Source organism: Bos indicus, chromosome 6 (assembly GCF_029378745.1).
Source record: "Bos indicus isolate NIAB-ARS_2022 breed Sahiwal x Tharparkar chromosome 6, NIAB-ARS_B.indTharparkar_mat_pri_1.0, whole genome shotgun sequence".
NCBI classification, from domain to species: domain Eukaryota; kingdom Metazoa; phylum Chordata; class Mammalia; order Artiodactyla; family Bovidae; genus Bos; species Bos indicus.
Window position 1 is genome coordinate 70,186,173 of NC_091765.1, and position 144,179 is coordinate 70,330,351.

General features: G+C 39.3%; 2 protein-coding genes across 2 annotated transcripts; both read right to left on the minus strand.

Annotated features, from left to right (window-relative positions):
• Nucleotides 1–51,783: 51,783 nt before the first annotated feature.
• On the minus strand, nt 51,784–68,932 carry LOC139183636 (cytochrome c oxidase subunit 7C, mitochondrial). Its single transcript, XM_070791436.1, has 2 exons — nt 56,648–68,932; nt 51,784–56,481 (listed from the first exon to the last, which is right to left on the minus strand). The coding sequence occupies exon 1, from the start codon at nt 62,007–62,009 to the stop codon at nt 61,818–61,820; it is 192 nt and encodes a 63-aa protein (XP_070647537.1). The 5' UTR covers nt 62,010–68,932; the 3' UTR covers nt 51,784–56,481; nt 56,648–61,817.
• CHIC2 (cysteine rich hydrophobic domain 2) lies at nt 51,784–111,445 on the minus strand. The gene is made up of 6 exons (XM_070791435.1): nt 110,929–111,445; nt 79,087–79,141; nt 78,794–78,949; nt 56,648–56,704; nt 56,422–56,481; nt 51,784–53,216 (listed from the first exon to the last, which is right to left on the minus strand). The coding sequence occupies exons 1-6, from the start codon at nt 111,045–111,047 to the stop codon at nt 53,166–53,168; spliced, it is 498 nt and encodes a 165-aa protein (XP_070647536.1). The 5' UTR covers nt 111,048–111,445; the 3' UTR covers nt 51,784–53,165.
• Between the last annotated feature and the right edge of the window lie 32,734 nt (nt 111,446–144,179).

Below are 144,179 nucleotides of genomic sequence, written 5' to 3' on the forward strand. Positions count from 1 at the left end.
GGAGTTGGTGATGGACAGGGAAGCCTGGCGTGCTGCTGTTCATGGGGTTGCAAAGAGTCGGCCACGACTGAGCAACTGAACTGAACTAAACAATACCAGGAGACTTTAACATCCCACTCACACCAATGGACAGATCATCAAAACCGAAAATTAATAAGGAAACCCAAGTCTTAAATGATACATTAGATGAGATGGATCTCATTGGTATCTTCAGGACATTCCATCCAAATGCAGAAGAATCCACCTTCTTCTCAACTGCACATGGAACATTCTCCAGGATAGACCACATCTTGTGTCACAAATCAAACCTCAACAAATTTAAGAAAATTAAAATCATATCAAGCATCTTCTCTGACCACAATACTATGACACTAGATATCAATTACAAGAAAAAAACTGTAAGAAACACAAACAAATGGAAATTAAACAACACGTTTCTAAATAACCAACAGGTTACAGAAGAAATAAAAAAATTTCTAGAAGCAAATGACAATGAAAACACAACAAGTCAAAAACCTATGGGATGCAGCAAAAGCAGTTCTAAGAGGGAAGTTTATAGCAATACAATCCTACCTCAAGAAACAAGAAAAACATCAAATAGACAACCAAACTTTACACTTAAAACAACTAGAAAAAGAACAGAAAACCCCCAAAATTAGTAGAAGGAAAGAAATCATAAAGATCTGAGCAGAAATAAATGAAAAAGAAATGAAAGAAACAATAGTAAAGATGAATAAAACTAAAAGCTGGTTCTTCGAGAAGATAAACAAAATTGACAAACCTTTAGCCAGACTCATCAAGAAAAAATGAGAGAAGAATCAAATCAACAAAATTAGAAATGAAAAAACAGAGGTTACAAATAATGCAGAAATACAAAGGAGTATAAGAGACTATTATGAACAACTATATGGCAATAAAATGGTAACCTAGAAGAAATGGACAGATTCTTAGAAAAGTTCAATCTTCCAAGACTGAACCAAGGAGAAAAAGAAATTATGAACAATCCAATTACAAATTCTGAAATAGAAGCTGTGATCAAAAATCTCCCCAAAACCAAAAGCCAGGACCAGATGGCTTCACAGGAGAATTCTATCAAACATTTAAAGAGATAATGTCTATCCTTGTAAAACTCTTTCAAAAAATTGCAGAGTAAGGAACACTTCCAAACTCATTCTATGAGGCCACCATCATGCTGATACTAAAACCAGACAAAGACAACACAAAAAAAGAAAAATACAGGCCAATATAACTGATGAACATAGATACAAAAATCCTCAACAAAATTTTAGCAAACAGAGTTCAGCAACACATCAAAAAGCTCATACACCATGATCAAGTTGGGTTTATTCCAGGAATGCAAGGATTCTTCAATATATACAAATCAATCAATGTGACACATCATATTAACAAATTGAAAGATAAAAACCATATGATGATATCAATAGATGCAGAAAAAGCCTTGACAAAATTCAGCACCCATTTATGATTAAAACTCTTCAAAAAATGGGCATAGAAGGAACCTACCTCAACATAGTAAAGTCCATATATTATAAGCCTCAGTTCAGTTCAGTTCAGTCGCTCAGTTGTGTCCAACTCTTTGCGACCCCATGAATCACAGCATGCCAGGCCTCCCTGTCTATCACTAACTCCCGGAGTTCACTCAGACTCACGTCCATCGAGTCAGTGATGCCATCCAGCCATCTCATCCTCTGTCGTCCCCTTCTCCTCCAGCCCCTAATCCCTCCCAGCATCAGAGTCTTTTCCAATGAGTCAATTCTTCGAATGAGGTGGCCAAAGTACTGGAGGTTCAGCTTTAGCATCATTCCCTCCAAAGAAATACCAGGGCTGATCTCTTTCAGAATGGACTGGTTGGATCTCCTTGCAGTCCAAGGGACTCTCAAGAGTCTTCTCCAACACCACAGTTCAAAAGCATCAATTCTTCGGTGCTCAGCCTTCTTCACAGTCCAACTCTCACATCCATACATGACCACAGGAAAAACCATAGCCTTGACTAGACGAAACTTTGTTGGCAAAGTAATGTCTCTGCTTTTGAATATGCTATCTAGGTTGGTCATAACTTTCCTGCCAAGGAGTAAGTGTCTTTTAATTTCATGGCTGCAGTCATCATCTGCAGTGATTTTGGAGCCCAAAAAAATAAAGTCTGACACTGTTTCCACTGTTTCTCCATCTATTTCCCATGAAGTGATGGGACCAGATGACATGATCTTTGTTTTCTCAATGTTGAGCTTTAAACCAACTTTTTCACTCTCCTCTTTCACTTTCATCAAGAGGCTTTTGAGTTCCTCTCCACTTTCTGCCATAAGGGTGGTGTCATCTGCATATCTGAGGTTATTGATATTTCTCCTGGCAATCTTGATTCCAGCTTGTGCTTCATCCAGCCCAGTGTTTCTCATGATGTACTCTGCATATAAGTTAAATAAGCAGGGTGACAATATACAGCCTTGATGTACTCCTTTTCCTATTTGGACCAGTCTGTTGTTCCATGTCCAGTTCTAACTGTTGCTTCCTGACCTGCACACAAATGTCTCAAGAGGCAGGTGAGGTGGTCTGGTATTCCCATCTCTTTCAGAATTTTCCACAGTTTATTGTGATCCACACAGTCAAAGGCTTTGGCATAGTCAATAAAGCAGAAATAGATGTTTTTCCTGAACTCTCTTACTTTTTCGATAATCCGATGGATGTTGGCAATTTGATCTCTGATTCCTCTGCCTTTTCTAAAACCAGCTTGAACATCAGGAAGTTCACGGTTCACGTATTGCTGAAGCCTGGCTTGGAGAATTTTGAGCATTACTTTACTGGCATGTGAGATGAGTGCAACTGTGCGGTAGTTTAAGCATTCTTTGGCATTGCCTTTCTTTGGGATTGGAATGAAAACTGACCTTTTCCAGTCCTGTGGCCACTGCTGAGTTTTCCAAATTTGCTGGCATATTGAGTTCAGCACTTTCACAGCATCATCTTTCAGGATTTGAAATAGCTCAACTGGAATTCCATCACCTCCACTAGCTTTGTTCATAGTGATGCTTTCTAAGGCCCACTTGGCTTCACATTCCAGGATGGCTGGCTGTACGTGAGTGATCACACCATCGTAATTATCTGGGTCATGAAAATATTTTTTGTACAGTTCTTCTGTGTATTCTTGCCACCTCTTCTTAATATCTTCTGCTTGTGTTAGGTCCATACTATTTCTGTCCTTTATCGAGCCCATCTTTGCATGAAATGTTCCTTTGGTATCTCTAATTTTCTTGAAGAGATCTCTAGTCTTTCCCATTCTGTTGTTTTCCTCTATTTCTTTGCATTGATCACTGAGGAAGGCTTTCTTATCTCTTCTTGCTATTCTTTGGAACTCTGCATTCAGATGCTTATATCTTTCCTTTTCTCCTTTGCTTTTTGCTTCTCTTCTTTTCACAGCTATTTGTAAGGCCTCCCCAGACAGCCATTTTGCTTTTTTGCATTTCTTTTCCATGGGGATAGTCTTGATCCCTGTCTCCTGTACAATGTCACGAACCTCATTCCATAGTTCATCAGGCACTCTATCTATCAGATCTAGGCCCTTAAATCTATTTCTCACTTCCACTGTATAATCATAAGGGATTTGATTTAGGTCATACCTGAATGGTCTAGTGGTTTTTCCTACTTTCTTCAATTTAAGTCTGAATTTGGTAATAAAGAATTCATGATCTGAGCCACATTCAGCTCCTGGTCTTGTTTTTGTTGACTATATAGAGCTTCTCCATCTTTGGCTGCAAAGAACATAATCAATCTGATTGTGGTGTTGACCATCTGGTGATGTCCATGTGTAGAGTCTTCTCTTGTGTTGTTGGAAGAGAGTGTTTGTTATGACCAGTGCATTTTCTTGACAAAACTCTATTAGTCTTTGCCCTGCTTCATTCCATATTCCAAGGCCAAATTTGCTGTTACTCCAGGTGTTTCTTGACTTTCTACTTTTGCATTCCAGTCCCCTATAATGAAAAGGACATCTTTTTTGGGTGTTAGTTCTAAAAGGTCTTGTAGGTCTTCATAGAACTGTTCAACTTCAGCTTCTTCAGCGTTGCTGGTTGGGGCATAGACTTGGATTACTGTGATATTGAATGGTTTGCCTTGGAAATGAACAGAGATCATTCTGTCGTTTTTGAGATTGCATCCAAGTACTGCATTTCAGACTCTTTTGTTGACCAAGATGGCTATTCCATTTCTTCTGAGGGATTCCTATCCGCAGTAGTAGATATAATGGTCATCAGAATTAAATTCACCCATTCCAGTTCATTTTAGTTCACTGATTCCTAGAATGTCGACATTCACTCTTGCCGTCTCTTGTTTGACCACTTCCAATTTGCCTTGATTCATGGAACTGACATTCCAGATTCCTATGCAATATTGCTCTTTACAGCATCGGACCTTGCTTCTATCACCAGTAACATCCACAGCTGGGTATTGTTTTTGCTTTGGCTCCATCCCTTCATTCTTTCTGGAGTTATTTCTCCACTGATCTCCAGTAGCATATTGGGCACCTATTGACCTGGGGAGTTCCTCTTTCAGTATCCTATCATTTTGCCTTTTCATACTGTTCATGGGGTTCTCAAGGCAAGAATACTGAAGTGGTTTGTCATTCCCTTCTCCAGTGGACCACATTCTGTCAGATCTCTACACCATGACCCACCCGTCTTGGGTTGCCCCACTGGCATGGCTTAGTTTCATTGAGTCAGACAAGGCTGTGGTCCTAGTGTTATTAGATTGACTAGTTTCCTGTGAGTTATAAGCCTACAGCAAACATTATTCTCAATGGCGAAAAACTGAAAGCATTCCCCCTAAGATCAGGAACAAGACAAAGGTCTCCACTTTTGCACTATTATTCAACATAGTTCTGGAAGTCCTAGCTAAAGCAATCAGAGAAGAAAAAGAAATAAAAGGAATCCAGATCAGAAAAGAAAAAGTAAAGCTCTCACTGTTTGCAGATGACATGATATTGTACATAGAAAACCCTAAAGATAGTATCAGAAAATTACTAGAGTTAATCAGCAAAGTTGCAAGATACAAAATTTGGCAAAAGGTGCAGGATACAAAATCAATACATAGAAATCACTTGCATTTCTATATACTAACAATGAAAAATCAGAAAGAGAAATTAAGGAAACAATCCCATTCACCATTGAAACAAAAGAATTAAATATCTAGGGATAAACTTACCTAAGGAGACAAAAGAACTGTACACAGAAAATTATAAGACACTGATGAAAGAAATCAAAGATGACATAAACAGATGGAGAGATATTCCATGTTCCTGGGCAGGAAGAATCAATACTGTGAAAATGACTATACTACCAAATGCAATCTACAGATTCAATGCAATCCCTATCAAATTACCAATGACATTTTTCACAGAACTAAAACAAAAAATTTCACAATTCATATGGAAACACAAAGACCCCAAATAGCCAACGCAGTCCTGAGAAAGAAGAATGGAGCTGGAGGAATCAATCTTCCTTCCTTCAGATTATACTACAAAGCTACAGTCATCAAGACAGTATGGTACTGGCACAAAATCAGAAATATAGACCAATGGAACAAGATAGAAAGCCCAGAAATAAACCCATGCACCTATGGGTACCTTATTTTTTACAGTGGAGGCAAGAATATGCAATGAGGCAAAGACAGCCTCTTCAATAAATGGTGCTGGGAAAACTGGACAGCTACATGTAAAAGAATGAAATTAGAACACTTCCTAACACCATACACAAAGATAAACTCAAAATGGATTAAAGACCTAAATTTAAGACCAGAAACTATAAAACTCTTAGAGCAAAACATAGGCAGAACACTCAGTGATATAAATCAAAGCAAGATCCTCTATGATCCACCTCCTAGAGTAATGGAAATAAAAACAAAAGTAAACAAGTGGGACCTGATTAAACTTAAAAGCTTTTGCACAGCAAAGGAAACTATAAGCAAAGTGAAAAGGCAACCCTCAGAATGGGAGAAAATAATAGCAAATGAAACAATTGACAAAGGATTAATTTCCAAAATATACAAGCAGCTCGTACCCGAAAAACAAACTAAAAGCAACTCAGTGCAAGGAAAAAAAAAAAAAAAACAATAAAAAAGTAGGGAAAAGACCTAAACAGACATTTGTCCAAAGAAGACATACAGATGGCTAACAAACACATGAAAAGATACTCAGCATCGCTCATTATTAGAGAAATGCAAATCAAAACCACAATGAGATATCACATCACACCTATCAGAACGGCCATCATCAAAAAGTCTACAAACAATAAATGCTGGAGAGGGTGTGGAGAAAAGGGAACGCTCTTACATTCCCTCTTGTTGGAGGGAATGTAAATTGATACAGCCACTATGGAATTAGGAATAAAACCACCCTATGACCCAGCAGTCCCACTCCTAGGCATATACCCTGAGGAAACCAAAATTGAAAAAGATACATGAATCCCATTGTTCGCTGCAGCACTATTTGCAATAGCTAGAACATAGAAGCAACCTAGATGTCCATCAACAAATGAATGGATAAAGAAGGTGTGGTACATACACAATATGGAATATTACTCAGCCATAAAAAGGAATGTATTTGAGTCAGTTCTGATGAGGTGGATGAACCTAGAACCTATTATACAGAGTGCAGTGAGTCAGAAAGAAAAAGATAATATCATATTCTAACACACATATACGGAATATAGAAAAATAGTACTGAAGAATTTATTTACAGGCCAGCAATGGACAAACAGACATAGAGAATAGACTTATGGACATGGGGAGACGGGAGGAGAGGATGAGATGTATGGAAAGAGTAACATGGAAACTTACTTTATCATATGTAAAATAGATAGACAGTGGGAATTTGCTGTATGACTCAGGAAATTCAAACCAGAGCTCTGTATCAACCTAGAGGGGTGGGATGGGGAGGAAGATGGGAGGGAGATTCAAGAGAGAGGGGATATATGTACACCTATGGCTGATTAATGCTGAGGTTTGACAGAAAACAACAAAATTTTGTGAAGCAATTATCCTTCAATAAAAAAGTAAATTAAAAATTAAAAAATACTGTAGTTTTTCAATTGATTCTTTTGTGTTTTCTTGGTAGACAATTATATATTTATATAGAATACTAGAGATTTGCAAATAATGATAATTTGGCCTGTTCCCTACTGTCAGTTATACTTTTTTTTTTTTTTTTAGCCTTCTTTCAAAAGTTAGCTGGGACTTGGAGGATAATGTTAAGTTTTAATGATGACAGGATGAACCTCATCTCATTCCTGATCCAAGAGGATTATTTTTGCTGCTGCTGCTGCTGCTAAGTCGCTTCAGTCGTATCCGACTCTGTGTGACTCCATAGACGGCAGCCCACCATGCTCCCCCGTCCCTGGGATTTTCCAGGCAAGAACACTGGAGTGGGTTGCCATTTCCTTCTCCAATGCATGAAAGTGAAAAGGGAAAGTGAAGTCGCTCAGTCGTGTCCGACTCTTAGCGACCCCATGGACTGCAGCCTACCAGGCTCCTCCATCCATGGGATTTTCCAGGCAAGAGTACTGGAGTGGGGTGCCGTTGCCTTCTCCAGAGGATTATCTCTACTATTGTACTTTTTATAGTGTTGGCTGTTATTTGAGATAGCACTTATTATGCTTTTTTTTTTTTTCACAATAATGAATTTTTTTTCAATCTGTTTATATTTACAAAGCAGAGCGGTTTAAAAAATGAAACTCATTACATTTTTTGGTACTTATTTTGAAAATCTGAAGATTCAACCATCAACGACCTGTGTTTTGGTTATTTTTACTGCATTGGGAAGAGCATTAGACTGGTTCTAGTTTAGTTCTAGTTTAGTTCTAGTTTGAAAACAATGGTTTCATTTGGGACAGATCCTCTCACTTCTCTGGGCCTTAGTTCTCTCCCTATAAAATAGTGAGAGAGAAGATAATTTCTAACTAATTTGCTAATAGTTTAAGCCCTATTTTCATGGTGCTTTGTGTTTTTAATCAAGCATTTGCATATGCCGCATCTCATGACATAGGCTGCAGCTCTGCAGTTCACAGCAAGCCAGTCACACACCTGGAACTAACAAGATTCTTTCCCCAGTCTCAGACCTTCCTTGGTTTAACCCATTTGGCAGAATGCTCCATGCTGGACGTGGGATCCAGAGCCATCCATCAAGAGGGACCTGAACCACAGGAGCAGAACATTGGAAGCAGGGAGGGTGTAACACTAGTGGGACGAAGCTACATTAGGAAGTTGCTGAGCTGGCAAGCTGAGGGTTACAAACCCTGGGGCTGCTACAGATCAGGCCAAGCAAAAGGTCAGGAAACTGGAAAATTAGGACAGGACCACAGAGAATTCTGAGGGCAGAGGTCAGTCACAAGGCAGGGACGGAAGCCAGGAAGTCTAGCCCGAGGGCTAAAGAGTCCACAGTTCATAAAGCTGTGGTCCAAGGGAGAAGAGAAAAATTTCAGAGTTCAGGTTAACAGGTAAGATGAGGTTCAGGTTCCAATTCAGCTAACTCAACACCCTTGCACAGTGTGGAAGCTCAGAAATAGTTGTTGCATCAGATCCACTTAAACCTGGTCTTGGAACAGATGCTTCCAGCCCCAGTGATAAGCAGGAAGTGTTTTCATAAGTGAGCAAATCAGTTGCATTTGGGGAGAATGGTTCTGGCTGACTGAGGACAAAGAATTGAGGTCAGTTGAATCCTGGCAAATTGTCTGAGGGTGTGGGGAAGGGTGGGAAGGGAGTTGGATAGGGTAGTACTCGAGCCATAAAAAGGTGAACTTCTAGTGTCCCACCATCCCTCAGGGAGAATGAAGAACATTAGAGTTTGCTTTCAGAATTTTCTCTCTGTATGTTTATCGTTCTCCATCGCCTCCAGCCCATATCAACCCTCTAAATACTGCCCTCTAAATCTGCTCTCAGATAAGTCCTTTCCAGCAAGGAAGCTGATAAACAAGCTCATATGATACTCAAATAATCATTTGTTTCCTGTCTCAGGGGTTGTTGTCCTTTTATGAGCAAACTAATAGTGACGAATTTACATTCGGGAAGTACTGTGGATCAGGAACCAGGATAATGAGGTCTCACCCTGAAAGATATACAGATGCTCTTTATTCGAGGATTCTGTTTTTCTGACTTCACCTACCCACTAAAATTCACTCGTCACCCCCAAATCAATACTTGGCAGGGATTTTTTGGTCATTCACAGACGTGCAGAGTGGTAAAAAATGAGTCCCACCCAGAGCATCATTAAATAGGCTCTGCCTTCCTGCTTCAGCTCTCAGACTGAAAACAAGAGTCTTTTCGTGATCTATGTAGTTCCACGTTTTTTTGCACTCTTGTGCTTTTGTGGATGATTTTACTGCTTAATAGACCCCAACATATTACTGAAGTGCTGTTTAAGTGCTTCTAAGTGCCAGGAGGCTGAGACATGCCTTAACGAGAAAAGTGTGTTAGACAAGCTTCCTTCAGGCATGCTTTATGGTGCTGTTGGCCATGAGTTCAAAATGAATGAATCAGCTCTATCTATGTATATATTAAATAAGTTGTCTTTGCATGGAAACATACATAAAGCAAAGTTATATATTGCTTGATGGATGAAAGCCTTGTTGTGACCAGAGACTCCAAAGAAGCTAACTCTGTATTTCTCCAGGAACAACAGTTCAGAATTTGCTAATTTGTGGTTCACAGTGACTTTCTGGAGCATAATTACTGCAAATAATGAGAATGGGCTGTACTTGGTCTATCTCCAAGCACTTCTTCATCCTGTCAGCGTTACCAGGGACCTTCTGCACAACTGTTGCAAAAAAAAGAAAATATTTGGAAATATTTTCCAAGATCTTAACCTTTTCACAGGCATGACCTATAAGTCTCATTGACAAGTCAGGAATACAATGGCCTGTTCAGGATTGGATGCACTGTTACAGAAACTGACATAAAAAGACATGCTGCAATAATTCTGCTTGTATTTTCTTTTTTTTTAAACTGTCCTACAGCTTTGAGGGGTCCTCCTCCCTCAACAGAGTTTTCTGTTTTTTTTTAATTATTTATTTATTTATGACCGCACTGGGTCTTCGTTGCTGCACTCGGGCTTTCTCTAATTGTGGACAGTGGGGGCTACTCTATAGTTGCAGTGTACTGGCCTCTCATTGTAGCGGCTTTTCTTGTTGTAGAGCACAGACTCTAGGGCTCTCATGCTTCAATAGTTGTGCTTCATGGGCCCTAGAGCACATGGACTCAGTTGTTGTGGTGCACAAGATTAGAGTTGCTTGGCAGCATGTAGAATCTTCCTGAACCAGGGATCGAATCCATGTCCCTGTACTGACAGGTGGATTCTTATCCACTGAGCCACCAAGGGAAGTCCCCAACAGATTCTTGATGTGAGTGTAAAACTCTTGAGAGAGACTCCTCAGTGATCAATAATTTCACTAATTTTTCACTAACAATTTCAATAATTTCATCAATAAGTTCACATAGATTCCACATGAAATTCTAAGTAGAAAGCTGGGTCCAGGACAGAGACAGGTGGATAGAGGTTTACAAGGGCTCCTTACTCCCCCTCTAGCAGAGGGTAGGGGGTCTGATTCAATCATCAAGAGAGGGACATCTCTATTTGGCACTTAGTCTGACTGTTTCTGACCCTTCTAACCCAGAATTATCCTGATTGGAATGGAAGCCAGATGACATTCTAGAATCAATTCAAAGGACACCTGGATCCCGCTGCAAATATAGAAGCTGCTTACGTGTCCTAATCCCTAGGGCACAGAGCCTAAGACAAGAAGCCCGTGTGTGTTTTTAAGCAATGATACCAGGTAATTCACCTTCCAAAGTTGTTTAAATACACTGAGGATTTCAGGAGCTCAAATGTTAGCTGAAATTTGCTTTCCCGGAAGGAAAGGCATTTCAAGGTGACACAGAGTCTCTCTGCATTTCTCTTTGAGTTAAGTTGTGGTTAATTTCTTTTCTTTGCATTGAAATTCATGGGACAAAAAGGAAGCTTCCCTCCCCACCATTCAAGGCTCCCTGGGCTCTTAAATGCCACAATCCTGAGCTCGGCATCCCAGACACACATTTCTTACAGAAAAGAACTGAAAGGCCTCTCAGTGCAGCCTCCCCCAGCCCAGAGGCCCTGCAGTCTGGCCTCCCTCAGGGCCTTCAGGAGCCGCCCCAGCATCTCCCAGCAGAGCAGTGCACGTGGCTGAGTCCAGGGAGGAATTTGTAACTGGGGACTGGGGTCAAACGCCTTCCGGTTTTTCTACTTAGTGACACGCTTTCTCACACAGGGGTCGAGAGTTGGGGCCTCACAAATGCAGCCTTGGAGATGAGCTGCTAGAAATGTTTTCTTAACAAGAGTCCTTTTCTTTTCCCTTGAGACCCCAAGAGTTTGAACCTCAGACCTTTCAATCCCTCAGCTGAAGCTATAAACCACAAATGTGCTTCATGATGAAAGTATGTGAGGGACTGGCTCTTTGGTCCTTGCCTCAGCAGATGGTTTGGGCTGTCTGCCCACGCTGGTGCGAAAAGAACAGGGGAGCAGCTCCCTCCACCTCCAGGGAGCCGTCAGGATTCATCAGCTTGGGCTTGTATCCTCAGCAGGCCTGCTGCAGCCCTCAGCCTCGCCCAGAGCGCGTGCCTCTCTTGCCTGCTCGCCGACGGCTCGCTCCCATAGCAAGTCTTCTAAGAAGATTGTCTGAGAAGTCTCCTTTGGTTTGTGGCTACTGCTGCTACTGCTAAGTTGCTTCAGTCATGTCCGACTCTGTGCGACCCCAGAGATGGCAGCCTACCACGCTCTTCTGTCCCTGGGATTCTCCAGGCAAGAACACTGGAGTGGGTTGCCATTTCCTTCTCCAATGCATGAGAGTAAAAAGTGAAAGTGACGTCACTCAGTGAGTGAAGTTGCTCAGAAGTGAAGTCGCTCAGAAGAGTCAGTGTCCGACTCTTTCCATGGCACAAAAAGCCCAGCTGCTGCTCCCTGGGGAAACAGGGGAGCTAGCATGGATCTAAAGTAACGGGTGAGACTAGGAGGGTGGCCACCCTTGGGACTGAACCCAGACCCAACAGGTATAGATTTCAGAGGATTTATCACAGCACAGATTGTCTTCATTCTGTTTCTTTTAAAATTGTTTCTGAAAATATTTGCATTCTGTGTGTATAGGGGCTTCCCAGGTGGCTCAGACAATAAAGAATCCGCCTGCAGTGCAGGAGACACAGGTTCAATCCCTGGGTCAGGAAGATCCCCTGGAGAAGGAAATGGCAACCCACTCTAGTATTTTTGCCTAGAGAATTCCATGGACAGAGGAGTCTGGTGGGTCACAGTCCATGCGGTCGCAAAGAGTAGGACACAACTGAGCAACTAACACTTTCTTTTTCACTTTTCTGTGTGTATGTGTGAACACTTTCTTTTTCACTTTTCTGTGTGTATATGTGTATTTGGGGGGTCGGGGTTTTCTTTATTGTGGAAGAGAAAAGCTGAAGAAGAGTGTAGGAGGGTAAGTGGAGGTGATGGTGAAGCCAGGTGCTCAGCTGAGCAGGGAAGGGTAATTCGTGTCCTGGGGCATCTTACTCTTGACTAGCTTTGGAGGTGGGGGATGGGCTGGAAAGAAATTCAAAGAGGATTTCCAGCTTTATGAAAAAAGAGGAAAAGCAAAAATAGCATTCTGCATGGGTTTTGCAGCAGTCATTACAGAGGCAGCCACATTCAGTAGAAAGAGTGGCCTCGCCAAGCTCCTTCCTGGGGACACACTCAGCATCAGCCGCCATGGCACTGAACTGTGTCTGTGAGCAGCTGTGCTTCATTTCCACTGATTTTGTGCATCTGCTACCAAGACATGTCCTCAGGTAATTGCTTCTTCACTTAAGGCCATTTCAACTAAGAAAAGGTTTCACAGGAACCTCTACTTTCAGATAGGGAAAGCTGCATTTGATTTTTTTCACTCACTGCATTAGAAACATCTATCCAGGAAGAACTTGTTTTAGTTTATTACTATCACGTGAAGGGCTTCCTTAGTGACTCAGCAGTAAAGTACCTGCCTGCAATGTAGGAGACCTGGGTTCGATCCCATGGTTGGGAAGATCCCCTGGAGAAGGAAATGGCAACCCACTTGTATTCTTGCCTAGGAGACCACATGGCCAGAGATGCCTGGCAGGCCACAGTCAGTCCATGGGGTCACAAAGAGTCGGACATGACTTAGTGACCATACAAGAACATCACATGAAAAATCTTCAAAAGTTAAATTTCACTTAATATAGATTTTACAGATCACCATAGTTGTGTTCCCTGCTGCTGCTACTGCTGCTAAGTCGCTTCAGTCATGTCCGACTCTGTGCGACCCCATAGACGGCAGCTCCCCCGTCCCTGGGATTCTCCAGGCAAGAATACCGGAGTGGGTTGCCATTTCCTTCTCCAATGCATGAAAGTGAAAAGTGAAAGTGAAGTCGCTCAGTCGTGTCCGACCCTCAGCAATCCCATGGACTGCAGCCTTCCAGGCTCCTCCATCCATGGGATTTTCCAGGCAAGAGTACTGGAATGGGGTGCCATTGCCTTCTCCATGTATTCCCTGATCTGCCTGCAATGCAGGAGACCCTGGTTTGATTCCTGGGTCATGAAGATCCCCTGGAGAAGGGAACGGCTACCCACTCCAAATTCCAGCTTGGAGAATTCCATGGACTCTATAGTCCATGGGGTCGCAAAGAGTCAGACGCGACTGGGCAACTTTCATTTTCACTTTTTCATGGTTGTGTTATTGTCCTTGGTCTTTATCAAACAGAATAAAATTATAGGAAGTCAAGGCACTTTATTCTAGGGCATTTTCTGTTGTGATGGAAACATTCTGTATTTTCCAGTACAGTGGCCACTAGCCACTTGTGATTACTGAACTCTTGAAATGGCACTGGTGCTACTGAGGAAATGAGTGTTCACTTTACTTAATTAGAATTATTTAGATGCTAAATTGGGGCATCCCCCGTGGCTTAGCAGTAAAGAATCCACCTGCAATGCAGGAGCCGCAGGAAATGCGGGTTCTATCCCTGGGTCAAGAAGATTCCCTGGAGGAGGACGTGGCAATCCACTCCAGTATTCTTGCCTGGAGAATTCCATGGACAGAGGAGCCTTGCAGGCTACAGTCCATGGAGTCCCAAAGAGTTGGACTCGACCTAAGTGACCTAGCACACACGCATGCTGATGCTAAATAAAATAACTCCATGTGGCCAGTAGCTGCTATACTGGACAGCACATTTCTAGAAAATTGAGGATGAACCATCATTTGCTCCTAGAGGAGTTATATATAGGAAAAACTTTGAAACCAGACATCCTGGATTTGAACCCCAATTCTTTCCACTTACCAGCTGTGGGACTTTGCACACATCACTCAATCTCTCTGAGCCTATTTGCTCATCTGTATAATGAGGGTAGTAACAGTAATCCTTACTGTGTTGTTACGAGGATTCCATGAGTAAATACTTCTAAAAGGTGAATGCAGGAGGCAGGAGGAGAAAGGGATGACAGAGGATGAGATGGTTGGATGGCATCACTGACTCAATGAACATGAGTTTGAGCAAGCTCAGGGAGATAGTGAAGGACAGGGAAGCCTGGTGTGCTGCAGTCCATTGGGTTGCAAAGAGTCAGACACAACTCAGCAACTGGACAACAACAGTTGAACGAGTGCTAAAGCACATAATAAGAGCTCAGTCAATACTAGGTATACCATTCTTCCCTAAGAATACAAGTGGAAAGGGGAAAAGAAACTTGAGGAGGGGAGGAGACTAGAGTACAGAACTTTTGAGTGAATAAAAGGGATGCTTATTTCCTCAGGAAAGACAGGGAGGTCAACAGTGCAAATAAACCACCTATGCTCAGCATGCTGAGACCTGCCCCCAGATAGAGGGATGTCAGTAAAAAGTGTGATCTGAAAAGTGAACTCCTTCAAAGGGGTATTAAATTCCTCTCTTTGCTCCTTCCCTGTGGAGGCCGCTCCAGCCCTCTGCCCAGCTTGAAGTCCTCCTAGAGCCTGGCAAGACAAAGCCCTGCTCCGTGCCTGCCCATAGCCCTGTGGCCTAGGCCTCTGAGCCCAGGGGGCTGCACAGGCCTCCCAGGACTGCCAACAAACAGTGGGCACAGTGTTCCCAGCCCCCAGGGCAGCCTCTGTCCTGTGGCTGTGTTAAGGCTAATTCCAGTAAAGGGCAGGAAAGATGATGAATCTATGAAGTGGATTTCTCTTCCATGGGGAAAACAGTCTGGATAATTGGAATAAAGTGCTCAGGCTGCTTAAGAGTTTATGGATTCATTTGGACTGTTAGCCTTCCCGCCTACACATATACACTACACACACACAACACACACACACATATAAAACCATGTGTCTAGAATTCTTGGAATGTGTTTCTCTGGTTATTGCCACCTCCTGAAGCAGCACTGCAGGCAGCAAGATCAACTGATCTATTTGTCTCTCTAACTCCTTCACACAGACGGATGGTTGAATGAGTGACATAATTGAGTCCCTGAAAACATACTCTAAAACATGCATTCTCTGAAATTAACCTTCTACATTATGAATAGGATTTAAAACGGAGAATTCAATTGTTATTAGCCTTGGGTCAGTGTGAATTATAAAGCCAAGAAACACATCCTTGCTTTAGGAAAAGACACCATTACCAGCCTGGCCAAAAGGATGCTTGGGTTCAAGCTCCAATTCTGCCCTCTGACCTACAGACTCCACTTCCTTTTTCGTAAAGGACAGGAGAGATAACGGATGCCTCCAGGATGCCTCAAAACTCACATATCCTACACCACCGGGGATCCCTGGGCAAGTCGTCAGGCACAGACCCTTACAGCTACAATTTTCCCAGCCAGGAGGCCACTTTCTCAAGTGGCAGGATATTGCTGCTCTTGCTGTTACCTCCAGCTATCCCAGGGGCAGAATGGCAAAGCCACAGCAGTTGTTGTTAGGAAAGCCAACCCTGTCTCTCCAGACAGGAGTTCCAGCTCCGATCACCTCGGTGGCTTTTGAGGGGGGATTTCCATTCATAAACTCCATTCAGAGGCTTTTTGGAAGCCTTCTATCCTGGTGCAATGAAGCAGGCTGCCTCTTTTTCCACTAAATGTCCAAAGGGAAATGACATTCACCAAGAATTCGGACAAACTTTTTTAGAAGTAAGTGTGAAAATTGCACCGATCCTTGTTACTTGAAGCATTTAAGAAGAAAACTGCAGGAAGTGGTAGATTCGGGACATAAAGGACATCATTTGCCTGCCTTATTATCTCATTTTTCAGAGCTGACAGGACAGCTGCCTGTTATTACAGGGCACACCAGGAAGTGTTTAGCTGCCAAACAGAAAGGAACGAGGGAGGGATTAGCAGTCCTGTTCACGCCACACAAATAGAATTCCTGCACCTGGTAGTCATGCAGTTAGGTTTATCATCTTCATAGACTATGTTACTTAAATCCCATTTACAAAGAAACAAAAACAACCCAAAAAAGGCATCTTAATGTCATTGTAATTATGATCAGTGTTAGTAACCAATTTGCAGTTTTTAGCCTAGATTAAATTAATTGGTGGCGGTTTTCATTTAATTGCTCTAATCTTTTATTTGGTTTGAAGAGTGAATGCTGTAAATTCACTCTTCTGTGTTGCAAATCAAACGCATTCTTAAAAAATGAAAGATGGATAACAGTTTAATCCTCCGGAAGGCTGCTACCATTAATGATGTTGTGTAACAATAGCGATCTCTTTGCAAGGTGGCAGATCACCTAGAGAAGTGACATTTCAAATAGAGTCAATAATCTGGTTCTTAGTTTCACTTTCTAATGCCAGAGGTGGGGGTGGGGCAGGGGAGCCGGCTCCTTGAACGGCCAGCAGAGGAGATCCTGAGCACAAGGCCGGAGAGGTTGCTGATGGACACAGAGGCCCCATATGGCCTGCTTGTTCCCACAAGAGTGAATTCACTTCCCTCATGACAAGCCCCAGGGAAGAATCTAGCAGGAAGAAAAAGTGAATCTCAGCTCCAGTGAAAACCACCCTTTAGTGTTCATGAACCTTTGAATTAATAAAAAAGCTAACCCCTCATGGAGGCTTGTTGCTTAAGATTAGGGTGGAAAATTGAGATGGTTAGGTTTTCATCTCTCTTTTGGCATTTCCTAGGGAAAGGCTACCCACTCTAGTATTCTGGCCTAGAGAATTCCATGGACTATATAGTCCATGGGGTCCAAGGAGTCGGAAATGACTGAGCAACTTTCACTTTCACAGGGCCTCTCCATGCCAGCCAATCCTTGATAAAAAGAATGAGACCAAGCTGGACCCTGTAGGAACTCCTCACAGTCTGACAGCAGTCATCCTGTCGGGAGACCTCAGGAATGTTTAGGTTTTCAAGGGAGTGCTAGTTCTCTAGCGGGGCAAGAGGCAGGGACATTCTGGGTGGAGGGAACCATGCAAAGGGCACACAAAGGACCTGAAGGGGGACCTGCTAGAAGTTGGGTAGGATCAGTGCTTGGGGTGGCTACAGAGGAGTGGAGGGGGGGGAGGTTAGAGCAGAGGACAGAGGAGCGTGGTCATGGCGAAGAGTAATATAGCATTGGTGATATTACTACTACTACTACTAAGTCGCTTTAGTCGTGTCCGACTCTGTGCGACCCCATAGACGGCAGCCCACCAGGCTCCCCCATCCCTGGGATTCTCCAGGCAAGAATACTGGAGTGGGTTGCCATTTCCTTCTCCAATGCATGAAAGTGAAAAGTGGAAATGAAGTCGCTCAGCCGTCAGACTCTTAGCGACACCATGAACTGCAGCCCACCAGGCTCCTCCGCCCATGGGATTTTCCAGGCGAGAGTACTGGAGTGGGGTGCCACTGTACTCCTACAGCATGACTTTAAGGAAAAGAGGTTGAAGAGGGGAAAACCCTTAGGATATTCCAAGTAGGAGACGCTGAGGCTGCATATCAGAGCGCATGGGAGGAAGAAACCAGTCCCAGAGGGCTTTAGAGTAAAGGTTTGGCAAGACACCTGTTACCAACTAATTAGACATAAGGAAGAGAGGCTAGACTATGTCCATGGGCTTATGGGTAAAGAATGGTACCATGAATAAAGATGGGGGATTCAGTGGAAAAATGGATTAGGGAATGAATAAGGGAAGAGTTGATCAGTACTATTCAGGATCCTGAACAGTGGGATGTCCACGTGGAGGTGTCTAGTCTAGAGATGTCTTCTGTAGAGAGTTTGAGTATTCAGGTACCATGACCTGGCTCAAAGGGAGCTCAGGAAATAGACTTGGTACTTACCCTTAGAGCTGTTCTGTACTCACCTGAAGAGAGACAGATACTGCATTCATTGGACTTGATATAGTCACTCAGGGACTATGTGTGGTGAGACCAAATGTAGGCTGAACACCAGAGTAAAAGGACACCAGTTGTCATGGGCTGGATGTTTGTGTCCCCTTAAACTTTATATGCTGAAGCCTAATTCCTGTTGTAATGCTTGGAAATTTTGGGAGGTAACTAGGTTGTGAATGTGGAGTGAGTGAGTCATGAGTATGGAGCCTTTATGAATGAGATGAGTGCCCTTATAAGAAGAGACCTCAGACAGCTCTCTTGCCCCTTTGGCCATGTGAGGACACAGTGAGAAGACAGCGTGTATCAGCCAGGAAACGGGCTCTCACCACACATCAAATCTGCCAATGTCTTTATCTTACATTTCCCAGCCTCCAGAGCTGAAAAATGTTTCTTGTTTGTTACCTAGTCTATGGTATTCTTGTTAAAGCAACCCAAATGGACTAAGACACCACTCTTAATGGATACAGAGGGACTTTCCTGGCTGTCCAGTGATTAAGACAGTGCTTCCAATGCAAGGGATGTGGATTCAATCTCTGGTTGGAGAACTGCGATCCCACATGCTATGTGAAATTTGCTCAGTCGTGCCTGACACTTTGCGACCCCATGGACTATATAGTTCCTGGAATTCTCCAGGCCAAAATACTGGAGTGGGTAGCCTTTCTCTTCTCCAGGGGATCTTCTCAACCCAGATATTGAACCCAGGTCTTGCAAATTGCAGGTAGATTCTTTACCAGCTGAGCCACAAAGGAAGTCCATATAAATAAAGTCAAGCCAGCAAAAGAGCAGTGGTCAGAAGCCAGGGGAGGATAGAGTTCTCATGAAGAAGAATGTTAGCAACAATGTCACCTACCAGACAGACCATGTGTTCATGGGAGCTGACAATGAAGAGGTCATGAACATCCTAGCAAGCAGTGCTCTCTTTCGGCAGGTGGAGGTAGGGTGCTGGTGGAAAAGAATCTAGACAGTGAGTAGAAGTGTTGAATTACACTAGGATGAGGAGAGGATAGAGGTTGAGAGTGTTGAGACTATAAACAGAGACTTTTTTTGTTTTTTTAAGATTGGGATAGGAAGGAAAGAAACAACCCACAATGAGATGCCCACTAATGGAGGATTTTTTCTTTTTAATGGAGAAGACCAGAACCCACGTATGAGGTATAGGGTGGGAACCAGTCGAGAGAGGGTAGTCAGAGGGAATAGACGGTGGTGAGTCAGAGGTGCTCAAGTGAAGTTGTTGGCCTTGTACTCTGGGTACAAACTACTTTTCTCTATGGTCAAAGAAGTAGGGCTAGGGAGAGAGTAGCCGAAGCACTGGTTAATTGTTTCAAGCTGTGTTTGCATTTGCTTCTGCTATTCTCTCTCTTGGTAGGGCTCCCCTTTGTCCCTCTGCCCCACTGACTCCAAACCAGAATTCACATCTTTCAGGGCTTCCCTCCCAGGTCCCCCAGACACATACCAACTCCCTCTGCTGTGGTTTCCTTACCTGACCTTGACTTTTCATCTGTTCTCTTTTCGTGGGCCAATGTGTTCTACCTTGTATCACTGAATCAGTACGTGCCCTCACTGTTGGAGGTTTTGCTCTTTGAGGGGAGGGACTATATCTAATTTTTTTTAATATAAAATTATTTTCATTTTAGCATTAATAAAATGTATTGGAAAGATAAATATGCTATGATAAAAGTCAAACATAAAAAAACTGAATGATCTTTGCTTAAACAAGGCAAATTATATAAATATTTGAAGTATGTTTTCTTGATCAGTAAAGTGGAACTAATAATATTGCCTACTTTTTAGGGTTGTTTCAACCATTTAATGAGTTAAGGTATATACAGTGCTTACCACTAAGCCTTGCATTTAGTAAGTGCTTATTCTTAGCCAACTACATAAACTCTGAGACCTAGTCTGGTTAAGTTCTATGATTTTTTCTCCACTACTGCAGGCAGACCTTTCCTATAAAATATGCACATATTTGATAATAAACTATAGCCATGAAGTTAGGGTTAAACCTACACTTAAATTTTCAAATGGGGGAACTTCCTGGTGGTCCAGTGGTTAGGATTCTGTGCTTCCACTATCAAGGGGTAGGTTTGATCCCTGATTGGGGACATAAGATCCTACATGCAACACAGCTCATCCAAAAAAAGAAAAAGAAAAAAAATATATATGGGGGAAAAAGTCAGAACTCGAAGCAAACTGAGAAAACAACCCTTTCATATACTTCTCTGTAAACATTTCTACTGTAATTAGAGGCTATTCTAGTTCTTCACTTGTTTACTATGCAGATCCTTTTTGAACACTCAGGATGTGTGAACTGTTCCAGAAGAAGTCACAGGAAATACAGGATGAATAAAACGCAAGCTCTGCTCTGAGGTACTGTGGTGGAAGGGTAATAAATAAGTAAACGCACATTATAGTGCTATGTGATATGAGGAGGGAACCAAGGAGAACCTAGCGAAAGCTTCAGGAAGAAGGGGGCAGAGGGGCAACAACGATGACGATGAATTCTGCACCAAGCACATCAGCTTAGAAGCAAAAGCCTTCTGAGCTCACCTTTCACCATATAGGATTAAAAGAACACATGCTGTGGCTCAGAAGGTAAAGACTCTGCCTGCAATGCAGGAGACCTGGGTTCAATCCCTGGGTCAGGAAGATCCTCTGGAGAAGAGAATGGCAACCCACTCCAGCATTCTTGCCTGGAGGATCCCATGGACAGAGAAGCCTGGCGGGCTATGCTCCGTAGGGTGGCAAAGAGTTGGTGACAACTGAGTGACTAACGCTTTCACTTTCACTTGCTGTTTTCAAGGGCTTCTTCCCTTCTTAGCTCCAATTCTTCTAGAGTGGGGAAAAGAATAGACCTCTCAACATCAAGCACACAATGGGCCTTCAGCAGACCAGTTTCAAGGTGACTTCTGTTTACTAAGCCAGCTGTATTTATCAAGTCCTCAGGAGCAGAGCAATTTCTGTAGGAAGGGTTGAGGGCAAATCTTTTTTTCCGCTTTAAGTCTTCAGAGGAGCCAACAGAATCAAGGTCTCTAAGACAGGTCTTTTGGGCAGTCCACGGAAGCCCAAGTCTTCCTTGAATTTGGATACCTAGCTGGCTCCCTGACATCACCATCAGCAGGGAGGCAGCCTTGTCCCCAAGAAAAATGCACTCCTCAGGATGCCAAGCACCATTTTTTTTTTTGGCTGCACCGCACAGTACGTAGGATGTTAGTAACCCAACCAGGAATCAAACCCTCTTCCCCTGCAGTGAAAGTGCAGAGTCTTAACCACTGGGCTGCCAGGAAAGTCTCAAACATCACTTTTAAAACAGAAATTTCCAAACCATTTGCAATTTGTAATACAGACTTGAGTTCTGAGCTATTTGAGAAGGGAAAGTCAGAAAACTGTGTGATTCTAATCAGTGGCATGGATCAGTGGACATCATGGAAAAACTTCAGCTTTTGGTTCATTGTCTGGCTTTTGTCTTCTGCTGTCATGGGTTTCTGGGTGTGAGGTGGAGGGGACTTGAGACCAATGCTTTGTGATGGCAGTCACTGCAGGAGAACCACAGTAAAGGCTGCTTGTGCAGTCTGCTGGCAAGTTATCTACAGATGGTGTATGGGAATATTTTACCTGTCAGCCTGAAGGTTACAGCTTTGAGAGTCATAGTGCAGGAAGAGTATCCCACACTTACCAAAAAACATGCCCTTGGCTTTATTTATTTATTTGCCCTTGGCTTTAAAATGTCTAAACTTATCAGATACTGGTGACAATTTAAGTTATTTATGTTAACATGAGTTTTTGGTACCCTTAATGGAAGTTTTAGAGCATACTGCAGACTATTTGCTGGAGAAGGAAATAGCAACCCACTCCAGTGTTCCTTCCTGGAGAATCCCATGGACAGAGAAGCCTTGTAGGCTCAGTCCATGGGCTCGCACAGAATCGGACACGACTGAAGCGACTTGGCAGCAGCAGCAGCAGCAGACTATTTGCAGATTCCTTTTTTTTTTTTTTTAATGGATATGAAATGTATTAAAGGAATAAAATTTAAATAATTCTAAAACTGTCTTCCTTAAACCTAAAGTTCAATGTAGAAAGCTTATTATTCTATTTATAAGCCAAGCAAATTTTAACCATCATTTTCAAGAGGATTAAAGATCTGTCAACTAAAGCGGCAGGAATTAAATTCTCCTCAAGTCTCATTTAAATACTTAATTAATTAAATTCCATGAGAAATTTCAAGCTGCATTATATGTTTCATATAGTGGTGCTTTTTTACCCTTCAAATGCTTCTAAGCAAAATTTTCTCAAATACTTATATGACTCTAGAACAATATAACTAGAGTAATCTGCAGTTCTTTTAAACTAAAACGGTTTAGAACCTTAATCAAAAACTTTTTAAAGTTCTCTTTATATACATTTCACCTAAAAATTACAAATTACACTCTTTAAATTAGGACTGCAATTCTCTAACAGGTTAAATCCTCCCTTACAAATATTTGAAATACCAAACAACACACATCATCCTCAAGATTATAAAAATCTCTTCCTGAACTTACACAAAAATGCTAACCCTGTGGGTTTGATTTACTTCACTACCTATTTAACTCTAAATCTTAACCAGATTAAAAGCCCCATTAAGAAAACAATTACACCATCCCCAAACAAGTAAAGGTCACCACTCTAATGGAATGAGTGTTCACACTGGCTGGGGGTTTGGGGCCAATGCATGAGATCTTATTATGACAATGATGAACAACATAATGACTTGTTTTGAGGATGTCGGTCTCTCAGTTTCTTTTTTTTTTTTTTTTGGTCTCTCAGTTTCAAGGTACATCATTACCTAGTTTGTCTGCAATTCAGATCCTGCCCATTTGCTCACCACTTTTTGGCTAGAATAGTTTATTAATGCCTGATTCTTTTTTTTCCTGGCCATGCAGTTTGTGTTGTGCTGTGCGTGCTTAGTAGCTCAAAAAAGAAAATGAAGACCCTCAGTCGTGTCTAACTCTTTGCAACCCCGTGGACAGTAGACCACCAGGCTCCTCTGTCTATGGGATTTCCCAGGAAAGAATACTGAAGTGGGTTGCCATTTCATTTTCCAGGGGATCGTCCTGACCCAGGGATTGAACCTACATCTCCTGCACTGGCGGATTCTTTACCACTAAGCCAGTGGAGAAGCTCCAATTCCCATTTATTATATGCTAATCACATGCCAATCACTAGGACAATTTGTCTCACATAATATAATATTATGAAAAAGGTATTATTATTTACATTTTAAAGGAATAGGAAATTGAGGTTCAGAAGGTTAAGAATCTTGCCCTGAGTCAAAGAGCTAGTATATGACAGAGTATGACAGCTGGTCAGACAGTCTTTGAAGACATCCCACAGGCTGGTCTTCTGACCAACTTCTACTACAAGAATGTAACAGAAGTGATTTCCAAGCTTGAACCTCAGGAAGTCTTTCAGCTTTTACTCTGGCCTTTTTGGAACACTGTGAACATGTGAACAAAATTAGGCTTGTCTCATTGGGGATGAGAGACTTCATGGAGAGAGAGGCCCAGTAATCCCAGTTGTTCCAGTCAAACAAGACACACGAAAACAATGAGACTGTCTGGGACCAGCCCCCTTCCAGCTGATCTGACAACTGACTGCAGACACGGAAGTGAGCCCAGCCAGCACCACATGGGCCAGAGACGAGCCATCTCAGAGGAGCCCTGCCTAAATTGCCAGCACACAGATTCATTCATAAGTATATAGGTGCTGTTTTAAGCTACTAAAACATAGGGTGGTTTGCTATGCCAACAACAGAGGACTAAGTCAGATTTGAATTCCAAGGATGCCCGATTTAAACCTCTTCTGAGCCCAAAGCCACGACTCTGCAAACCCTAACTTGATGCTCCATCACTGGTTTGGGGCCTACCTGTTCCTCTCCAAGTTCCAGCTCTAAGCCTAGTATAACACACAACACACAAGTCATTTCTGATTTTCCTCTGCCTCCTCCACCCACCACCCTTGAGCTGACTGCCTTCCTTTCTTTCTCTTTGGTTCTAGTACCCCTTCCAGACTGCCCTTTCTGCTCTTCTTTGAGCTACTTTCTTGGTAATCTTTATGTGAGGTCCAAGCTCTGGCCCTCCTTTGACTCCCTAGGCCAGTGTTCAACTTTTAGTGATCTTAAAAATCTTTGGAAGGTTTTGTTGAAAGGCAGATTCTGGTCCAGGTGGTCTAGGGTAGAACCTTCATGAAAGGCGGCATTCCACATAAGCCCCCAGGGGATGCTGATGTTCCTTGCCCAAGGATCACACTTTGGGTAGCAAGCTCTAGGCTAGTCTGTGAAGCAATTATCCCCCGCTTCCCCATTCACATAAATAATGATCAGAGCTGATGTGGGTCATGGCTAGACTCTTCAGCCAAATAGGAAGCCTCAGCTGTGCACTTATCAATGACCTTCACTCCTGCACACAGAGAAATCTGAAGTCTTGTATAGCTGTAAACTCATCATGCTTAACCCAGTAAAAGTGAAAGTCGCTGTCATGTCTGACTCTCTGTGACTCCATAGACTGTAGCCTGCCAGGCTCCTCTGTCCATGGAATTCTCCAGGCAAGAATACTGGAGTAGGTTGCCATTCCCTTCTCCAGGGGATCTTCTGAACCCACGGATCAAACCCGGGTCTCCTGCACTGCAGGCAAATTCTTTACTGTTTGAGCCACCAGTGAAACCCAGGAACAATGTAAAAGAGAGTAAAGAATAAAAGATAAGAATTCCATTTTCAAGGCATTCATTCAGTACAAGTGTTTACCAAGCACCTATGCCAAACACTGTATGAGAGTAACTAGATAGGGAAACCCATCCTCTTTGGGGGACCTGGACTAACTAAGCCAACATCATTTTATAATGACATTTTCTTTCTCTAGTCATTAGAGTCTCTTTAATTAGTTGCAGCCTGTGGGCTTTAAATGTAACGCTGGCTGATGCAATTTTACTGTAATACAGCAAAATTGCATCATTTTGTTGTATTACATCATCTAAACGCAAAATTTGCGTTTAGAAGCCAATGTTGTGTTTGAAATAAATATATAAGTGTAGTTATCATTTATCTATCTGTATGGATTGAAATGTTGTGTCCTTAAAAGTGTGTGCCTGGGCAGATCAACCCCTTTCTTAATAAGAGCAGGGATGAACACAGGTGACTATGGAAATAAGGCCAGAGAGTTGTTTTGTTTGACCTGAGCTGCTTCAGTCTTTCATTAGAAAGACCAGGCTCCCAAAAGAGGATGCCCTAGGGCTCCCTAGATAGACACCACCACACACTGTTTGGCAGAGGTACTTGGAAAATATTTGTTGTTGTATTATTCGTTGAATGCCTTGAAAATGAAATCTTTACCTTGTGTCCCCTTTCCTTACCTATTGAGGCCTCCTAAGATGAATGCTGTCTTTCCTGTGACTAGATAAAGGACATCATGTCCCTAGGGACCAGTCAGATGTAAGGACAGCCCCATCTTCCTCTGAAAGGGAGTGGTGAGGAACTGTAATTCTCCTCTCTCAACCTCCTTTCTTTTCCTTGAGGCCTCTAGAAGAGCTTAGTGGGATTACATCTTGCTTTGGGTTACATGACCCTGGTTTTTAGTGCAAAGGCCTACTTCTGGAACTCTAAACTTGATCTTTAGTTAGCTTAAGACAGGTAAACCCTGAAGAAGCAAAGATGTGAGAAGGACATAGTGAGAGATCAAAACAAGCACATGCACACTAAAAGAGATATACTATCATGGGGAACAGTCAGTGTTACCATGAAAGCACTCAGGAAGGACATCCACCCCAGGCTTGGGAATGAGGGTGGGTGACAAGCAGAAAAGACTTTCCTAAAGAGATGTCACCAAAGCTGGATATTAAAGAATGAGTAACAGTGAAGCTAAGCAAAAAGAAAGGGAAGGGTAGCAAAGCACCTGAAGGAGAAAAATGATTGTGTAAAGGCAGTTCAAACAAATCATTGAATCAAACTCAAATCCAAGTGTCAGTGCTATCGGGAATTTGGATAGAAACTCAGAGCACAATCTGGGCTGAAAATGGATTTGAACAAGTCCCTGGGGCCTTTTTATTTTAAACTAGTTATATCTTATCATTATTTACAGAAAATATGATAGAAAATGCAACACATTCTATTCTTTAGTATTTGGAGTTTTGCTCCATTCTTTAGAATTGTGTTCACTTACAGAAAGTGAACTCCATATTGGAAAGCTTCCCTGGAGAATATGAGGTAATTGAACAAAGCTGCTGTACCTACAAAGAAAGGATTTGCTAAGATAATGAAAAGAACAACCAAAGGCAGGCAATGTATTTAATACACTTCAAGGACACATTTTTTTTCCTCAGCATTTTATAAGCACATTATATGCAAATGATGCATTAAATTAAAAATCAGCCTCATTTAGTCATCAAAGAAAGTCAAGGCTTAACATCTACTGGGAAACAGTCATTATTAAAATAAACTTGAATTGAATTACATAATGCAGCATTTCAGAAGTACTTTCATTAAAACTTTGTATGAATTCACCCTGACCTCCTTCTAACTTATCTGACCTGTGAGGTTTCACCAAATTTGATAGATGTTCAAATGCCTGTGACTGATTTATATTGTTCTTAGCCTTGAAAATGCAAAAGAAAAGGTTCTAAACTCTTCTGAGACTATAATAGTTTTTTGTTTGTTTTGCTGTGCTTTTGTTTTTCTTTCCACCATACCACAAGGTATATGAGATTCCAGTTCCCCAACCAGGGATGGAACCCATGCACCCTGCAGTGGAAGCACAGAGTCCTTGGGACTGCCAGGGAATCCCCAAGACTGTAACAGTCAATCAAAATAAGCTCATTTATTAATATAAAATTTAGGCCAACCCTCTTTATTCAATTGTAAATAGTTTATGAGTAAAATTTTTAAAGCCCAGCAAAGGGTATCAGTGAAACAAAATGTTGAGCTCAAAGTAACTAAGAAATTTTTCAAAGTCCTCTTTTCATACAGAAATAACTAGTATCTAGGGAGATTAAGTGATTGCTCATAATTCCTTAACTCTTAGTCTAAATGCCAGTATAGGTTCACCTTCTCTTGTCTGCAATTCTTAAATCTCAAAGGCTCTTAATTATTTATTTTGGCTGTGCTGGGTCATTGTTGCACACAGCCTTCTCTAGTTGGGAAAAGTGGGAAGCTACTCTGTATTCGGTGCACAGGTTTCTCATTGTAGTGGCTTCTCTTGCTGTGGAGCATGGACTCTTAGAGCTTTATGGGTTCAGTAGTTGTGGCACACGGGCTTAGCTGCCCTGCAGCCTGTGGGATCTTCCTGAACCAGCAGGGATCCAAAGCATGTCCCCTGAATCGGCAGGCAGATTCTTAAGCACAGGACCACCAGGGAAGTCCTCAAAACAAAAACTGTCTGCTTTTTAAGTTTAGTACCAAAACTTATTGGATAGCAAAATCTGGCCTAAGCCTACCTTTGGCTATGTATCCCACTTAATGTGGGATATTCATATATTCATATAATATTCATATATTTCACTGAAGAAATACAAGTGTACTTGACTATGGAAAGCTTTCCAAGACCTCATCCTACAATCTGAAGGACTCTGGATTATGAAACATATCTGGCCTCAAAGGTTTCGGACAGGTATTATGAACTCCAAACAATAGCTATTTATTATTGAGTATCTGATTTGTGCCAGCTACTACCCTAACATTTTAGATGCATTTTCAAAATCTTAATTGGACACATTCCATTCTGACCCTATGTGTTAGTCGCTCAGTCATGTCCAACTCTTTGTGGCCCCATGGACTGTAGCCCGCCAGGTTCTTCTGTCCATGGGATTTTCCAGGCAAGAATACTGAAGTGGGTTGCCATTTCCTTCTCCAGGGGATCTTCCTGACCCAGAGATTGAACCCAGGGCTACCACATTGCAAGCAGATTCTTTACCATCTGAGCTACCATGGTATCCACTGTACTACCAGAGAAATCCCCATTCATTTTTAGCACAGTCCTTACAACAGAAGCATTTTCTGACCCTACCTCTTATTTTTTCCAGTTCATTCTTTCTAATACCCCTATTCCTCCAATCCCTCTAAATCATGGGGATTTCTAATCCATTTGAAAGTCCTTCCCTCCTTTTACGTGGGGTCCTATCTACTCAGCATAAATTCTCTAGTCATTATCATTGTAATTACTCAGTTCAGAACCCCTGAAATCTCTTACCCTCTTCTCACTTTGTCAAAGTTGCTTAGCAGAACTACCAGCCTGGCAAAACCCAGCTCTGTGTCTACCAGAACAGCTGAATATGCTTGCTGAAAGACTCAACTGTGCTGACTGGCCTTATTTTGAGCTTGATTGTTAACCCATTAAGTGGGACCTCAGTGCTATCTGGCATTCATAATATGTTCCCCCATTCCATTCACTCTCTGTTCTCCTGGAGGACAAGCTCATACTTACCTCTCTCCCCTCTGTCTCAGTTGATTACTTTGCTTCCTACTTCTCCAAGATGTTTGAGAGAATCAGAAAAAACCTCCACAGATTCCCACATCTACTCACCTACCAGCAGCTGCACCCAGGTTCTCTGCCTCTTTCCTTGTGCATCCACAGAGATGCAGTTACTGCTCCTTCTTCAAGCCACATTACCTTCTTTATTCTTTGCTCTCAAACACGCCTGGCATACTCCTGCCCTCTGGACTTTGTGCTGGCTTCCCGGTGCCTAGAACATTCTGCCTCTAGATACCCACATGGCTTACTCCCTCACCACTCTAATTTTTGCTTAACCATCACCCTCTCAGAGACCCATGCTGTCTACCCTCTATAAAATTGCAAGCCACACCCACCTTCCCATATCCCCCAACTCTGCCTTTGTAACTCATACCCTGCACGACTATTCTCTTAGCATGTACTTTAATATGTTTATGGTTTTTGTTTGCCTCCCATCCCCATGCTCTTGCTAGACAACAAGCATCACAAAGTCAAGATCTTTATTCTGGGGACTTCCCTGGAGGTTCAGTGGTTAAGACTCTGTGCTTCCATTGCAGGGGGCATGGGTTTGATCCCTGGTGGGGGGATCTCAATATGCTGTGTGGCACAGCCAAAAAAGTTTTTTTAAATTCTGTTTGTTTATTCCAAACATATGGAGTTACATCCACCACAAATAAACCACAATCGACAGACTTTATTTTCTTGGGCTTCAAAATCACAGCAGACAGTGACTGCAGCCATGAAATTAAAAGACACTTGCTCCTTGGAAGAAAAGCTATGACAAACCTACAGAACGTATTAAAAAGCAGAGACATTACATTGCCAACAAAGGTCTGTATAGTCAAACCTATGGTTTTTCCAGTAGTTATGTATGGATGTGAGAGTTGGACCATAAAGAAGGCTGAGTGCTGAAGAATTGATGCTTTCCAACTGTGGTGATGGAAAAGACTCTTGAGAGTTCCTTGGATAGCAAAGAGATCAGATCAGTCAATTCTAAAGGAAATCAACCCTAAATATTCATTAGAAGGGCTGATGCTGAAGCTGAAGCTCTAACACTTTGTCCACATGATGCAAAGAGCCAACTCATTGGAGAAGACCCTTATGCTGGGAAAGATTGAGAGCAGGAGGAGAAGGGGATGACAGAAGACAAGATGGTTGGATGGCATCACCGACTTAATGGACATGAGTTTGAGCAAGCTCTCGGAGACGGTGAAGGACAGGGAAGCCCGCCGTGCTGCAGTCCATGGGGTTGCAAAGAGTTGGGCATGACTGAGCAGCTGAACAACGCCACAGCATTGTACTATGTCCATTGGGACACATGACAGTTCTGTCGTTTTGATCTAAGATGAGATGCTACCATTCACTTTCTTACTCCAGAAGGAAATAGGATGAAAGTCAAAGGGACTGGTTTTCATTCATGTATCCACTCACTGATTCAATGTATATTTATTGAGCACCAACATTCTAAGACTATACTGAGTGAGGACTGTTGCTTTGGATGCAGCCAGTAAGCCAAATTTCCTACTTGAACCCTAAGGGAAGAAAAATGCCCCCATCACTTTTGGAACTAAACACACAGAATAAAAGATGATCTCTTCTTTAATAGCCCAAGAACTAACGGCCCTCCCCTCAGCATAGGAAAAGACTCCTCCTGTCTTAGCCCCTGACCTGGGGCCTCTATTCCAAGGGAAGTGAAAAGGCTAGTCTGCGGGGCCCAGGCTGAGTTACACGGCTGATGCCTTGCTCGTTCTGAATAGCCTGGGCTGGAATCTGGAAGGAATGCATGTAGTGCTCAATATGAAGCTCAGTTTGGCTTCAGGGACCATTTTAATTAATTTAATTATCTCTAGAAGAAACACTCGAGCTGTTTAAGCCTCAACAATAGCTACTTGTTCTCCTTACTAATAGGAGCTGAATTGTACAGAATTCTCTTGGTGAGCTGAGGACAATACACTACCAGATATTTAAGGCTGGCCCTGCCCTCTTGCTTTTTCTCCCCCTTCTCTTTTGCTCTCTCCTCACAATGTGCAGAGGCTTTCAGAGAAGAGGGATGCAGACCCTGCAACAAGTACAGGTCCAGGATCTACATAAATGCACTTCAGTGCTTCACTGCCTTCCCTGGCTCATCTTTGTCTTGCATGTCAGTTGTGGATGAGTCATACTGCCTGCTCCATAGGGTCCATATTTCCAGGAAAACCAGTGCCATTCTTAGCGGCCCTTGTTGCTCCCCTAAAAGGAATAGGCGTCACCATTTTTCCATTACATTCTCCCCTGCCGCACTTGTCTGACTGGCTCCTTGTTTGCAAGAACTCAAGGTCAATTCTTCTTTTTTTTAAATAATGTATACCCTGCCTCATTAAAAAAAAAGTTCATCTGGCTCATTTGTTCTCTTCCGTTCTTTTAAAACATGCAGTGCAAGGAAGTAAAGTAAATCAATAACTCCCCTACTTCATTCTCTAACAGCCAGCCATGCCCCACAAGCTTGTCACTAGAAAAAGGTGTGGAAAGTTGGTGGGGGAGGTCCCTGTATCTTCCACATTCACTCTTCAGAGCTGTGTATTATCTTTCAACGTGCATCACTTCTTTGTAGAAAAGCCTTGATATTGTGACCTTTTAGTCTTAATCCAATCAGAAGTGAGAATGTTCAAGGCCTTTCCGTGCTATACTAATAAGCTCTCCTTCCTAGGCTGAGAGCTGATTCACCCTCAGCAGAGTCCTATATGGCCTCTGCTTCAGTGTCCCCCAGAGCCCAGTGAACACTGGACATGGCACACAGCAGGAGCCTTAAAGGCAGTCACTACTGTAGACTGATTGACAACTGCAGTATTAAGTGCCACAGGGGCTGGATTTGCTAGAATAAAAGCAAAATTATGGCCAGAGTATGCCAAATCAGTATCACATAATAGTAGTAGGCAACCAGAGCTGACTCATTGGAAAAGACCCTGATGCTGGGAAAGATTGAGGGCAGGAGGAGATGGGGACAACAGAGGACTAGATGGTTAGATGGAATCATCGACTCAATGGACATGAGTTTGAGCAAACTCTGGGTAATGGTCAAAGACAGGGAAGCCTGGCGTGCTGCAGTCCATGGGGTTGCAGAGTCAGACATGACTGAGTGACTGAACAACAATATGGATAATTTACTGATGATCTTCTTCAATGATATTTATTCAAAGATACTACGGTCCTTCTTTTCAGCGGTTGGTGTAAGTGAAAAAGAGTGACAAAGCTTCTCAAATTAAGAAATGAGGTAATGAAGCCATGATCACACAGAGCCATGGGAGAAACAAGGCATATTTTCCTAGGGTCAAAGTTGCAAGGCTGGAATTGGCTTTATATTAAAAAAAACATGGTTATGTATTTATTCAACAAATATATTGAGTACTTATGTGTCAAGCAATGTTCTTAACACTGGGAATATAGTGGTAAGAACCCAATTTATAGTGCTGATACCCTAATAAAAGGAATACCAAATGACAAAAATATGAATAAGATCAATGCAGACAGTGAAAAGCAATCCAAAGAATACATACATACAGTAGGATACTGACTGGGTGGAGATGGTAATTCAGATTGGGTGGCTGGGGAAGATTTCAACTGATTAAAGGACATTTGTGCTGAAACCTGAATGACAGTAGTTAGTCATTCCAGGCAGAGGCAACAATGAACCAGAGCCCAAAGGAGAACTACATTTTGTCTTTTTGAATAAGACCATCCAGCTGGATTGCAGTGGGTGAGACTGGGTGCTGAGTGGTAGCAAATGTCAAAAGGTAAGGCAGGAGCCAGATTGGGAAGGAAGCTAAATAGTTAGAGTCCTCATAATAATTCAGGTAAGAACTGACGTAAGATAATGGAAGCTGAGACAGAAGTGAAAGCAAGGGATACAGAGAGAAATGTACTGAGGATGTATTTTAAAGGTAGAGTGTGGGGAATTGGGGAGATGGAGGAGAAAGGACAACTCCTGGGTTCTTGTCTTGAATATCTATGTGAAAGGAGGTACCATATAACCAAGGTTAAGAAGAATGAACAGTTTTCACAAGGGAGAAAACCCAGAAGTGTGAAATGCCCACTTGCTATTCAAGGAGAGAAATGTTAAGTTGGCATCTAGATATCTAAATTTATAGCTCAGTGGAAAGGCCAGAGCTGGTATTATAAATTTGCATACACTAATAGATGGATTACATGAGACTGGGTAAAAAAAGAGAAGAGCTGAAATCAAGTCCTAGACTTGAGCCCTGGAGCACTCCAACATTCAAGGATGAAGAGGAGGAGCTGGAGCCAATGGATGGAACAAGGAGCAAGAAACTGTGAGAACATGCTCTCAGGGAAGCCAAGAGAAGGAGGTGTATGAAGAGGATGCAGTGGTCAATGGAGTAACTGTTTCAGAGTACTGATCTGCGAAGTGGAGGTGTTTGGTAATCTTGACAAAAGCAACTTTAGGGGAGTGGATAATCAAAACCCAGTTAGCATCAGTAGAGGTAAGCTGAAATGTGAGGAAGCTTTTGAGAAGCCTTCTGTGAGGCCTGAGAAACGGCAGGAGATACGAGGTCCAGGGAGGATTTTATTTATTAAAGTCATGTCTGACTCTTTGTGACCCTATGGACTGTAACCCCCCAAGCTCCTCTGTCCATGGGCTTCTCCAGGCAAGAATACTGCAGTGGGTTGCCATTCCTTTCTCCAGAGGATCTTCCTGACCCAGAGATCAAACCTGGGTCTCCTGCATTGCAGGTGGATTCTCCACTGCTGAGCCACTGAGGAAGCTTTATTTATTAAAAAGGGAAGGCAAAGAGAATGTTAATATGCTAATGAAAAGATCCAGTAGTAAGTGAAGGTTGGTGTTGAACATTTGAAGTAGGAAGTGAAGATATGACAAATTTTGGAGAGTATATTTGTGAACTATGTTCAAATCTTTGGGTAGTGGCTATTTGACATTTGTGGTAATAATAAACTGAAAATGAAATTAGCACTGGTTATAGGTTTTTCTCCAGCCCCATTCAGTTCTTACATGCAAGCACAAAGTAACAACATAGCTGTGTTTAAAACAAGTTCAGACTCCCAGCTGACTATTACAGAGGGAGAGTAGCTGAAGGAGTCGATGTAATTACAAAGCAGCAATTGCTAATGATAGGCTTTGATAAATTCAATCCCTAGTGCAATACAAGATAAGTGTTTATTAAATGTTTGATGCATGACAAAGGTCTGGAATCAAGCTTTATTTATCATTTCCTAGAACAAGTTACTTATCTTTAGCTTAAGTCAAAGTTTCCTTTGCAGAATAGAAATTAACCTTTATGTCCAGAATTTCCTTATAACTTTTATAATATCCCTAACCTCTTGATGAAAATGAAAGTGGAGAGTGAAAAAGCTGGCTTAAAGCTCAACATTCAGAAAACGAAGATCATGGCATCCAGTCCCATCACTTCATGGGAAATAGATGGAGAAACAGTGGAAACAATGTCAGATTTTATTTTTGGGGGCTCCAAAATCACTGCAGATGGTGACTGCAGCCATGAAATTAAAAGACGCTTACTCCTTGGAAGGAAACTTATGACCAACCTAGACAGCATATTAAAAAGCAGAGACATTACTTTGCCAACAAAGGTCTGTCTAGTCAAGGCTATGGTTTTTCCTGTGGTCATGTATGGAGGTGAGAGTTGGACTGTGAAGAAAGCTGAGCACCGAAGAATTGATGCTTTTGAATTGTGGTGTTGGAGAAGACTCTTGAGAGTCCCTTGGACTGCAAGGAGATCCAACCAGTCCATTCTGAAGGAGATCAGCCCTGGGATTTCTTTGGAGGGAATGATGCTAAAGCTGAACCTCCAGTACTTTGGCCACCTCATGCGAAGAGTTGACTCATTGGAAAAGACTCTGCTGCTGGGAGGGAGTGGGGGCAGGAGGAGAAGGGGACGACAGAGGATGAGATGGCTGGATGGCATCACTGACTCGATGGACGTGAGTCTGAGTGAACTTCGGGAGTTGGTGATGGACAGGGAGGCCTGGCGTGCTGCACTTCTTGGGGCTGCAAAAAGTCGGACACGACTGAGCAACTGAACTGAACTGAACAGTACCTGGCATTGAGTAACCGCTCAGTATATTTTAGTTTCAGTTCTGCTTCCCAAACAGAAGTTTTCTCTTCCTCCTTCAGTTATTCAACAACCATTTCTTCAACACTTACTGTGTGTCAGGCACTGCACTTAGTGCTAGCGATAAGACAAGCCTAACAGATCTCATGGTATGTAACAGAACACAAATATTAGACAAATAACTATACTTAGTAAATATTTAAGTTCAGTCTGAGAAACAGTATAAAGGTTGACCAGTGTCAACTTATATAAAATGGAGACGTTGGAATGGCTATATTTAAAAAATTTTAAACCTTTATGAAAATGTTCAAAGAATCTGTTGTTAGAGGTTTAACATTCTATCCTTTCTGCATATGAAAAATAGGCGATGGCACCCCCCACTCCAGTACTCCTGCCTGGAAAATCCCATGGACGGAGGAGCCTGGGAGGCTGCAGTCCATGGGGTCACTAGGAGTTGAACACGACTGAGCGACTTCACTTTCACTTTTCACTTTCATGCATTGGAGAAGGAAATGGCAACCCACTCCAGTGTTCTTGCCTGGAGAATCCCAGGGACAGGGGAGCCTGTTGGGCTGCCGTATATGGGGTCGCACAGAGTTGGACACGACTGAAGCGACTTAGCAGCAGCAGCAGCTGAAAGTAAAAATCTAAAACATAAGAAAAATCTACTCACATAGAAAAGGAATAAGAAGGTGCGGGCCAATAGGACAGGCCAAAAATGGACCAAACTATTTGAGAGGTGGCTTCAATATTATAATTATTTAGGGAATATTTTATAAGCTTTAAATTTATAATAGGCATTATGCTAAGTGGTGATTAAGGAAAAGCAGCCTCTGGCATCTGGGAATTGACTTGTTACTATTAGCTATGTCTTAGTGTTCTCTAGTTGAACATAAAATCTAATCTCATACAACAACAACATCAGACAAGGTCACTCTGACTGTGATGAAGTAAGACAGACAAGTCTTCTTCACAAATTTGTATATGCATAGATAATTTTGTATATGCAAAATCACAGTGCAAAGCACAAAATACTAAGCATCCCCCTGCCCACTTAATATTAGGTGTCTGTGGCTTCTTTACCAATTACAGTTTTAACTTCCCTTCCTTCTTCTCACCTTCTAAACAAGATCCATTAAGATACCCAGTCATAAAATTATCCCACTTCCTGAGAGAATGCAATCCAGAGCAAACCCTTGGTTCCTTGGCCTCTTTCAAATCACTTAACATGAACCCGTATCTTAAAAGGCCTTTTCAGTACCCTCTGATTGAAACAGCTCCATGGAACCCCACTGTGTGTGCTCTACTTTCAACAAACAATAAACCCAATTTTGTTCAACTCCTCATGTGTTCCTGGTAATCTTAGATTGGGTAGCACTGCCAAAAGAACATATGTATTACATTATTTAATCCTCACAGCTATTTCTTGAAACAAGTGCTATTATAAACCTATTTTACAAATGAGAAAACAGGGACAAAACTGTTGATTAACATTTCCAAGGTCACACAGCCTGAAAGTGGCAGAGCTGTAATTAGAGACCAGGTTTGACTCCAGAGATGCCTTTGTCATGTCCCAGATAATATTATATAATTATATATAGATAATAATTATCCAGAATTGTTAGAAGGCTAGTCTGTTTAACAAACATCAGAACTGTTTTTCTACACCTCTGTTCTTCCATCTTACCTATGATTTGGTTTTATTGCTAAAACAGTGAGTTCTTAAAAATCCTCCAATAGCTTCAAGTCAAAATTTCAGCATGAAACACATGAACTTTCTCCCTTTGCTGACCTTCTCTCTTGATGTTTCCCCATAATTCATTAATTTAAGATGATTACTATATACCAGATAATCTTTCCCTGTTTTCCAGGCATGCAGAACCCATCTTTGAATGCAACATATTTATAACCCTCTCTGCCTTTGCATCTGTCCATTTTCAACTGATCCTTCAAAATCACCTTAACTATCTCCTCTGAGGACTTCATTGACCTTCTCACCCAACACAAAATTTACTGCTTCTTTGTAGCCCCACCATACCAACTAAATCCCTTGATTACTGGCACTTATACCACATTACATTTATTCCTCCAGCCTCAAGTCTTCAGTAGAGTGATGTGATTTCTCTTGATATCCTTTGCACTTGGCACAATGCCCCTGGGAATAGGCCAAGCTTAACACACATTCTTTAAGTCCTTCCCTCACCAAACCAATTTAAAGTATGGCTCTATTAAGAACAAGTCAAGTGTCTCCAGTTTTGTTAATATTTTTAGCTCTTTTACCTGGTACTCAAAATCGACATTACTGATTTAGTAATCTGTGAATTGAGATTTTCTGGCGGCTCAGATGGTAAAGAATCTGCCTGAAATGCAGGAGTCCTGGGTTCGATCCCCGGGTTGGTAAGATCCCCTAGAGAAGAGAATGGCAACCCACTACAGTATTCTTGCCTGGAAAATTCCATGCACAGAGGAGCCTGGAGGGCAACAGTCCGTGGGATCACAGAGTTGGACATGACTGAGGATCTAACACTTGCACTTTCAGTCTGTGCATTGGCCATGATGGTGGACAACTGGTATTCAGACTATTTTCCTAAGATCTATTGTGGAAGATATTAACTGGGTTATTTTTCTCACCCAGGAACAGCAGTGTTCTCTCTTGGAAATAAACTTACTAATATACTTTTAAAGGAAGTTTTCATCTGCTGTTCCAGGCCACAGACTGTTAACACAATTTGAGGACATAGTTCAGTAACAAATCTCTTTCAAAACAATGGAAAATAAATACTAATAACAAAAATAAAACTAAATTCACAATAGAAGGACCAGTTTGTGAAAGCAAACTAAAGAGAATAGAAACTAGCCACTACTCTCTTTTTTACCTTTTTTTCTTTTTTATCTTCTGAATTTTGAATAGATGCAAAGAAAAAAAAACTGATAAAACTATTCTTTAAAGCTAAAGTTTTAACTATTAGAGGTAATGAAATAAAATTCATATAGACAGTGTGAAACAATTAAGAGGCAACTATTTATCCACTCAAATGTGATGGATAATCCTATTAAGAAAAGTGTGTTAACAGGGCAGCTTTTAAAAGTAGATTTTAAAAGTTGAGCTGGATTCCTTTTTGTTTCAGGAAAAAATATTACCATCATGTATTTTAAAATTATTAAGAACAAAATGGGTCAAAAACATGCTTAAGTGAAGTAAAAGTCACTCAGTCGTGTCTGACTCTGCGACCCCATGGACCATACAGTCCATGAAATTCTCCAGGCAAGAACACTGGAGTGGGTAGCCTTTCCCTTCTCCAGGGAATCTCCCAACCCAGGGATCAAACCCAGGTCTCCCGCATTGCAGGCAGATTCTTTACCAGCTGAGCCACCAGGGAAGCCCAAACATGCTTTAAGTGGCACTAAAATGACAATAAATCTTAAAAATTTGTTTCTCCCTTTTGTTTTTTGAGGTATCTTTGAAAAGCAATTCTGTGAGTAAACAGATTTGTTATAAGTTTGTCTGAAATATATTTGATATTCTCTTTATTTCTACAGTATTTGTTTTAAAAAAAAATTTCATCTAGCAGTTTCAAAAAGTTCAATCTTAAACACTCTCTTGTTGAAGGAAGCAAAGTACCCTTTTTGTAAGAATAAATAAAAATAAAACTCTAATTTTGAAAGCTAAGCATTATTTCAAAGTAGGATCACCACTGACTTTCTATCTCTGGCCAATACTTAGAATTATTTAAAAACAAAAATCATTTTTCTTGTATTCTTTTTAAGCTATGCAAATTTATCCCCCAAAGCATACTTTAACAAATTTTAACATACTATTTAAGAATCTAGGCTTCAACACTGCCAATTCCTATACTTCATCTTCTTAATTAAAAACATTTCCAGTTGATTTTGAATGGTTTGATAAATTTCATTTGTGATCTTGATATAAATTATTCCAAGAATGCAATTTTGATGAGTAAATCATGGTAGTTCAATGCAGAAAAAAAAGGAAATAACCAAGAAATTGTTCATGTTTACCCTTTCATGGTTGAAAACACGGCATTTAGGAATCATAGCACATTTGAAGCATAGTTATAAGGACTCCATCCTGCTAGAAGACAGTGTAAAAAAGACAAATATCAGAGTTCACTAAAGTCTGCAATACCAATATTCTTGACTAATGGCTGCTTCCTTGAGAACTCCAAAACTAGGTATATTTCTGAGTGCTCCAAACATTTAATAAGTGAAACAACACATTCATGAAAATATTAAACATTTTGTGATTTTAAAAGTACATTTTATAAAAAAAAATATCTAAAGCTGATTTTTCTTTAAGCTGCTAAGATTTTAAACTGCACATGAATAAATTTTTAAATGAATGATTCTGGTTGAAGAGCTTTCAGTTACTAAAAATTTTTAGACGTTAACTTTCTGCAGTTGAACAGTTAATACACTTTAAATTCAAGATACACTACTCTCAGAAAATACCTTCTTCGATCATGGCCTAAAGCCATAATGTCATTATTGATGCCAATAACTAAAAATAGGACCCTTCCTGTGGTTTTTTCAGGCACCTGCTTGTCAATTACCCTCAACTGGCAGCCTGCTGGACAGCCAGCTCCCTTGAGCAGAGTTCTTAGTTCCAACATTTCAACTCATTACAGAGTCAGTCACCATTTCCTCTATAACCCTTTCAAATTCTTTGTAATTTCACAGAATTTCCCAAAGTAACATATTTGAAAGAACAGCAAACTCGATTGAATTCTATCCTAGTCTAGTGAATTTCATCATCAAATATTGTATTTTCCTATTGTCATTCACTATCGAGACAGTTTATTGATTTCTCTCCATGTGGATGCAGAACTAGAATGGTAAGTCTGTGGAGAACTGGTGTACAACATAGCTGAGCAGTGATGCTCAGAGTACCCTTCATTATCCCTAAGCATTTATTACATAAGGGAACATTACATAGAGCTTATATGGATAGATCCATAAAGTATGATTCACTGAAATGAGTGTTACTAGTTACTACGCATTACAATTAGCTTAAAACTTTAAAATTAAAAGGGAAGTTAATGGTAAGGAAACAGAATATAGTTAGCATTACATTATTCACCATTTGCTTAGAAAATGCAATGAGAACACACAAGCACACAAATGAGTATTTGTAGACCTGCCTTTGTAATTTAAAATGTTAATGAAATGTAAATTTTTTCTGTACAAAATTCATGAATGTTCATCTCTAAGCTGCATTGTGTCCAACCTTGTTGGAGTCCTTTTTATATTTTATTAGTACCAAAAGTCCCTTATTGTCCATTTCTCCTCCATCTCACCACCACCAAAGAAAATACTTTTAACAATCACAAATAGGATGGTGGTAGGAAAACATAAAATAATTTTAATTTCGAAAACAACACACCCCTTGCGTTTTCCTGTAACAAAATCAAGTTTTTAGGTTCCAAGCTATTCATCATGAAGAGAATGTGTTTAATCTGATGTGAAGTTGGCTACCCAGCAAATCTAGTCAGGCTGTAGAATGTTTAACTCGGAGCCTGGTAGGCTGCCAGCCATTCTAAATGTTTTCACATGGACTAGCAATAAATAATTAAATGTTTAAGTCACAGTTTTCAGGTTGGACAGTACATAGAGCTAGAATTTCACCACTTAGGGAGATAACAATTTGGGGTTGTTTTTCTTCAACAAATTGCCTTTAGGTACTCTAGGTGACAGTCTTTCAGTTAGTTGCAAAGAATAAATCTTGGTAACATTTCTTGATTTCAAATGATAAATAGCTTTTAGGATTTTTTTCAAATTGCTAAATTTGCAAAAAGGAAGATTCTATTTATATTATACATTTACTGCAGGAAACCGCCCCCCCCGCCCCTCCCCCCACCCCCCCACACAAAAGCTCTGTCACAAACAATCTGTGAGCATAGATAAATGACAAACTCCTTAGGTCATTATAAGGTTACAATGGGGAGGGACGATGTCATCATAACAGAGAAATCTTTCAAAATATACATGTTCTCCTTCCCTCTCCTCCCAATTCTAATGGGTGGGAGTGACGGGACAGCCAACTGAACTTGAAAAAACAAAAACAAAAACTTCCCAGTTGATTCCAAGGTACATCACCCACAGGGGTTTCTTCCAGTTCTGAGATTCTTTTTTAAAATGCATGTGGCCTATATGGCTAAAGACCAATACCCAGTGCTGACAGAACTGGAAAAGAAGATAGTGCCCTTCTAGACAGACACTTTCTGCAAGGTTCTCCTGGTGCAGCCTAATTATTGACGGCTTTGATAGTATTTAAACATGTACTATGTGTTCATAGAGCATCTAACTCATCTTTGCTCTAAGTAGTAGACAGAAAAAACATTGGTCAGACAAGCTGGGCAGAATGATTGACTTGCTACCCTTGCGTTCTTATACAGAAATACCTTCCAGCAGGAATAGTATATTATAAACAGAAGACTATGAAGAACTGGTTTTTCAAAGTTCATAAACCTTAGAATATGTCTGATAAATTTTAGTCATATTTGGAAAATAACTTCATTAGTTTTTGTTACATGTTCGATGTACAGAGTAAAACTATATTGCTTATGCTTTATGTACACAAATAGAACACATCTGCCTATTTCTTCAGGTCAGTCTTTCTAAGCATAAGTTTAAAGTAATTTAAGTCCATTTCCATAGATTAATTCCAATTTGGAGGAAAAAAGTTCTCAATACATAGTACAAAAGTATTGTGTTATTTGTCTCACTACCTTTTACCTATAATAAATTCTGTAAGATTATACCATGGAAGAATGGTATCACTAATACAGAAATCATTGAGAAATACAGCCAAAAATACCAGGCAGAATATATAAATTCATCCCTGTGTTTTTCAAGTTTAGTCTTTAAACTATAGTTAATTACTTTTAAAAGACTTAAAAAAAAATTACAGGAAAACCATGCCCCAGAAGTACAAGTAGACAAAGATCCTGGGACATAAGACAAAAATTCTTACTACATTTAGTGTGCAAACTAGAATTTTAACCATGAAACACAGTAGTTGACAAGCATCTTTTGGGGAAAAGAAACTACTGAGGAGACACCATTAATATAGGAAATAAGATTTTTCCTTTTCAGATGTTTATAGGAATTTTGTATTTCCCACTTGAAGCAGAATGCCTCTGCAATTTATGCTTTTTGCCCAGATCATACATACAGCATTAAAGGACTGATAATTTAGACTTTTATTCTGCTGAAGTAATCAGTAAATTATTTTGACAGAAACAGTCATATTTCATCTCTAAATAACTCAAGCTTGTTCCATTGCTTTGTGATCAGTTTATTTTCTCAGACTTACATAGCAATTTTTTTCATAGTTCCTAATTCTTTGCATTTCTAATTCAAAATGTCTGAAAATTCTTCACGTTTTATCAGTGCAGAATTTGCGTTTTGATTAAAAAACAAACAAAACAAAACCATATGGGTTAATAACAGATTGTCTGAACAATGTAAACCAAAAGGGTGTGACTGTGCCACAGAGGTATTCGTTGGCACCTTCAGATACCATGTTGTGAGTAAATCACTGATTTAAGACGTATCAAGTTGGATTCCCCTTCCATTCACAGCGGAATATTTGAGTTTTTTTAATTAGAAGACCATCTCTGGAGTCCAGGATATGATACAAAGGAAGGAGCATATAACTAAGCCCTTAATCTAGTTACCATCCTTCCCACCTGGAGACATACCAGCAGTACTTGAAAATGCTAGTCCTCACAATCATCCACTAGGCTTCCATTAAAAGACAACTTGAACTCATAAGGCAGAGGAAGTCTAGCCTCAGTCATGCTCTAGGAAGGACTCAAAAAGAGATCTGAGGGTGAGAGAGAATCATCTCTTTGCCACTTCAGAAGAAGAGTTTCTCACTTTTTAAATGGCCCTGTATCAGTCAACGAGGTAATCTGCGGTGTGCTAGCCTGGGCTCCAAAAAGTGGGTGGTCTTTGCAGAGGGAGGTGCTCACTCAGTCTACCTATGGCCTGAGCCAGTTCCTGCAGCTGGACCAAAGGCAGCCCACAGACTACACCCGGCACATTTCTTCATTTCTCACTTGAGTGCCCTTCTTTAGTTCCCTTTCAACTGCCCACTTTATATCGGCTTCATTACACCACCGCTCCATTTGTAATGTAAATTGGGAAACTCGGGGAAGTTTTTCTTTTGGCCTTGTCTATGGAAGAATACGGAGAGGTATTCAAAACGTATTAACACAAATCAATGGCACCAATAAAAGCAAAATCTCCTTAGCAACATAATCTTGATTGCAAAAGGAGAACTGAGAGCATTTAGCAGAACAGTGGCCCACATGGAATACGCATTTGTCTGGAAGAATCCAGCACAAAGCCTAAAAGAGAGATTTTGAAAAAATCCAAAATTAACTCACAGGGAACAGTTACTCTTTTTTTCAAAAGTATACAATTGGCTACATTAAATCTATCGTGTGCTTTTGCCTCAGTAACATTGTATCACACCACTTTGCAAACTGAAATTACAACACCCTGCATGCTTCACATGAGTTACAGGGTGTTTTTTGTTTGTTTTGTTTTTTGGACTTTTTTTTCCCTTCGTTGATTTCTTTAGTAAAGCAAACAAAAAAGTCTAAAGAAATATTCATCTCACACATGATGTAAAGAAAACTGAATGGCTATCTAACAATATCTAAGACTATAGGTACAAAAGGTTAGGCTATCTTTTGGGCTTTCTGTGATGGATTCTAAGATAGTAACTAATGCAAGCAGTAGTGGCATTTTTGCTTAGGTCTCCATCTGCGAAAAGGGAAACTTCATTTACTTTTGAGAACATTTGCATTTTTCTTGTTAGCATGGAGAAAAAAGAGTAAAAGACTAAAAATTCAGAAAATAAGAGATCAATTCTTTCAAAACTACAATACTGAGATGATTCAAGGAAACAAAAATAATCCACAAGCACAAAATTTCTCTCTTAGTTTTTAAATGCTTTAAATAGAATCAATTGTCATTTTGCACTTTAACTACAACAATCCAGGTGATAGAGTGTAAAAGCATCTATACTGCTGACTGGAGAGATGTCCTAATGAACCGAGATATAATTACTTATAAATATTCTATTTTAGAATTATGTATGTATATACACACACATACACACTTTTTTCCGTATATACGGAACTTTTTAAAGGTTTGCACTGGAACCTGGGTCAATCTAGTAAAATGAAAAAAATAGCTTATATGACAAAAAGTCACTTGATACAGTATAACAAACTTTACCTAAGTGCTAAATATGTATATTTACAGGAGTAGTGATTAGAATTATATGTTTCCCCCCAAAACTTCAATATCAATGCTAAACTTTAATAGCTATATTGGCTTTTAAAACTTAAGGACAACTTAAATAAGATCTTTGGAGGGAAAAAAAGCTAATATAAAAACTGTACTTTTGTTTTCCAACTATAAAGCAAGTTTCCAACTATAAAGAACACAATAATATACAATTTTCTTTAATAAAGTTTGTTGCTCACAGTTCCTAAACTCATATTTGTAATGTCTAATATTTTATTCCCAAAAACATGTGTGTGTGTATTCACTCACACAGTCATTTCAACAGACATGACTACCTTTGGTCAATTTCTTTTAAAGTGATTTGCTCTCTAAATTCCAGACTCCCTTTTCCAACTTCACCTAAATTGACTTAAATTTTTATTTAACACGTTATATAGTCTTTAGGGACCAAATGCTGTGAATTAGCCCATATTTCAGTTTTGAGCATAGAATCATGTTTTGAAGTCATGTGCTACAACAGATTCACTTAAGAATAATAAAAACTCAACTAGGCAAAGTAAGCAAGTAAAAAACAAACAAACAAAAAACGCCTAGCTCAAATTAGGTCTCCATTTGTTTACTAGAAAAAAATCAATGTCAATGAAGACTTAATTTTACACGACTAAATATTCTGCAGCCAAGACTGGAACAAAGACCAAGCCACCTTAAATACAGATTTTTTTCACAATTATAAAAACCAACAAATTTTTATCAAAAGAAAAATCTCATCAACAAAAACAGATGATACTCATTTGACAATGGCTTTAATTTCTCAATAAAGAAAAATATCTATCTTTAAAATTCAACTGCATATTTACCAATTTACCAATAATTTTCATTACTAGACTTAGCTGGGGGTAATTAGAATAAACTGAAGGTATAACTCATAGGGACCTTGATCATGGGTCTGCATAACTGCTCACTCATCAAAAATTTTTAATGAATTAGTTTATTTGAAAACTATTCCATGCTCATTAAGGACATAGGAACAAATTCCTAAAATCCTTTATTTGGTACTCTTCAAACTGTTTGTCACACTTAAATTATAAAAGATAAACAGAAGAATACTGTATTCAAGGTAGCCTCCAATCTTCTCATAAAACATTATATAGCAAGAGGAAAACTTTAGAACAATATTTTTCTTAAAAAAAAAAAAAAAATACTTCCCAGTGCCCTGTAATACATAAAGCATATATAAAAGGAAGTATAAAGCTGTGTGCAATTCCTGGCCATTGCATAACTTTCCCCTTTGTAAACCAAATTGTAGGGTAACAATGCAGTTATTTCTCTCCAACAGTAGAATTCAGCACACATTTTTCCAATCATCTACCTTGCCTTCCACCTGTAGTCTACAACGCTTAACTCTTCTGAGAGGTCAAAATGTCATTAGCTCTAATTAATGTAAAAAAGAAATAGAGACTTTAAAAGGGCTTTGATAACTTCAGTTACAACAAACTTCTGTTTATGAAGACTTTATGGCAATACAATGAGATTGGAGTAATTACCTAATTAAATAAGCTGCTATTAAAAGGGAAGAAAGAGGAGGTGGTCTTTTATTTAGTACAAAAGGTTTCTTGCCAAACTAGAGTATACTTTTCTTCTAAAATGTTTAAAATCTAACCACTCCTACTAAATTAAGAACCAGTAGGAAAAATAATAGTAAAGAAATATCTGCAATTTAAGGGTACATTATGGTCCAGTACAGGAGAGTGGCCAAAACAGTGACCTGTTCCTCATTTTCTCTTGAAGGCTGGTTGACATTGTGGTTGTTTCTTTTCCTTTTTTTTTAAGGAATAGATACCTATCTGCCAAAGTTGAGAATTAGTATAGTTAATTCAATGAAATATTTCAGAGATAAAGAGCTAAGAAATCAATATACAATGTATCTTTCATGAAGTGAAAAAAGTTGTCAATTCTTAAATTCAGAGCACCATGTTTATGACGTAGAATGTTAAAACACACCAAAACAAAGGCATAATTTGGTTAAATATCAGAGATATAATTACATTTTAAAAGGTCTTATTAGAAAGAAATCTTTCTCAAATATTATATTTAATGTTTACCTCATTTTAAATAAGCAAACATTATTATAAGTATATATAAGGAGTACTGACTATAACTCTTCAATTTTAAAAGCAAAATTTGATAATAACTCAAGTTTCTGCTGGTATCATTAAGTTTAAAAAGCTACTCAATCATTACTATTAAACATCTAGCTATAGGACATATGTCCTATATGTCCATATAGGACATAATAAACAACAGCAAAATAAATGATTAAAAAATATGAGGTAGTCATAGTATCCTTCCATGAAAATGAAAAGCGAAGAGCCCAAGTAAACTTGATCTTGCAGGACATGAGAAATCAATTCAAAATCAGGTTTAGTAATCTGAACTTCTGTTTTCATTACTGTCTATTAAAGCTACAATCAATCTCTGTTGTTTTAATTTACCAAGGTGAGGTGGTGAGGGTTGGGGGCAGGGGGGTATTGCTCCCTATGGCAGAATCAAGTACACAGAATTATAATAATGTAAACACTAGCTAAACTTCTGCTAAACTATCTAAAAAGCCTATAAAAGTACAGAACAAGGTAACTCAAGATATCCTTCAGATCTCAAAGATAAATCTCCTTCAAACCTCAACTTCTACAAAAGGTCTGATCCTATAAACAATATATAGTTGGCAATTATATCTATGGAAAATGAAGAGTTTCTTTATTTAAAAAGAGAGTCTGAGTTTACTTAACACGAACTTTTCCAGAATTTTGAAGTTTATTGTGATCCACACAGTCAAAGGCTTTGGCATAGGCAAGAAAAGCAGAAAGAGATATTTTTCTGGAACTCTCTTGCTCTTTCAATGATCCAACAGATGTTGGCAATTTGATCTCTGGTTTCTCTGCCTTTTCTAAAACCAGCTTGAACATCAGGAAGTTCACGGTTCACATATTACTGAAGCCTGGCTTGGAGAATTTTGAGCATTACTTTACTAGCATGTGAGATGAGTGCAATTGTGCAGTAGTTTGAGCATTCTTTGGCATTGCCTTTCTTTGGGATTGGAATGAAAACTGACCTTTTCCAGTCCTGTGGCCACTGCTGAGTTTTCCAAATTTGCGGGCATATTGAATGCAGCACTTTCACAGCATCATCTTTCAGGATCTGAAATAGCTCCACTGGAATTCCATCACCTCCACTAGCTTTGTTCATAGTGATGGTTCCTAAGGCCCCCTTGACTTCACATTCCAGGATGTCTGGCTCTAGGTGAGTGATCACACCACTGTGATTATCTGGGTCGTGAAGATCTTTTTTGTACAGTTCTGTGTATTCTTGCCACCTCTTCTTAATATCTTCTGCTTCTGTTAGGTCCATACCATTTCCATCCTTTATCGAGCCCATCTTTGCATGAAATGTTCCCTTGGCAGCTCTAATTTTCTTGAAGAGATCTCTAGTCTTTCCCATTCTGTTGTCTTCCTCTATTTCTTTGCACTGATCACTGAGGAAGGCTTTCTTATCTCTCTTTGCTATTCTTTGGAACTCCGCATTCAAATGGGTATATCTTTCCTTTTCTCCTTTGCCTTTAGCTTCTCTTCTTTCCTCAGCTATTGGTAAGGTCTCCTCAGGCAGCCATTTTGCTTTTTTGCATTTCTCTTTCTTGGGGATGATCTTGATTCCTGTCTCCTGTACACTGTCATGAACCTCCATCCATAGTTCATCAGGCACTCTATCAGATTTAGTCCCTTAAATCTATTCCTCACTTCCACTGTATAGTCATAAGGGATTTGACTTAGGTCATACCTGAATGGTCTAGTGGTTTTTTTCCACTTTCTTCAATTTCAGTCTGAATTTGGTAATAAGGAGTTCATGATCCAAGCCACAGTCAGCTCCCGGTCTTGTTTTTGCTGACTGTATAGAGCTTCTCCATCTTTGGCTGCAAAGAATATAATCAATCTGATTTTGGTGTCCACCACCTGGTGATGTCCATGTGCAGAGTCTTCTCTTGTGTTGTTGGAAGACTGTGGAAAATTCTGAAAGAAATGGGAATACCAGACCACCTGACCTGCCTCTTGAGAAACGTGTATGCAGGTCAGGAAGCAACAGTTAGAACTGGACATGGAACAACAGACTGGTTCCAAATAGGAAAAGGAGTACGTCAAGACCGTATATTGTCACCATACTTATTTAACCTATATGCAGAGTACATCATGAGAAATGCTGGGCTGGAGCAAGCACAAGCTGGAATCAAGATTGCCAGGAGAAATATCAATAACCTCAGATATGCAGATGACACCACTCTAATGGCAGAAAGCGAAGAAGAACTAAAGAACCTCTTGATGAAAGTGAAAGAGGAGAGTGAGAAAGCTGGCTTAAAGCTCAACATTTAGAAAACTAAGATCATGGCATCTGGTCCCATCACTTCGTGTCAAATAGATGGGGAAACAGTGGAAACAGTGGCTGACTTTTTTTTCTGGGCTCCAAAATCACTGCAGATGGTGACTGCAGCCATGAAATTAAAAGATGCTTACTCCTTGGAAGGAAAGTTATGACCAACCTAGACAGCGTATGAAAAAGCAGAGACATTACTTTGCCAACAAAGGTCCGTCTAGTCAAGGCTATGGTTTTTCCAGTGGTCATGTATGGATGTGAGAGTTGAACTATAAAGAAAGCTGAGTGCTGAAGAACTGATGGTTTTGAACTGTGGTGTTGGAGAAGACTGTTGAGAGTCCCTTGGACTGCAAGGAGATCCAACCAGTCCATCCTAAAGGAAATCAGTCCTGAATATTCATTGGAAGGACTGATGTTGAAGCTGAAACCCCAATACTTTGGCCACCTGATGCGAAGAGCTGACTCATCTGAAAAGACCCTGATGCTGGGAAAGATTGAGGGTAGGAGGAGAAGGGGATGACAGAGGATGAGATGGCTGGACGGCATCACCGACTCGATGGACATGGGTTTGGGTGAACTCTGGGAGTTGGTCATGGACAGGGAGGCCTGGCATGCTGCAATTCATGGGGTTGCAAAGAGTCGGACATGACTGAGCGACTGAACTGAACTGAACTGAATACAAACTATATGGGATAACGAATAGTTTGGTTTGGGATTGGTCTTGAGCCTTTTCTTTCTACCCTACTACTAGATACAAATCAGCTTTCTTCAGAAATAATGGTTTGAGAAGCCTCACATGCAACCATTCTACTACTTCCTTCCTGGGAAAGTCCAGACTGATAGGGTGTTTTGAAAAGGAAAACCAATTGAAAATTTAGGTTAAGAAATTCCCTTTTAAAAATGCAAGTACCACTTTAGTAGAATTCAGAGTGTTAGCCATTCATCACTTAATGTCACTGACTCACTTTAATTGGCTTTCTAAACACCTAGCTAACAGCGCCAAAAAATTAACATTCTTACTGGAAGCTTTGAGTAAGGAAGATAGAAAGGCAATTCTGAACTATGTCCACAACTGGGTGAAGATTCTGGACATCAGGAGGGCAGCAAAAGGACCCACAATACTTCAATAGGATAGGAGAAGCTTGAAAGAGAGTCCAGGAGTAAATGCTAGAATTCAAAGACAGTTTTAAACACACTGTACTTCTGATTAAGTACTAGTGAACAAGAGTTGAGCCAAAGCAAATATTTACAGTGCAACATATAAGGCAAGCAGCTAATGGTTATAATAGTGAAGCACTTACCATAAAAGTTGAAACAGTCTATATACATATTAATAAATAAAAGTATGGGGTCACAAAGAGTTGGACATGGCTGAACGACTGAGCAACAACAATAACAAAAGTAGTGTAGTTTGAAATCATGCAGCTATGGATGCAGTCATGGATTCAATTGTACATGTTACTACTTAATATCATTATTTTATAACCAAAGATTGATATGGAATGCAGTCAATATTTTATACGGTTGGTCTGTGTCTATTAACATAAAGAGGCAATCGGAAGCTCTCTATGTGTAACACTGAAAATACAACTATGGAGAAACTTGTGGTTCTTCCTGATTTTAAATTATTCGATTACAAAACTAGCTTCTCTAGTCAGGAAAGGAAATCACTGTTTACTAGTTTTCAAGGTTGAACACTTCTTGATTTCAGGCCAAAATTACATGTTTATATTTTAAATGGATGAAACCTAGTCATTAAAGAGTCATAATAGAGCATCTGAGGACCATTTTATATAAGTAAGGTTGTGCGAGAAGGGCCTATTTACCTTAAGAGCTAAATGTTACTTCAGTTTTACTACAGTCATTAGATTTTGGATGACCATACATTTTAATTCAGGTATACAAAAGTCATGTCCTTCTCCAGGGAATCTTCCCAACCCAGGGATCGAACCCGGTCTCCTGCATTGTAGACAGACGCTTTACCGTCTGAGCCACCAGGGAAGTCCCTAAAATATAATAGGGTTTGCAAAGTACAATGTTTGATAAAGGAATGTTTCTACAAAGGGATGCTGGACTAATTGTAAAATGCCAGTAATATATGAATGAAGATCATAAGATATTTACTTAACCTATGTAAAATCTATACATTAGATTTTCTGCCGATAATACCTTTTCTTGGCCATTTTTATAATTATGTACTATGGTTCATGTCTCACAAACTTTAAGTTAGAAAACAGAAACTAAAGATCATCATTTAAAACATTTCCTTTGGACTAATGTTCATATAACACAGGCATCTCCAACATTCCTAACTTCCAGTAACATGGACACTTAAATTCATGATTCAAGAATGGGTAAACCAAAGGGCTTACACTGGGGGCTACTAATGAAAACCCAAGCATGGAAATCTAACTGCACAAAGCATAACTGGCTTATGGTAATGTCACATATTAAGCATTCACAGCTCTTTTCCATATATTCATTAGAAATATGAACGCCCATTTCTAGGGACTCTTTAGGCAACATATTTCTCAATAAAATCAGGAAAATATTTTAAAATCCTATAGTTAACATTATCAAGTATGAAAACTATCCTGTTAAAAATAATACTCTTCTGGGAATATAATGTTAAAATTACAATTTATAGAAGATTAATAGGAGAAAAGAATTATGCCTAAATGGGTACAGTTCTTCCTATAAAGCTGATTAACATGATGCTCCACAAATTTACAAAATTTCAGATTTGGAAAACTGTGCTGCAGAGTCTACAGTCATATTTTTCTGTTCTTTTGGAATCCTCCTGAGGCAAAATTAGTGTTCTCCATAAGATAATTTGTCACAGGGAAACCACAGAGGAATACTAGAGTTTCTGAATAGCATTATCTTTTAATTTGCACTACTTTAAGGTGATAGGACATATCCAAGACACAAGGTAAATAAAATGAGAAGTGTATGAATTCTCTGTACTTTGAGCTCTTCATAGGAAAAGTGTTTTATAAATTCAAGTTGGTGTTTTGGGAAGCAAAGGAAACAAATAAATCTCAGGACACACCCCTCTCCAAAAATCCTACTTTTTAAGATAGTTCCTAATATATGATATAGGATATGTCATTAAATTATTCAAATTCACATAGAATTACTATACTTTGGAGAAGTACAAAGAAATAGTTTTTAAAAATACAGGTATATAAATTAATGAAACTGGTATTTAAAAGATTTAATACAAGGAAAAAAGTATTATATAGTGGTACCAATTCTTAATACAAATTAAGCATAGTTTATATAATTTCAAAAGTTATTCACATTATTGCTCGATACCACAGTTGTATGGAACATGTTGTATACGCACACAAAATTTGTATAATTTCAAGGTTTATAAAAACAAAAATTTACACATAGGCCATTCAGAAATTTAGAAAGTTTTAAAATGCATGGAGATATGTACAACCAAAAGGAGGAGAAAAAAAAATATATGCCTGTACATATTTTAAAGAAACAAAATGATCTGACTCAAACTTGTGTATCATACTGTTAATCAAAAAAGTCTACATAACTGGACTGAAAGCAAACTAGTGGATTAAAACAGTACTAGATACGCCCTCCATTTCTTAGTAATAATCTGCTTTAAATATCAATGGGATATTAAACACCAGTTTAATTCTATAATGTTTGTTTTCTTTCGAAAACTTTTCAGAAGCACATACGCATTCTACAATTGCTGTTAGATTGAGAGATATTTTCCTTAGAAATTTTTTAAAGGAGTATTTCTAGTATTCCTATACTTTTGTACATAAGATTTGATAAAACAATAAAAAATAACCCAATAAGGCCATTATTAATACCTTGATAAAAATATACAGATTGTAATGCTACTATGTTTTGTGATCCTGAGCTCTAGTAAACATTAGATGCATGCATACCATTCACTGATTTGTCTATTCTAATGAAAATAATTTAATCCTGCCTTACGACTTTTGAAGACGGAAATACTTTCAAAACTTTTTGACAGGTCTTTATAATGTTACAGATATTTCTGCTGTAAACATAGCATTAGGAATTGTATGAGAAGGAATATGTTATGGTTCAAAAAGCTATGAAAGAAAACACTATTTTAAAATAATGACAATAAATTTAAAAAGCAAGAGAAATAATACAGAGTGTGCTTGCTAGAATAATAGGTAAGTAGAGCCTTACAAAGGTCTTTTTCTATATTAAGGAATTAATAAATAAAGGACTGTGTATACCTTGGTGGTAAAATAAAAAAGCTGGCCACTTTTTATGCTAAGTTCAAATGTATTTTTTTTTTGATAATACAAAAAAGTAATCCTTGAAAATCAGAATACATAACAGAAAGAGCACAATAACTTAAGTATTAAACATCTGTATGAAATAACTGTTGCAAAGTTTGACAAAAATGCACACTTAGAACATGCGGTTATTAAAAAAAAAAAAAACAAAACAGAAAAAAACACCACACGATTCTGTAGAACCAATGTTATGTCACCACCAGGAGAGCACCAAGCAAGGCACCATTGGAAAGACAACATACTTGGAAAGTCTCTATAAATAAAGTAAATGCTAATCTGGTCGAAAAATCGGTGTCTTTGGTAAAAATTCTATGAGGATGACCTGTAGAAGGAGAAAACAAGTTTTAAAAGGATTTCTTTAAAATTTTATCTTAAAAAAACTTCAGTTATATTCCATCACTTAAAACAATTTTTATAGTGCCTCTGACAAAGAGCAGAATGCATGCATGAATGAATGAGCAAAGGGAGCTAGCATATACTGAGAGCTAACTACATACCAAATATTTCATACTATATGCATCTATTTAATCCCGACAATGAGGCAAGTATTATCATACTCACTTTATAGATGAGAAACCTGATGATTTGAGAAGTACAACACCACAGATTATGGTGGCTGCAGCTGACCCTAATATTCAGCTCCACAGGCTTCCTCCCTTTTATTTACAGCCCAGTGCCTCGGGTCTTTAGGTTCTAGAGCTGTTCTCCTTTTACTGTACCAGGTACATGTGATCTCTAGACCAAGTGTTGGTTCTCTCTCTTAATTTTTTAAAAACATTCTTTTCTTTTTAGGTTAGCAGAATTAAAAGTTAGGCTAGCAAAATTAAAGGTTAAAATCTGTTCCAAAGGACTTTTTACTAGGAAACTAAACGAAAATCAATCAAAAAACAAAACACAGTAACACAGAAAGACACAAGTTGACCAGAGCTAATTTTTATTCCAAACTTGGAACTGTCTTAAATTAGAATCAATTTTCCCCCTTGTTTCAACTCTGTATGGAATGGATGCTAAACAAAAAATTATTCAATTTGAACAGTTTCCAGTTTGAGGAACTCCTCAGTCTTTTTAGAAACTGTCTTGATATGATCTCTAGGTTTGGATACTTTTCTACATTTAGTCATCTGAGCCACAAATCTTCATTTTCACTCTTTAGTTCTCCTGATTTTTGACCTGTCTCAATAAAGAAGGTATTTCTTTATGTGGCTCCAATATACTCCTCCCCTAGCTGACTCATCATTTGGTGCCCCCTGTACCACTCTCCTGACCTGTTATTTGGCTACAAAATGTTCACTAGCTTCCTACCCAGCTTCTTTATTTGAGCTAGAATCCTGTTTCTCAGTGTCCTCACCTATAAAATGAAAGGATTGGAGAGATGGCAAGATTCTTTGTAGCTCTAAAATTTGATAACTAAATTATATTTTCCAGTATATATTATACAATGAATAGTAAAAGATATCTTTGACTATCTGAATTATTACTAGTTTTAAAAGAATATATCCTACAAACTTTTTCCCTTCAGAAGCCATACACAGAAGTTAACCATCTGTCTCATTTCTTTTGACATATCTGAATAAAAGAAAATTTGGTGTATTTCATAGATTTACTCCAATAATCAAAACATAACCAAGGAGAAATATTTCCCTTTAACTAACAAATGAAATTTCTGTAAATTAAAGAAAATTTGAAGTCAAACAGATATACAGTTATTTCTATTTTAACTTTGCAAAACTATTTTTAGGGAGTTTTTAAAATTATGTTTTTCCTCCACTCAACTGTCATAAATACACATACACACACACAAACACACACACACTCCAAGAAAACTGAAGAAAAATACATTTTAAAGTAATTTTTAGTCTTTAAAAAGCTATTCTTCTAGATATCTTCTATGATGGTAAGAAAATATAATGGCTTTAGGACAAAAGTGTTTATCTAAAAATTAATGACAATTTAACAGAGCAATAAGAGCACATATTTTACAGAGCACATAAGTTCATAATGTTTTGGAAGGTTACATTATTTTCATTAATACTACAACATCATAAAAATAAACATTAAATAGAATGAGCATATTTTATGAATGAATGATCTTATAGTCCTATCTGGAAATAATAGTATTGGGAATACTTTTATGCTTTGCTTTCCAAAGTAAATTTAGAAGTGTGCTAAATAAATAAATAAAAGCTTCTATTTTATTAATAAGCTCAGTGTTTGGGTTTAAAAATATAGCGAATATTTTTTCACAAAATCCTTTAAATCACTTACATATCCATCCCTTCTCATAAAATACATAAACTCTCTCACCAATGAGTTTTCATCTATGATGAAAATACAAGCCTAGTATTTTCATAGGTCAATCTCAAAACAAGTTATTTGAATGTGCTTTTATCATTATACAAAAGTATCAAGTGCCTTTTTACCATCATAAATTAACATGTTTGATATAATAGATAATGATAAAATCTACATTATTTAGTTCACTGAATAGAGCTATTCTATGAAAAAAGAGACATTTTAAAGACATCTTTTATGTTCAAGGCTAGAAATGGGATTTGATTGTGTGATAATGAAAGAAAGAGAAAATGCTACAGAGAAAAATGATTTTATGATAATTTCCAACTATTTCCAGTATCCAGGCACTGTTTTCATTAATCTTTTATACACACACACACACACACACACACACACACACGCTACCTATGATGGCTATGCTGTGTCAAAGAATAGACAAAATTTGTCAGAAATGATGTGCTAGATACTCAACCCCGTGCTCAGTTCTTCTTTTCATATATTAATCTTCATATTTAACATAAAACACCCAGGCTCAAGGGAGAATAAAAATTGACACTTTTTCTATATTATTCTGAACTTTTCAAACTGAGAAAAAATTTTCAAGTAAATCAAGTAGTTGGTAAATTAAATCCTATTCTAAGCTCTAAAACTGACTGTATACACATACCCATTAGATATCTTTTAAAGAATAAACACAGGGTGAGCAACATCTTATCTCCTGTTTACTTTTAAGATAATTTTTACAGAATAATATCCCAACAACACTTTGAAAGATTCTTTAAAGGCCACTGAGGTATCGGCAGTTAAAATCTATAAAGGCTAAAGGTTTCTTAAGCTCCAGCGGCTTGGCTGAAAGGTTTTCTTCCATACTTGGAAACCTGATTAGCATTATATAAAAAAGCCATATCTGACTTGCTGCGTAACCAAAGTTGTGGTTATTCTTTATACAGCATCTAAAATTTCACACTCCATCAACACATGTTCAGCCTATTTTATCTTGGCAATTAATTTATTATTTTTCAGAACACAGTGAAGCCTTGTTTTCAAGTCATTCATAACTTTATAAATCAGTCTTGCACATGAAACCATGCATCTGTGAACCGTAGAAAATCCTTGCACTCAGGAGATTAAGCTTCTGACACCTTTGCTGATTAATAATCATGGAAAGAATAAGATCAGAAGCAAAATAAATGATCATTTAATAGAGAAACTCACAAAACAGCCCTTTAACTTACATATTCCATCATGTTATTCGTTTCACATTTCCTTTTGCTCAGTCTCCAGTGCAAGCACAGCTAGACAAGTAGGAGAGTAAAAGAAGAAAAATGAGCTCTATTTTATTGCAGCACACAGACTAACCCATTTGTCCATCTTTCATATTTTTAGTTCAACAAAAGCATCTGTTTCCATACTGTGCAGTTCAGACCTCAACAGTATGAAGCTGCTCCCCGTGGTACTCACCTTGTGGTATAACCTATTGTTTTCCCATTCTAATAACTTCTCAATCGATCTTCGTGTCTAGAAGACAAATGAGAAAAAAGTTTACTCCTGACTGGTTTTAGAAAAACGTGGTTTTGCAGCTGTTTTTTGTGTGAAAAGGAAAGAGGTATAAGACAGTGACTGAGTATAGAGTGGTCTATAACATTAGTGACATTCTAGCACTAAATAGTAGCCTGAACAGAAATAGTACTGTTTTGATAAAGATATGGTTTTGGTTTTGGGCACTGTATTTTTTAACTGTTTTAAACTTACTAGTCTCTGATTTACTTAAGTCTAGAAAGCTACTGTTATCCACTAAAAAATACAAATTTAAATCCCCATTTCTTTCAAAAATATTTCTGTAATATTTAGTAGTAATAAGAATACCTTAATACATATTTTAAAACAAAGCTATTTATATATTAACAAAATGAAAAGGGTCTTTAGTCTAAATTAAAAAAGGAAATGATTAAAAGTTAATAAAAAATATCAATCTGTATCAAATCAAACTAATTTTTATATCATACTTAAAAATAATGTCCAAATTTAAAAGCTAAGCTTATTTATTATTTCACAAAGATTTTCAGAGGCAAAACTGCATTTAATCCAATCATTTTTGTTGGTTTTCAAATAAAATTGGTTTTATTTGAAAATCAAACTTTATTCAATACTACTGTTAAGGGAATCAACTAAGAAATTTATACTGAAGGTCACTTGATTTTTGCAGTATACACTATGCAGCATGAAATGTTTCTTGCTTGCGGAGGAATAAAGAGGAGGATAATTCATGGTGCCAGGTGTTAGGATGAGACTGACCCAGCTGCAGGTGCAAAAAGGACAGTGTGGCCACAAGAAGCAAATGCAACTTGCTGCAGCTGCAGCTTCCTTGCAAGGAAAGGAAAAATGCATCCAGCTCCATTAATGTGGCACAACTAAATAAGTACTAATCATCAAATATGAAAATCTGACTATCAAGCAAGGATGAGCGAGGTGAAAAATTGTTATGACCAAGCTGATATTGAATACTCTAATGTTACATAAAATGTTTAGTATCTATTTAAGGCATCTACTGTAATCTAGTTACCGTATTACCTTTTAGCATGTGGAACATGCTAAATACACACCACAGTCAAAGAGGAGCCAATTATAATTCATAACTACCACTTACTGCCTTACATTTTCCAAGCTTATGTCAAAAAAATCAGAAACTCAACTAACTCCCTGGGTAATAATATGCCAATGACTAATTTATTACATTACTTTTTTGAACAGTTTTTTTGGCAAGAATTTTAAAGGAAAAAAAGTGCCCTTGTTAACAATGATCAGCAGACCTCACTTGTTTCTTTGTAAAGATAGCCTTTTAGAGGCAGCTCTCCTTTTAAATGAAAATAGGGCAGCAGTTATGGTCACACTTTTTGTTAATTTAGTTGCCAGTCAGCCCCAAATCAAAAGAAAATAAGGCTGCAGAGTGTAATTAACATTCAGTTCAGTCGTTTTGTCCCTTGTCTAGCCCCCAAGCTTTGTTAAAATTGCCATCTGAATGCTGAAGGCTGTAGGGAAATCGATTTGATTCTAATCGCACCATGAAAAGAACATGATCTAACTGCTTTCAGCCCTCCGTAAATCTGTACTAGGTCTTTAGCACAATGCAACTTTCAATTTAAAAAGCACTGAATGTCTCGTCAATGACTTTGTGAAGAAAAAAGAACAAGGAGCAGACATAAAAATTCCAATAGTTGTTTAAGCATTAAAGTTCATTTGCATCACAGCGAACCTGAAAAGGGCTGACCTCTCAAACCGCCTCTCAGGTCTATGAAGTTGTAGCCTTGACAAGCTCACATTGACAGAGCTCATTGACTCTGAAAGGCTACTCTATCAATGGTGAAAAATGGCAATAGGTTCTACTCTGAGCAGGCATCTGCCTGCCCACCCGCTGCTAAACCAATGGCAAAACCGATTCAAAACCTGAATCTACCTTGTAATCTTCCTTTCTAGGACCTTTTAATAATAGATTAAGATTACTATACAATTTGAGGTTTTACTTTTGCTGATGTTTAAAAAGGGGGCAGGAGGTATGAAAGAAGTAGGGTGAGGAGAACAAGCTTTCAAGTCTGTTGTTTCATATTAATACATAAAAGTTAAAAGTTTAACATTACATTCTGCAAATACGCATTACACACAGAAAAAAAGTGTAGTTTCCGCAATCATTCATCACAAATTTAAACCCATACTATAACAAGAACAAATATTATGAATGGATCTCATGGTGTATATGATACATACACACAAACACACATCACTTTAGAAACTTAAAATATTTACTTTAAATAACTCAAATCAACTACCCATATTTGATTAAAAGACAAGTATAAAGTATGAACCTTAAATTCCAAAATATTTATGTAGAAATGCCAAATTTATCCTTTGCTTCTAATTAGAAGTTTAATGACAGAATTTGATATAATAATTGTATCTTAAACAATATTTAAGAACTCTAAACCAAACGGTGGTATGCCATATTCCAAATAAGCATCTAAACATAAAATATCTTTATACACTTGACAGTCTGGAGTAATAGCTGTGAATTTGCAGCATCTAATCTTGCTATTGATATAAGACTTCTTTCCTGCTTGACAGGTGGGGGAAAAAAAGCACATGCACGTGTAGCTTAATTAATCATTGCACTTGACATCTCAGTGATTTACAGTGAGGAGCAGGTGAGAACATACAAAACCAGAAAGGAACTCTTGATCTGAGTGGAACATTTCTAGCACACTAAGGTGACAAGTATATAGACTGTAATAGTCATTAAAAAAAAAAAAAGAAACTGTGCCACAAATTATTTGCTAGTAACAACGAAAGCTCAAATTAAATGGGGGGGGGGGGGGGGAGTGGAGGGAAGCTTTAACTTCTGAGAATGTTTAATACTTTGCAATTATTTTCAGTTAACAAAATCAAAATATATTTTCACGATTAAATACAACACCAATTTGGCAGATATTTTAAAAAATGACACCAGCATTTATAAAAATCTATTTAAAAGCCTTTAAACATGAAAATAAAGTACTTTATTACTGCAGTACTCTAGAAATAAAAGTTAAGAGTTTATGTCCACAGGGTTGTCAGATAGCTATTTATCACAAAATATAAGATTAAACACTGCCAAACTCTATAATTATTACTGGACAAACAAACTTAACCATATAAAAACCTGTCCTTGATTTTTTAAAGTATTTCTATCGATCACCAAATCGACATAAATTAAAGGAAACTAATATGCCTCAGAAAAAACAGTATGTATAGGGTCTATCAACAGGAAATACTTTTTAAAAAAATCATCTTTCAGTGTTCTAGGCCAGTGGATCTAAAAATAATCAATTTTCTTAAAAGAATTTGGTGCTTGTGAAAAGCACCAGATTGATAGTCATGGGAACTAAAAATCTTCTATTTAACTGAAAGAACAGGGGAAAGGGCAGTGCAGGCTTCAGTGCAAGCTTCCCTACAGTGGGCCTTAATCCTTTTCAGTGCTCACACCCTGGAGGCTAGAGGACAGGTTAGCAGTTCTTAACCAATGCATCCTCAATTCTGCAAAAGATGATCAACAAGAAATCTAATTTTATCGTGGATTTTTACCCTTAGTTAAAAGGACCAAGACCACCAACCCACACCATGTAATCAAAACAAGGTTTTTATGAAAATAACATCATGTCAACTAACTTGGTTGGAAAAAGAACCACTCTAAGCATTTGGACTCTGAACCCCCTTTCTCTTCACAGAGCTCGCTTTATTTTTTTGTCACACATTTCCTCATTTCAACACTTTGCTAACTGTATTTTTCTCACTGGTGAACTAATTCTAATATAACCATTCTGCAACATTAAAGTAAAAAATAATAAAAACTAAAAAAATATCATTTCAATTACAAATGGACTTATTAAATAGACTTAACTTGAATAAGTAATAATAATGGACAGACAGAAATTTTGGCTTCTATTTGGTTCCTTTTAAATTTTTGGTAGAATTTGGAAGTAAGTCAACCAGGAAAATGCAAAAGCGGTAAACAGCCTGGATAATTCACAAAAATGCTAATTAAATAACAACTGATCAACAATTAATATTAGGTTGATAAATCCCTATCAATTTCCAAAGAAGCATCTAAAGTAAGCTTACAATAGAAAAATACATATGAAACACCCAGATATAATAAGCTACTGCAACTGAAAATTAGGATTTTCTGAAAATTCAAATTTGATTTATTATGAGAAGAAACATTTTTTGTAATTTTTCTAAATATCATACTTACTAATGAATATGTTGTTATTCCTCATAAATGAATTATGCACTATTAGAAATAAATAAGTCTTTCAGGACAGCAAATCATTTAGAAAGTTCTCTCTGTATTACTTCCCTACTTTGTTACCACTGTTACCACTCTTATTTAACAGTATATTCATTACCAATGATTCACTAACTCACAGTCCTTTGAAAAAATTTTTTTCAAAGAAGTGGTTTTCTAGAACTTGCTGATAAAATCAATAGAAACCTCATGGATTTTTAAGTACTTAAAATCAAAGGAAAAATGTTAAATGTGGAAGCTGTAACAAAATTTCTCTGAATTTCCCCCAAAGAAAGAGCATTCTTATCAGTCTTCAGAATATAATATGCTAAAATATTTAACAAAATGTATGAATAGCTCACTAATAACTATTTATAAAAGTTTAACTATTTAAACTTAAAATAAAGCTTTTTGAATAGGATTTATTCATATCACAGAGTTCAGAGTGCAATTTCAAATGGTCAATTTCTTATTTAAAACAAATTTTAAACTCCTAAGTTTATAATGCATTAAGCTTTAACTAGAATAATGCTTTGAATGTATTCATAATTTTTTAAATTTTTAAGTATTTTTCAAATAAGAACTATACTTATCTTTTGACATCTGTGCAAATTCAAAACATTAAAATAAATGAATCAAAAATGTTATCAGTTATAAGTCATTAGAAAGCAAGCATGCAAAATTTTAAATGAATTATTATTTTTTTTTATGCTATAAGTTTATTTACAAACATATCTAGGATGCTGAATTCAAGGGATTGATCCTTTTAAGAGACTGCACCTCTTAATATGCTTCTCTTCCTATCTGTCTCATGGATTACTTTTTAAGCAGTTGGTGTCTTACTATAAAGAAAGGTGCAGCAAATCCGGACCCAAAGAACAAAGTCATCATAGCTAGTAATCTCCACTTGTTTTCCACTGAAAATGGTATATTCTTCCCTGGACCCTCCTCATAGTGGCTCCGACGAACCACTGAGGTTGTGAACCTCCGGATGCTCTGCCCCAACATAGCGCTGTTGGACGCTCTACAAAAGATCCAGAGACCGGAGGCGGAAGAAATGGCGGCTGCAAACCTACCGCTCCTTGCCTCACGACCTTGCTCCTCTCTAAATGAATTATTTTAACTTAAGAGAAAATTACTTGATTTATCTCTGTCCTGGATTAATATAAATTTATATTGCAATAATATGCAGAAAATTAAATGGCATATCTCAGTATTATAATATATGAAAAATCTAGATTCACCAAAAGACAAACTAGAATATGATTAAATTCCTCAAAAAATTCCCTTCCTGTACTTAAAGGCCCCCTTTAAAAATTTTATGTGTGGAGGAACTCCCTGATGGTCCAGTGGTAAGACTTCACCTTCCAATCCAGGTGTTGTGGGTTCAATCTCTGGCCAGGGAGCTAGTATCCCACATGCCTCTAGGCCAGAAAACCAAAACATAAACAATACTGTAAAAAAATTCAATAAAGACTTAAAAAATAGTTCAAAAAAATTTATGTGAATATTCAGACTTAGAGAAAGAACTATGGCTGGGGGGAGGGGGAGGAAGGATGGAGGAAGGAATAGTTAGGGAGTTTAGGATTGACATATACACACGGCTATATTTGAAATGGATAACCAACAAGGATCTACTGTATAGCACATGGAATTCTGTTTAATGTTATGTGGTAGCCTGTATGGGAGGGGAAAGTTTTGGGGAGAATGGATACATGGTTTTATATATAAATAAATAAATGGCTGAGTCCCTCTGCTGTTCACCTGAAACTATCATAACATTGTTAACTGGCTATACCCCAAAACAAAATAAAAAGTTTTAAAAAACATAATAAATAAAAAGTATAGTATGTAAAGAGGAAAATAATTTTATGTGAATATTAACTTTTATGTAATCTAAACTAAATATCCATCAAAGTATTTTCAAAAAAATCATTTCATACTGTTTGTTAAAAATACTATTTTCAGATGAAGATAAGCTAAACAACTGTAAACATTTTGTGTATCAAAAATTCCCTTTAACTTAGTACTGAGCAGTGACCTACAAATACTAATTTTAAGCACAATTTTAATCAAGAGTTTATGACTAGGCTAGTGGTTCTTGACTTCTTAAGGTTACCCTGACTACTTTGGGATTTGATGAAAAAGGCATTTATGCACCAATATATAAAAATTTTGCACACAATTTTAAGGGGTTATCTACAAGTCTCTGATAACTTTTCAGAAAATACTGATAACGTCTCAGAAAACTGACTATATAATAGTCAAACATATTACTATCGGAGATTTTAAAAACCTGTATGACTTCACAAGGAAGAATTACTTCACAACAGGCAGGGGGGAAAATACTGCTGATTGATTATAATGACAATTAGAGAAACAAAGGAGTAAGGAATCATATCTGTTGATCCTCACTTTGGATCTGACCCCATGTTAACTGTTTTCCCTGTTTTCTCAATCAATCTTCACAATAACCTAGAAGGCAGCTTGTATAACTTTTATTTTACATATGAAAACTGTTTCTTAGTGGGGTTAAGAAACTTAAAGCCACACTAGGAAATGGTGGAAGTGGGAACTGAAACAGGATTTCAATAATATGCTCTCTCCATTATTCAATGAAGCTACAAATTTGTAAAGAATTTTTAATTTGTTGGATAACACCTCTATGACATGTAAAGTATTTTAAACCACTAACTCAGCTATTGGCCTTGAACAGCCAACTTAATCTAAAACTAAAATTTTCTCCAGCTGAGGTCTAGGAAATACTCATTCTACTCTATTCTTAAGTCTCAATGAGATTTATCCAAAATGTATTTTGTTTTTGTTTATAACTTGCTTTGTGCAACTAAACGTGAACTGAGGCATATCATTATTTTATAGATTAAGTACACAGATTTACAAAAATTAATGGTTTGCCCATGGTCACATACCAATAAGGGTAATGATAGGATTCAAACTCAGATTTCCAAACCGAACATGCTTTCTACCTGGGATCAGCAAGCACTAACTACTTTCACTTGCATATAAATTAAGTGAAATCAATTTTAAATCCTTCCATTCAAGGCACTAACATAAAATGAATACAGTGTCCTTAAAATATGATTTAATTTCAAATATGAAGAAATTTCAAACAAAATGTTAAAAAAGCAAGATAATAATAATCACACTGTTCTTTCACTCCCAATATGCAAAGAACAGCACAATTCTTTATGTAAAGTCAAGGTAACTAGAGACTTGTATTTCCGGGTAGGATGTGCACACTCAAGCCAACACTTTCACCACAAACTGAAATGGATAAACTGAAGAAATAACAAAAACAAACTAAAAAAAAAAAAACATTATTTTTAAAACATCAGAACATTCTGGGAAGCAACAAGGCCTGGATGAAATAAAATCCAGAGAAGGAAAGCACCTTTTCTAAATCATTTGATGATTATGTACCAACCATTTTCTTTCTTTGTTGATTAGAGAAATCAGCTAAGGATTAGGTTTGACACAACCAGTGGGACTCTTACTAAGGAAAGAGGAAATCAAGAGAGCTTTGACAGATTGCACAGCCTGGCTCAGTGGACTGGAAATTAGATGTACCCTAAAATGCAAAGCCAGTTTTCCCAAGAGACATTACTGACTTCTGGGGTAGCATAGAAGGGTGCGGGACCAAGACAAACAGGCAGAAAAAGATTATTCATAGTCTCTCAGTACTTAGGAGACAAAATTCTGCTAGAGGGAGGAGGATCTGCAACAAACTCAAAATTGGTATACTCCTCAAAACACTTGCATAAAATCTAAACTCAAAATATCCAAAGGATACATACAACTTTCTGAGGAAAGGAGGCAAAGACCTGCTAGGCCTCAATCAAAAGTCTAGAAGGGCCATAACCAAGAAACAGAAAACTAGGTATTGACGATGAATCACTTACCAGTCCAACCTAGCTCAATCTCTGATTAGATCAAAGTGATCATTTTTCCTTACCCTATCTGCCTGAATTGATGCTTTTAAACTGTGGTGTTGGAAAAGACTTTTGAGAGACCCTTGGAATGCAAGGAGATCAAATCAGTCAATCATAAAGGAAATCAGTCCTGAATATTCATTGGAAGGACTGATGCTGAAGCCGAAACTCCAATACTTTGGCCACCTGATGCGAAGGACTCACTCATCAGAAAAGACTCTGATGCTGGGAAAGATTGAAGGCGGAAGGAGAAGGTGATGACAGAGGAGGAGATGGTTGGATGGCATCGGTGACTCGATACACATGAGTCTGAGCAAGTTCTGGGAGTTGGTGATGGACAGGGAAGCCTGGCGTGCTGCAGTCCATGGGGTCGCAAAGAGTCAGCACGACTGAGTGACTGAACTGAATTGATCTGCTTGAAAGAGGATAGATGGGACCCTTGGTTTTGAAGATTTCTTCTGGAAGTTCTACTTCACTCTATTTATAATATCTAACATAAAATTAAAAACTTTAAGAGCCAGGAAAATATGACCAATAATCCAAAGAAAAAACCCACAGAAACAAATCCAGAGATAATCCAAGTACTGGTCTTAGTTGACAGGAATTTAAATTAACTATGATTAGTATGTTCAATTATAGTGGGAAATGGACAAAATGGGTGAAAAAATGAAGAATTTCAAAAGAGGACTACACTATAAAAACATCAAATGTACCTTGTAGAACTGAAAAAATAGCGTCTGAAATTAAGAACCCATTTCGTAGGGTAAGAACAGACTGGACGCTGAGGAAGATGAGCAAAGCTTTCTACAAATCACCACATCAATACTATGTCATAAATATTCAGAAAGAACTGGATGTCGGTCAGCTCTCAGCAAAACACATTTTAAGGAAGTTTAACACGACTGAGCGACTTCCCTTTCACTTTTCACTTTCATGCATTGGAGAAGGAAATGGCAACCCACTCCAGTGTTCTTGCCTAGAGAATCCCAGGGACGGGGGAGCCTGGTGGGCTGCAGTCTATGGGGTCACACAGAGTCAGACACGACTGAAGTGATTTAGCAGCAGCAGCAGAGCACATCTTTAAAGTCCCAGTGCCATCTCTGCACATTTAAGATTCAAAGTTTGCTTTTTTGCATTATCCTCCTTTATAATAAGAAATTAGTAACAGGTTTTTATTGTTTGGTCACTGAATTGTGTCCGGCTCTTTTGCAACCCCATGACTGTAGCCCATCTGGCTCTTCTGTCCATGGGATTTCCCAGGCAAGAATACTGGAGTGGGTTGCCATTTCCTTCTCCAGGGGATCTTCCCAACCTACGGACTGAACGCACATCTCCTGCATTGGCAGGCAGATTCTTTACCACTGAGCTATCAGGGAAGCCTTAACAAGTTATTTTAGTTGTTGTTGTTCAGTTGGTAAGTCATGTCCAACTCTTTGTGACCCCATGGACTACAGCATGCCAAGCTCCTCTGTCCTCTACTATCTCCCAGAGTTTGCTCCAATTCATGTCCCCTGAGTTGGTAATGCTATCTAACCATCTCATCTCTGTTGCCCCCTTCTCCTTTTGCCTTCAATCTTTTCCAGCATCAAGGTCTCCCTCCAACTAAAAACAATCAGTGCCATTCACACTAATGGTAGTAATTTAGTTTATGTAAGAATGTTTTCCAAGTTTCAATCCTAAAATATTTTTTAAAATGAAACAGCAATAAATATATTCTTCTGGTCATAAAATTTTTACATGAGATCCCTTTCCCACAGCAACTGAAGTAAGATTTGAAAGAGGTTAAACCTATTTCTGTATCATGATAATACAGGAGGAATTAAGGCAAAAAAACTGCAAACAGAATACCTAGCATTAGAATCAGAAAACCCAATTTTACCTTCAGTGAGAGTTCCTGTCCCTCCTACAATGCATTAACTCACTACATGACATTCTCAATCTAAGAGTGAATATACAAGTTTTAAGGAAGGGTATAATATTAGAAACAATAAAAACTTTATCAGAAATAGTATGTACTTATTTATTAGGGAGCGAGAACCTGATAATTTTTCAAATATAGGGATACTGATTTTTTGTTTTTATAAAAGTAAAACAGAAGCAAAAGCAATGTATCAACTCTCATTTGTCCAACTGGAATTTAGTATAAAATCTGATTAAAATATACTGTTTTCTTGCATCTTTATTTCTTTTATGGCCTCCTTCCTTTACTGTGAGTTTGTATTTTCAAGAAATACAAATTTGTTTAATTATTAGGGAAAAAACAGGAAAGTTAAATCTGCCAAACAACTGGAAGTATTGCAAAAGCTGATATTAAATGCTTGAACATTATTACCATTTATAAATCAACTGGATAAACTTAGGTAAATTATTATACAACACTCTATGGACCTGAATTTCCTGTCATGTGAAATAATGATCTTTTAAGTTCCTTTAAAACCTCTAAAATAGCCCTGGCTTCCTGATTAAAACTGAACTATAATAAAGCATAAAAAAATAACTGATTTTGTATACTTATCAAAGAGTGAAAAAAAAAGTATGAGATCTGGAGCTTTAAGCCTAGGGTTCTAACTATGGCCTAACTTTGTAGACAGTGGGATCTCAGTTTGATCTGAGCTTCAGTTTTCTCGTCCTTATAATAAGAATAATATGAATGTCTACTCTTGGAATTTGGGGAAGACTGAATGACACAGTACAAGTAAACTGATTAACTCAATCCCTGGTGTACAGTGAACATTCAATAATTAGTTATTAGATGTTACCACGATATTTACCACATAGGTATTGTAAAGATTCAAAGAGAACATATGGGTTTTGCAATATATATGTGTATCAAAATATTGTATCAATGTATACCTTAAACTTACATAGTGTTATGTGTCAACTGTGTGTGCATGTGAATGTGTGCTAAGCCCTTTCAACTGTGTCTGACTCCTTGCAACCCTATGAATTGTAGCCCACCAGGCTCCTCTGTCTATGGGATTCTCCAGGCAAGAATACTGGAGTGAGTGGGTTGCCACGCCCTCCTTCAGGGGATCTTCCCAACCCAGGGATCAAACCCACGTCTCCTATGGCTCGTGTGTTGCAGGCGGATTCTTTACAGCAGAGCCACTGGGGCAATAAAGCTGGGGGGAAAAGAATGCATGGGGTAGATCTTATGTTAAATGTTCTCATCACACCTATACATACAAAAAAAGAGGGAGGAAAGGAGTGAATTACTAGAGGATGGTTAGGTTTATGGCATCGTTTATAATGGTGGTGTCACAGGTGCATACTTACTTTGAACACATGAATACCCTAATACTTATGTTGTATTTATAGAAATAAAGCAATTGGATAGCATTCTTTTTAAAAAAAGGTTAGCACTGATTTTCCTAAACCTTCAGTCTATAATAATGTCATAAGAATACATTTAGTTCACCATCTCGTTTACCAGAAACTTTTCAAGATCCCCTCCTTCTCTAAAATTTTGTTATGATGCTTTTGTTTTGCTTTCATTATCTGCAACATGTTAGAAGCATCTTTCTAATTCTTCATCTAAATGTTCACCGCAATTCTCATCTTATGATTCAGAGTAAGTGAATATAATTGCTCAAATCCAAAACAGAATAAATTAGAGTTCTAAAAGTTCTAGGTATCTTTTAATCTTGGTGTTATAACTGAGTAAGTACACTCCAAGTTCCTCACACACACAAATATTTGCAGCTTTCTGGTTATGATTCTCCCAGGCTCACTTTTTCTTGAATTTCTTTAAATCCTACAAGGCTGCATTCTCACTTAAAACCCTCGACTCCTGACCTCTCCCATTTGGATTTTCTACTCCTACTATATACCCCAACCAAAGTAACTCACTATTATTGAATAACTAAATCTGAAGTTGAGAGAAAAGACATTTAGAAGTAAATCTAAGCACATTACAATTTAAAGTAAAAGAAATAAAGTTTGATTAAAAAAAAGACTTGTATCTCATCTAAGTTTCAAAACTAAATAGCAAAATCTAAAAAAAAAAAAAAAAAAAAACCCTCAGAGAAGCCAAAAAAGTAAAAGAAAAACTAGGACCAAAAACTAAAGACAGAAAACAACAAAATTCTGTAAAGCAATTATCCTTCATTAAAAAAATAAATGTTTTAAAAAATTTAAAAGTAAAGAAAATACTAAAATGTCAATCTTTAGATTGGAAATAAAAATCAATATTGAGAACTTCTTTACTTAGAGCTTGAAAATAAGGATGTTTTTGTTGACTTACACAGCTCAGTTTTCAAAGGATTATAGATTTTCAGGACTGGAGAGTACCTAGAGAGATCAGTCAGCCTTTCCTTTCCTGAGATTAAAAGAAAAATAAAGTAGGGGGTAAGGTGGTGAAACTTCAGGCTCAGAGAGGTTTTAAGTGACTCAAAGTCGCTCAGCTTCACACAGTGATTTACTATCTTTTATACTTTATCACACTATCCCTGCAGAAAAAAATGTCTGTTATTTACTCTAGAAGACAAACGCTTTCATTTTCTTAGGAATTTTGTTTTGAATAGTGAGGACTATGTCTTCTGAAATGTTATGATCTTACTACTCAAGAATTTCAAAAGCCAAAAGGTACATTCATTCAGTAAACATTTATTGAACACAAAACAGATGAGAGGCACTGTGATTTTAATAGCAACAGCCATTAACTAAGCAACTTGCTCTTATTTTTAAAACAATACTGCTTCGTGTCCCACCTGGGGTAAAAAAAAAAAAACAATACTGCAAGAAAGAGGCTAACCTCATCTTAGAGAGGTAAAAACTGAGGTTTAGAGAGTGTGAACTGATTAATGTTCTGAGTAAGTGCCACTTTCCAAACCAGTTCTTTCCAGCATCAAAGTCCAGGTCCCAGCTACCACATGTTGCAGCCTACTTCCCTATTCCTAAAGAAATGATTCCCTGATATAGGTCTAAATACAGAAGAGTACAAAGAGAATGGAAATATACACTATGTACAACAAATTCATATTGAGAACACTTTTAGAAAGCCATGCAATTTTATTCCTTACAGGTAAGAGGTTAAAGCACTAAAAAAAAAAAAGTACAAAACTCACAAGATTAAGAAGTCAGTATATAAACATTCTAAAACTTAGAGTTCTTCAATCAGAAAGGACAATGGCTGAGCATACATATAAACAAAGTCCATAAAATCACTAAAGTTGGGATATTATATATGTTCATCATATATATATATGCAAAATCTCAAAAGACTGAAGCTAATAGTTACTTTAGGATGGAAAACAAAAAACACTGTAACAATGTACAGTTAAATTATGAAATTTTTTCCTCAATAAATGAGCCAGGCTAAAACCAAAAAAGTCATAAAGAGTTCACTTACTTAGATATCAGTTTTCAAAACTATAATACTACAATTAAGGCACAATCAAGAAGCAAAGTATAAACAAAAGTATTAACAAAAATAAGCTTTTGCAAAGTAAATGTCATAAAATCTATTTAATGAAGCTGAAGCATTGTACCTGCTTGTAAGCTCCTCAGACTCACACTAAGAACTACCAAAAGGCTGAGGTTTCCTTTATTGTCTTCCAAGCATTTATCACTATTTGTAATTACCTAATTGCCTTTTTGTCTATTTTTTAAGTCCACAAGAGTAACCATATAACCTCTAAACATCATCTGAAGCAATACCAAGCCCACAGTGTGGCTTTAGAAATAATTAATTGAATTAATGAAAAAGTAACTTCCAGAGAATGGTGTATTGACAGCTTAAAGTGCTTAGTCCTTCAGTTGTGTCTGACTCTTTGAGGACCCATGGACTGTAGTCCCCCAGGCTCCTCCATCCGGATTCTCCAGGCAAGAATACTGGAGAGGGTTGCCATTTCCTTCTCCAACAGCTTAAACTAATGGCAGCTAAAATCAGCAATTTCATAAGACAGATATGTTCATACTCTAAGCGTTCCAACGTTATTCAGTAAGTCATTTTAAACATTTTCTATTAAAACAAATAAATATTATATAATAGAATGTAAAATTCAAATGCGTGTCTGAGATATAACACAAGACTTCAAAAATATTTTGTTATTGCAGGTGGCTACTTCATATTTCTAGGACATACATTTATTGTCTTTTGTTATTAGAGCTGCTGCTGCTGCTGCTGCTAAGTCGCTTCAGTCGTGTCCGACTCTGTGTGACCCTATAGACGGCAGCCCACCAGGCTCCCGTCCCTGGGAGTCTCCAGGCAAGAACACTGGAGTGGGTTGCCATTTCCTTCTCCAACGCATGAAAGTGAAAAGTCAAAGTGAAGTCGCTCAGTAGTGTCCGATTCTTAGTAGTGTCCGACTCTTAGCGACCCCATGGACTGCGGCCCACCAGGCTCCTCCGTCCATGGGATTTTCCAGGCAAGAGTGCTGGAGTGGGGTGCCATTGCCTTCTCCGTTATTAGAGCTACTTCATGGAAAAAGCATAACAAGTACTTATAAACTTGAACTATTTCTGCGCTCACCTAGCCAGTTCTCCAAACAGACTACATGCTCTTTCAATATAGCATTAATATAAATCTTTCAATCCCAAGCACAGTACGGATTTGTCAAAAATGCTTTTAGGACATTCAGACTTTCATTTTCAGCAAAGATGCAGCAATAGTCACCAGATTTACCCTCTGGCCTGAGACTACCAAAACAAACAAAACAACAGAAACCCAAAAAGCAAGACTATTGATGTCAGAGAGCTTCCAGGCCACAGTAAATGGAAGGACAGCCTAGACAAAGCCTGGCAACTCTGAGTTAAGGAGACAAGAGAATTGAGAAACCAAGGCAACTTGAAGCCACAGAACAGAGTACCAAAGAGGAAAGTGTTTCAAAGAACTCCAAAGATCTGCATGCAGACAGTCCACACTGAATATTAAGGTGACTGCTGAGCAGTACATGCTGGTAAGGGAACTACCAAAGGTAGAGCAAAGAACTACTAGAAAGGATGAGAGGTAAGAATGTCCAAAGATCCAGCACAAAGATCTGACAAAGATACAGCACAAAGCCTCTTTCCATTAGCCAGAATAGAGAACACCACAATTAACAAGCTACTGAGTAGAATAACCAGAAAGATCTTGCCTTACCAGTGTTTAGCCCTAGATCAAATACTGCTATGGATACTCAAAAAGTTAAGCACCCTCCTAGGTATATACCCAAAAGAACTGGAAAAAAGTATCAAACAAATACATATACAACCATGTCCATTACAGTAGCACTATTGGGCAGAAAAAATCTGAATGTCCATCAATGGATGAATGGATAAACAAATTATGATAGTGTGTACATGGGCTTCCTTCCCTGGTAGCTCAGCTGGTAAAGAATCTGCCTGCAATGCAGGAGACTTGGGTTTGATCCCTGGGTTGGGAAAATACCCTGGAGGAGGGCATGGTAACCCACTCCAGTATTCTTGCCTGGAGAATCCCCATGGACAGAGGAGCCTGGCGGGCTACAGTCCATGGGGTTGCAAAGAGTCGGACACAACTGAGCGACTAAGCACAGCATGGTATGCATGGTGTATATAAAGGAATATTATTCAATCATAAAAAAGAATGAAGACTTGAGATCTATTACAACACAGAGGAACCTTAAAAACATTACACCAAGTGAAAGAAGCCAGATACAAACGGTCATATACTGTATGATTTCACTTACGAAATAACCAGAATAAATAAATCCATAGAGATAGAACACACACAGTCTGTGGACAGTGGTGGGGAGCCACACTACAAGGCATGTGGGATCTTAATTCCCTGATCAGGAATTGAACCCATTTCCCTGCAGTGGAAGCATGAAGCCCTAACCACTGGACACCAGGGAATTACTGGAAGTACAAAGTCTTAACCATTAGACCATTAGAACAGTCTCTATCAACTGTTCACTTTATAATGGTTAATTTTTGTTATGTGAATTTCACTTTGATAAACTATTATTTTAAAAATTTAAGAAGGCTGAAAATGAAAACCAAGAATTGATTAGGAGAAAAGAAAACAAATAGTAAAATGAAAGACTTAAATTTAGCCAAATTGATAATTACAATAAATGTATATGGTGCAAAATTTCTAATTAAAAGACAGAGAGTGTCAGACTGAATAAAAACTGAAAACAAAAATCAAGACTTAACAGTGCCTATAAGAAACAAATTTTAAATAATGGCACAACTAAGTTAAAAGTAAAAGAAGGAAAAAGATATGCCATGCTAACATTAATCAAAAAAAAGATGGAATGACAATATTAAAACTAGAAAAAGGTGTATTTTGGAGAAAAAATAAAGAAGGTCAATGTCATAATGATACAGGTCAATTCACGGAGTAGACACAAAAATCTGAAACTTATGTACCTAATTACAATGTCAAAATAAATTTTAAAAATGCTAAGAATAAATAGACAAATCTACAGTTACATAATTACAGTCACAGAGTTTAATATCCCTGTCTTGATAACTAATAGTACTAGACAGAAATTCAGTAAGACTATAGAAGATCTGACATTATTAACCAACTTAATGTAATTCAATTAAAACACACCATACCACCCAAAGAAAGATGAAAACACATTATTTTCAAGTGCCCAAGGATCATTTACCTACAAAGTTCATATTCTGGGTAATAAAATAAATCTTAAAAAATTTAAAAGGATTCAAAACATACAAAGTATTATCTAATCACAATGAAATTAAAAATTGGCAACAGAAAGATATCTATAAAAGTCCCCCAAATATCTGGAAGCCAAATAAAATACTTCTAAATAATGCATTGGTTGTACAAAAAAAACCAAAAGAGAAATATGAAAGTAAAAGAAACTGAATGAAAATTAAAACACAACATACCAAATCTGAGCAATATAGCTAAAGCAGTACTCAGGAAGAAAATTTTTAACATTAAATATCAAAATATCATATCAATGACCTTTGATTCGAACTTTAAAAAAAAATACCAAAACAGAGTAAGAAGAAGAAAGAATAAAAGTTGGAGTGGAACCTATGAGATATTAAACATTAACTTGATATAAACAATAAAATCAAAAGTTGATCTCTGAAATTAACAAAACTAATAAACCACTAGCCAGATTGGTCAGGAAAAAGAGAGAACAAGGAATAAATTAACAATTTTAGGAATTAAGCGGTTGTATTACTAGAGATTTTACAAGTAGTGAAAGAATAATGAATATTATGAACTGTATGAAAATTCAACTACTTAAATAAAACAGACAAATCCCTTGAAAAACAGAAACTATGAGGCTCAATGAAGATAAAGTAGGTAACCTGAAAAGTTTCATATATATTAAATAAACTGAATTTGTAGTTTAAATAATTCCAACAAAGAAAATTACAGGTCCAGATGGCTTCACTGGTGAATTTTCCTAAAACTTAAGAAAGAAAGAATGCATATTCTGCACAAACTCTTTCAGAAAACTGAAAAGGAGAGAACATTTCACAACTCATTTTGTGAGCTATCACTACCCTAATGCCAAAGTCAGATATTATGAAAAAAGACTACAGAAAGATATCCCTCATGAACAGACAGAGGACTTCTAAACAAACTTGAAGTCTAAAAATTCAATCAATTCCACATATTTCTAAACTAAAAATAAAAAACTATATAACCACTCTAAAGAAGCAGAAAAGGTATCTGACAAAATCCAACATCTATTCCTGATGTAAACTCCCCACAAAGCAGTAGAATAAAACTTCCTCATATGACAAAGAACATCTACAAAACCCCATAATATGATATGGAATGATAAAAATGTGAATACATTCCCCCTAATATCAGGAGTAAGACAAGGACATCTATTCTCATTACTTTTTTTTCTTTTTTTAAAATTGTTTGGCTCTGCGGGATCTTTGTTGCTTCACGGGGACTTTCTCTAGTTGCGCCAAGTGGGGGCTACTCTTTGTTGTGGTGAGCGGGCTTCTCATTGCAGAGGATTCTCTTGTTGAAGAGCACAGGCTCTAGGCATGGGAGCTTCCGTAGTTGCAGCATGTGAGCTCAGTAGCTGCAGCATGTGGGCTCTAGGGCATAGGCTCAGTAGTTGTGGCACACGAGCTTAGCTGCTCCATGGCATGTAGAATCTTCCCAGACCAGGGATTGAACCTGTGCCCCTGCACTGGCAGGCAGATTCCTATCCACTGTGCCACCAGGGAAGTCCCTGTTCTCACTACTTCAGTCAAAGATTTTCTGGAGATTCTAGTCAGTGCATCCAAAGCAAAGAAAAGAAGTAGTAAAAATAAGAGCAAAAAAAAACAATGAAATTAAAAACAGAAAAATAGAAAAAAATCAGGCCTTAAAGGAGTCCACTTACATCACTCCTACTCAACATTTTACTGGAAATTCTACCCAATGAAAAAAAGAGAAAAAGAAATAAAAGGCATACAGATTAGAAAACAAGAAATAAAACAACATGGTTATCTATGTAGAAAATCCCATAGAATCTATAAAAATATTCCTGAAATATAGTAAGGTCATATAGGACACAATGCCAATATACAAAACTCAACTGCATTTTTTATGTACTGGCAATGAACAACTGGAAATCAAAATTTTAAAAATACCATTAATAACATGAAAAACAAAGAAACACATAAAGCTAATAAAATATGGGCATGATCTGTATTCTACACAAAAAAATTAGAAAATACTGATGAAAAAGAAATCAAAGATCTAAATAAATGAAGAGGTATATAACACATTCATGGTTTTGAAGACTTGTTAAAGATGTCAATTTTTTCCAAATTGATTTATAATTTCAAACCAATCAAAACTGTAACTTTTAAAAGATAAGACAAGCTGATTCTAAAATCTGTGTGGAAAATGAAAAGAGAATAGCCAAAACAATCTTGAAACAGAAGAATGAAGTTTAGAAGACTTGTCCTACCTGATTTCAACACTTTCTGTAAAGCTATAAGGCGCTAAACTACACACACACACATGCTTTTATAATACTTTATAATTTTATGGTAGTAGTACAGTACTATAGCGGGGCTTCCCTGGTGGCTACAAGGTAAAAGATCTGCCTGAGAGTACAGGAAACTCGGGTTCAATCCCTGGGTTGGGAAGATAGAGGGAAATAGCAATCCACTCCAGTATTCTTGCCTGGGAAATCCCATGGACAAAGGAGCCTGACGTGCTACAGTCCATGGGGGTGCAAGAATCAGACATGACTTAGCAACTAAACAACAAATAGTACTATAGCAAATACATATACTACAAAGCTATGAACTACTACAAATGAGACCACATGGTACTAAAATCAAGATAGGCACATAAAAATCAATAGAACAGAGTCCAGAAATAGATCCACATAAATATGGTTGACTGACTTTTGACAATATACAAAGGCAATTTATAGGAAAAGGATACTTTTTTCAACAAATCATCCTGGAAAACTTGAAGTCATATGTAAAAAATGAATTTTGACCTGTATCTCACACCCATACAAATATGGATTCAAAATGGGTCATCAAATACAGAAAAGATCATAGGAGAAAAATGTGACCCTAATTTAGGCAAAGAATTCTTAGATATGATGACAAACACACAATTTTTTAAAAATTAATATACTGGACTTAACCAAAATAAAAAATTTTTGCTCTACCAAAGACATTAAGAGAATGAAAAAACAATTACAGACTGGAAAAATATATTTGCAAGTTAAATATCTCACAAAGGATGTCCTTCAATTGGCAAATGGATAAACAAATTGTAATACATCCAAACAAGAGAATGCTTCTCACATTCCTACATATCGGTTCTGTTCTATTGATTGCTATGGGTCCATCTTAAGTTTAATACCATGTGGTCTTATTTATAATACTTTATAGCTTACTTTGTCTTATTTTGTAAGACAAAAAGGGCAAATGATAAACAAAAGGTTAAAAATCCCTGCTTTAAATCCCACCCCCATCTGACAAAGCATCCCTTTTTTCAGGGCCTCTAACATAAGAGTCGGACACGACTGAAGGGACTTAGCAGCAGGAGCAACACCCTTCATATATGCAAGAAGGGTCCCTCTCTCCAATTATGTAACAGCTTATACCCATGACAGGGAAAGTTTTTTAACCAGTAATCATTATTTGTTTATGCCAACTGGACAGCAGAGTCCATATAAAATTAAATCATAAACATATATATAAGAAAGACTTCAGAGGTAATAATACAAGTTGAACGAAATATACTTTCTGAAACTATAGATTGAAATAACCTAAAAAAGTCAATCTACCTTATGTCTCAAATAAGAAAGAATTCAATGAAAGCATCCAAAATATGATCTTGTTACTAAGAATGCATGGAAAAGGGTAGGAAGTTTCTTTTTGTTTTCTAAATCCTACACTGTGCACACATTACAATATCTTATTTATTCATTAAAAAAAAATAAAAATAACTGTTTCAAAGGTTTCTATAGTAATAATACTCTTTAATTCCTTGGGTTAAATAATAGCAACCAACCAAGTAAGGAAGTTACAGCAGTCACATAAGCACTGGAAATGTCCAAAGAGTAGGAGGGAGTGAGGGGATCTAACTACAAGAACTACAAATTCAACTGTGGATGCAGGAAAAATCAGATTTTTTTCTTTTAATCTATGGTAGGAAGATGATCTGGTGAGTACTATTTGGGGGAAAAAAGAAATATTCTTCGAATATAAAAAATTAAATATTACAATAGCAATTCTATTACAAGGCAGTATCTACTTCCTATCAACAAAATGCACTAGTTAAAAACCTTTTCCAGTAAAATACACATCTTATTTTGTAAGACAAAAAAGGACAAATAAAATTTGCTTTTCTATATTTCTTATGATTATTTGATGACAAAATGAAATGTAGCCACACAAAACTATTCATTCTCTTCCAATGTATTTCATTTTTATACATATAATTACCATAATTTTTAAAGCTTTATAACAAAAAAATGTAACATTCAATCTGTACTAATTTGCCATACCTCTACCCATATCTTGGAAATTTTTTATTATAAGCAGTCAAAATTATTAGTCTTTAGATCATTTGTTTGCCTTCCCTGGTGGCTCAGTCAGTAAAGAATCCATCTGTACTGCAGGAGACCTGGGTTTGATTCCTAGGTCAGGAAGATTCCCTGGAGAAAGAATGGCTACCTACTCCAGTATTCTTGCCTGGAAAAATCCCACAGACAGAGGAGCCTGGAGGGTTACAGTCCATGGGGTCGCAAGAGTTGGACACAACTTAGCAACCAAACCACTACCACCATCAGACCATTTTTTTCAGATTATAAGATTACTATTTCATCACAGGAAACTTGTAAAATAACAACAACAAAAACTCTTTAAATAAAAAGAGAAAATCAAATTTTCCACAATTTTAACAAACATTGTTACCATTTTTTTCTGAGGTACTATCTTATAGATCAGTAATAATGCTATTAATCAATATTTATTACTTTGAACTATTCAGCTAAAACCTTTACAAACACTATTTCATCCTTACAACAGTCCTATTCAGTAGGGAGGTAAATATTGCCATTCTACAGATATGTCAACTAGAGTTTAAAGAGGTTAGGAAAACACATTCGAGGTGGTCACAGAGATAAGTGGCAGACCTTAATACAAATTTTCAATTACCACCATCAATGGATATATAGATAAGGCTGTACTCCATTCTAACATAATGTCTTACATCATAAAAATTACATGTTATTTTTAGATGGCTACTGAATATAACAGTATATGGTCAATCACTTCTCTACTGGATCAAATTATTTTTGTATATTATTCAGAATAGTGACTCATTCAATACAAAAAATAAAAACTAGATAGTGCAAGATCTCGCTTGTCTACTTCTAAATTTAAATTAAAATATATAATTCAACTTACTCTTTTACTGAGGCAAATAACTGGCCACATACTGCAACCTAAAGTGCAGCAGCAACAAAGGCAGCCACAAAGTAGCCAACGTACATTAACAGGAAGATTCTTCTTAAGACAACTGTTAACTCTGTTGATGCTGGCTTTAAATTCTTCAGGAGCTACCTAAAGAAAAATTTTAAGAAATAACAATACTGAAACATTAATGTCAATAAACATGTCTAACATAAATTTTTTTCTAATTTGTTAGGAAAAGACTATTTTTGAGGTATTTAAATAATGTCTAAATAATTGACACTCACTTTTCCAGTTAATGAAGAGGGGAATTCTGATTCAAATTTGTTGCTCAGTCCAAATCTATTTTTTTTAAAAAAAGAAAAATATATTATTATATGTCACTGTTGCAAAAAACAGACCATTTAACTTAATAAAAGGTCAAGTAAATAAGAGCACAACTTTATAACTTTATACACAGAATAACAATGGAAGCTTAAGACATTATAATTAGCAATTTACGAAATGCAAAAAGCAATTCTGCAGCTGAATCAAAACTTTTATACAAGAGGTTAAGAATATATATAGACATCATTTTTCTTGGAGTTATCTTTGTGAGCCAAATATTAATGAAACAGAAAACAACACAATTGTCCAATTTTGTCAAAATTACTAACCTTCTTCCAATTAAGTAACTGAAAGCTAAAATCTCTGCTATTAATTACTCTTTAGGTTAAGAGTATTTTGTTAATACTCAACAAAATAGTGACTTGTCTAAGAATGCAAATAACATTTTCTAAGACCAGCATATCTACACTGCTATTACACCTAGAGAATGTTAAAAATATTTGGAACAACATGGCTCCTTTAACTTTCAAATACTAAGACATTTGCTGTACATTATTTCCAAAGAAATGAAACCAAGGTAGTACATTTTAACATCTTTAAGCTTTTAAATGTTTGCACAGATCATGAAGACTGACTGGGCACTTGACTATTTCTTTGCATAAGTTAGCAGGAAAGAAAAAAAACACTCATAGACACATTGGTAACAGCAGATTGCACCCTGGAAATAAAATTGAGATGTTTATATACGATAATTTTTTTACTGGATTTTGGAGCCAAATCTTTTTTCCAGTTTTATTGAGATTTACTTGGCATATAAAACTGTATTAGTTTAAGATATACAACCAAATGATTTGATACATGCCTACACTGTGAAATGATTACCATAGTAAGTTCACTAGTTCATATCCATTCATCTCACACATATTTTTTTTCTCTTGTGAAGAAAATGCTTAAAATTCACTGTCTTAGCAGCCAGTCTTGAATACACAAGACTGCATCTTAAATAGCTGGCACTGATAAGAGGGATCCCCTGGGATATTCTGTATGAAAGAGCTGGCCAGGGTTTCTGACTCAACCATCAGTGAAGCCACAGAGAGAAATTAAGTAGGTATTCTGTGTTAAGGCAGTAAGGGGTGTTGGAGACTGGCCAGGTATTGCCTGAATGTAATGAGTCAGATCCAGCTGACTACTGTCACACTAGAATGCAGGCCTAACTTTGACAGTCTGTATGACTTTCTTCTTCTAGGAGGAGCTAGAAAACCAGACCTCTATGCAAAATTTCCCACCTTTAAAATAGTGTGCAAGTTAATCACAGCACTTCCGTGGGTCAGGCTGTCATTTGCATCATGACCTAGACTTCTCCACAACATCTAGATGGTGGCATCAGAGACTATCCTGTCATCATCGTAAAGTACTTTCAAAAATTATTTAATAGTAGCATTGAAATAACATCAATATGTCTTTATAAACAATGGATACTATTTATGAAAAAACTACAATACAATTACCTAGGTCCAAGACAAAGTTCTCTTCACACTAAACATAAACCATTACTATTTAATATAACTCTGGTATTGGTGATATTCTCTTTCTAAGACTCTGAGTTAAACCTATTTTTTAATATGGGGGCCTCAGAACAATGTGGTTCTACCTGAGATTGCCCCTACAGATAATTCACCCCCAACTGCAAAGGTCCTAGCATGAGGAAAAGGTATACAGTGCTTGCTGATAGTTCTGAGGTCTCTAGATAATGGACTTCCTTTTCATCTATTTCTCTTAGAGGAGATATAATCAACAAATATTTACTGAGTTCAGTTCAGTCGCTCAGTCGTGTCCAACTCTTTGCGACCCCATGAACTGCAGCATGCCAGGCCTCCCTGTCCATCACCAACTCCCAGAGTTCACTCAGACTCACGTCCATCAAGTCAGTGATGCCATCCAGCCATTTACTGAGTATTGGCTTCTAAATTATACATTTCCATCTCTTGTGTCATCTCCTTTTGTCTGATGACTTTCTCCTTCAATTAACAGGTTTCATTTCAATCATGTTTATTATTGCAATTAACCATCTCCTTCCAACTGGTTTTGAAATTTTTTTAGAAAAGCAACAACCAGATACCTCCAAGTCTCCTAAAGGTAAGTGTCTTCCCCTACCATCTTCAGCCATTAATATTTAATATACTTAAATATTTAAAACAGATTATTTTATCAAATACCAATAGTTTGCCAGGTAATATGCTATGTTGGAGGCAGCAGTCCAGCATGAGTATAAACATCTATTTCCTTTCTTTCCCAAGACTGGATACTCCCTACAATAGGGCTGAGTGGCTGGGTGTTGATGCTTTACCCAGGAAGCACTACCAACTAACTGCCCTGCTGTTCCTGTAAGTCAAGGTTCCTTTTAAGTCAGGCTAGTAGTTATTCTTCTGAGTAAGAACTAAGGACTTTCCTTAGGCACTCCCCTCTTCATACTTTTGATGTGTCTTAAGAACAGATAGCAACCCTTCTTTCTTCATCTCACCCCCAAAAGAATGACGTGTTCACAATAGATGGGACTGCTTAGCTCTGCCACCAGCCTTTAACTTCGTGCCAATAATTTTTCCATTTTGCCTCACTTGTGGTTTCCCACCTTCTGAACAAGAATACCTATAAAGAGTATCAAAAAGATACTGCTGTTGAAGAGCTTGGAGTCTCCCCAGCCCACAGGAGTGAATCCCAACAGCAATTTGCTTTCCTTTTAAAAGTCTTAAAAAGATATTTACATTTGAATCAAGTACTTCGCGATTACAGGCAGATCGAGCCATGATAACCAGGCACCCTTTCCATTTGTACTCTGCTATATTTAAACATTTGGTGTCAGGACCTCTTTGCTCTCTTAAACCCTTGAGGACTTCACTGAACTTAAGTTTATGCGATTTATATTTATCACTATTTTGGATTATACATTAGAACGGAAACCCCTAAAACATTTAAAATATTTTTTCACAAATGAGTCCACTGTATGCTAATGAAAATGTTTTTATGACAAATATTTTTCAAAGCAAAAAACTTTAGTGAGATCTTCACATATCTCTTTAATGTCCAACAATGGGAGACAGCTGAATTTTTACATCTCTTTCTGCATTCAGTCAGTAGTAACACACTCTTTTGTGTGCATGAGTGCTCAGTCATGTCTGACTCTTTGCAACCCCATGGACTGCAGCCCACCAGGCTCTTCTGTCCACAGAAATTTTCCAGACAAGAACACCGAAGTGGGTTGCTATTTCCTACTGCAGGGTATCTTCCCTACTCAGAGATGGAACTCATGTCTCCTGCATTGGCAGACGGATTCTTTACCACTGGAGCCACCAGGTAATCCCCCATGCTCTTTTGGTTAATGTTTATAAAGAACATTGAGTTTCACCAGACACGTAGTTGAAAAATTCTGTATATTCTTTGCTATTATAACACTTGATAAGTGGTGGCTTATTAAGAATTTTTTGCAAGGCGGAAAAAAATTTTATCAATGAACTTTTAATACTTTGTTAAATTAAAATCCACTGTATATCTTTTTTTTACTAGCTTTTTTTTTTTTAACCCATACCTGATTCTATAAGTTCATATATTTGTACCTTGGAAAACACTGGTAGATTGAGTGATGCAGATTTCCAAATGTTGATACACGTCATTGTGTGATACCAGAATCATCACACTATAACTACCTATCTCAGCAAAAGTTTGGGGAAGTTGTCAAGCTCACAGTGACAGACATAAGTTTTCCAAAAATTCTAATTTTCATCTGAAAGCTGGAATTATTCACAACAAATGCTATCAGCTGTTCTACCAGAAGTGAGTCTTTCTTTACTTTAGAAAAGAGGGTGAATAACCAGCAGTATATAAATAAAAGAAAATGGTTGCTTTAATTTAAGCTACCATTAACATCTTAAAAACTAACTTCAAAACATATTACTTTAATAGATGACTTTCTCCCTAGCTTTGAATGATGCTGTTGGAGACAGGCAGTTAGCTGTGGGTTTTAACAAGTGTCCTTCGTAGCCATAAGCAATAAAAGGAAAAATGCAAGGAAAAGTTGGAAACAAGGAAAGAGGAAAGAAACAAAGAAGAAAATGAAGACTGACAAAGTGTTACCAAAAACTGTCTTACTTACTATTCAATACTTACTACCTATCAGTCCATTAGATGTTTGAAAGAAAATGTAGACATGTGCTACATCTAGGTGGTGATGGAATTCCAGTTGAGCTATTTCAAATCCTTAAAAATGATATTGTTAAAGTGCTGCACTCAATATTCCAGCAAAATTGGAAAACTCAGCACTAGCCACAGGACTGGAAAAGGTCAGTTTTCATTCCAATCCCAAAGAATGGCAATGCCAAAGAATGTTCAAACTACTGCACAATTGTACTCATCTCACACGGCAGCAACGTAATGCTCAAAATCCTCCAAGCCAGGCTTCAACAGTACGTGAACTGTGAACTCCCAGATGTTCAAGCTGGATTTAGAAAAGGCAGACGAATCAGATATCAAATTGCCAACATCCGCTGGATCATCAAAAAAACAAGAGAGTTTCAGAAAAACATCTGTTTCTGCTTTACTGACTATGCCAAAGCCTTTGACTGTGTGGATCACAACAAACTGTGGAAAATTCTGAAAGAGATGGGAATACCAGACCACCTGACCTGCCTCCTGAGAAATCTGTATGCAGGTCAAGAAGCAACAGTAAGAACTGGACATGGAACAACAGACTGGTTCCAAATTGGGAAAGGAGTACATCAAGGCTGTATATTGTCACCCTGCTTATTTAACTTATATGCAGAGTACATCATGTGAAATGCTGGGCTGGATAAAGCACAAGCTGGAATCAAGACTGCCGGGAGAAATATCAATAACCTCAGATATTCAGATGACACCACCCTTATGGGTGAAAGTGAAGAAGCACTAAAGAGCCTCTTGATGAAAGTGAAAGAGGAGAGTGAAAAAGTTGCCTTAAAACTCAACTTTCAGAAGACTAAGATCATGGCAAACAGATGGAGAAACAATGGAAACCGTGACAGACTTGATTTTGGGGGGCTCCAAAATCACTGCAGATGGTGACTGCAACCATGAAATTAAGACACTTGCTCCCTGGAAGAAAAGCTGTGACCAACCTAGACAGCATATTAAAAAGCAGAGATGTTACTTTGCCAACAAAGGTCCGTCTAGTCAAAGCTATGGTTTTTCCAGCAGTCATCTGTGGATGTGAGAGTTGGACTATAAAGAAAGCTGAGCATCGAAGAATTAATGCCTTTGAACTGTGGTGTTGAAGAAGACTCTTGAGAGTCCCTTGGACTGCAAGGAGATCCAACCAGTCCATCCTAAAGGAAATCAGTCCTGAATATTCATTGGAAGGACTGATTTTGAAGCTGAAACTCCAATACTTTGGCCACCTGATGCGAAGAACTGACTCACTGGAAGAGACTCTGTTGCTGGGAAAGACTGAAGGCAGGAGGAGAAGGGGACAACAAGGGATGAGATGGCTGGATAGCATCACTGACTCAATGGACATGAGTTTGAGTAAGCTCTGGGAGTTGGTGATAGACAGGAAAGCCTGGTGTGTTGCAGTCCATGAGGTCACAGAGTCGGACACGACTAAGCGACTGAACTGATTGAGCTACATCTACATCTATTCCTATTACCTGAAAGATTTTCTCCTGAATCACTGTTAAAATAATCATTGCTTTAGAAGTGATAAAAGATTTAAACTGTTTTCAAAGAATGGCAAAAAGATAAAACACATCAAACTTAGCCTATTTTACTCTTATATATTACAAGTTTACGATCTACTAGAACTTGGAGAAAAAGAGAATTCATTCAAATCAAACTATTCAGGACGTTCTATGTAACATTTCATGATCACAAAATCCTACAAAGGAAGTCTTGCATAGCTTAAAATTTTTTTAAGGAAGAAAGCATTTATGAGGCCAATTTTTAGCTTTTGCATGTGTGTGGGGGTGGGGGATGGGGTGGATTTTAGTTCTCTGACCAGTATTGAACCTGGGCCCGTGGCAGTGAAAGTGCAGAATTCTAACCACTGGACTGCCAGGAAATTCCTCCAATTCTTACTTTTATATAAAGTGAGGTAATTTTGAAAGTTCTTCAGTTCAGTTCAGTTCAGTCGCTCAGTCGTGTCCGACTCTCTGTGACCCCATGAATCACAGCATGCCAGGCCTCCCTGTCCATCACCAACTCCCGGAGTTCACTCAACTCACGTCCAATGAGTCGGTGATGCCATCCAGCCATCTCATCCTCTGTTGTCCCCTTTTCCTCCTGCCCCCAATCCCTCCCAGCATCAGAGTCTTTTCCAATGAGTCAACTCTTCGTATGAGGTGGCCAAAGTACTGGAGTTTCAGCTTTAGCATCATTCCTTCCAAAGAACACCCAGGGCTGATCTCCTTCAGAATGGACTGGTTGGATCTCCTTGCAGTCCAAGGGACTCTCAAGAGTCTTCTCCAACACCACAGTTCAAAAGCATCAATTCTTCAGCACTCAGCTTTCTTCACAGTCCAACTCTCGAATCCATACACGACCACTGGAAAAACCATAGCCTTGACTAGACGGACCTTTGTTGGCAATGTCTCTGCTCTTCAATATGCTATCTAGGTTGGTCATAACTTTTCTTCCAAGGAAGTTCTTATATCTGGTGAAGTTCTGCAAAGGCACTGAAACTTTACACCTAAGTTTAAATGGAATCTTGAAATAGGATTCTTTTACTCATACCTCACCTACTTTCATATCATTGTCACCTCATTCCTAATCTACAGCCAAAACTTAGAGTAAGCGACTCTAATCTGCTACTCTGCACTCTCATCTTCATCCAATTCAGAACCTCTCTTCATGATAGATCCTACCCTTTCCAAACTTCTTTTAATATTTAACTTTGGAACCTCTAATTATTGATCTGCTACTTGGATACCTTAAATAGGTATATTTTCTCCTATGAAATGACAATCTCTCCTTAGAAATTCTCAACTACAGCTCATTCTCTGGAGTCCATCTTCCAGACTCCATCTTCCATGTTCTCGTAATACTTGACTATATTCTCTCTTACATAGCAAATTATCATGTCTCACTATAATAATTTCATAAGCCTAATTCCCTATCTTGATAATCAGTGAGATGGTTATAGGTAGGCATGATATCTTAACTCTCTTTATATTCTAAATGTCTTGCCCAATGCCTGATAAATATTCAATAAATATTTGCTAAATAAATTAACTTCCAAGCCAGAAAAGTGGTTTACATTTTATTAACTCCTCACTGCAAACTTCCACTCCACTGTTCTCTCTTCTGATGCCCATGATTCTCACATTGTTCCAAGCCCCAACCATCATTTTCAGTATTCCAGGTCACTCCCTCTGTGTTGAGGATCCCCAAGATCATCCTCCGGTTTGATGATTCACTAGAAAGACTCAAAGGACTCAACATATTGTACTCAGAGCTAGATTTACTACAGCAGAAAAGTACAAAGCAAAATCAGCAAAGGGAAGAGGGATATGGGGTGAAGTCTAGAGGAAACCAGAAACAAGCCTGCAAGAATCTCTTCTCAATGAAGAATACAGGATGTGCTTAGTTCCTCCAGGAACTAGTTTTCACAACATATATATAATGTTGTCTACCAGGAAAGCTCATTAGAGAGTCAGTACCAAAGCTTTTACCAGGGACTAGTCACATAGGCCCCCTCGACTTAGCATGTACCAAAATTCCAGACACATGTACAAACTTTCCAGAAGGAAAGCAGACGTTCAGTATAAACCACATTATTTGTACAAACAGTTTAGGCACAGTGAGCCATTCTTATCAATTCTGGGCATACTGGGAACACTTCCAAAGTACAAGTTCTCAGACACCAACCAAAAACCAACACAGCAAACAAGGCTTTTTAAGGATAGCAGTCTCAAGTCTGCTATGTTCTTTTCTGCACAACTTCACACTCTCTAAGGACACAGACATTTATGTCACAGTTTTTCCTTTCTACAACAACTCCTGTTTTTATCCCAAATAATTCAATATTCAGCACCAAAATCTAACTATTAACTGACCTTATCTAATCTGAGGAAAGTCACTTCTATTTAAATCAGCAACCAACATCAACACTTATAATTATATCCTAAAATTCGGAACTGTAAATTTCTCCTCTTACCACTAAACCATCAATCATTTCATTTCTTCCACTTTTATTAAATTTGTTTCCTTGTGTCTGGTTGTAACCCACTCCTCCTTACTACTCCTCCTTGCTTTCCATTCTAAATCTGCTCCCTATGACTCTACTTTCTCTTTACCTGCCAGAAATACACAGTCAATCATTTAACCATACTCAAAAAGAACCCTTTATCTTCTGCACCTCTAGAGGGTCTTTTGTCAATCCAATAGAAATGTTTACATTCTTTACTTCAATTTCCACTGCTTGGAGCTACATTAGGAAAAAAAAAAAAAAGCATAAATTACATCTAACTTCAGTTAGATTAATGCAGTAACAATCTTAAATCATTCATAATCAGCTTCCTTTTCCATACTTCACAACTGCTCCTCTGTATGCTCAGCCTTATCCTCACAATGCACTTTTTTTCTTTTTGCAGATAACCATAGTTCCTTAACTCCAAATGAGTTAAAGACCAATGAAATAAAAAACTGCTTTGCCTTCTCTCCCTTTCATGTTTAGATTTACCTCTTCCCTGATGGCTCAGATGGTAAAGTCTCTGCCTACAATGCGGGAGACCCGGGTTCAATCCCTGGGTTGGGAAGCTCTCCTGGAGAAGGAAATGGCAACCCACTCCAATGTTCTTGCCTGGAAAATCCAATGGACGGTGGAACCTGGTAGGCTACAGTCCATGGGGTCGCAAAGAGTCGGAAACAACTGAGCAATTTCACTTCACTTCAGTAACTTTATCATCTTTCTCAATGGAGGCAAGCTAATCATTTGATACGGTGCATCTCCTTCAGCCTCCTCTGCAATCTACTCATTTCTCCCTCTTTTGGGGCTCCTTACACGAAGCTTACAAAATTGCCTAAGTCTATTCAGCCTGAGAATCTGAACTCCTATTTTCCTCTCCCTCAATGTATGATGGCATCCATCTCTTTTCCTTCCTCATCCAGCATCTTGAAAAAGTCTTCCACATTGATCTCTTTATCTCACCTCCCATTCATTATTCAAACCACTACAATCCAGGATGTAATCCAAATTTCTCTACTGATGAGACTGCTCTCAACAGAATAGTTGAAAAGACTCTTTTCGTGGAGTCCTACTTATAGAGCATGCTTTCTCCTAGCAAACAACTTGATTACTAGAGTAGGGAATGTCTTATTTGGTACCAGTTCAGTTCGGTCGCTCAGTCGTGTCTGACTCTGCAACCCCATGAACTGCAGCACACCAGGCCTCCCTGTCCATCACCAACTCCCGGAGTTCACTCAAACTCACATCCATCGAGTCGGTGATGCCATCCAGCCATCTCATCCTCTGTTGTCCCCTTTTCCTCCTGCCCCCAATCCCTCCCAGCATCAGAGTCTTTTCCAATGAGTCAACTCTTCGCATCAGGTGGCCAAAGTACTGGAGTTTCAGCTTTAGCATCATTCCTTCCAAAGAACACCCAGGGCTGATCTCCTTCAGAATGGACTGGTTGGATCTCCTTGCAGTCCAAGGGACTCTCAAGAGTCTTCTCCAACACCACAGTTCAAAAGCATCAATTCTTCAGCGCTCAGCTTTCATCACAGCCCAACTCTCACATCCATACATGACCACAGGAAAAACCATAACCTTGACTAGAAGGACCTTTGTTGGCAAAGTAATGTCTCTGCTTTTTAATATGCTATCTAGGTTGGTCATAACTTTCCTTCCAAGGAGTAAGTAAGCGTCTTTTAATTTCATGGCTGCAATCACCATCTGCAGTGATTTTGGAGCCCACAAAAATAAAGTTTGACACTGTTTCCACTGTTTCCCCATCTATTTCCCATGAAGTGATGGGACCAGATGCCATGATCTTAGTTTTCTGAATGTTGAGCTTCAAGCCAACTTTTTCACTCTCCTCTTTCACTTTCAAGAGGCTTTTTAGTTCCTCTTCACTTTCTGCCATAAGGGTGGTGTCATCTGCACATCTGAGGTTATTGATATTTCTCCTGGCAATCTTGATTCCAACTTGTGCTTCTTCCAGCCCAGCGTTTCTCATGATGTACTCTGCATATAAGTTAAATAAGTAGGGTGACAATATACAGCCTTGACGTACTCCTTTTCCTATTTGGAAGTAGTCTGTTGTTCCATGTCCAGTTCTAACTGTTGCGTCCTGACCTGCATATAGGTTTCTCAAGAGGCAGGTCAGGTGGTCTGGTATTCCCGTCTCTCAGAATTTTCCACAGTTTGTTGTGATCCACACAGTCAAAGGCTTTGGCATAGGCAAGAAAGCAGAAAGAGATGTTTTTCTAGAACTCTCTTCCTTTGCCATGATCCAGCAGATGTTGGCAATTTGATCTCTGGTTCCTCTGCCTTTTCTAAAACCAGCTTGAACATCTGGAAGTTCACAGTTCACATATTGCTGAAGCCTGGCTTGGAGAATTTTGAGCATTACTTTACTAGCATGTGAGATGAGTGCAGTAGTTTGAGCATTCTTTGGCACTGCCTTTCTTTGGGATTGGAATGAAAACTGACCTTTTCCAGTCCTGTGGCCACTGCTGAGTTTTCCAAATTTGCTAGTATATTGAGTGCAGCACTTTCACAGCATCATCTTTCAGGATTTGAAATAGCTGAACTGGAATTCCATCACCTCCACTAGCTTTGTTCGTAGTGATGCTTTCTAAGGCCCATTTGACTTACAGCAAATACTTTCTTTGCTATGTCTTTTATTTCTGCCAAAGCTTTGCTTTTTAAATCTATTCTACTCCAGCCAAAGCAATATTGTCAGATAAAGTTTTAATGAAACCATACTTTTTTATTAAATGGACAAAAAAAAGCCACATACTTCATGTTTGCTAACTACAAAATACCATCTTTAATGATTTTGATGTGACATAGGTTAGTTTTGATACTACCTTAGATCTAGTTCAGCAGGAGGGTTGGAGGAGAGGGGCTGGTTTTTTTGCTTTTTTTAGTTTGGCAGGAGGTGGGTTTGTTAGCAGTGAAGTGACATCTGTTTCAGTTTAAATTAACAGCATCAGAAATTACTCCTTTTATCCATTATGTTCCTTCAAGTTTGAGGTTCTTAAATATAATAATAATCTACTTTATTCTAAGTCAAAGTATAATTGGCCATGGACAGTAATAAAAAGATCAAATTTCTTAAAATAATAATTCAACATGCTTGAAAGAAGAATAATGGGTAGGAAGCTGAATTCAACCTAATAACCTAACATTTTATTAATCCAAAAAACTGGAAGCAGCACTTAATAATTTTAAGATATAATTCAAGATGGGTGGCATCTTAATTTAGTTAGCTACAGAGACTAATAGATAAAACTAAAAAACATTTTATGTTGGCAAGAAGGTCTTAAGATGGAAAATATCCATGTACTGTCAGTGAACTATAAATTATTACAGCCATTCCAGAAATTAATTTGGCATTAAAAATATTTATACTTTTGGTACAGTAACTTTTCCTTTCAGGGATCGTGCCTAAAAAATAATCCAAAATGTGAATAAAATTATATGCACAACTAAGTTTCCTGAAACTTTATTCACAATAGAGAAAAATAAACAAAATATTGGGAATATTAAGTAAACTACTACAGTATCTCAACATAATAGAATACTAGACAACTATTAAAAATGAGTGAGTGAGTGAATGAAGTCGCTCAGTCGTGTCCGACTCTTTGCGACCCCGTGGACTATAGCCCACCAGGATCCTCCATCTATGGGATTCTCCAGGCAGGAATACTGGTTGCAAACTAATAATATGGAAAGCACATATAATATACTGTTAAGCAAAAAATACAAAAACATACACAGAGCATATGATCTAGAATGTAAAAGAGAAAACCTTACAAAATCATAAACCCTTCAAGCACACAATTTGATAGTACATAGAGAGAGGAGCCTGGACTACAGTTTATGGGGTTGCAAACAGACACAACTGAGTGCACACACACACACACACACAAAGGGTCTTAAAAAAATTCATTACAGTGGCACAGATATGTTCATTAATAACCAAATATTATGCAGTGTTTTTCTGTTTTGTTTGTTTGTTTTAAATATTTATTTATTTGGCTGCCTTGGGTCTTAGTTGTGGCATGTGGGATCTAGTTCCCTGAGGAGGGATCGAATCTGGGCCACGTGCGTTAGGAGCTCAGAGTCTTAACCACTGGACCACCAGGGAAGTCCCTGCAGTGTTATTTTGGTGACGGAGATCTAAACACATTTTGTTTCATTTGTTGTTTCTTAAAATAGGATCTATTTTTCAGTAGATATACAAGCAAATATATTAAAAGTGTTTTATAACATATAATAACATCAACATAATTTCTTATATTTGAATCTTTTATTTGGTACTAACTAGGTATGTTATCATAAGTAAAAAAGAAGTTTGGGGTTCACTAATCAGCTTTCCTGGATGCACTTCAACCTTTTCTATAGTTCTAGTCCATATAAGCTCATCCTTTTTGTTTTAACTTTAATTCTTCTGTGTTCCTGTATCTCCTCATATTAATGTCTCTTAGAATCCAGTGGTGCACTGTTATTTTGAATTAAAATATGTTTTGAACTCACAGTGAATTTTGCCTTTTAAATAAAAGAAGTATAACAATCTGACTTCAATTTTGTTTTGTTCTATGTTTATTTTCCTTGTTTCTTGAGTGCAGTGCTACTTTTAACAGTGAAAGTTTTAAAACAGAAGAAAAACTACAATTGTATGAAATTAATTATGATACACTAATCTGAAAAATACTACACAGCTCAAAACCATATACACTAGAGAGTAGTCTGTTACTTTGCATGCCTAATTAGGATCCCCCTAAACTCTGGTGAATCAGATCACAAATGGGCATTTGCTTTAAGAATAACTAACTCCTGGGCTGTGGGATGGCCAGGGCTACGCAACCTGGACAACATTAACTAATTCAATCTGATCCTCTTTCTTGACGTATCTGAGAAAGAAACAACAGATGGTAACAAGAAGCTGAAATGAAAGCCAAGATACAGTAAAGTTATGAGTAAGTACAGGTTAAAACAAATTTAAAAAAAAAGAATAGGCTGAAGCCAACAGTAAACAGAAACTGTTAAGATAAAAGGAAAAAGAAGTCTGAAAAAGAGGCAACAGCAGAAGCTAGAACTGAAAGGTAAGTCGCTGTAACAGACCACTAGACCAAAGGACACAAGCTGCTGAGAAAAATGACACAATAACTTCATCACCAGAGCTGCACTCAATTAGCCAAAACAATAATATTCCAGTCTCCGTGAAGTCTGGCTATACAATCGCAAAGTTTCCTGTCTTCTTTAGTCTCCATGCACTCTTAAAAAAATCTGCACTACGAAAGGACCCCTGAGTGTTTCTGTTCTTGGAAATCTAATAGAGCCTAATACTTCAGACTATGTAAGAACTAGTAATAACATTGGCAAATGTTCCTAGTATAGTAAATGAAAAATGCAGAATACAAAGTACTTTATAAGCATGGTCTCAATTTTTTAACAAAAATATTTACATAAACATAAAAACAGAAAAAGTTTATCAAAATAGTGATTAATCTTAGGCAATAATATTATGGGTGGCATTTCACTTTCACAATTTCATGTTCTCCAAAACTTCAATAATTACATATATGTACTTTAAACCAAATATTTTATCAGGGACAAGTACATCAAAATATTAAATGACCTTTTCCTCTTGGTGATAACAGATGACTTACTTTCTGCTGGGAAATACTACTTTTCAATTTTTAATTATCTTTACGCTTTTATTAGAATTAGAAAAAGTATTAAACCTGAAAAAAAGTAGATAAAGGAGTTTTTTATTTTTAACCTTGCCTAATAGGAAAAGGAGTATGTCAAGGCTGTATATTGTGACCCTGCTTATTTAACTTATATGCAGAGTATATCAGGAGAAACGCTGGGATGGAAGAAGCACAAGCTGGAATCAAGATTGCTGGGAGAAATATCAATAACCTCAGATGTGCAGATGACACCACCCTTATGGTAGAGAGTGAAGAGGAACTAAAAAGCCTCTTGATGAAAGTGAAAGTGGAGACTGAAAAAGTTGGCTTAAAGCTCAACATTTAGAAAACTAAGATCATGGCATCTGGTCCCATCACTTCATGGCAAATAGATGGGGAAACAGTGGAAACAGTGTCAGACTTTTTTTTTGTGGGCTCCAAAATCACTGCAGATGGTGATTGCAGCCATGAAATTAAAAGACGCTTACTCCTTGGAAGAAAAGTTATGACCAACCTAGATAGCATATTAAAAAGCAGAGACATTACTTTGCCAACAAAGGTCCTTCTAGTCAAGGCTATGGTTTTTCCAGTGGTCATGTATGGATGTGAGAGTTGGACTGCGATGAAAGCTGAGCGCCGAAGAATTGATGCTTTTGAACTGTGGTGTTGGAGAAGACTCTTGAGAGTCCCTTGGACTGCAAGGAGATCCAACCAGTCCATTCTGAAGATCAGCCCTGGGATTTCTTTGGAAGGAATAATGCTAAAGCTGAAACTCCAGTACTTTGGCCACCTCATGCAAAGAGTTGACTCATTGGAAAAGACTCTGATGCTGGGAGGGATTGGGGGCAGGAGGAGAAGGGGACAACAGATGATGAGATGGCTGGATGGCATCACTGACTTGATGGACGTGAGTCTGAGTGAACTCTGGGAGCTGGTGATGGACAGGGAGGCCTGGCATGCTGTGATTCATGGGGTCGCAAAGAGTAGGACATGACTGAGTGACTGAACTGAACTGAACTGAAGGAAATATACACACAATTGACATGTTTCGATTTCAAGATAATTCTACTAGTTTAAAGTGTATTTCAGGGCATACTTTAAGGATTTTTAAAGTATATTTAAATATATGTTAAATAAATTGTAAAAATTTGAAAATTAAATAGGAAAAAAAATTCCTAATTCCACAATAGAATCTCTGAATCTGAGAGCTAAAAGGGACCACAACCATCCTTTGGTCCAAATATTTAATTTTACAAATGAAGAAATTGATGCATAGAATGCAAATAACTTGGGTATCATAACTAATTAACATGTAAGATCTAGGCTAGAGCCTTATTCTCCTGAACCCAAGCCTGGGTAATTTCTACTACTGGACAATGCCTCTAATAACTTTCTCTCCTTGAACTAGAAACTCTAAATCGAGAAAATATTTGGGAACTGGAGAGAAAAAAACTTTTTCCATCAAATAGAAATTATAAAATTAAAAACAACACATGGGACTTCCCTGGTGGTCCAGTGGCTAAGACTCTATAGCTCCCAATGTAGGGGGCCTGAGGTTCAATATCTGGTCAGGGAACTAGATCTCACAAGTAGCAACTAAGAGTTTGCATGCTGCAACTATAAGATTCTGCATGCTGCAACTAAACATCCTACAAGTTACAACACCCAGTGCAGCTAAATAAATATTTTAAAAATAAATTTTAAAATGCTGATAAACTACAAGAATGCATTAAAAAATAGCACACAATAAATGTTAACATTCTCATATGGATCTAGGGGAAAAATCTGGTTTTGAGCTTCTCACATTTGTATCTAAAATCCCCACATATGTAGGATTTTCCTGTAAGTATTTCTGTTGATGAATTATATAGAGAACACTTGAGTTTGCTGCTCTGGTTCAATAAAAGCAATTAAGCAAACAAGACTCGAGCCAGATTGCCTGGACTGAAATCTTGACACTGCCTTTTCTAGATGTGTCACTTTGAGCAAGTTACTTTTCCTAAGCCTCAGTTTCCCTATTTATACACCAAGGATAACAACCTCTAACTCATTAAATGAATTCACATACATAAACCACCAACAATGCACTGCATAAACTCCATATGTTTAACTGCTTTTATCAGTTCAGTTCAGTTCGGTTGCTCGGTTGTGTCCGACTCTTTACGACCCCAGGAATCACAGCATGCCAGGCCTCCCTGTCCATCACCAACTCCCGGAGTTCACTCAAACTCACGTCCATTGAGTCGGTGATGCCATCCAGCCATCTCATCCTCTGTCATCCCCTTCTCCTCCTGCCCCCAATCCCTCCCAGCATGAGTCTTTTCCAATGAGTCAACTCTTTGCATGAGGTGACCAAAATACTGGAGTTTCAGCTTTAGCATCAGTCCTTCCAAAGAAATCCCAGGGCTGATCTCCTTCAGAATGGACTGGTTGGATCTCCTTGCAGTCCAAGGGACTCTCAAGAGTCTTCTCCAACACCACAGTTCAAAAGCATCAATTCTTCGGCGCTCAGCCTTCTTCACAGTCCAACTCTCACATCCATACATGACCACTGGAAAAACCATAGCCTTGACTAGACGGACCTTTGTTGGTAAAGTAATGTCTCTGCTTTTTAATATGCTATAACAATGCAAATGTATGCTATGTTTTTATTACAGTTATCACTCTTCTAATAAAGCTGACAATATTATCATTAACGTCCACTATAGATAATGATAGGGGGCTTCCCTGGTGGCTCAGAAAGTAAAGCGTCTGCCTGCAATATGGGAAATCTGGGTTCAATCCCTAGGTCAAGAAGATCCCCTGGAGAAGGAAACAGCAATCCACTCCAGTATTCTCCCCTGGAAAATTCCATGGCTGGAGGAGCCTTGTAGGCTACAGTCCATGGGGTCGCAAAGAGTCAGACACAACGGAGCGACTTCACTTTCACTTTTTATAGATAACGATAAACTAGAGAAAGTCCAGATCACAATGACTTCACAAACACCCTCTTCAAACAGCTTAGCAAATAAAACAGCCAATGATAAAACTAATGTTAACTGTCAAAGGTATTCCAACCTTCTGCCAGCCTCTTCAAGGTCAGGGTTAATGTGGAGGAAACAGGGTACACAGAGAGGTGCTGGGTTCAGGAAGCCCACCAGGCTTCTCTGTCCAAGGAATTCTCTAGGCAAGAATACTGGAGTGGGTACCCATTCCCTTCCCTAGGCGTCTTCCCAACCCAGGGACTGAACCCTGGTCTCCCCACTGCAGGCAGATTCTTTACCTTCTGAGCCACCAGAAACGCCCCTCAGGAAAGCTAGGAAAAATTAAACAGTTGGAGCTAATATGGGCAAGCATGAGGCCAGGAATCCATGCAGGTAAGACAAAGGTTGAAAGGCACAAAGAAGTTACTGTGGTGAAAATACAAGAGCAACACAATGGAGAAACAGAATGCCTGAATTCTAACCCTGGTTCAGATATCAACTAGATATGTTACCTCAAGAAAGCAAATTTTCTGGGTTTATTTGCCTCACATAAAACAACCTGTTCTCAGGGTCGCTTATGCCCAAAGGTCAAATGCAATTTCAAAGTTTTTAAGGAAAAAAAATAGCAAGGTTTTCTGGATTCACATTTTATAGGTAGAACTACTACAAAAAAATGGAAGAAAGTTTTAAAGCTTTATTCCTATCAACAAAGTTTGAGAGTTTTCCTCCTTGCTAAAGTTTGTACTCTTTACCAAGTGTGGCTCATCTCACATTCTGACAGAGAAAGCACTATGGAAAAAGAGAAGCACAGAGTAAGGGGAAGCAGATGAGTTTTAATTTTAAGTAGAAAGGAGGACAGGACTCATAAGATAATTGTGAAAGATTTGAAGAAGGTGAAGGAGCTAGCCATTTGGGTATCTGGGGCAGAGGGATATTTCAGAAAGTGGAACCAAACAGTGCAAAGCCCTTAGCTAGAAGTGTGCCTAGAATAATTCAGTGAATAGAAAGGAGGCTTGTGTGACTAGACTAGGGTAAACAAGTGAAGAATGGTAGAAGTCAGAGAAATAATGATGGGCCACATCAGGTAGGGTCTTACAGGCCATTAAAAGGAACTTTAACTCTGAAGATGGGGAGTTCTGACAGAAAAGAGACATGATCTGATTTGTGTTTTAGAAGAATCTCTGTGTCAGATGTACCAAAAAAAACTGTAAAGGTTAAGAAGCAAAGGTGGGAGCAGGGTGAAGAAAAGTATGTAATATAAGGCAGAAGAGAGACAATGACAACTCACACCAGCAGTACAGAGATGGCAAAAAGTTGTCAGATTTTGGATATTTTTTTAAGACAGAGTCAAGAGATTTACTTCTTGATAGATTAGATGCAGTAAAAGAAAAATAGGGACATCAAGGATGTGTCAAAGACTTTTTCTACTCTAAGCAAACAGGATACCAGGTCTGCCATCAACTGAGAAGAGGAAGGCTGCACTTGAAAGCTGAGTTTGGGGGAAGAATACAAACTCAGTTTTGGATATTCTGGACTCTGAGACACTCAACCCATACAAATCTATAGACTCAAAAGAATTTTATCTTCCTGTCAATATGATAACACATATGAACATTAGTTCAGTTCAGTGGCTCAGTCGTGTCTGACTCTTTGAGATCCCCATGGACTGCAGCATGCCAGACTTCCCTGTCCATCACCAACCCCCGGAGCTTACTCAAACTCATGTTCATTAAGTCAGTGATGCCATCCGACCATCTCATCCTCTGTCGTCCCCTTCTTATCCCATCTTCAATCTTTCCCAGGATCAGGGTCTTTCCCAATGAGTCAGTTCTTTGCATCAGGTGGCCAAAGTATTAGAGTTTCAGCTTCAGCATCAGTCCTTTCAATGAATATTCAGGACTGATTTCCTTTAGGATGGATTGGTTGGATCTCCTTGCAGTCCAAGGGACTCTCAAGAGTCTTCTCCAACACCACAATTCAAAAGCATCAATTCTTCAGCGCTCAGCTTTCTTTATAGTCCAACTCGCACATCCATACATGACTACTGGAAAAACCGTAACTTTGACTAGATGGACCTTTTCTGGCAAAGTTATGTCTCTGCTTTTTAATATGCTGTCTAGGTTGGTCACAGCTTTTCTTCCAAGGAGCAAGCGTCTTTTAATATCATGGCTGCAGTCACCATCTGCAGTGATTCTGGAGCCCCAAAAGATAAAGTCTGACACTGTTTCCATTGTTTCCCCATCTATTTGCCATGAAGTGATGGGACTGGATGCCATAATCTTAGTTTTCTGAATGTTGAGCTTTAAGCCAACTTTTGCCCTCTCCTCTTTCACTTTCATCAAGAAGCTCTTTATTTCTTTTTCGCTTTCTGCCATAAGGGTGGTGTCATCTGAATACCTGAGGTTATTGGTATTTCTCCTGGCAATCTTGATTCCAGCTTGTGCTTCTTCCAGCCCAGCATTTCGCATGATGTACTCTGCATATAAGTTAAATAAGCAGGGTGACAATATATAGCCTTGATGTATGCCTTTCCCAACTTGGAACCAGTCTATTGTTCCATGTCCAGTTCTAACTGTTGCTTCTTGACCTGCATACAGATTTCTCAGGAGGCAGGTCAGGTGGTCTGGTAGTCCCATCTCTTTCAGAATTTTTCACCATTTGTTGTGATCCACACAGTCAAAGGCTTTGGCATAGTCAGCAAAGCAGAAGTAGCTATTTTTCGAACTCTCTCGCTTTTTCAATGATCCAATGAATGTTGGCAATTTGATCTCTGGTTCCTCTGCCTTTTCTAAATCCAGCTTGAAAATCTAGAAGTTCACAGTTCACGTACTGTTGAAGCCTGGCTTGGAGAATTTTGAGCGTTACTTTGCTAGCGTGTGAGATATAAACCAGAAATTTCAGATACAATCTGAACACATAGATTATACAAATGGCAAGTGAAGACAGCACTTATTTTCTAATGCCGAACTCTGAGCTCAATGAAGTCAACTTTTTAGCTATTTTGGGAGATGAAGTCATAATCAAAGAAGAAATTAATAGGTTTTAATATATAAAAATCATGCTTTAAATTCATCTGGCTACCTTAATACACATCTAAATATCAATGTGGCTCATGGAAGGATAGAACTGAAAGTGTACCCAGAAGATACAGAACCCCTGGAGTTGGAGACACAAATATATGAGTCTCAGAATATAACTCTAAAAATTTCTAACTGTGTGACAAAATTCTATACATTTGAGTTCCACGAGCTCTGTGAGAGTATAATCTCATTCATAAACTAGTGAAATCAAAAACTTACTTAAATCATGTACTACAATCACTCATCACTATACCTCATCACTATACAGTTTTACAATATTCTAGTATTAGAATTTTACTAGTTTTCAACTATTAAGCTTATATTTTCATCAGACAATTACATATATTGTTAAGCAGTGAAAGTTTTATAAATATATAGTAATTAAACCTCAAGGTTTTACTTCTGATAATTAGGGATGCAACTAATCTAACTCAACTACTTTACATTATCTGAATCAGACTAAGGAAAAAAGATTTTATATATCTAATCTGTATACAGTCTAGAATATGCTTCATATTTATATAACATTATGAACAACACGATGATAAACTATGTCCATTTAAGAAGCAATATACGGTTGAACTGGTTTACAGTACAGACTACCAAAATATCAACTTCAAGTAACATTTACAATTTAAAAAAAAATTTTAAATTTATTAATTGGAATATAATTGCTTTACAATGTTATACTAGTTTCTGCTATATAATAATGTGAATCAGTTATATGCATACATATATTCCCTCCTCATGAGCTTCCCTCCCACCTCCAACATTTATAACTGGATAGTTTAGAAAGGTGATGGCACCCCACTCCAGTACTCTTGCCTGGAAAAGCCCATGGACGGAGGAGCCTGGTGGGCTGCAGTCCATGGGATTGCGAAGAGTCAGACACGACTGAGCGACTTCCCTTTTACTTTTCACTTTCATGCCTTGGAGAAGGAAATGGCAACCCACTCCAATGTTCTTGCCTGGAGAATCTCAGGGACAGAGAAGCCTGGTGGGCTGCTGTCTATGGGGTCACACAGAGTCGGACACTACTGAAGTGACTTAGCAGCAGCAGCAGCAGTTTAGAAAGGGCAGAGAAAGAAGGCTGGATACATAGGAACTCCTTCACTGGACTAATCAAGGACTCCACTGTAATTACAATGCATAACAAAAGAGAATAAAACCAGTTACTCTTGCAGGAAGCAGACAGACAGACAGATGAGGCAGACAGAGATACAGACACACACATTCACTTCTTATCAATCAAAAAACAAAGTAAGTTAAAACAATAGTCCAACCAACTCTACACTAAGTAAACTTTACTTACTAAATGTAGAATGGAAAAGAGCGTCAAGAAGAAAATCATTTCTCCAGATTTTTGAGCAAATTTCAGTCCTTATGTAGACAATTCAGCTTTAAGAGTAAAAATGTAAAACGCAGTCTTTTCCTCAAATCTAATGAACAGATCACTGTCAAACACCATACATCTTGTAGCTAAAGGGTACAAAGGTCCTCATTTCAAAATCTACCATCTTGTGGGAAAGCCACGATCTTGTGGAGTAGCCACTGTTCTCTTGTCATACTTAGCTGCCCTGTGGCAGCAGAACAGGAAATGCAGGTATGTCATCATGACAGTCTCAAGTCAACAGTAAGGGCAGCCACTGATCTTTGACCTTACGGTTCACAAAGCCAAAACAAAGACCAAAAGAAAACAAAAAATAACACAACTGGGAAATGAGATGGCAAAAGTGACCGATGCAATGTTCTGCCATACCTCATAGAAAAGTTGCTAAATTTGATGGCTTACAGCCAGAATTTTAACACCTCCTTTATCTAAAGTCTATCACCCTAAACCAGGCCACTATCATCTCATCTTTACTGTTCCAACAGCTCCCAACTACTCTCCCCAGTTTCACTCGAATCTCTCTATAATCCTTTTTGGTCCCTACTGAGCTTGCCAATCTCATTTCAAGGAGCTATCTCCTTTGTTTCCTATGTTCTGGCCACAATGCAGTAGCAGCATCCTTTCAGCTCCTCAGGCAAGCCAAACTTATTTTGCTGTTCTCCAGACCCGCGCGGCTCCTCACAGGACTCTTTCACCCTTCCTAAACTTTACCTTCTCAGAGGGGTTCTCTGTATCACATTATTTTCTGCCACAGATGCTAATGTCTCCTTCGCAGTAACTTTCTCAGACATAATTTATCTGTTGCTGTAAACTCCTGAAGGGCAGAGGAACTATGTATGTTTCATTCATAACTGTAAACTCAGAGCCTCAAATAATACTGGGCATAAAATTTAATAAATACTTGTTAAATTACTTATCAGGAAACCTCAACAAGACAGTTGATAATGAAGGATTAATTGAAAAATACTCTGAGGAGATAAGAATCTCAAAACCCAAGTATTAAAATTCAAGCATCTAAATCCAGCACTCAGAACCAACTTTTCTTACTCTATGCATTGGTCTTATAAGGTTGGTTGTCTCATTTCTAACTTACAGCTGATCAATTAGAAAGAAAAGAAGAACATAAACAGAAAGCAAAAGCTCTCATATGCAAATTCAAAAGGAAAGTGCCATTTAGAAAAAAAAGATCCTCAAACTTTAAAATACCTCAATGGCCTCTAAGAACACCACAATGTACCAATCTGTCAAGATTTTCTTTTGATTAAAAGTTTCCTCTACTCAAACAGATAATTCTGACAGGATCTTAAAGCAGGAGAGCATGTTTCCGACTGATTTTCAAGACAATGATAAAGATTAACCAAAAAATACACATGAAGGGATAAATATAAAAATATATGGCAATAATTTGCCAAATGTCTATTATGGGTTCAGGTAATCAGATAAATTATTTCTGACTGTCACACCTAATCCCTGAGATAGATATCCCTTTTGCAGATGAGAAAACTAAAGTTAAGAAAAGTTAATGGCTACAGTTCAGAAGTCTCTGAGAACTGAAATCAATTTGCTTGACATCAGAGACCACTCTTTCCACAGAACCATCTCTTGCTTTCCAAACGTGTCTAAGAATCACCCAAGCTCCTATCAAAAATAAAAATTCCTAGACTCTTCCCTTAAAGATTCTGATTGAGGAAGTCTGAAATGTGTATTTTTTAAAATGTCCTTAGTGATTCTGATAATCGGGCAAGTGATTCTAATAATCAGGCAAGTTTAAGAAATACTGTACTGAGATTAAGCAAGATTGCATGAACATGGAAACACTGGTATAACATCTGATTTTACAAATGGATTCTGAAACAAATTATGAAAAGTCACCAACAAATCTTACCCAGAAGACATCAGAGTAAGATACTTAAAAGCAACTGTTGCTGTTATATTTTAAAGCTTAATTTCATTGAGAATAATATCTTAAATAGCTTTATAGTAGATTAAAAAGCTAAGCCATAGATACTAAAAAGACTTAAAAGATTCCATTCTGAACTTTCCTGGTTGTGCAATGGATAAGAAACCATCTGCCAATGCAGGGGACACCGGTTCGATCCCTAATCTGAGAAGATTTCACATGCCATGGAGCAACTAAGTCTGTGCCACAACTACTGAGCTCTAGAGACCATGCTCAGCAACAAAGTATAGCCCCTGCTCACCACAACTAGAGAAAGCCAGCCCAGAGCAACAAAGACCCAGCACAAAAAATAAAATAAATAAAAAGTATTAAAAAAAGAAAAAAAGATTCCCTTCTGAGTACACAGTTGATCTAATATCCTAGGCGTTTAACCTATTAGGAATATAAACTCAAGCTGGGATTCAAGAGCAGCTATCAAAAATATTATTCTTTAGAATAATGTTATTTAGAATAATAACAGCTTTTGTACCATCATAAAGAATCTCTTATCATTTACTTTCCACCATTTAGTTCCTATATTCCACTTAGCTAAACGCATAACATTTTAAGTACTAGATAATTTCACATCTGTTGGCAGGCAGAAATCCCACAATGAACTGTTTGGACTGGAATATCCATGTGTATTTCAAATTACAGCAAAATTTTGATCAAGACCATCCCCAAGAAAAAGAAATGCAAAAAAGCAAAATGGTTGTCTGAGGAGGCCTTACAAATAGCTGAGAAAAGAAGGGAAGCTACAGGCAAAGGGGAAAAAGAAACATATACCCATTTGAATGCAGAGTTCCAAAGAATAGCAAGGAGAGATAAGAAAGCCTTCCTCAGCGATTAATACAAAGAAATAGAGGAAAACAACAGAATGGGAAAGACTAGAGATCTCTTCAAGAAAATGAAAGATACCAAGCAAACATTTCATGCAAAGATGGGCACAATGAAGGACAGAAATGGTATGGACCTAACAGAAACAGACTATATTAAGAGGTAGCAAGAACACACAGAAGATCTACACAAAAAAAACCTTCATGACCCAGATAACCACGACGGTGTGATCACTCACCTAGAGCCAGGCATCCTAGAATGCGAAGTCAAATGGGCCTTAGGAAGCATCACTACAAACAAAGTTAGTGGAGGTAATGGAATTCCAGCTGATCTATTTCAAATTCTAAAAGATGATGCTGTGAAAGTGCTGCACTCAATATGCCAGCAAAATTGGAAAACTCAGCAGTGGCCACAGGACTGGAAAAGGTCAGTTTTCATTCCAATCCCAAAGAAAGGCAATGTCAAAGAATGTTCAAACTACCACACAGTTGTACTTATCTCACACACTAGCAAAATAATGTTCAAAATTCTCCAAGCCAGGCTTCAACAGTATGTGAACCGTGAACTTCCAGATATTCAAGCTGGATTTAGAAAAGGCAGAGGAACCAGAGATCAAATTGCCAACATTCGTTGGATCATTGAAAAAGCGAGAGTTCCAAAAAATATCTACTTCTGCTTTACTGACTATGCCAAAGCCTTTGACTGTGTGGATCACAACAAATGGTGAAAAATTCTGAAAGAGATGGGACTACCAGACCACCTGACCCGCCTCCTGAGAAATCTGTATGCAGGTCAAGAAGCAACAGTTAGAACTGGACATGGAACAATAGACTGGTTCCAAGTTGGGAAAGGCATACATCAAGGCTATATATTGTCACCCTGCTTATTTAACTTATATGCAGAGTTCAGTTCAGTTCAATTCAGTTCAGTTGCTCAGTCGTGTCCGACTCTTTGCGACCCCATGAATTGCAGCACACCAGGCCTCCCTGTCCATCACCAACTCCCGGAGTTCACTCAGACTCAAGTCCATCGAGTCGGTGATGCCATCCAGTCATCTCAACTTCTGTCGCCCCCTTCTTCTCCTGCCTCCAATCCCTCCGAGCATCAGGGTCTTTTCCAATGAGTCAACTCTACGCGTGAGGTGGCCAAAGTACTGGAGTTTCAGCTTTAGCATCATTCCTTCCAAAGAACACCCAGGACTGGCTGGATCTCCTTGCAGTCCAAGGGACTCTCAAGAGTCTTCTCCAACACCACAGTTCAAAAGCATCAATTCTTCGGCGCTCAGCTTTCTTCACAGTCCAACTCTCACATCCATACATGACTGCTGGAAAAACCATAGCCTGCAGAGTACATCATGAGAAATGCTAGACTGGATGAAGCACAAGCTGGAATCAACAGTGCCAGGAGAAATACCAATAACCTCAGATATTCAAATGACACCACCCTTATGGCAGAAAGCGAAGAAGAAATAAAGAGCTTCTTGATGAAAGTGAAAGAGGAGAGTGAAAAAGCTGGCTTAAAGCTCAACATTCAGAAAACTAAGACCATGGCATCTGGTCCCATCACTTCATGGCAAATAGATGGGGAAACAATGGAAACAGTGACAGACTTTATTTTTTGCGGCTCCAAAATCACTGCAGATGGTGACTGCAGCCATGATATTAAAAGACGCTTGCTCCTTGGAAGAAAAACTGTGACCAACCTAGACAGCATATTAAAAAGCAGAGACATTACTTTGCCAACAAAGGTCCATCTAGTCAAAGCTATGAGTTTTCCAATAGTCATGTATGGATGTGCAAGTTGGACTATAAAGAAAGCTGAGCATCAAAGAATTGATGCTTTTGAACTGTGGTGTTGGAGAAGACTCTTGAGAGTCCCTTGGACTGCAAGGAGATCCAACCAATCCATCCTAAAGGAAATCAGTCCTGAATATTCACCGAAAGGACTGATGCTGAAGCTGAAACTCCAATACTTTGGCCACCTGATGCAAAGAACTGACTCACTGGAAAAGACCCTAATGCCAGGAAAAATTGAAGGCAGGAGAAGGGGACGACAGAGGATGAGATGGTTGGATGGCATCACAGACTCGATGGACATGAGTTTGAGTAAGCTCTGGCAGTTGGTGATAGACAGGGAAGCCTGGTGTGCTGCAGTCCATGGGGTCACAAAGAGTCGGACACGAATGAGCGACTGAACTGATCACGTGAATTTCAAATTACAGTAAAATTTTGAAACAAGCTTACTACCATATTTCTCATTTCTTCAAGAAAGTTCACTCACTGAGAAGTTTTAGCACTTGGTCCAGTTAAGATATTGAGCACTTTTTTCTTTATAGTGTCAGAAATTGCTCAATGCTGTGTTCTAAATCAAAGTAATTTCCTCTCAAATTATAAGGAGCAAGAAAAACCTCTGGCAAAATAATATCTACTTTAAACAGACAATTTTCTCACAATCACCAAATTTGCTTTTTAGAAAAAGAAAAACCAAGGAATTTCCTGGAGGTCCAGTGGTTAAGACTCTGTGCTTTCACTGCCAGGGTTCAATCTTTGGCCAGGGAACTAAGATCCTGAAAGTGCAGCCAAAAAAAAAAAATAATAAAGTAAAAAATGATAAGCCATTTATCTTATGAATGTGGTTATAAGAGTTCTATTGTACAATAGTTTGCCTTCATTTCAGAGGTACCAAAAAAAAAAAGAAAACAGTTATTATTTTGACAAGTTTGACAAGATCCAAAGATGTATGCAATTACCTCATTTATTTAGAGAACATTTCAAAACCTATCATATTCCAGACAGGGCTTCCCTGATAGCTCAGTTGGTAAAGAATCCACCTGCAATGCAGGAGACCCCAGTTCAATTCCTAGGTTGGGAAGATCCACTGGAGAATGGATAGGCTACCCACTCCAGTATTCTTGGGCTTCCCCTGTGGCTCAGCTGGTAAAGAATCCGCCTGTAATGCGGGAGATCTGGGTTCGATCCCTGGGTTGGGAAGATCCCCTGGAGAAGGGAAAGGCTACCCACTCCAGTATTCTGGCCTGGAGAAGTCCATGGACTATATAGTCCATAGGGTGGCAAAGAGTCAGACACAACTGAGTGACTGTCACTTCACTTCACTATTCCAGACACATTAAGTAGTGGAGAAATAAAAACCAATAAACATAATTCCTGCCTTCAAAGAACTATCCAGCTTTGTGGAGAAATATCAAAAAGAACCTTAAAAGTCTCCAAACAAAAAATTTAATCTTTAAAAATGGAATAATTATGCTGAGTGGAGATAAGGTGAGAGTTACAAAAGTTTATAAAATTATTTAACTGAAGTGAATCTGTTATTTAAGCAAATCTCCTGTTGCTTACCACAGCATGCTGTAGCAATCTTGGTCCAGTACATTTCAAGACAGAATTTTTTTTAACTCTACTATCTGAAAGGTCAATATATACTGAGGTGTTCTGTGATGTCTCCTATGCAAAGGTCCTATCCATATTATTTCAAGTCACATTTCTAAATCTTTCAATTTTCCACAGCTTACCTGAGATGAATGATAAAGAGAGTGATGTCTCACAGCCATTGATAAAAGCTGGTAAAGGATGAGGAATTTTTGTGGACATCGTAGAAAGATTATACCTCAGAGGCAAGTACCCGAAGACACAGTAATTTAGTGAAATTAGGAGAATAACATCAGAAACAAATCTAAAAATAAGCTGGTTCTATGACAAGGCTTATGTTAGAAGTCAAAAATTAAACATTCCCTAGGGAGGCTCCAAGTTTGATTTTTATATGGGAGGGCATGAAACAAGATAGGAACTGATAATGTCAGTTATGATGACAGATTAGACAGGAAATACTGGCCTAAAACCTAGTTTTAAATTCTAATTTTTATATTAAGCACACTGCTATCATCACTGTGAAAAATCAAACTCTTCAACAAATGATAGTTACAAAAATTTATTCTAAGGGGAACAGAATGTCATAATTTTAAAAAATATTAACCAATTTTGCCAATTGACACCTAATAAATTAATCACCTTTCCTTCATCTTCATTACATAATAAACTGAGAAGTACACATACACACACAGAAAAATCTTTGAACTGTGAGCTCCAGTCTTTTAAATTAGATGCACATAAAAATTATGCAATAACAGGAACTTATCATTTCCCTCTCTTCCTTCAAACACTTTTCCTCAAAATACTATTTTGTATAAGATTTCTTCCTATTGGAGCTGCCAGCTTGTTCCATATTGCTACATTCAAATCTAAAAATGAAGGAAATTATTACACTCATCTAGAAAAATATCAAGAAAGAATACTGATCTTAATGGAAGTACACAGTTTAAGCCTGACTTGTGGTCAATATGAAAATACTAGAAACTACATTAAAGCAAACTTCATTTAGGCAAATTATACATTTTAAATACTTGTATGCCCAATATCTGATTATGCCACAAAACTAACTAAGCCCTGCCTGTGTAGTAGAAAATGAAAGATGACTTACTTTCTCACATCACTATAATGACATGCCGCATTATGTCATACAAGAATACTGCTGCTGCTGCTAAGTCGCTTCAGTCGTGTCCGACTCTGTGCGACCCCATAGACGGCAGCCCACCAGGCTCCCCCGTCCCTGGGATTCTCCAGGCAAGAACACTGGAGTGGGTTGCCATTTCCTTCTCCAATGCATGAAAGTGAAAAGTGAAAGTGAAGTCGCTCAGTAGTGTCCAACTCTTCGCAACCCCATGGACTGCAGCCTACCAGGCTCCTCCGTCCATGGGATTTTCCAGGCAAGAGTACTGGAGTGGGGTGCCATTGCCTTCTTCTATACGAGAATACAGTGACTTCTAAAATAACAGCAATATAACATGATGTATTATATCATGGAGGGGAAAAGAGTAGAAATAATCAATCGTGAAGGTCTACTCAAAAGTGACATCTGTGAAAAACACACATGAATAGATCTATATAGTTTCAGATTGATGTGGATTGCAGATGATTCTATACATTACATTATATTGACTTCCAAACCAGTAAGGGAAAACAGCTCTGAGCAGCTCCTTAGTTTAAATAGAGAAGGAGCAGATAGGGCAGCTGTAGTGATAAGCTTAACCAGTAGTCTTTCAACTGTTTTAATAGCTCTTCCCATTTATACTTGCAGGCAAGAAAAACTGAACATGCTCAACAGTTATAGCAACCCACAAACACCAATTTCAAAAACCATTATAGGTATTAACTGACTCCTACTTGCATAGTATGCCAGTGAATGATACAAAAAGTTTTGTACTATTAACTGTACTTATCTATGTCCCCACAAAACAGGATTAGGCCTTCAATGTAGAAGATTCTTATTAATTCTCCTTGAAATATTTCACACAATTTACCCTCATACAAATCGCCCAGAAATGGAAAAATAAGACTAAAGTGAGTCACTATTAAGTTTGAGAAAGGCAGTCTGGATTTCTTAGTACTGTGCTTTATACCTATGTTTCTCAAAGAGGAACACTATATGTGTGGATGATAATTAATAAAGGCTATATTTATTGAGCACAGTACCACACAATGTGATGAATTCTTTGCACGTACTGTCTCAATCCTTCATTTTAACAATTAGGGACTACAACTAGCCCCATTTTAAATGAAGAGTCACAGATAAATAATTTACCCAAGAAGTGGCAAAGGGTAGATTTGAACCCAGAGCCTAGAACCAAAGTAACAGGAAAGAAAGTGAAGTTGAGACAGAGCATAGAAAAATTAACTTCTATGTAGAAAGGCATACTGTTTATTGCGGGCATTTAGTTTCTCTTAATACTCTGGAATAGTGGTGTTTAATCCTGGGTACCTACTTGAGTCACTTGTGGAACTTTTTAAACAAACTAGGACCTCACTCAGAAACTTGGCTTCCACTGGGGCAATGACAAAAACTCCCCAAGTGATTCCAATGGGCAATTAAGATTGGGAACCACTAATAATTCTCTCCCACTCTGTTAACCTCTGTAAGTAGCCAACTAAAATCAAATTTACTAATCACCTATTTGGTGCTGAGCTCTCTGACTTTTCCATCAGGCCCAACAATGTACTTAGCTTTTCTTTTACTCAGAGGAAACATTATAACTATAGCTGCACCTTTTAAAATAAAATTTTGCCAGCTTTTCTTTGATACGAGGAATTTATGGGGAAGGGTGGACAGATACCATGATAAAGTTTGAAAACCAATCTTTAAGCACTCCTTAGGTTTAAAAGAATGCATTAAGGTTCAAATAGTCAAACAAAACAAATGGCAGGCTCTGAGATGTAAACATTTCTGTGATATATGTTAAAAAGATTTAATACCCCATAGTATTTGGCTATATGTCTTAATGATGCTAGTGATGACACTTAAAATACTAAGTAACTGTTAGTACGGTGATATTTTATTGTCTTCTCATGGCACTGTGACAGAGATAATGCAGTGTTTTTATACTAAGTCACCAGAATATAAACTAACAGGTGCTAAAGAAATCAAAGCATTACATAAGCACACCCAAACAACAATATGGCTGGTCATATCATGTTTTGAGAAGTGAAAAGATTTTGCTGACAGTCTTATATGAGAAGTCCTACTATTTCACTAACAGTTATTCACTGCACATCCCACTCACCCTAAGCCAAAAATAAAATATAAAGTGTTCCAGGCAATTTCAAACTTACTGGCCCTTTGTATTTTACTAAAAAGGTAAAGTGGAGAGATGTCTGACAAGCATGAAGTTTGACCTAGGATTTGAACAGAGATCTAAAATGAAAAGGCATAAATTCTTCAACTTGTACAAAACTCTGAACTTCTCCGACAAACATTACAAAACTTCCTGCTTCCGGACAGCTCATTATTTGGTTCAAGTCTTCACATTCCTTTATTAGTCATGACCTTTCAGAAAGTGCTCCTTCCTTATTGTTTGAATAATATCAGACTTTTAAAATGTTGCCAACTGAACTTACAGGAACCCTTATCAAATGAAGAAACCATCCCAGAGTTCGTGCCCCAAGGAAGGGCTTAGATTACAGAGAACCCTGAGTAACCTGAGTAGTGTGTGCCCATCACGTAGATTTTTTTAAAATTATATGTAAACATACATCATTCTGCATCTTAAATACATATGTTCATCCATACATTTTTTTTATCATATACAATTACAGGAACTTGCATTGGTTCCGCACAAACTGACTCTGCAAGAAACTGGGAAGACTTGTGGGTATGAGTGAAACAGACACGAAGACAGGGAACCACTCATTACCGATCGTCGCCAGGGTCTCACCCGGCCCAGATCCGGCCTCTGAGCCATATGTCACTAGGCTCAAAGGCACAAACGAGGAAAGAGAACCACAAGGTAAATGGATGAGAAAACTGGGGGAGGCACCTAGAAATACGTGTATTTCCACCCCGAAGCTGAAAGGGTGGCCGGAAGGGCAGACCCCAAAGAATAACCTTCCTCCTGGGATCCGTCAGAGCGCCCAGGCCCATGGGGCCTGCTAACAGGAGGAGGTGGGGTGCGGAGGGCAGCGTTTGTCCCCACTCCGGGGACAGAAACAAATGAAAATAAAGCAAGTTCTCACTTCCTGGTCGCCTACTCTTCCCGAAGGCCTCAGACACCCGACGGACACCGGGAGAGAAGGCCCCCGCGGAGTAAGGGGCCCACCCCAGCCCTGCACCTCCCGTCCTCGCCCTCGCCCTCCACCGGGCCTTACACGGTGACGTGACCAGAGCCGCGGACCACCACCGGGTCCGGCGAGTACTTGAGCAGCTGCTCTTCCAGGGCCCGCTCCTCGTCCTCCTCCTCCTCATAGATCTCGTCGAAATCCGCCATCCTGAGACTCCGAGACCCCCGGACCGAAGGGGCCTGTCCAGAGACGGAGGCCGAGATACGGGCTGGCGAGGCGGCGAAGGCTGAGAGGAGTCGCTACCGCGGGCTCCGAGGCCGCGGAGTTCGTTCTGTGTAGTCTCGGCTTCGGCTACAGAAGAGATGGGGTCCTGGCCGTCGGCGGCACCGCCGCCATTACCGTCAGCAATAACAACAACACAATGTCAACATCCGCCCAAGGGCCGACACCTCCACCAGCACTGCCGCGACCGCCGCAGCAGCAACTCAGGCAACCACAGCAACAGCCAGAGCCTCCCGCAGCGGGAGCACCCGGCTACGACATCGCGAGACTTCCCGGGAGCAGGAGGGCGGGTGAGCGGGCGCGTGGGCGCGAGAGCGCGCGGGCTGGCGGGCGGGAGCGCGCACGTGAGGCCTCGCGCCCTTCCCCAGGTCGCCTTCCTCCTCTTCCACCCGCCGTCTACTCCTGGAGCGCGCTCCCGCAGGCGCGGCCCCGCCCTCCAGGAGAAGAGTCGCTGACGCTTAAGGAGATTGTCTCTGGAAACTGGTGGCTTTGACCCCCGACCCAAAGAACAGAGCTCTGAGTGTCCAGTGGGGCACTTGGTTCCCCAGAGTAATCTCTAACCAAAACAACTAAAAATAAAGGCCCTAGTTTGGAATAGATTATTGTGCATGTGGTTGCCGGTTTATCCAATAATCGAATCTTAATTTTCGTCAGTTTTTTTAGTCTGTGAGGAGAATCAGAGTCTGTAGTTTTCCAATTTGAGGAACCCAACAGACACAGCTCAAATATGTTTGCCCACTGTAATATAGGATTTTTCAAAATATGCGCAGTTCAAACATCTTGTCCCATCGTCCCCTTAAATATAGTCCAATAGATGAGGCCAGTGGTGCTGATACATTTTTTTTCTTAGGAGAAAACTCACTGTAGTCAGGCCATGACACAAAATTAACAAACTCTGGATTCCAGATTAGAAGATGCAGTTGCCTCCCTCAACTTCTTCACAAGCCATAACCTCATTTCTCCTTTAAGAACTTAGGGAATCCCTTTCCCTTCCTTCCAGCTCCTCCCAGGAAAGAAAAGGTGAAGGGAGGAGAGCGGAGGCAGAATTTAGTGGATTCCTCTCACCCGCCTAGATCATCACTAAAGGCCCAAGGTTCACTCTGGGTACTTGGTTATATTCATAGTCAAGAACCTGCCCAGGCAAACAAATAGTTCAGGGGCAGGAGTGGGCTCCTGAGAGTGTCCAGGATAAGGAATATATACTGACAGCAGGAAAGGATAGTCATACTGGACCTGGTGCTGGTCAGAATATACTCCTAAGTACAGTGTTCACTTCCTACCAGTTTAGATGATTCGTTGTTGAGTTGAGAAAGTGCAAAGGCGGGCAATCAGGGCAAGTGAGCAATGCCAAAGAACCTCCTACTAGTAATGGTTGGAAAAAACGAACATAGTTAGCTAAGAAAAGATTAAAGAAAAACATAGTAGATCAAATCAAACTTGGTATGTGTCTCTCCTGAGGACATTTATTCGTTCAAGAGATATGTACTGAGCCCCAACCATGTGGCAGGCACTGTGGTGTGTATGTATGATGAGGTATAGTTTCTGCCTTCTAGTAGCTTATTTATCACTAAGGCAAGCAATCATAACCCTGCTGAGCGCTCCCAGAGAAGTATAGAGAGGGTGGTAATAGAGCACACAGGAGGGAGCTTGGTTTGGTGATTAACTTCCCTGGTGGTTCAGACGGTAAAAGCATCTGCCTATAATGCAGGGGACCAGGATTAGATCCCTGGGTCGGAAAGATCCCCTGGAGAAGTAAATGGCAACCCACTCCAGTACTCTTGCCTGGAAAATCCCATGGACAGAGGAGCCTGGTAGGCTTCAGTCCATAGGGTCACAAAGAGTCAGACATGACTGAGTGACTTCACTGGCTGCCTGACTTTGAATTCAGCTCTGTCACTTACAATGTGACTCTGGACCAGACATTTAACTTCTCTGCTTCTCATGTGTAAAATGAGGATAGTAATAGTACTACCCCACTGGGTTGCTCTGCAGATTAAACAAGTCACTACATGTGAAATGCTTAGAAGAAAGCCTCGCACATAGTAAATATTGGGTGGCAAGAGGGTATCTCTATGGTCCCATCCAACTAGTTAACTCTCTGAGGATCAGCTCAGTTTTTTTGCATTATCTAAACCAGTCCATTCTAAAGGAGATCAGCCCTGGGTGTTCTTTGGAAGGAATGATACTAAAGCTGAAACTCCAGTACTTTGGCCACTTCATGCGAAGAGTTGACTCACTAGAAAAGACTCTGATGCTGGGAGGGATTGGGGGCAGGAAGAAAAGGGGACGACAGAGGATGAGATGGCTGGATGGCATCACTGACTCGATGGATGTGAGTTTGAGTGAACTCCGGGAGTTGGTGATGGACAGGGAGGCCTGGTATGCTGCGATTCATGGGGTCGCAAAGAGTCGGACACAACTGAGCTACTGAGCTGAACTGAACTGAATGCTTTGCTGTTTATGAAGCACATATATCATTTAACATTCCCCCAAAACTGTACGAGGTAACCAAGGTTGTAACTTACTCCTTAGCTTCAGAGATGCTACGTGACTGCCTTATAGCCAAATAACTACTTAAGAGTCAAAATCAGGGCTTCAATTCAGTGCACTGGATAGGCAGAGCTTCTGAATTTCCTTCTTGGCAGGAACTAGAAGGCCAAGTGGCTGCACTCAGTTAAAGGAATGGTAGCAAATGGGAGAGTGAGCAAAGGGAACCTGAGGAAGAAAGGTCAGTATGTTGCACACATGGCCCACCCTGTGTACCGTGACTGAGAATTCACCTTTCTGTAGAAATAGTGGCCAAGATAAGGGGCTGATGCTCCAAAATATCTAAATCATCACATAGCTGACAACTTCCCAAGGGCAGGGGAAGTGATATACAGCACTTTCGCAGCTCCTGCTTCAAAGAAGGGGCTCAATAAATGTTATCTGAATTGAGATACATTGTTACTGGTGCTATTTCCAGAACATCATGAGTTCATTAGGCTTCCCTGGACTGTGAGAACCTACCTCACCCTTATCTTAACAGTGGTTTTGTGTGGGAGAAATGTTCTTTATTCTAAGATCTATGCAGCAGAGAGATCTTTGTAACTCCCACTACCTCGGTGTAAGGTGGGGGCTACCTTATTTTTGCTCTTCCTATTTTGCGCTTCTTTGTCCTATTCTGAAAAACCTGTCAGAGCCAGCAAAAGGATATAGGGCCTGGGAACAATGCCAAGAGGGTGAGGGAAGATGAATCAAACATTTCCCTGATGATGGTTGACATCATAATCCCAAATTCCACCTCCAGCCCTCCAGAGTCCAACTTCCTGTCACATGCCTTCCCCAGTCTCTTCCTGGGGACAGATCTCCCTTCTCAGTGTATTTTCCCTCACTGTTATGTGCTCTCCTGCTCTCTGAAGTATGGACTCCTTTCCATTTGAGTTCCCCTTTCCATCCCTGCTTCACACACTCTCACACTTAGCTTCACACCAAATGGTTCAAAGCCAAACAGGATAATGCCTTGGGGGGGCCTCATGAGGCAACAAATCTGCAGTTGCTTTTAAGGCAAATATTCCTAGATTTGAAAACTTCCAAATTTTCACATTATCTAGTTGAGTGGTCTTGGGTGGTTTCAAATTTCTTTCTTTTTAAAAAAATTTATTTAGTTTTGGTTGTATGCCGGTCTTCATTGCTGCACATGGGTTTTCTCTAGTTACGGAGAGTGGCGGCTACTCTTCATTGTGGTGCATGGGCTTCTCATTGAAGTGGCTTTTCTTGTTGTGGAGCACAGGCCCTAGATGCATGGGCTCAGTACTTGCAGCTCTTAGACTCTAGAGTGTGGGCTTAGTTGCTCTGCAACATATGGAATCTTCTCAGAACAGGGATTGAACCTGTGTCCCCTGCATTGGCAGGCAGATTCTTATCCACTGCACCACCAGGGAAATCCTCACAATATCAGGACTTTTAATAGAACTATTGGGAAGAAGGGGACCTCTTTTTCTATGATCTACTAGGAACCATGTCGTTCTTATGGTAGAAATAGTCTAAGAATGATTCCAGCGCTGAGGAAAGCAGAAGCAAGGGATGAAGCAAATATAACTTTTCCTAATGATAATGTCCTGAGTCCCCTGAGTTCAGCTACACTTTAAATTTCCCAGGTTTGTAGGAGAGGATAATGGATTTAGTTTGTGAAATAAAAGACACCCAGTGGAGATGTCCAGTAGAACATAGATGGATAGACAGAGATATTGGATAGATGGATAGATGGATATGTAGATAAATGAAGAGATAGATAAAACAGAGAGAGGAAAGGGGAAAGAATGTGTTGGGGGAGAGGCTCAAAAGATAAATCTTGGTAGAAAATAAATACATGGGATCCATCAACTCATAGATGGTGAAGTTAGCCATAGTAGTGACCTTGATGGCTCAGAAGCTAAGAGGTGAGGTGACTGGGAGAGAGTGAAGACAAGAGGATGTAGGATGAAGGAATTTCAGCGAGTAGAAATGGGGAGATGAGGTAGAACTGACAAAGGAAATTGAGAGAGCCTCTTGCCTGGAAAATCACATAAATAGAGGAGCCTGGTAGGCTGCAGTCCATGCGGTCGCTAAGAGTCAGACTCGAGTGAGAGGCTTCCCTTTCACTTTTCACTTTCATGCATTGGAGAAGGAAATGGCAACCCACTCCAGTGTTCTTGCCTGGAAAATCCCAGGGACAGGGGAGCCTGGTGGGCTGCCGTCTATGGGGTCGCACAGAGTCGGAGACGACAGAGATGACTTAGCAGCAGCAGCAGCAACCAAAGTGGTAAAATGCAACTCGGAGAGAGTGTGGTGTTTCAAGTAAAGAAAGAGAAAAGTCAAAGAAGGAAGTAGTAACTGTTCCTGTGAGACATTGCAGAAATAAGGTAAGATAGTAACCAGTGTCAGCTGTATTAAAGAGAACAGAAGATCCTGAGAAAGGACTCAATTTCTTTAAGTAGCATTTTGACAGACAGAGCCAACAAAAAACCCCTTGGTTACATATAACTGCTAAAAAAAAAAAAAAAAAAACAGTAATAAAGGGAAGCATAACTCTCCACTCCTTAAGTGTGGACCATACATAGTAACTTCTTTCAAAGGAAAAGCGGGGGTGGGGAACTAACTCCACAGTGGGACACTGATAAACACTGTTTGAACCAGCTAATCAAGGTCAACATCATGTTGACCATAAATCACATTGATAGTATGTGCCTTTTTATGATATGATGAAAATAGCACTGAACCTTTCCGATCTTTCTCCCCTAAATCTATAATCCCATTCTAATCAAAGAAATGCTAAGTCACTTCAGTCATGTCCGACTCTGTGCGACCCCATAGATGGCAGCCCACCAGGCTCCCCCGTCCCTGGGATTCTCCAGGCAAGAACACTGGAGTGGGTTGCCATTTCCTTCTCCAATGCATGAAAGTGAAAAGTGAAAGTGAAGTCGTTCAGTCGTGTCCGACTCCTAGCGACCCCATGGATTGCAGCCTAATAGACTCCCCCGTCCATGGGATTTTCCAAGCAAGAGTACTGGAGTGGGGTGCCATTGCCTTCTCCGATAGAATCAAAGAAAAACACTAGACAAATTCCAATAGCAAGGCATCCTACAAAATACCTGAACAGTACTCCTGAGACTGCCAAGGTCATCAAAAACAAGGAAAGTTTGAGAAACTGTCACAGCCAAGCAGAGTCTATGGAGACATGACAAATAAATGTAACATGGCATCCTGGATGGGATTCTGGTACAGGAAAAGGAAATTAGGTATAAACTAGGAAGATCTGAATAAACTATAAACTTTAGTTAATAATAATGTATCAATGTTGCTTCATAATTTTTAGCAAACATACTGTAAGATGTTAATAATAAAGAAAAACTGCATGCAGGAGTATACGGAACATTTTGTATTATATTCTCAATTTCCCTTATAGTCTAAAAGAGCTGTTAAAAAATAAAGCCTGATTTTTAAAAGTTAGTAGTACAGCAAATACTGAATTCAAAGGATAGGAGAAACTTTTTAGTGCCAGAAGCAAAGATAAAGCTTAAAGCTTGAGTAATAGACTCATAGAATACACTATGGGGCTAGAAGGGGAAAGGGATGGGAGAATTACTGGACCAGAAATAGGTCCCAGCTGCTAAAGGTAGGAGTTTTAACATGTTGTGATAGGAGACTTGACCCTGGGAAGGATCAAGGCAGGACGACGACAACCAACCAGGAAAGGCTGCAGGAGAGAGACCAGAAAAACTCTGTCCGTGGGACAAGGAAGCAATGCAAAAGATTTTTCTACTGGAATTCTGGGTTGGGGAAATAAAGATCTTTGGTGAAAAATCAAAGCCTCAGGCTGCACCCTGCTTTACTGCTATGTCTAAATTTACACCACACTTGTATTATAGGAATGGCCAACCTAAGAAATTAGCTGAAGGAGGAATCATATCTAGTATATGAACTCCAAAAAAGGCAAATGAGCAGGATCTAGAATATAGTGCCTGCTGCTGCTGTTGCTGCTGCTGCTGAGTCACTTCAGTCGTGTTCAACTCTGTGCGACCCCAGAGACAGCAGCCCACCAGGCTCCCCTATCCCTGGGATTCTCCAGGCAAGAACACTGGAGCGGGTTGCCATTTCCTTCTCTGATGCATGAAAGTGAAAACTGAAAGTGAAGTCACTCGGTCGTGTCCAACTCCTAGCGACCCCATGGACTGCAGCCTACCAGGCTCCTCTGTCCATGGGATTTGCCAAGCAAGAGTACTGGAGTGGGTTGCCGTTGCCTTCTCCGAGAATATAGTGCCTAGATCCTGATAATTACACAGAAGATGTTAGCTATTTTTCTTCTTATTACTCTGTCTCTATTACTGTATAACAAGAGTGATAGGAACAATAATATCAATAATAACATTTGATTTTGTATGTTCTTGAGCCTAATTTATTTAGATATTTGGATAGGATAGATGTTGTATTAAGGAACATGGCCTTAGGAGAAAAAATATTTGGTGTCAGCCATGAGTACTCAGGTAAGAAGAATTTTAAGGGACTTCCCTGGTGGTCCAGTGGCTAAGACTCGGATCTCTCTTTGCTGGGGGCCAGGCTTCAATCTCTGCTCAGGGAGAACTAGATCCTGCATGCCTAAACTGAACATGCTGCAACTAAAGATCCCACAGGCCAAGACAAAGATTAAAGATCCTGCATATAGCAGCTAAGATCCTGCACAGTCAAATAAATAAATATTTTAAAACAAAAACTTTTTTAAAAAAGAAGAATTTTTAATTGCATCAGGAGAGTTTTAGATTATCTGGAGAAATTCAAATTTCTTTGTTCTCCAGGAAAACAAACAAAATGTCTTCACTCAAAGACATAATTCCAAAAAAGAAATTAATTCTTTCAACTCACGTTGATAATTGTAAAAAAAAAAATTTTGACATAAAATTGGCACATTGTGTCCCAATTCCTCAAGTTTGTGGTGCTCAGAGTATAACTAATGAAAAATAGCCCTGCATTCCAGCACCTAGGGAAAGGTCATGTATAAGAATACAAGCATGTGAAAGGCCTTTGGGGAGGAACAGTTATCTTTTTTTGCTTCCACAGTCATCTGAATAACTGTGGTGATTGAGGAAGGGGGAAAGAAGGTGATATAAACTAGACTGGGAGCTTCCTAAGGGCAGAATCTACTCTATTTGGGAAAAGAAACAAATGCTTATATAGCATACATAGTATCCCAGACACTGTTCTAAGCACTTTGCATGTATCAACCCATTTAGCCTCACAAACATCCCATTAACATAGGTACCATTTTCATTCCTATTGTACACATATATATGCAGACTAAAGCAAAAGGAAATTAAAGTATCTTGGCCCAAAGTCACACAGCTAGGAAATGGTAGAACCAGGATTTGAGCCTAAACAGCATGTTTTCTCACCCCATGATCTTACCAGTAAGCTCTCCCATCTTAAACACCAGCAGAGAAATATTCAGATCACTTTCATTTTCCCAACACCTTTATAAATATTAGGGACTACACACAGGAACTCGTGCTCATTTTTTCTTTGATCATTTCATACTGTATATACATATTTAGTTCAATATCTGATCTCCAAATATTTTTATAACAAATCTATAAAATCCATATGGATTCTCCTAGATTCAGTTCCATCGCTCAGTCGTGTCCGACTCTTTGTGAGTCCATGGACTGAAGCACGCCAGGCCTCCCTGTCCATCACCAATTCCTGGAGATTACTCAAACTCATGTCCATTGAGTCGGAGATGCCATCCAACCATCTCATCCTCTGTCGTCCCCTTCTCCTCTTGCGTTCAATCTTTCCCAGCATCAGGGTCTTTTCAAGTGAGTCAGCTCTTCACATCAGGTGGCCAAAGCATTGGAGTTTCAGTTTCAGCATCAGTCCTTCCAATGAATATTCAGGACTGGTTTCCTTTAGGATGGACTGATTGGATCTCCTTGCTGTCCAAGGGACTCTCAAGAGTCTTCTCCAACACCACAGTTCAAAAGCATCAATTCTTCGGCGCTCAGCTTTCTTTATAGTCCAACTCTCACATCAATTCATGACTACTGGAAAAACCATAGCCCTAACTAGATGGACCTTTTCTGGCAAAGTTATGTCTCTGCTTTTTAATATGCTGTCTAGGTTGGTCATAGCTTTTCTTCCAAGGAGTAAGCGTCTTTTAATTTCATGGCTACAGTCACCATCTGTAGTGAATTTGGAGCCCAGAAAAATAAAGTCTGCCACTGTTTCCACTGTTTCTCCATCTATTTGCCATGAAGTGATGGGACCAGATGCAATGATCTTTATTTTGAATGTTGAGCTTTAAGCCAACTTTAAGCCAATCTCCTAGATTACACTAGAATAATTATCTATACCTGCTTACCTGATTTAAACCAATGCTATAAATATGACATGTAAGTTGTACTGGGTTTTCCTTATTGCCATCTTTCAAATCCACAAAGGTCTAGAGTCTATTCCTAAAATCATAGGCTCATAAAACCAGAATGAAGTCTAGAAGTCATCTTGTCCACACTAACCTCCAAAACCATGCTTCAGCCTAAATCATGTGGTATGTCCTGCTCTACTGAACATCTTTGATAGTTTTATTAAATATCTGTAATGTACTGCATATATGCAAAAATGCTTTATTATATTTTCCACAGTTCTTAAAGACTGGATTCTTTATGGTCTGGGACTATGTCTTGGCTTTATTTTTTTATTCCAAGCCCTTTGTTATTGCCTGGAATTCAAGAGTCATTCACTATATCTTCCTCTATTAATTCTCTTTGTAATCTCTGGAGAGACAGAAATCAAGTTAGTTTTTCTTCTATGTAACAGTCCTTCAAGTAAGTGAAAAAAATCTTTTTTCTTTCAGCTAAACATGCCCATTTACTTAATTTTTCCTCCAAGAAGGTAGTTTCAAGTTTTCTGACTCTTTTCAAAGTCTATATCTGACTCTTATCAGCCTTGTTGGGTAAATAGCCATTTTGTTATTTGGGGTTCAGACCAGACATACTGTGATTTGACCAGTGTGATAGTCAATGTCCAAGACAATCCCAAATGAGCCTCATCCTCTGGTATTCACACCTTTCTGTAGACCCCTCCCTCACTAGGTTATAGAAGACATGGCAATATATACTTCATTGTCTTAACTCACTCATTCTGGGGGAAGCCAGTTGCCATGTCAGGAGGACACTCAAACAACCCTACAGGGAGGCTCACGAAGAGAGGAACTGAGGCCTCCTGCCAATCCTGTGAGTGAGCCATCCTGAAAACAACCCTTCTCAAGCCCTTAGATGACTGCAGCCCCAGCTAACGTGCTGACTGCAACATTATGAGAGATCCTATGCCAGACCACCAATCCCTAGTCCATGGAAACTCTCAAAGTAACAAACATCTACTATTGTCTTAAGCCACTGAGTTTTGGGGTAATCTGTTATGCTGTGATACACGATTATTAAAGCCAACTCAGAAGATAAAGAGACTAACATTTCCTTCTTGACTTTGGTAGCAACAGTAAAAAGACAAAGAAAAACAGATTCAATGGACTGATGAAACTATTACTTTGTACAGTTTTGGGGAAATTTGTGTATATGTGTCCATGTGTAAACATTTGCTCGGTATCTTTTGTAGTTAGATTGTTTTGTTTTATGCTTCTGTACGTTGCCACAATGCCATACTTACGTGTGTGCTAAGTTGCTTCAGTTGTGTCTGACTCTTTGCGACCCTATGGACAGTAGCCCGCCAGGTTCCTCTGTCCTTTGGATTCTCCAGGCAAGAATCCTGGAGTGGGCTGCCATGCCCCACTCCAGGGGACCTTCCCGACCAAGGATTGAACCAACATCTCCTTCATCTCCCGCACTGGCAGGCAGGTTCTTTACCACGAGCGCCACCTGGGAAGCCCCCCTAGATAGACACTCAATACATAACTTTTGCAATATTGGGCTTCACCTTTAAGGCTGAGGGACATAACCAATCTTTGCTCTTGAATTGGGTGTGGTGAAATCTATTTTCTACCTTTTGGAAACTCTCACTGGGAACCAATGGCCTTCCTACTCTCTAATGTCTAGGTGTTTCTCCGCTTCTTTGAACATGATACAGGGAAGAGTTGGGACTTAATGGTTCTAATCATGCTGGACTTCTCACATGATTGAGTTTAGACAACACCCAACTTCACATGGGAACTTAGGAGAGAACTTGCTGCTGGCCTTTCTCTCTCTCTCCACTGCTCACTGAACCCCCAACACATACATGATAGTCTTGCAATGCTCAATGATGTGCTTTTAATCACATCTGCTGTTTTCTTATTATATTTTCCTCATTATTTTCTTTTTGAATACCTGCTTTTTATATTCATACTTTTGAAATTTCTTTCTTTTCTATTTTCATTGCCTACTATGATTCAGCCTCTTCGTAAAACCTGAGTTACTTTTATGTAGAACTAAAATTGTAAAGAACAAATTCTCTCAAGTAAATGAACTTCAGGGCTTCAATACCCAACACATTATGTTGCTCTTAGTGATGCTAAGCACCTAAGAAGATGCATGAATAATTTTAGGTTTGGGGAAATCATCTAGGAACTCTGCACTTGATGTACTTAAAGACCACCAAAGTGTCCTTTGAAGATGTAACTTGCTGCGAGGTAATCTGGAGGCTCTGAAAATTAAAGGTACCCATTACCACTGGTAAAACTTAGATCTGGAGGAACACAATAGTTCTAAGTGAACTTTTCCAGGAATCTTTCTATTATCTTTTGTGTTACAGTTAAGTGCACTGTTCAGAAGACATTTGGATATGAACATATAAAAGAATGCAATGTTCTTCAGAAAAATAAGGGAAAATGAGGCAAAGAAAAAAGACAATTTACAAGTAGAATAAATATTTATATCAATGTTTACATAGTGCTTATCATTTCATAAACATTTTCACTTAGAATATCTCATCTGACCATCACAACACTCCAGTGAAATAAAAACAGAGGGATATTATTTCCATTCTATACATTTCAGAGGAAGCTGAAGTTAAATGAGAGACTCAAGTTCAACTGGCTCCTAAAAGGCTGAGATACAATGAAGACCTAAGACTCTTTTTGATTCTGAGGGTAAGTTTCCACCACAAGGAAGGAAAAAAATAGAAACTTAAAGAGAAAACAAGGCTAACTATTTTTATGCAACATAATGAGGAACTGCTGAGTGGTTATTAAAAAAAAAAATTCTTTACCTCCCCAAACACTTAGCAATCCCAGGATGATACTTAAAACACAGGAAACTGGGGTTGACTCAATACTTGTTACCCTTATCTATGTAGCAGAGCTAATTATAATGCTTATTGCACAGAGCTGTTGGGAGGGTTAAATGAGATAATACCTGTAAAGAATGATAAGTACTCAATAAGTGCTAGTTGTTATGACTAATGATGATGATGCCATTTTAATCAGTGTGGAGAGAATACTAGAATAAAGAGTAGTAGACATGTATTTGCATGCTGCATTATAATCAACCTACTCTAAATTATCTTCCTTCAATACCCTTATCTAGAGAATGAAGGCAATACTCCTTCCTAGCTGCTCCTGCAGAAATAATTCACCATGTTGGATCATGTTCTGAGCATCTGCAAAGCCCTACAGAAATATAAGAAGACACCACAACCATTTTTCTCACCCTTTCTTTCTCCCTCCTTGACATTCTGAGCAAAGCCACACTGTGGAGCTGTGAAGGGGGTTTTGAGTAGCCATCCCTTCAGATATACACAGTTGCCTGGCAACTTAAAACTCAATGCCTGAACTAGAAGGAACACTCAACTTGACTCAATTGTTTTCTGAGATTTAACCCAACAGCTTACCTTATCTATAAGAGGCTCACTGAGGTGGTAATGTGTGTCTCATCTAAGGAATGGACAAACTGCTTTGTTGTGTATTAGCATAGTGATTAGTGTGTGAGCAGTTTAAGGAGATGCTTCCTCCAAATGTCCTTGCTGGCCTGTTGTAGCTCCCACTCACCTTAGAAGTGATTTCACGCTGGCTCAGAGTCCCGCTCCGCCCTCCTTCTGTCAGATTACTGTAACTTCATTCCCAGAGCAGCCCTCCTGCCATCCACCACCAACTATGAGGCCCTGTTTAAGGGCGTGTCACACAAGCAGGTGATCATTCTTGTTAGTACCATAGAGCAGCTGATCATTCATGATGAAAACATGATTGTTGACTAAATCAGGGTCCATTCAGACCCAGCTACACTCCATAGTACCAGCATGTGGTTCTATCCTGTCATGCCTGATTTGAGATGTTTTACGAATGATGCACCTTGGCAAATGAATCCAAAATCAAAAGCGCTTTAAATGACAATCTCAGATCAACTATGAGTGATACCAATCAAACCCTGAATGCAATGTCTCCAACATGTTAATTATTTAATTCAGTTCAGTTCAGTCGCTCAGTAGTGTCCGACTCTTTGCGACCCCATGAATTGCAGCACGCCAGGCTTCCCTGCCCATCACCAACTCCCAGAGTTCACGCAAACTCACGTCCATCGAGTCGGTCATGCCATCCAGCCATCTCATCCTCTGTCGTCCCCTTCTTCTCCTGCCCCCAATCCCTCCCAACATCAGAGTCTTTTCCAATGAGTCAACTCTTCGCATCAGGTGGCCAAAGTACTGGAGTTTCAGCTTTAGCATCATTCCCTCCAAAGAAATCCCAGGGCTGATCTCCTTCAGAATGGACTGGTTGGATCTCCTTGTAGTCCAAGGGACTCTCAAGAGTCTTCTCCAACACCACAGTTTAAAAGCATCAATTCTTCAGCGCTCAGCTTTCTTCACAGTACAACTCTCACATTCATACATGACTACTGAGAAAACCATAGCCTTGACTAGATGGACCTTTGTTGGCAAAGTAATGTCTCTGCTTTTCAATATGCTATCTAGGTTGGTCATAACTTTCCTTCCAAGGAGTAAGCGTCTTAATTTCATGGCTGCAGTCACCATCTGCAGTGATTTTGAAGCCCACAAAAAAAAAGTCTGACACTGTTTCCACTGTTTCCCCATCTATTTCCCATGAAGTGATGGGACCAGGTGCCATGATCTTAGTTTTCTGAATATTTAGCTTTAAGCCAACTTTTTCACTCTCCACTTTCACTTTCATCAAGAGGCTTTTTAGTTCCTCTCCACTGTCTGCCATAAGGGTGGTGTCATTTGCATATTTGAGGTTATTGATATTTCTCCCGACAATCTTGATTCCAGCTTGTGCTTCTTCTAGCCCAGCGTTTCTCATGATGTATTCTGCATATAAGTGTATAATTAGTGTTGCCAACATCCACTGGATCATAGAAAAAGCAAGAGACTTCCAGAAAAACATCTATTTCTGCTTTATTGACTATGCCAAAGCCTTTGACTGTGTGGATCACAATAAACTGTGGGGATCACAATAAACTGTGGAAAATTCTGAAAGAAATGAGAATACCAAACCACCTGATCTGCCTCTTGAGAAATTTGTATGCAGGTGAGGAAGCAACAGTTAGACCTGGACATGGAACAACAGACTGGTTCCAAATAGGAAAAGGAGTTTGTCAAGGCTGTATATTGTCACCCTGTTTATTTAACTTATATGCAGAGTACATCATGAGAAACGCTGGACTGGAAGAAACACAAACTGGAATCAAGATTGCCGGGAGAAATATCAATAACCTCAGATATGCAGATAACACCACCCTTATGGCAGAAAGTGGAAAAGAACTCAAAAGCCTCTTGATGAAAGTGAAAGAGGAGAGTGAAAAAGTTGGCTTAAAGCTCAACATTCAGAAAACGAAGATCATGGCATCCGGTCCCATCACTTCATGGGAAATAGATGGGGAAACAGTGGAAACAGTGTCAGACTTTATTTTTCTGGGCTCCAAAATCACTGCAGATGGTGACTGCAGCCATGAAATTAAAAGACGCTTACTCCTTGGAAGGAAAGCTATGACCAACCTAGATAGCATGTTCAAAAGCAGAGATGTTACTTTGCCCACAAAGGTCCGTCTAGTCAAGGCTATGGTTTTTCCTGTGGTCATGTATGGATGTGAGAGTTGGACTGTGAAGAAGGCTGAGCGCCAAAGAATTGATGCTTTTGAATTGTGGTGTTGGAGAAGACTCTTGAGAGTCCCTTGGACTGCAAGGAGATCCAACCAGTCCATTCTGAAGGAGATCAGCCCTGGGATTTCTTTGGAGGAATGATGCTAAAGCTGAAACTCCAGTACTTTGGCCACCTGATGCGAAGAGTTGACTCATTGGAAAAGACTCTGATGCTGGGAGGGATTGGGGGCAGGAGAAGAAGGGGACGACAGAGGATGAGATGGCTGGATGGCATGACCGACTCGATGGACGTGAGTTTGCGTGAACTCTGGGAGTTGGTGATGGACAGGGAGGCCTGGCGTGCTGCGATTCATGGGGTTGCAAAGAGTCGGACACGACTGAGCGACTGATCTGATCTGATCTGAATAGAGACTTTTTTCAGGTTATTGAAATGAGTTTTCAAACTTTGAGTTGCTCAGGACCTACCATCACATATGCATCAAATGTCATTTTGATAAATGCCACTGCCAGAGTCAGATATTGCTTTCTGTTTTCATTCCTAAAATGATCAAAAACAACATTTTGATGGTTATGTTGAGAAGAGCTGTTCAATCTGATTTAATTGAGTCAGATTAGGTTTATAACATTAAGGAACACTCCTACAATCCTTAATCCCTTTTTTGTTTCTGTATCATAATTAAAGTAACATGGAAACAACTTTATTAATATAATTTGAATTATATTTATCTATATTGAGCCTTCTATTCATTTTTCTGTCCACTCAATCTTAAGAGATCTTATGATTTATTAACTATTATCTTTATATTTTTCCTACATGACATTAAAATTATACAACCTTACAAATTTTACTACATACTTTCTCTTCTAGGTTAGGGTTAAAACTTCCCTTTGCAGAAAATTGATTTTTATCTTTACCTTTATTTTCTTCCAACTTTTCTATATTTTCTTTCCCCTGAGATATATTATTTCTTTCATCATAATTATAGTATCCTCTGTTTTTCTTTTTTTTTCCTTAGCTAATATTTCAAAGGTGGTGCAATGGTTAAAAAAATCTGCCTGCCAATGCAGGAGACACAGGAGACATGGGTTTGATCTCTGGGTTGGGAAGATCCCTTGGAGTAGGAAATGGCAACCCACTCCAATATTCTTGCTTGGAAAATCCCAAGGACAGAGGTGCCTGGCAGGCTGCAGTCCACAGGGCCTCAAAGAGTCAGACATGGTTGAGTGACTGAGCATGCATTCATGCAATATTTCAAAGATGTTTTAATCACTCACTGAAAAGTTTTGTTAAAAATTTAAACTACATGCCATTTTTTTAAGACTAGCTTTTAATAATACCTCTTTGCACTTAGATTACAGAACAGTGGATATAAAGATATTTCTTAAAACGTGGAAAGATCTTGATCAAAGGGACACATATTTTCTCCTCTCTAGGATATTGGGTAATAGCCACCATTTGTCAAAATCAGCATTTCCCAATGTGAATTCACTTCAAGAATATCTAGTCCTGTGAAATGCTTCTAGAAAAAACAAAAAGGGAAGGTAAGTATTTTTTCTTTTTCCTTTTCTTCCTTTCTTCCTTTTTGTCATTGTTGTTTGGCGTCATTTGTTATGCTTTAAGTTGTAATTAATGAAACTGAATTCAAACTGTCTCAGTAAGTAGACATTTGTTGACTTCATGATGATTAAAGACTAGAGGTGGGACAGACATGGTACAATTTGATCAGACCTCCAGCTCCATTTCTGAACTCTGTTTATATCTGTGTATTAGGTTTTTCCTCTTCTCTGCAAAATGACTGCAGCAGATCCAGCTTACAAATCACACTCTCCAGAGCATGTGAGAGACTAAGTGTTCTTAAACTCCCCCTACCCACAGAAGTTCTGAGATTTGCTCTTATTGGACCCGCTCAGGTTATAAGCTATTTACCAAGCCAATCATTATGGAAGGGATAATATATTCTGATCAGTTTAGTCCAGATTACAGCTTCTTCTTTGGAGCCATAGATAGTGTCAGCTTCCCTAGAATTCCAAGGCTGAAATCAAACACTATGAATGCTGTAGAAATAATTAACCAATGTTCACTATAAATAAATTTGGGAAATACTGACATATACCTGCTTCTTAATTCAAGTACAATCTTAAAAATGGAGAAGACTCAAAACCTGTAGAATAAGCATTAAGAAAACATGAGCCGCATGAGATTTATCAGCATATCTCTAAAACTTAATATAAGGAACTATTAGAAAATAAGCCCAATTAGGAGAAAACTATATCTCTTTTCTTTGCCCTAGTGCCATGAAGACTGCTTGACATATAATAAGCACTCAATAAATATTTGTGGAATTAATGAAGAAACTAATTTCTAAAAAAGGTTCTTCTATCCAAACATTAGCAAGCTTTGTTCTCAAAGGGAAGGAGGATCCATAGGTCTCTAAGTAAGCCTTTTTGAAAGAAATGGGCATACGATGAAACAATTTTTCCAGTTCTCCATTGGTCTAGCTTCACATTTGCTGAGATATATCCTTGGCAAATCCTTACCAAAAACACTCAATCCACACAGGAAAATTGAGTATCTGTGTGTTCCTGTAACTAAAAATAGCCCATTTAATTGCAGCATTCAGTACTCAGCCCTATACAAGGAGGAATGGAAAGAGATCAAGAAAATACAGAAACTATTTCTGTTCTTTAAAAAATGAACACTAAAAATACGGTGTTTTGGTAAGATTATGAATGGCAGAGTCTCAAAGACATGGGTTTGAATCCAGGTTCTGATCCTTATTAATCATGTGATCGCAGGCAATGTAATGTCTCTAAACTTCCATTTTCTCATCTGTAGAATGAGGAGGGTATCTTCTCACTCAATCAAATGTAATAACACAGCAAAATGTTTAGTCTGGCATGTGTGTGCGGCACAGATGTGTGTGTGCTAAGTCGCTTCAGTTGTGTTTGACTCTTTGTGACCTTATGGATTGTAGCCTGACATACTCTTCTGTCCATGGGATTCTCCAGGCAAGAATACGGGAATGGGTTGGCATGCCTGTCTCCATTAGTCTGGCATAGTAGACACTTAATAAATGATAGTTACTATTGTTATTATACTCATCATTTAAGAAACTTCAAATTGACTTAGTTGAATAGTCCATTTAACTCAACCATCTCTCAAGGTGATGCTAGGGCTAGTCTATAAGATTCTGCTCTTGAAAGATTAGCATCTGTGTAAATAGAACCTGAGAAATTACACCCCAGTATATATTATGTAGAAATAAAACTTATAGCTACTATTTATGTAAACATTGAGGAATTTTATTAGATGACCTGACTTTTCACTATTAGGAAGAAAAAGGTAGAAGAAAAGGGTAGAGGCACTTTAAGTGGGGGAAAGATTCAGTAGGAAGCCCTAAACACAGAACTCTATGTGCTGTGGACCACAAACAGGCCTGACTGCTTAAAACAAAGAAGTTGGTCCAGAATGTACTAGGATGTGGGCAATTAGGTAATGAGGTGATGAATGGAAAATAAATAAAAAGTTATAGCTGATAATAAAAGTATGTGCAAAGGTGTATGATTTTGTGCATTGATTTACCATTTCTCCCTGCTGTTTTCATCTACTGGGGAACTCAAAGATGAGCAACCTTCTTTCTGGAGGTGGCTATGACAGACCATTTTGCAAGCACTTGAAGTCTTTAAGGAAATACAAACATCTTGTGACCTGGAACAGTCATGTGGGATTCTGACTCACACTGGGAATCTGGGTGATGCTGCTGCTCAGGACCAGATCATAAACATCTGACTGCCCTACTTGATGGGTCCTTGGCAGGCTAAGTTGTCAACAGGCCCCATGGAGAAAAAATCATATTCATCAGAAAACGTCTAAGGTCTACATGGAAAAGGAAGTCTTTTGGAAAGAAAACAAAGCAAGTTATCTGAATACTACCTTAGGACTTCTTTACTTCGCTCTGTTTCTATTAGATGGGTTAGGATGAGAAGAGTGCTCGGGCCAACCTTCTAAGGCACCTGGTTGGCTAAAGGAGACTCTTTTGAATACTAATCCCATATTTCTACCAAGCTGCCTTACAACTTTGATTTGATTTTCAAATCTATTGTATTCCAGTTCCATTGTCAAGATAGTGTGACCAAGAGATTATATAGTGCCTGAGGACAAAGAAATGAGACTCTGGAATAGAATCAGCTCTCAACAAATATGTTAAATACTGTGTACCATTTACTCTGATGGGCACTATACCAAAATAACAACCTTAAGGCCTTTCCCAACCACCATACTAACCATCACCTCAACCCTCAGTAATTTCATCTTATCTTAATGCTGCAACTATTATACAAATACAGTTTGAATACTGTAGATGAATGCCATTTTTATTCCAACCCCAATTTCTCTTAACTTCAGATCCATATTTACAACACTACTATATGTAAAAAATTTCTTCTTGGTGGTTCAGACAACACTTACAACTCAAAATCTTTAAAACCAAATAGTTTTTCTTCTTCCTTTTCCACCCACTCTGAAACAAACAAAAAAACCAGCTTATCTTGCAGCTATAACCACTGCGTTAATATTTAACATCATCACCATCAATGCAGACACCTAAGATAGAAATATAAATTTCCCACTGCCTCTTCTCTTTCTGTACCTACGTTCCAACCAATTGGTAACCAAGGACTGTTTGTAGTTCCTTCCACATGGCTCTTGAATTTATCCTTTCTTTTCCTTTCCTGCCACCATGGATTAATGTGACCTTCATCATCTCAGGACCAGACTTTAAGACTTTAACTGCCTCTGGTTTCTCTCTCTCCCAATCCATCCTTTTCAATGATTGTAATATAATCATTGCAATTTTCTGCTCAGCACCTTCAGTGACTGTCCATTTAATATAGAGATATCTCCTAGTACTTCACCCGCCACTTAGACCCTTTGCTTTCTGCCTCTCAGCAGCCCTTGCTGTTTCACCCTGCTGTGTGCAGTCATTCCACTGCCACATGATGGAACATCCATCTTCTAGGCCTGTGCCCACCAGTAGACCTTTGACCTAGAAGTCTCTTCTCTCACGGCTGTTGTGGTGGTGGCATTGTTTTGAAGCTGAGCATATCCTACAAACAGTTCAAGTCCCAATCCCAGAGTCTCTGATGCCAGCTAGAAGAAAGAAGGGCTCTGTTCTCCATGGTGCCATAGACTGTTGCATCCCATTAGAATTCATCGAAGGCTGTGGTTAGATTCTGGCCATCTTTGTAACCCTAGTACCTAGCACATATAGGCACTCAGGAAATAATGGTGAATTAAGCTGATTTGAATTTCAATAGCAACTGCAGCTCTATTTCCAGAAGTTCCTCTAGCAATATGGCCTAGACCTTATATTTAAAATTGGCCATTATTCTGATATGCTTTCTTTAGAGTTTACAACTAAATATCCAAGAATCCTATCTGGGTAAGAATCATTCTCTGGCCAATATAAATGGTATTGTGATCATTATTAGGTACACTGTTGGAAATTCCATTAATTTGCCTCATCTCAGAAAAAAGAACAGGTAAAAAACCCCCTTTAGAGCAGCAGTGATACAGTTAATTTTGGCTGCCATTGTTTCTTTCTGAACTATGCCTTCTGCATTCATAATTAACATCTCTGTTGCTTTAGAGCACCTGGAACTAAAAAATAGTGTATAACTGAGACAAGTATTAAATTCTAAATGGAGATGGCATGGAGATAATCTGTGAATAACCAAACATTGAATTAATATTTCAATAAACAATTAAATTGTTCTTTTCCTTTTCTTGCCTCGAAATGTTTAAATTTTTCCCATTCACATAAAAAAGTAACAATTTATGCCAGTTGGGGAATAACAAAGAAGCAACTGTCATTTATTTTATTAAATGTGAACATCTTTGAGGAAAAAGTATTATCTCTAAAATTTTGTTCAGAATTGTTAATTTTATATTTACATCTATTTTCTGAATCGTATTACTTCTTTTTTTAACTCCTTTTGTAGTTCAATATGATAATTTGTTGCTTTAAAAACAATTATTGATTAATGGCTATTGAGACATCAATGCTCTCGAAAGGAGATGTCAATTTTTACTAGTATCTGTGGAAGACAATAGCGCTGTGTACGCCCAGAGAATGAGGGATATTATCTTGCTAAATCAGTTTGTAGTCAATGAGCTCATCAGCTAAATCTGATGGACTGACAGAGAGCCCAAACATGAGGAAAGAACTGTAATACACTGACTAAGACGGCATGTTGGTTTGCCCAGAGCAGTTAGACAAGGGAGGGCATCCCGCCAAGTCCAGAGTTTCAGGGCAGACTCCAAATAAGCTTGAGCTAACAGGACAATATCTCTTGTTTTCAACTCTGTGCAAATTATAAACACAAGAGGATGTGGCCATTGTGTTATGTTCCCCCAAGCACCACTTAGCTGAAAAGCAGACAGTGGAGGGAGGACCCCAGCCTTCATCCTGGGGCAGCATTTAGAAGGGTCTACTATGACTCTAGTAACTTATTAGTTTTCCTCATTGAGCCAAGTGTCTCTCACCCAAAAAGACACCCTGATTTAGATTTTAGTCCTGGATCTGATTTGGGCAAGTCTTTTAACCTCTGAATACCTCATTGTGGAAATAACAACTGGGGGGAAATAGTCCTATCTAGCTTATATTAATTGTGCAGCTCCAGTGACATAACATATTTAAGATACGTTTCAAACATATTCTTTGTAAACTCCAAAATGTATGTAGATGTAAGATATGAGTTGTGTTTAGGCATCTACCTAGAATACTGGCATTCTTCTTTCAATCCTGTTTCTAGTATTTTTGAGCACCGCCTACTGTGCCAGGCTCTGTTCTCAGTGACCCCAACAGATCCCAACAGATAAACATTCTCCAGGAGCTTTCATTCTTGCAGGGAGATTCCGCCATAAGCATACACACACAGTACATTATACAGCATGTTGGAAAATGATAAGTGCTATGAGAGAACAAAACAGAGCATAATAAGGGGGTTGGGAGTACAGAGGGCATAGTAGAGGCTTTGGTATTTTTTAAATAGTGAAAAAATGGCATTTGAGAAAAGACCAGAAGGTGAGGAAGTGAGCTTGTGGGGAAGAATTCTCAGCAGAAGGGAAGGCCAGTGCAAGAGAGGGCCAGCCAAGCAAGGAAGGCAAAGCAGGCAGGTAGGCCAATAGAAGAAGAGGAGGTCAGAGAGACACACGGCCAGATCGTGGAGGGCCTTTTTGGCCACTGTAATATCTTCAGTATAGCTCTGACCTGATTTGACTCCTATTTTTAGAGGCTCCTCTGGGTGCTGGGTTGAGAACAGACTGTAGAGACAAGCATAGGGGGAAAAAGCCTAGTCAGGAGACTAGAATGTAAGGTAGACCAGTGTGGCAGTGGTGGGAATGTTGAGAGGGGTCAGGTTCTGGATATTTTTAAACATAGAGCCATCAGGACTTCCCAGTGGATTAAACGTACAAAAAGAGAGGAGTCAGGAAGACTACAAAATTTGGGTCTGACTGACCAGAAGGCAGAGCTGCCAGCAATAGAGATGTGCCCATATGGAAGGGAGCTGAAACTCCTCCCTTTTCCCTCCTAGCTGCAGGAATTCTTCCTGCAAATGTAAAACTCTGCCTAGCGGAACAAGATTGAAATGATCTATTTGGTGATTGATGGAAGGACTGACAATTCGCACTAGTTCATCTCCCTGGACCTCAGTTTCTCTAGTTGTAATATGAAATGAGCCAGCAGGATAACGGCAAAATTTCATTTCAGCTGCTAAATTCAAGAATGTAGATGGTGCCACCAATTCTCACACTTTTCAAGATTTATTTTTGATGTATTTTCTTCCTCCAAAAAAAAAGTCTCAATAAGGAAATTCAATCTTTGAACATGCCTTTTATGGTTTAAAAGAAAATTATTTTGGAATCCTAGTTAGAACATCAAAAAATGAATGTTAATTAGACAGATTTCTTAAAAAAAAAAAAAAAAAAAAGTACGTCCTGCAATTGTTTATACAGTATCTTGTTCCAGGGAGTTACCTAGCTAATCAGGAAACATATTTCCTATGTCATATTTCATCAGAAATCTTGTTCACAAGTTAAATTTTGTGTCACTGTTAAAATACTCCCTTTCACTTTAATGGTACATGAGTGAACTTGAAAAGCTTCTAAGGTTGCCTGAAAGAACATTCGGCTCCTGTAGATTCTTGCTTTCTTCCCTCATTGCTTTATCATTTCTTTTTGACAACAGCACTATTGCTGTCATTAGTTCTGGAGTATAAGAAGTCACTAGAGCGACTTCCATGGTGCTTCAATGGCTAAGACTCCACACTCCCTATGCAGGGGGCCTGGGTTCGATCCCTGGTTAGGGAACTGGATCCCACATGCCATAACTAAGAGTTTCCATGCTGCAACTATTAATAAGATCCCACATGCTGCAATGAAGACCCAGTGCAGCCAAATAAAAATAAATAAATAAAGAAGTCACTAGAGAAGACTGAAGACCAAGTATCTGATACAGCCTGATTCTGGAGAGGAATGCAGGATAATCATACATAGATTAATTTAAATCCTCGGATAATCTCTTAAACTTGTAGCCCACAAACACAGCATCTCCCCTTCTCCCACATTGCATGTGACCTGGGGAACATCATCATCACCATCATCATAGCTGGCATATTGAGTGCTTACCGTGTGCCAGGCATTTTCCCACAGTTATCATGACTTAACTCATTTAACACCCACAGCCACCCTATGAGAAGAGTCATGATTATTTTCATTGTCAAAAGAGGGGAGCTTCACACCCAGGACCTCCTAACCCTAAGCCCAAGCTCAGTAGAGCAGTGAAAGGGTTGAGGCTGGAATGGAGCCGGGATGCACAGGCACTTAGTTCAGTGAATTATCTTACTGATATCACTGTCTGTCTTAAAAGCCTTCCATGCCCTTCTGCTTGAGGGCAGAGGCCAAAATTTTAGTTTGTATCAAATCATCAGTATTTGGCAAAGCAGTTACTCATGAACAGAAACCCCTGTGAAAACTGCATAGTGAGTGAGACCTAAGCTATCTAGTTCTCCTGGTTTCCCCAGCACCTAAAGCAGAGCCTGGCTTTGTCTAAATGTCCTAAAGCAGAGGACACATAAATGTTCACTGAGTGAGAAAATGGATGGAAAGAGGATCCAGGCAGGAGTGAGGGAAACTGGAGGCAGGCAGTGAAGAAAAGAAGGGGACTCCCGGAGGCATTGCTCCAAAGCCCCTCCCACTTAGCAGGTCCTGGCTTCACCGTGAGGTTCTCTCCAGGCTCTGCTTCCCCCACCCGGACTCTGACCTGGCAGGTTCCCAGGCCCCCGGTAGGAGGAGGAGCTTGCGCTAAGGAGGATGCCCACTGGGTGGGCTGGAGGGAGCAGCTATGAGGCCCGCGGAAGTACCCGAACCCCATGCACGCGCCCCACGAAGGCAGGTGGTCTCACATGCCAACTTCACACACACACACACACACACACACACACACACACACACACGCCCTCTTCCACATTCACACTCATACTCAAACGCTCATATTCCCCATACTCTTCAGTACACACTTGCGGGCCCGCGCACGCACGTGCTTCCACAAACACACATACTCTCGCACATACGCATGGGACCCCACACTTCTCACAAACTCACAGTCGCACTCCCATTCATGCACCCTCGGCAACACATACATCCTCACATTGTCTCTTTAATTCTCACATTCATACATCCACACACCCCAATATTCACAGCCACCCTTATGCTTACAACCCCCATTCAAGCTCCTAAATACCTACACTCTTCACTTTTACACTAACACGCTATTCACACTCCTCACCTCTTCATACACTTGCTGATACATACATGCACATCACACATACCCTCCAGCATGCACTCATTCTCATACTCACTCACACTCACCCCCACACTCTCTCACACACGCTTCCCCCGCGCTTGCGCACGCACGGAGTCACACGGTTCTCCTGCCCAGCACTCACGCTTGCGCATGCGCACCTGCTACGGTGAGGACGCTGTGCCCAGCGTGGATGCCCATGTGCTTGGAGTTTGGAGACTGTTGCTGATGGAAGCGTTTGCAGGTTATGGGTTCAAGGCGATCTCTTAGAGTCGCTTCGTTTTCCAGTGAGAAGTTACCCAGGGAGAGGAGCAGATCAAGACCCAGAGATGGAGACGGACACCAGGAAGGAGTGGGTTGCAGGTTTCCCGCGGTGGCAGCTGGTAGGGGCCGACCCGCGGAGAGTGCCTATTCACCGCGTCTAGGGAGCAGCCTCTCCGGCCTCCGATAGCTTCTGTATCTCTCGGCCTGGGGAAGGGAGTGACTGGACGAGGACTTGGGACAGCCCCTGGCCACGCAGCGCCAGTCCCTGTGACCCAGAGGACACAGCACAGAAAGCTGTGAGCCAGGGTGAAAAGCGGGACGGGGTCAGCGTTAGAAAATCATCAGTTTGAATCTTCCCTCTCCCACTTCTAAGCTGCGTGTCTTTGGACAAGTTGCATAGCCTCTCTGAGCCTCATTTATCCTATCTGCAAAATGAGGGATTAGTCATTCAACAAGTATTTATTCCACTCCTAATATATGCCACCTCTGGGCTAGACGTTTTGTAGACACCTGTGAATAAACAAAACAGATGCAGTTTCTGCCCAGTGCAGCTTGCAGTCAACTGGGGGAGATGCTCAACCAGCACTGAAATAAACCTGAAGACATAAATACCGATTATGATAACAGCTTTTGAAATAAGAGTAACATGTTGCTTTCACCTGGTCGACTGTCTTTAGCACTATGTTCTGGGAGCAAGTGAATAAAAACAGTCATATTCCCTATCTCATCCCACTCCAGTCTATGCCTTTTTTGTAATATGGGCTACATTAGACTGGCCTTCGGAGAAGGCAATGGCAACCCACTCCAGTACTCTTGCCTGGAAAATCCCATGGACGGAGTCCGAGCTGCAGTCCATGAGGTCGCTAAGAGTCGGACACGACTGAGTGACTTCACTTTCACTTTTCACTTTCCTGCACTGGAGAAGGAAATGGCAACCCACTCCAGTGTTCTTGCCTGGAGAATCCCAGGGATGGGGGAGCCTGGTGGGCTGCCGTCTATGGGGTCGCACAGGGTCGGACACGACTGAAGCGACTTAGCAGCAGCAGCAGCAGACTGGCCTTTGTAATCTTTAATTTGCAGGAAAGCCACATTAACCAAGGAGTGGACAATAAACAAATTCGAAATAGTAAAAGTATCTTCCTCACAGGAAATAAGAAATAAATGATACATTAAAGGCTTAACTCATAGCTGAGGACATAGTAGGTGCTCCACTATTATACATAAAATAGATAACAAATAAGGATCTGCTGTATAGGACAGGGAACTCAATGCTCTGTAATGACCTATAGGGGAAAAGAATTTTAAAAAGAGTGGATATATATTTAACTGATTCACTTTGCTGTATACCTGAAACTAGCACACAACATTGTAAATCAACTACACTCCAATAATACTTCCCAGATGGCTCAGTGGTAAAGAATCTGCCAGCCAATACAGGAGATGCAGGTTCAATCCCTGGGTCAGGAAGATCCCCTAGAGAAAGGAATGGCAACCTACTCCAGTAGTCTTGCCTGGGAAATCCCATGGACAGAGGAGCCTGGCTGCCTACAGCCCATAGGGTCGAAAAGAGTTGGACACGACTGAGCACACATGCATACTCCAATAAAGGTCATTTTTTAAAAATATAGTAGGTGCACAATAAATATCCGATATATTATTAGGAGATAGTATTACCTAGTGCTTAAAACTTCCGACTTTTACATTCTACAGACAGGATCTGAGTCCTGGCTGCCTCATCTCTAGCTCTGTGACCTTAGATAAGCCTTTGAACTTAAATAAGATTCAGGATTCTCAGTGGAGAAATAACAGAAAAATAGTGCTTTATCTGGTAGGGCAGCTATGTAAATTAAATGAGGTTTTGTGGGCAAGGCTCCTGATTAAGGACAAAGCACACAGTGAGAACTCGGGAAATAGAGATGCTCATACCCTCCTGTTTCCTCCTCTATAAAACCGTCCTCAAAGCTGTAAGGTTTCTCCAGGCCAAAAGAGCCTTGAAATTTAGAGCGCAGTCCTAAACAGGGACTGCCAAGATAGAGCTCCAGGCCTTTGACGAGCGTGGAGAATAGGAGGTGGCGAGGCTTTCCTGGCGGGCCCAGGTTGAGGAGGCTACTGAACTGTTCGCCCAGAAATAGAGGGCTGGAAAAACCACCGGACTGAGTGCCTTTAGGGAGAAGACGCCGGCCTGCGGAGGAGCCTTAGCTGGCAAATCCCGCCGGGAAAAGGCGTGTGGGGGCGGAGTGGTGATTGGGCAGAGGCCCCGGCTTCCTGGTTACTCACTACGAAACCCTGGGCTCTGGCACCTGCTTCCCAAACCTCAGTATCCGTGGAGCTGCAGATCGCAGATAATTACAGAAAACAAGAGACGCCACGAACTCTCACTAAACACCAGGCCGGGTGCTAGGGGCATCCCCTAATTCCTCGAAAAGACTCGAAAGCGGCGGGCGTTTTTTTCCCTGGTTCACAGAGGCTGACCCTGATATTCTTCTACCAGTCTAAGGGAGACCTCCTTTCAATTCTTTCAATTAGCCCAAAGAGACTCCTCTCGGCATTTGGGCGCGCCCTTGGGTGGCCTGACACATTCCCTCCAATCCCGACCCAGGCCGAAGATAGCCGGTGATCCCGCAGGTCACTTCACACTTGGGCTTTCTCCGCTCCCAGAGCCGCTAGGGCTGTGCTTTTATATTCACGCGACCTTCTGTAATTCACCAGCTCTGAGTTGGTTTACCGCTTCGTTCGACAAAGTGGACATTTCCAGGGGACGGGCCTTGTGCAGTGGATCCCCCAGTCCCGAACCTGTTATATAGTAGGCTCTCAATACACACTTTCAACCACTATCAGTTGTTCAATGGGACTCAAAGCGGTTATTATTTTGGATAAGTGAAAGTAGGATTTATCCATTGTTTTTCAGCCCTCACCAGCATCAGGACCACGTAGAAAGTGCGCCATGGTTTTTGTTTGTTGTTTTAAATTTCAGTGTTTTGGCCACACACCATTAAATCGAAATCTCTAGGGCATCCATACTCCCCAGGTGATTTTTGTAGATGGCCAAGGTTGAACACCAGAAATGCCAGCTTGCTATAAATTATAATGATTCATTCTCTTTTTGGAAACTTTTTTTTTTTAAATAAAAAACCGTCCTGAATCCCATTACTAAGGAGCCACTTGGGCCCAGTGCTTTCAGGAAACTTAGGCCAAGGAAAGTGGCGAATTGGTGTTAATTCAGCCCTCCCCTTATATTCCCAGCTCCCCTCTTCCAACCAAAACCGCTAACTTTGAAAAACCCATTAAAAAAAAAAAAAGGCAAGCGCCCAGAGAACTGGAGAGGGAGGGAGATGCAGCATTTGCTTCAATTATCTGGATAATTGTTCCCCACCTCAGACCATTGTTACTAAAATGAAACAATATTCTATAGGATACAGTCTGGGCCTTTTCAGGCTTGCTCCCTGTGGAGCCCAGCACACGCTGGGCACTGAGAAGGCGCTCAATAAATTTTATTCTGGTGACAGAGGAGAGCTTTAAATGGGGGAGGGATGCCTTGTTAGGCTTAAGGATTTGGGACTGGGTGAATATTAATTAAGGTGAAGTGGGGAGCAGAAGGGCTGTGTGGTGGGGACTGGGTGCCATCAAAACTCTGTTCTGAAGGCCGTTCTTGAAATTCTCGGCCAAACTCCTCACTTCTTTCCCAGAACCTCCCCCACCCCTTCCTCTCTTGAAGGCCGTATTGAACTCGTGCGCCTGTGGTGAGCACAAAGGCGAATTCAGGTTTCTCAAAGGCCCATCGGTTCTGAATAAACAGTGGGGACAGGCAAGATCATTTTTGGTGGTGGGTGAGGACAAGGTCCGCAGCCTGAGCTCTCCATGGACGGGCCTCTCCCAGCCGTGCATTAAAAGTAACAGTATTGGGGCAGCTGAAGGGGCAGCCAGGGCCTGAGTCCTCACCACTCAGCCAGCGCTGGAATGTGGGGACTGACTCCCAACTGCCCGTCTTTCTCTCCACTAGGGGCTTTTCAAGAGGGGCTTGGGTTCTCTAAGAGTGTGTATTTGCTAATTACAGCCTCGGCCTTAATGAGATTCTTTCAACTTCCCCAAGCCCGTTTGCAGGTTACAGCCTAATCTGGGGACCTTCATTTTCCACTCTGGCTACACATCCCAGGAACAATTTCCTCTCTGGCTCCTGAAAAGCGAGCGAGCGCCCCAATTCTGCTGAATGCACGTCTCGGTTCATCCAAAGCCAGCGGGCTTTTGATGGCCACAATGCAAGTTACGCCCAAAGAGTGTCCCTTTGGTCATATCGACAACGCTTGGCTTCACGTTTGCAAGTTAAACGGGCAGAAACCCTGCCGAAACTCCCACGCCAGACGCCGGGGCATTTCCCTCCGCCCTGCTCACAACACAACTGGGGAGTGGGTCCAAGAGAGGAGGGGGAGGAGGGGGAGATTTTAGAAGGGGGAGTGGGAAAAGTCCTGATTCTCAGTCACCATCTACAAGAAGAAGTGGTGGGGGAGGACCGTTTTCTCCTGTATTTCTCTCTTATGTATATATTTTTTTCCATTTTGCTTTATTGGCAGCTTTACCCAAACAACAACAACAAAAATCAAATGAGCGCGTTTTCTCCTTGTCTTCACCTAGGTAGCTGCTTTCCTGCGGCCCCTGAAATGTGACTCCTTCATAAAATCAAAATTTATGATTATTCAAATGTTGGGGACTGTGAAAAGAGAGGAAGAAAGAGAGAAAATTAATATTGCAGCTGTTCTTCTGATTAATGAGAGATAATTGCTCATGAAAAGTCACCCCTGTGGCATTTTGTTGTCTCCTGGATCTTTGTTCTTTTCCACTATTATTGAGGACTTTCTTGAAGACTAAGCGGTTCTTTTCAATTTTGGGGTATTCAGAAAGGGTTGCCTGGTTACAGAGAATGGGGAAATCTCGGGCTATATCGGGTAAGATGTGCCACAGACAGCAATATCACAATGCCACTCGGAGAAAAGGATGGATACAAGTTAACGATGCGCTTTCAATAAAACATTCATAGACTTGTTCACGCTTTGATAATGACCTCATTAAAGGGAGCTGGGGGCAAGTAAGTCCTGTCTCCTGTTTGTGTTCGTCTAACAAAACCCAGCTTTGAGATCATTCATCGCTTTGGAAACTAATATGAAATCAATGTAAGAGGAGCAAATAAATCCGAGGAGGCCCGGCCAACTCCCGGCTGTCGGGCCCTGCTCCCAGCCTCCTCCGTATCGGGCAGAAGATCCGGCAGGAGAACCGTGTGGGCAAACGCTGAAACTGAGAGGAAAAAAAAGGACTTGGAGTTGGGGGAGGCGGGGAGCAGAGGGAGGGGCAAAGTAGGAGTTACAGCCGCCGGAAAAAAAAAACAGCACGTCAGTGGGTCAGAACTCTACGTTTGTTGAATAAGTAATGCTAAGTCCATGCCACCTCTTATTTCCCTGTTTTTGCTGGTGACAGGAAACAGGAAGAGGAAAACGTGGGGTTCAGGTCTGGTGTGATCCCAGATGGGGGAAAGTACTGGAAGACTTTCTGAAAGCTATATCCAAGAATTCACATCTCAAGGTTGAGCTGCGAGGAAACCACTCATCCAGACTTGAGTTGGACAGTTTAGAGGCAAAAAGGTGGCTCTACTGAAATGAGGGGAATTTTTTCCCCTCAGTTGAGGGTAAGGATGGGGTATCCCGACTGCACAGGGGTTGGGGGATGGTGGGGGACAATTTTTGTTACCTTTGCATTTGTGACATCATCAAAGACAAAGCAAAGCCATCCTCTATCATCCCCAGCAAGAGGGAGGAAAAAAAAAAAAATCAAAGGATTTCTCCCCCCACAAAAGAACTAATTTTCTCCTTGAATTATGAAAGCAATGGCTTAGGTAACAGCCTGTACTCTGTACCCGACTGCTTAATGCCGAATAAATCCTTCCACGTGGCTCCCCGAGTCGTGGCAATTAGAGCTCATTATAGGCTCATAAGAGCTCTCACTTCGGGGATTACTTAATGGACGATGAAATTTTATCGGACAGGATCACTGAGAAATAAAATTGGGTGGCAGCGGGGGCCCCATAGGGGCATGCCAATGGCCTGCCCAGGGTCCCTTTCTGCTTCAAATGGGTTGGAGGACCTGCTATTCTGAGCAAGGGCAGGGCTAGCAGGGTCAGTCACAGAGCTGTCCAGGGCCCTGGGGGGAGATAAGGGGGCAACGCACATGGAAGAGGAGCTTATGAAGATGGGGCTGGAGTGGGGGAAAGAGGAGAGACCGAGAGAGAGATTCAAAGAGAACTAAAGAGAGACTCCAGTGTGGATCATGACTCCAAAATGCTTGCTCGTGGTGGGCTCTGGCCATTAACCCAGTACCCTAATAGACACATTGCTCAGTCGCGGTCTGCGTTCAGCCTCAGTCCGGCCCCAAGCCGCTGCTCCCCTTGCAGTCCTAAGCAACCCCAGGGGCCTCTCACTTTTTTCAAAATTCCCCAGCACACCAACCGGATGTTTCTGTAGTCAGACATTAATTGAGTTAGATGCTCAAGCATCATAATTAGGATTCTCTAAAATAAAATGGTCCTCACATAGGCACAACTCCCAGCATAGTAGCATAGAAGTTTTCCCCATGCACAGAACTAGAACCACTGCAGATCATAGTGAATAAATAAACGCATATATTATATAAAATTTAAGTGAAAAAATATGTATATACTTAAAAATGAACAGGAAAATCATGCCACCTATTTGGACGATTTAGGCCTGTAAAAACATCCTGGTACTAGGCACCTCCCAATGGTAGAGTTCCCAGTCTTCTTTCTGAGGCTGTAATGACCTGGGGACTGCCTGGATTCTCCCATTTGAAGATGGGCTGAGCCCGGCAGGCTGGGTTGAAGCTGAGAGCTTGCGATGGCTGCAGCAGCAAACCTTGTGGTACAAAAGTAGTTACAGCTGAGCTGCCCTGAGTTAAGCCCTGAGACTCCTTAATTGTTGTCACAAGATGTTGGATTAGCACATTTCTGGAATAGCTGTCTGTTTACACTCTGGAGACCCACTGTCCACTAACCGCTTTCTAATTGAATTCTAATCACATTCAAATAGCTCAATAACCAGCCTCAGCTGCAATTCATAAAACTTTAATTGCCATCCATAAATCCTGGGCTCCCCAGAGCGGGGCGTCCCTACAACCCAATTATAGTTCTCTAGCAGGCAAGAGAGATGGTCACAGAGATGGAAAGGGAAAAGGAGAGACAGAAAAATAGAGACAGCCATGTCACCAGCTGAGAAGCTGGCCTCCCCTAGGATTTTGACCCTTGGCTCTCACAGGTGGAGGGTATGGTCCCCAAGTTTCTTCGCATCATTGTGATCTCAGGCCTGAAGTTTGCAGTCTGAGGAAGAGGATTGGACTTGGAGCTGTTGCTCACCCTCCCTGCTCCAGCCAGATTTTCTACAGGGTGAAAGAAGAGAAAGCTGTCATTTCTGTAGCCTTGCCTTCCCCAAAGATCAATAGCCCTTAGGGGGGCAGCTAGTCTCTTGCACAGTCATTGGTGCACCAGTCTTGCACTGCCATTCAGGGAGGTTTCCTTTACCAAACCACTTCTCCCTTACTGAGGCATCAAGGGTCTCAATTCCTTTTCATTTGTATGGGCTTTAAAGGGGGTGCATAGAAGAGAGTGCTTCCTAGTTAGTCTTCTAGCTGCCTAAGATCTGTAAAATGCCAAGGGGTGGGAGATGGCAGGACCCAGAGCAAAGGCTTCCCTCAGCCCCTGCCCAGTTTCCAGAAGGGCCAGGGTTTGGGCCTCTCTCCAAAGTCCTTAGGATAGAGTTTGTAGGGTTGGCCTGGAAATGTAGCAATGGAACCCCGTGGAGAAAGAAAAGAGTGACCCCTTCAGTGTCTCTCTCTGCCAAAGGGGGAGTTTCGGGTTAGAAAAAGGCACAAGGAAAGGTGGTTGATCTGAGTGGTCCCAGGAAGGCCCCAAGTGCAAAGGCACTTTAGAACTTCTCAAGCATCAAAATGAAAAGTTCCTCTTCTTAGCTGGGAGGCCTCTCTGTTATGCCTCCCAGATCCCTCACAACTAACCACCTGAATGACACTGGCCAAGTCCAAAAGCTGGGGGACTCTGTGTGCTTGTGTGTGCCTGTCCCACGTTTCGCTCCAGGACTGGGCCGCTGCCAGTCCACAGCGGCACAATCCTGTTCTAAACCTCAGGCCTCACACTATTCCGTGCCGTATCCACGGCTGGCACAGAGGAGCAGGGAGCACGGGGCATTCCGATTAGAAAGGCCTCCAAGTCCCCACCTGGTGCGCTGTGAGGCCGGAAGCTTGGAGGAGTTGGTCTGGGGCCCAGGCTAGGGAGAGGGGTGGGATGGAGGATGCAGCTCTGTGATTTCT

What these genes read in the sequence shown, in the direction of transcription:
- CHIC2 (XM_070791435.1), bottom strand. Translation starts at nt 111,047, where the DNA reads ATGGCGGATTTCGACGAGATCTATGAGGAGGAGGAGGACGAGGAGCGG. An exon ending in GGCTCTGGTCACGTCACCGT is followed by an intron (nt 79,142 to 110,928) that starts GTAAGGCCCGGT and finishes TAAAAAAAATAG; the next exon opens with ATTTGGACTGAGCAACAAAT. An exon ending in TTATTTGCCTCAGTAAAAGA is followed by an intron (nt 56,705 to 78,793) that starts GTAAGTTGAATT and finishes TTTGTCTTCTAG; the next exon opens with ACACGAAGATCGATTGAGAA.
- LOC139183636 (XM_070791436.1), bottom strand. Translation starts at nt 62,009, where the DNA reads ATGTTGGGGCAGAGCATCCGGAGGTTCACAACCTCAGTGGTTCGTCGG.